Source organism: Ochotona princeps, chromosome 12 (assembly GCF_030435755.1).
Source record: "Ochotona princeps isolate mOchPri1 chromosome 12, mOchPri1.hap1, whole genome shotgun sequence".
In the NCBI taxonomy this organism is placed as follows: Eukaryota; Metazoa; Chordata; class Mammalia; order Lagomorpha; family Ochotonidae; genus Ochotona; species Ochotona princeps.
In genome coordinates this window covers 59,300,939-59,445,117 of record NC_080843.1, presented here as the reverse complement: position 1 = coordinate 59,445,117, position 144,179 = coordinate 59,300,939, and the positions used below count along the sequence as shown (strand labels likewise).

Sequence of the window (144,179 nt, the reverse complement as noted above, 5' to 3'; positions counted from 1 at the left end):
CTTTTTGAATGAGATTAACATCTTAGGAGGATTTGATTATTCCTAACAATTTTTTGTACTCCTGATGAACAGTAGTGTTTTTTTTTTCTATTTGCTCTGTGTTGATATCCTTACCTATGGGAGTGTTAAGCTTGTGATTGTGAATTGAAATAAAAATATGCCCTTATAAAAATTAGTGAAAGAAGATGGATGATAAGGAATGAGAGAGGTGGGAATACTGGGAAGAAGGAAGTTGATATGAGGTGTTGCTATGCTTCTAAATCTACATTGTGAAATACATTAAATTTATTCATCATTTATATATGTATAATTTGGTCATATAAATAAATACAACTCATTAAAAACAACCTAGAATGGCCATCTTATTGGTGTAAAGTGATAGCTTATGTTTTAATTTTGCATGTTTCTAGAGTAAAATGTAATGCATTAGTGTATGTATGCAATTTGGAATGAGTAGATCAAACTAATCAACATATCCAGCATTTCACATACTTATTTTTTCTGCTTTTAAGAGAACCTTTAAAGTTCTATTTTCAGTAATTTTGTCATATTTGCCATTCATTGTCATTTGTCACTGGTCATTTCCTATAGGAATCATGCTGAGTTAATAGGTCATTGGATATTAGTCAGCTTTTTTGACATTCTAACAAAAGATGTGAGAGATGCTAACTTTATAAAGAGAGCAGATTTATTTGGTTCGCAGTTTGTGGCTGCAGGGTTCTGAGTGGGGCTAAGGTGGCTGTGGTCAAGCATGGAGCACGAACAGAGGCAGGATCCCATGGAAGGCAAAGAAGCAGGGAGAGCAGCTGGCTTTCACAGCCCATCTTACCCTCCCAGGCTTGCTCCAGAGACTTAAAGATCACCCACCAGACCCACACCTTAAAGACTGTAAGTACGTTTTTGCCCTTTGGTGCCATTAATTTTAATGGGGGTGTAAAGTTCTGTATGAATTTTAGAGTTAAAGCATTTTGAAACTACAGCAAAAGACGCTTTGACCAACATTCCCCTTTCCCCCCAAATACTCCCACTCCACACACTAACCTCTGGAAACATTCCGCTCTATTTCCATGAGTTCAACCTTCTAAGTTGCACCTAGAAGTGAGCTTATGTAGTATTTATCTTTCTCCGTTTGGCCTGGTTTGCCTAACATCACGTCATCCAAGTTCATCCACATACTTAGAAATTACAACATTTCCTTTTGTTGTTATAACTTAAAGCTGGTTAATAGACACACACACACACACACACACACACACACACTATTTTTAATACCATACTGATCCTCCCTATAAGCTCTCCCTCCTTGTCACCCCCCATCTTCCTTGCTGCACACATGATTTCTTTATGCATTCTCCTGTTAGGGAACACTCAGATGCCTCCTGTATCTTGGCTACTGGGAATAGTGCAGTAAACCAGGAGTACAGATATCTGTTTGGCACACTGATTTCAATTCCTTTGAATAAATACCCAGAGCAGGGATAGAAGATAGTATGAAAAATCTGGTTTTATTTTTTATGAGTGTTCACACCATCACAGTAGCATGTAAGTTGCTTTTGGTTTATGTTCGTATCAGCACTTAGCTGTTTTTGGTGTTACATCTGAAAATCATAATTGACCCTATCATTGTCATGGAGATATTTTCTGTGCTTCTTGCAGCAGTTTTTAGAGTTTTAGGTTTTATATTCTAGTCTTTAATCCATTGTGAGTGACTTTTATATATGAAATGAGAAAATGATGCACTTTTAATATATATGGTTATCTACTTGCCCCAACATATATTCTTAACAATTTTATATAAAAAAATCAATTGACTAAATTATGAATTTATTTCGGGGCTGTCTGTTTTGTTCCACTGGTCTGTCTCATTATGCCAGTACCATCCTGCTTTTATTATTATAGATATGCAATTTATTTGAAGTCATGTAGTGTGTTGCTTCTAATTTTGTTCCAAATGCTCAAGGCTGCTGTACTTATTCAGTCTTCTGAGTGATTTCCTAAACCTTGTAGTGTGATGCTGCAGTTGTAAAATGATTTTTTTAAAAGATGTATTTATTTTTATTACAAAGTCAGATATACAGAGAGGAGGAGAGACAGAGAGGAAGATCTCTGCTGATCATCTGCTGATTCACTCCCCAAGTGGCTGCAATGAGCAGAGCTGAGCTGGTCTGAAGCCAGGAGCCAGGAGCCTCTTCCTCATCTCCCACACGGGGGCAGGGTCTCAAAGCTTTGGGCCGTCCTCAACTACTTTCTCAGGCCACAAGCAGGGAGCTGGATGGGAAGTGGAGTTGCTGGGATTAGAACCGATGCCCATATGGGATCCCGGTGCGTTCAAGGCGAGGACTTTAGCTGCTAGGCTACCACACCGGACCTTTAATTAATTTTTTTTTTTTAGATAATTTACTTTTTTGGTTTTTTTCCCCACAACACAGGTTTAAGCATGAAGTGTTTCTTCCTATTCCAGCAACCTCTCGTGATCTTTATACTGTTGAGGTCTAATCTTTCAGTTAGGCTTTTATTTCTTTTGCTTCTTCCCTTTTCCTTCATTAACCTAATACTTTCTCAATTTTGTTCATCGTTCAAAAAATTCAACTGTTAATCGTTTGTATTTTTTTCTGCTTTCTCATTTACTTTTTCTCTTTATTATTTCCCTCTTATGCTGACTTTAGGGTTTGTTCCTGGTTCTCTAGCTCCTTTAGGTACAAATTAAGCAGTTTTCTTGAGTAGCTGGTGATGTAAAGCTTACTCTTTTTTTTTTAAAGATTTATTTATTTTGTTACAAAGTCAGATATACAGAGAGGAGGAGAGACAGAGAGGAAGATCTTCCATCCGATGATTCACTCCCCAAGTGAGCCACAAAGGCCGGTGCGTGCCGATCCGAAGCCGGGAACCTGGAACCTCTTCCGGGTCTCCCACGCGGGTGCAGGGTCCCAAAGCTTTGGGCCGTCCTCGACTGCTTTCCCAGGCCACAGGCAGGGAGCTGGATGGGAAGTGGAGCTGCCGGGATTAGAACCGGCGCCCATATGGGATCCCGGGGCGTTCAAGGCGAGGACTTTAGCCGCTAGGCCACGCCGCCGGGCCCAAAGCTTACTGTTTGAACTTGCTGCATCCCATTGTCTCAAAGTATTGTATTTCCATGTTTGTTTGAGTACATTTTCAGTGTCAGGTGTCTGGTGCAGCGCTTAACGGACCAAGTAGGACTCTTGCATTCTATAACAAGGTGGCTGGGTTCCTGTCCCTGGCTCCTTAATTCCTGCTAATGTGCTCCCTCGGAGGCAGCAGATGATGGCTCAAGAACTTGGGTTCCTGTGACCCATGTGGGAAAATGAGAATGAATTCCAGGTTCCTGGCTCCAATCTGAAAGAGCTCTGCTATTGGGAACGATGTGTGGGTGAACCAGTAGATGAAAGATCTTTCTGTCTCTCTTTGTCTTTCAAATAAGCAAATTTCTTTTAAAATTATGTTCTTTTTAATTGCTTATTTTATCATTAGTTCAAGAATATTGTTTACTCAGGTTATTTATGCATTTGCTAAGTTGCCTTCTTTTGTTGATTGTTTCAGATAATTGCAAATAGAAAAAATCACTTGATGTGATTCTTTTTCTTCCTAATGTTATAAAGACTTGCTTTGTGACCAACATCTGGTCTAGCCCAAGGGCTGTTCTGTGTGCACTTGAGAAGAATATATTCTATTACTGTCGGATAGATTGTTCTAATGGGCCTTTTAGGCCCATTTGATTTAATATGTAGTTCAGGTCCAATGGTTTTAGATTATTTTATTTGTTTGGATAGTATCTTCACTGCTTTTATTTTCTTTTAAGATTTACTTATTTTTATTGGAAAGGCAGATTTGCAGAGAGAAGAGACAGAGAGAAAGACCTTCCATCTGCTGGTTCACTCCCCAAGTAGCCACAATGGCTGGAGCTGAGCTGATCTGAAATCAGGAGCCAGAAGCTTTTTCCAGGTCTCCCACATGGGAACAGGGTCCCAAGGCTTTGGTCCATCCTCCACTGCATTCCCAGGTCATAAGCAGGGAGCTGGAAGGGAAGTGGAGCAGCTGGGACACAATCACGGTGCCCATATGGAATCCCAGTGCATGCAAGGTGAGGACTTTAGCCACTAGGCCATCGTGTCAGACCCTGTCTTCACTGTTGGAAGAGGAAAATTGAGGTTCTTTGTTGAATTATAGTATGTTTCTCCTTTAGATCTCTCAATATTTGCACTTTCTTTTTCTTCTGCTCTCTGTATATGCATACGGTTATAGATATGTATATACATATATATGTGCTGTCATGTTGAGAACATGTATATTTGCAATTGCATCTTGATTAATTTACCCTTTATGTTATATTATGACCTTAGAATCTTTTTACAGTTTTTGACACGTCTTGCTCTCTTTTGCTTTCCATTTGTATGGAGTTTTTGGCTTTTTTGCATGTCTTCATTTTCAGTTTATGCCACCTGCTTATCCTATCGGCAGGATTTAATTGGGTCTTACTGTTTGTTGTAATTTCTTCAGACATTCTTTGTCTGTTGATTGTCTTTAATCCATTAACACTTAAAGTAATAAAAAAGAAAAGTAATTAGTGATAAGTAGTTTTTTCAGTTGTTTTCTGGTTGTTTTATAGGTTCTTCACTTCTTCCTAATTTACTTTCTTTACTGTGGTTTTATGGTTTCCTATCATGATTCTTTTTATACTTTAAGCATTTACCATAAGCTTTTGCTTTGTGATTATCATAAGGCTTACACAGTACATCTTATATTTAACATAGGGTATTTTGTGCTAATAGTAACTTTAGTTGCATACACACATTCTACACATCTATTATCCTTTTTCACATTCTACTTGGTATCATTATGGCCACACTCTCTGAGCCCAAATATGCAGTTCACAATTAACCTTTTGGTTCTCTGTGGTCCAGGAAGACCCAAGGATACAGAACACCTGCAGGTTATGGAGCCGGTACCTCAGCTAGGAGCTGTAAAAGGTAGGGCCGTCATTGAATGCACACTCCTGAGCAGAGTCTGTAGCCACGGTTTATTTGTTACTGAAGCAAGAGTGCTCATCTTCCTTTTCAGGCTGATAGAGAACTCCCATGCTCTTTCCAGGAAGACTCTTTAGGCATGGATTTATTGCGGGAGCGGAGAGCACACAGAAAGTCCTCCCTCCTGTGCAGGCCTGAGGAAGTTCATTCTTCCATGTGCCTGTGGATCCTGCTTTTCTTGGATCTAGATGCAAACTAGTTTGAAGTCAGACTCTCAAGGCATTGGTGGAAAATTATGCAGTAAAAGGCAGTAAAAGCTGGGTTGAACCTGGAGGTTTCAGCTACTGGCAGTGTCCAAATGTAGTTCAAATGCACCTCTTTAATTCTCTGTGTCAGGAAAATTCTCCTGTACTAAGTAGCTGCTGTTCTCCAATTAAGGTGACTGAAGTGCCAAATCCTCCTCTAAGGAATGTGGAAAATGGTGCTATGGGCCATGACAAACACTTTCCTCCTTGTGAGGAAGATGGGAGTCAGAGATTTGTTCCTGTTTGTAAGGGACTGTACTCCAGGAGGGGTTTGTGCATGCATACGCCTCCATTTTCTCTTCCTGTTTCAATATGAGTATTTTCTCTGTTGCTTGGCATGCTGGAGTCTTTCAGCTGGTGCCTGGCTTTCTGCTGAAGGCAACTGATCCATGTGTAGGTGTTTATCCAGTACATTGTAGGAGGAGTAGTCAGGAACTTCCTAGCTCTTCACATTATCGATGACACTCTCCAGCAGCATGGGGTTTGAGCAAATGTCCAGAAATAGAAAAATATGGTAAATGGGCCTTACATTGAAATTTTATTTGAAAGTAATTGAGAGAGAGAGATGGAGAGTGAGAGATCTCATCTGCTGATTTACCCTGCAGATGTCCACTACTGCCAGAGTGGGAGCTAGCCTGAAGGTAAGAGCCTGGAAAATCACTGGGGCCTCCAAGAGAGTAATAGAGACTCTGCTACCAGGATGCATGTTTTCAGGAAGCTGGAGTTGGGATGAGAGCCAGGACTCGAACCCAGATCCTCCAATGTAGGACTTGAGCCTTCCAAGGGATGTCTCAGCTGCTAGACCCACCCGCTAAATTCCTTACATTCTTACCTCTACTTAAGGTAAGGATAATTTTATTCCAAATATGTTTTGAAATACATATGGACTTAGAATTGCATCCGAAGATAAAACTGCTAACAAAGATATTTCTGAAATGCGGTAGTAAAGATTTGATGTAGGTAGACATTTTTCAAGAATGGACATATATAATTCATCTAAGAATTGGTGTCATTTATATATAAGTACAATACTTACATTGATTTTTTTTCTCCCAGTGAAACAATTTTTTTCTATGTAAGTTAACATGTAGCACTTTTTCTTGGGTGAAAGCAGAGATTAAGTATTTTGAAAGCATCTAGAAAAATACTCATTTTTCTCACCTGTTCTACATAATTAAATATGTTTGGGGCCAGTTGTATTCTCCACAGCAGTTTCTTTGAACATTAGAAAGGCTGAATTTTTGAAGCAGAAAATGAAAACCTTGGAATAGCAACAGAATAACAAGTATTACTTCTGTTTGATCAAATACAGAACTTAAATAACCAGTTAAAGTGCTTCTGTTTATGTGCTTTAACATTTAAATTTTCTTTTTGTCCCATACAATAATTGCAACTACCCAATGGGAAATGGCCCATCGGAGATTACATAAAAATGAGTCTGGTGGTCCTAGGAACCAGCAGATCTTGTCAAGTGGTGCAGGTAAACTTCTTCATTATGTATAAATCAGAAAGTAAGCCATTAGTGCTTTGTGTTTGTGCTTGTGCTGTGAGCTAAAACAATGTGGCCCATAAAAACCTCAAAAATATGGTGCCTTCACTTTTGCTACATCTGGTTGGCAATTTCTGCAGTAGTTTCTGCAGCGGGTTGGAGGTTTCAGTAGGACATTTTCAAGGGCAACGATTTCTAAACCTTTTCCATAGAAAACCCAGAAGGTTGCTTAAATGCATGCGGTTCAAAATGTAGCCTGCGAGCCAACGGTATTGACATGCCTGGGAACTTGTTAGACATGTGAAACCTGAAATCCTGGCCAGAACATTAATTTTAACAAAATCCCAGGTGATCCTTATTAGAATCTGAGTCATGCCAAGTCTTAAGCTCTCTGAACACATTTGGTTGGAGGGTAGTTCTAGGGGTGAGGGTTCTGTGTTTTAAGAGGTACGTGTTCATTCCTGGGGAAGCAGTGCTGGAATTGTAGATGCGTGACTGAGCAGCAGACAGGAAATAGAGGATGAAAAGGCTCAGAAGGTTACACAGCCTCTCCTGGCAAGAGTGGTCCAAGGACCCACCTGTACTGACATAGGAAATTTCTGGAGGACTTTGGAATGCTAATCAAGTTCAAAGGCAAGTGTTTCTCTGTTGGGCAGGTGATATTAAAGCCTTCTCCAAAAATATGCAAATCCCTCTGTTTTGTTATATATTCATGGAGTAAGTACCATCTTAAGGATGCTAATATTTCAACACTTGAGAGAATGATTAGACCTACCAACAATCTGACTTTATGAATCATACACAGAAATCTCTCTTCACGCACAGGAGGACCAGCATATTCAGGTTCACTTCATAACCAGGAGCAGGAGAAAAGCTAACTGAGCTGGGTAAAAGGTCCAAAATAAGCCTTTCCCAATTTTCTAGTAGGGGATCCTAGTGCAAACCTCCAGACATGCACAGAACCCTGTCAGTTACACTCTGCTGGACATGCCTTTTCAGTCTCTGGGAGTCAGGACTTCTCTGAAGACTAAAAGACTAAGAAGTCATGTGTGCTTCTCTTGTTCTTGGGAAATCTTTCTGGGGAGAACAGATTTGAAGACTGTGGATGAGCGTGGATCTGACAGGTCAAGTAATTTCAAGCCATAGTCAGAGCCCTTAAGCGAGCTCTTTGAGGATAGGTCTTCCCTCTCTTTTCTCTCCTGGGTCTCCATATCAACTCCCAATCATTCATACTCTCATCATCATACAAGTAACTTTCACAAACTCAGAGTGAATCATCAGTGTGATTCCTTGTGCAAATAAGTGCATAAAATTATAACCAAATGTCAAATAATAATGATAGTTCAAGCATATCCCTTAATTTATTCTACTTCCTACCATTTTAGCACATTCTTACTTTGGTGCTCAGAGATTTAGAATGGTCTTCATTGAAATTCTTCTGATACTTGGGAGAATTCCACCATCTAGTGAATTGACACATGGAAATTAAATGGAATCAATTAATCCAAACATCCTGATAATAGAGTAAGTAAGGACGACCAAGGTGGCCCTTGCTGGCTGTGTCATCTTGAATAAGCTTTACTGAGCCTCAGCTGCTCACTGCAATAGGGGAAAGCTAGTATCTGTTGTGTTCTGTTTTGTCGAGACTAAGAGAGATACAGGGCCACATATTATGGTGCAGCAGTAAAACCATGACTTGGGACTTCTACGTCCCATGCTGGAGTGCCTAGCTTTGAGTCCCAACTCTGCTTCCAGTCCAGTTGCCTGCTGACGTATACCCTGGGAGGCAGTAGGAGTAGTTCAGACACCAGAGTCTTTGCCACCCATAGTGGAGTCCCAGAGTTAATTTTCAGCTCCTGGCTTGACTCAGCCTTTGTTCTTGCTGGCAGACATCTGGGGAATGAACCAGTAGGTTCATTCTCTCTCTATCTCTAATCTTCAAATAAATAAAAATTAGTAAATGAACCTTTAAAAGAGGGTCAGAAAAGTAGGTTACTTAGCAGAAATATTTCTTTTTCTGGGTGTACAGTTTCTCTAGTCTTGCTTCTCTAGAAAACAGAAGCTGAACTAAGACATGCATGCTAAAGGTTTACTGAGGGACTACCATCCAAACAAGCAAAGGTGAGCAAGCCAGGGAGGTGAAGGAGCGGAAGAGAGGAAGCAAGGCACTGTCGGCATTTCCAAGCTGTCCAGACTTGACAGGAAAACCTGCAGGTTGCTCAGTTACTAGCAATGCCCTGCATCTCCATCCTGTCCCTAAAGGAAAAGAAAGGGAGAAGAATCTGTCTTCTTTTGCACTGGCTGACGCCTCCTGTGCCCACTGCCAAGGTGTTAACTCACCCGTGTTTCTAGGTAGTTTGTTGTTTTGGACACCGCAGTGGTGGCATTAAGCCAGTGAAGGGACAGGAGCCAGAGCCATTTTGTGCACTCTGTGCTTGGGGAACCAGTGAGTTGGGTGGGTGGGGAGCCTGGAAGGCCCTGTATTTGCACCTTAGCAATGGTAGGAAAGCTCAAGGGCAGGAAGTCAGAGTCCTGCATCGTGTGCCAGCTGAAGGAGAATCTGGTTCCTGCGTTGATCAGTGTGATCAGTGAGGTCATCAGGAATGGCTGCCTCTTGCAGCAGGGCCAGCTGCTGGGCAGATGCCAGAGTGAGACAGGCACATAACTCAGTGAGCTTCCTCCGAGGCAGCTCAGCATTGAGAATAAAACCACGGCTGAGCGAATCTGAGAAGTGCATAAACTAGGTCTGGTATTGCAAAGGATTCTCAATATGCTTTGAGTTGTTTTAGTTGTGAAAAGATGGGAAGTTGGCTCATGACACCATTGTTAACCTGGGTCAAGATTATTTTTAGTGCCCTCCTAGTGAAAGCTCAGAAGAAAGGAAAGGTTTAGAGACTTTGATTAGCAGAATTACCTTATTGTCTATGTGACTTCAAAGTCTGGCTGCACCAAGTCACTCTGCCTCCTACCTCAGCACAATGGTGGACTTAAGCCCTGGGGCTGGATCTCATTCTGACATGAGCAGGGACAAGGGCCTAGCACCCCATGAATCTGAAATGAGGAAACATAATAGAACATGAAAGACACTGAAATGTAGGATTCTGGCAACAAGAAGAGAAATAAGGGCCCGGCAGCATGGCCTAGCGGCTAAAGTCCTCGCCTTGAATGCCCTGGGATCCCATATGGGCACCAGTTGTAATCCCGGCAGCTCCGCTTCCCATCCAGCTCCCTGCTTGTGGCCTGGGAAAGCAGTTGAGGACGGCCCTATGCATTGGGACCCTGCACCCACGTGGAAGACCCAGAAGAGGTTCCTGGTTCCTAGCTTTGGATCAGCGCGCATTGGCCTGTTGTGGCTCACTTGGGGAGTGAATCATCGGATGGAAGATCTTCCTCTCTGTCTCTCCTCCTCTCTGTATATCTGACTTTGTAATAAAATAAATAAATCTTAAAAAAAAAAAAAGAAGAAGAGAAATAAGTGCCTGGCGAGATGTGATTAAATCCTCGCCTTGCATACACCAGAATCCCATATGGGTGCCATTTCACGTCCTGACTGCCCCACTTCCCATCCAGTTCCCTGCTTGTGACCTGGGAAAACAGTAGTGGATGACCCAAAGCCTTGGGACCCTGCACTTGTGTGGAAGATCTTGAAGCAGCTCTTGGCTCCTGGATTTGGATTGGCTTGGCTCCAGCCATTGCAGCCATTTGGGAACCAGTAGAGGAAACATCTTTCTCTTTGTCTCTCAGTAAATCTACTTTTCCACTAAAAAAAAAAATCTCAAAAAAAACCTCCCAAAACAAAACAAACAAACAAAAGCCAGAAAAGAACTAAGTGAGATACAAAAAGAAATTCAGAAAAGATTTTCAGGTTTGGGTTTGGTACTTGGTGAAAGAAGCCAACCAAGTATAAAAGGAAAAAGAAATAAGGCAGCGGAATGTAAAGTACAATTTTTTAAAAGTAATAGAAGTTTTTAGCCACTATGTGATGATAACATTTTTCTGTGGCAAGAGCAGAGCTAAAAATACTGCTGAGGAGTAATGTGATGGCAATGAGAAAGTAGAAAACTTTTTTTTTTTCAAAAATACTTAAGACTGGCAGATGGAAAAAATAAAAATTTTGGTAGCTTGAGAGAGAAGCCAAGTTGAAGCAGGTTTATTATTTTTTAATATCACAATCCATTTATATGTAGTCTGCTGAGACAACATTCAGTTACTTTCAGCTTTTTGTCAATCACACAAACAGTTCTGTTATAAACATTTCTATTAATATTGGTGGGCTCGCATGTCTGCCTACTTTAAGAATAAAATATTTATGGCTCATTCCAATAATCTGTTAATATTCCAAGTTATTGATAGGTCAATTAGATCATATAGATTAAACTGTTATCTTACTGTTGATGTGTGTTTCTAATTATCCTATTGATAGAGCTGGATTAAAATCCACAATGCATTCATGATATTATTTATTCTATTTTTGTTACTTTTTTGCTGAATATATATGCTTTATTCATTTTGAAGTTTTTAAAAATTTATTTGACAGAGTAACAGAGGGAAGAATAGAGAAAGAGAGAGAGAAAGCACTTCTATTAGCAGCTCAGTCCCAAAGGCCTGCAGTAGCCTGGGCTGGGTCAGGTGCAAGCAGCGATCCAAAAACTCCATCTGGATCTCCCACGTGGGTGGCAGGGGCCCAGTATTTGAGTTGTCACCTACTACCTTCCCAGGCTCATTAGCAAGGAGCTGGATTGGAAGCAGAGCAGCCAGGATTTAAACCGGTATTCTGATATGGGGTGCTGGCATTGCCAACCGTGGCTTAACCAGTTGCACATACTAGCTGCTGAGTACACACATTTTGAACATACATATTTTAATTTTTTCCTTATCTTCCTGAGAGTTGACATTTTTGATCGCTATGAGACTCCCTTTTTTGGCCGTAGTAATAATTCTTTAAGTCTTCTTTACCTTAGACTTTTTTTTAGAGTGTGTTACTTTACTTTCACTTTGACTCTTACTACATCCCTATACATAAGAGGAGTCTCTTGAAATCACAACATAGTTATTTTTTTTTTAAGGAAAATATCTGTCTTTATTCTCTATTTTATGTGCAGAAGACTGTACAATGCAAAATTAATTTTAAACAAAATTTATAGTTACAACCACGAAACCACAAATAACCTGGATTCTTTTTTTTTCACTTTTTTATTATTTATTATTTTTAATTCATTAATTACATTGTATTATGTGATGCAGTTTCATAGGTACTTGGGTTCTCCCCACCCCTCCCCAAACCCTCCCACCATGTTTGACCAAGTTTTCATATGTATTCCATTTGTGTTCACTGGAAATATCTAGAAGCAATTTCTTTCTTTCTTTCTCTCTCTCTCTTCCTTCCTTCCTTCCTTTCTTCCTTCCTTCCTTCCTTTCTTTCTTTTTTCTTTTGAACATGGTGAAGCTTTATTCTAGCTGTAGGAATCCAGGAAGGAAAAACTAGAGAGACTGAAAAGATAAGGGAAGATGGAAGGTGATGACCAGTGGCACAAGTTCTGGTGGCAGTGGTGGTGGTGACATCCAGAGTCTGAAATAAAGACAAGGGGAAGTGTTGCAGAGGAAGCCTGGGAGGATTGGACAGGTGTGCGCTTGCTGATGCTACAGAAGTGTGTGTAAGAAGCTTCTCTCTGCTGGCATCTGTTTTTCTGCTGTGATGGGAATAATACTGTGTTAGTCAGGCTATTATAACAAAGAGATGTGGTCCTGAGGCTTTTTTAATAAGAAAACCTTCTTGCTGCCAGTGCTGGGGATAAGTCTCAGCTCAGGGTGCTGGCACAGTTGGGTTCTGATGAAGATGCTCTTTCTGATTTGTAATGCTGACATGTAAGAAAGAGGGCCCCAGGAGTGCTCCCTATCTCTTTCTTGGGAGCAGGAATTTTTCTAATTTAAAATATGTTTTTCTTAATTTTATTTTTGATGGTGTTTGCCAAGTTGAGAAGGATACATGCCCATGTGGACCACTGATGAGAGTGGGCAGGGTTGAGGAATAGGGGAGCATGGATGAGACCATTGTTTCAAATGTTATTTTTCTTCTTCCTGTATCTGAGGGAAAGGGGAGAGAAGCAGAGAAGTTGCACTCAGCATCCAAAGTGCATCAGTCCCTGGGGATGGGAAATGGCCACCCGATATCATCCCAGGGTCCCTGATGTGGAGCATGCTCCAATGGTTCTGCTAAGTGGTTTTGATAGTTCTGAAATGCTGTTGATTTTATCGCTCCAAAGGTGAAAATGATATCTTTTCAAGGTCCGTTGGCTGACATAGTCTATCTTAGAGTCTCCATTTGCTCAGACACTTGCTGTCAATGCTTGGCTGGGATAGTTGTCCAGTTTGTTCTGCCCTCACTCCTCTGCCATGGTACTAGATGTCTTCTGCAGGCTTCAATGGACTGCTGTATCCCACATGTGCTTCTGAGAAGACTTCTCTCTTTGTGGCCTAAATTATCTCCTGAAGGTCACACCTCCAAATACCAGCTCATTGGGATTAGAGATTCCACATGTGAATCTGAGGGAAATATAAATGAGATGCACAAAGTTTCTTCTTCTAAAATGTGTGTAAGCAAAGCTGAGAATTTTTGGGATCTGCAAAGTTTTAGAAACCAGACTATAGGGCCAGTGTTGTGGCATAATGGCCCACTGCACTGGTATCCCATATGGATGATGATTCAAGTCCTAGCTGCTCCATTTCTGATCCAGCTCCCTACTGTGCCAGGTGGAATGCCACAGAGAATGGCCCAAGTGCTAAATCTAAAAAAAAATTCAACTAAATTATGTAGTGTGAGAAAGTGATGTTGAGAGTGGAGAGAGAACATATTTTGGTGGAAATGAGGGAGAGAGCCTTCTAGCAAGCTGCTGTCACCCCAGAGTACCCTCCACATCCTTGTATGACTTCATTGCCGTAGGTCTCAGGGGGCGGTTTTTCCAGGTGTGATTAACACCGCTATTCCAGTTGCATTGGAAATTTATCTGTGTGGAGTGGCAGGACAAATCACTTTCTCATTCAACCCCCTGGCTCTCATCTTAATATGGAGTCCATTTGATCTGATGTTTTTCCCTTTCACACAATCTTGTACTTGCTGTAAGTTTCCATGTATGTATAGAGTAGCTTGTTTACTGAGGATTACTGGGGCTTTTTGTGGAGCAGGGTGAAAGGCTGAGAAGGGGGCGTGGCTGGAAAGAAGTTGGATACACAGGCTCAATGATGAACTGTGAAACCTGTGCTGATGGCAAGATCGGGAATTCCTGATACACCAGGTCACATGCAGGCCTTCTCCTGGCTTCACTGTCCGCCAGTTCTGCTCTACTCAATTCCTAACAACAGCATTCTTAGCCCAGAAGTCCTTGTTAGTTGGTGAGATGGTAGGTCCCAGTGGTTGAATCCATGGGCTTGAAAGTCCCCTGCTTCCAAAGCTTGGCTCTGTTGCTTGCAGTCTGGGTGGTCTGGAGTGCGTCCTCTACTTTATTGATCCTCTCTTGTCACCTATGTAACAGGAATGAAAATGACATGATCTCACTGATTTTTTTTTCCATGCCGAAAGAATGAGCGTATCCATTGCCATGTGAACATGTTTAACCCATAGTACTCGGTCACTAAACTGGACACTTCTTTAGGTGTTGTGCTAAAGGCATCTTGCAGATAGGGTTCACATTGACTTTAACTACAGGAGAATATCTTTCACAATGATTTGCTATCATCCAATCAGTTAAAAGACCTAGAAACCCCACTGAGGTTTCCCCAGGAAAGGGAAGTTCTGTTCCAGGACAGCAGCAGTGCCTCCTGCTGGGGAGTGTCCAGGCCACCCGCCCTATGGATATCAGATGACTCAGCCTCTGGACTGCAGACATTTGCTAGTCAAAAGCCTTGTGTCTGTCCAGCCCACATGTGTGTGCCACCAGCTCCACTGTCCTGGAGAACTCTCACTGGCTCGTGAGGACACTATAGAAGTTCGTGAAAAGATGAATCCATGCAGAGTTTGTTTGTATAAAACACATGTTTAATGAACTTTTTTAGTAAACCCCTTGTATTCCTGAATTCCCATTTTTCTTTGCACCACAATCCAAGCATCCCTGCCCTCTGTTTTTGGCCTATACATCCCTACTTTATTATTTTAATTTTTCTATGCTTGTTTTAGCTCCATTTTCCATGAGCAATTTGAAGTATCCACATATATGCAAAGCACTCAGCACGCTACCTTGCTGGTCATCAGGAGGTGCTGGCCTCCTGTTATTATCTTACACATCTCTGATGAGTATAGAGGGTGCTTTCTCAAGCATGCACTGTCAGAAGATAATCCCACCAGGAGGCAAGCCTGACAGTCGTTCATTCCTGGCATACCTCCTGAACCTATGATGAGCCTTTATTTGTTTTTCCTGTGCTGTGGTGATGCTCCCTAATATCTTAGGTCTCACACCATTCCCTCCTTAGCAGTGGATTGTTACCGTATGCCTCTCAGACATTCGCTGTAGAAGGCCACTGGCTATGATGCCTACACTGAAATCTTAGTCTCTACTTCTTCTAGGCTTTGTAGCACCTGTGGCACTGTTGCTGGTGAACTCTTTCATGGCTATTGCTTGAGCCAAACTGAACCTCAGAACATGCTTTCATGGGAGAAAGAAAGATCATGGAGAGCTGAACCTGGTTAGAGCCGAGCAAACCTCTTGAGAGAGTCCCTGGGCTGAGCACGCATGATCGCTTATTTATTGCACTTTTTGTCTCTCTGTGTTGGGTTAAGGGTCCCAAGGCTTTGGGCTATCCTCCACTGCTTTCCCAAGCCACAAGCAGGAAGCTAGATGGGAAGTGGAGCAGCTGGGATACAAACCAGCACCAGTATAGGATGCTGGTGCTTGGAGGTAGATCAGCCAGTAGAACTATTGCGCCAGGTGAGGACTAACTGTTGGGAAACACTTTGGCTGTCATCAGACAAGCTAGGCCTCCATCCCTGAGAGCCAGGACTGAGTTATTTGTTTGCTCCAGCTGATCCAAGTATATGACCTGGGGGTGGGTAGGGGGATGGGTCCAGTCAACCCTCCATAACAGCAGACTCTGCATCCTTGTATTTGACAACCCTGGATCAAAAATATTTAAGCATCAATGGAGTGGACATTTGACCTGGTGGTTAAGATGCCCACATTGCACAGTGCAATACCCAAGTTTCATTTCTAAATCTGGCTCCTGACTTCAGCTTCCCATCAATACAACTGAGTCTCCAGTTCCTGCCACCCATATGAGACACCTCAACTATGTTCCTGGCTCCCAGGTTTAATCTGTCCTAAACCCAGCCATTGCAGGAATTTGGGGAGTGAGCCAGCATGGGTACTCTCATCTGCCTCTTAAATACATTTTAAAAATTATAATTTAAACAGTATTTTGGGGAAAATCTGCTTCTGTGCTGGACATATACAGATTTGCTTCCTGTCATCATTATCTGCACAATACAGAAAAGCAACTACTGACATGCATTTACATTGGATTCTATATTGTGGGTAATGGAGAGATGATTTAAAGCATTCAGGAGGATATGTGTGTAGGTTATATGCAAATGCCATGCCATTTTATGCAAACAACTTGAACATCTGTGAATTTTGGCATCTGCATTTGGATCCTGAAAGCCAATGCCCACAGACAGGGAAGGATGACTGCAGTGGGTGTCCTATTGTCAGCTCTTCCTGGGAGAGAGCTGTTGATGCTGTTTGATGGATTTTCAGTACAGATGGCAATGAAGATCATTTGGCAAAGCACTGAGTGACTATGTGCATTGACTTTTGGAAAACAGAAAAACACTGAAGTTTATTTCTTAAAAAAATATGTGTAAAGCCATACATTGCTTCACTCATAGAGATTAGCAAAGTGGCACATCCATTAGCAGATGCTCAGTGAGAAGACAGGCTGTGATGTGGCACAGTGTTTCTCAAGCCTTGACTTCTGGCTGTACCAAACAAGCTTAAACTCTAGTTGTGTGACCTTGGACAGATTAACCGCTGTGACTCAGTTTCCTCATCTGTGAAATTAGACTAGAAACAGTCCTCTGACTTAAAAGACTCTATTGGGATGGTATCTACAAAATATGAAGTCAGGCTTACAGAATGCACAGAACATTCTCATATTTTTATTCAATGAACGCTTTTTAAAAGAAATATATTTTTACTGGAAATGCAGATTTATAGAAAGATAAGGAGAAATAGATAGATAGATAGATAAATAGACACAGAGAAAACATTTTATCTGGTGATGATTCACTCCCGAAAATGGCTGTTACTGCCAGAGCTGGGCTGGTCTGAAGCCTGGAGCCTAGAGCTTCTTCTGAGTCTCCCTAGTGAGACTCAGAGACCCAAAGGCCTGGGCCATCTATTGCTGCTTTCCCAGGCACATTAGCAGGAAATTGCATTGGAAGTGGAGCAACTGGGACTTGAACTGGCACCCATATGGGATGCTGGTAGTGTAGGCAGAGGCGTAACAAACATACCTTGCTAAAGCTCTGGTCCCTGGAAGAGACATTTTAAAGTTTAAATTGTGGTACAGAACTACAGGAAGATTCTAAAAACAAGTAATTCACAAATATCCAAACTCCAAATTGTCTAATTTTTTCTTGTTTCAGAGTGGTATCAGTTACTGGCTACTAGTATGCCAAGTCAGAGGCCGGTTTTAATCTCTTGATTTCATGAGAACATTCATCATCATTGTTCCAGCTTTGGTGCATTTCCCCTCTGGTGTTTGATGCACTCTTGACCAATGCCTGCAGTGGCTGATGCAATCATTTTCCTTCCTGGAGAGCAATGGCTGTGACTTTGCTGCTGCTGATTCAGCTCAGTCAAGGCCTTATTGTTGATCATCCACGTCCACTTGGTTACCCTGAAGTTGGAAGCTGCATCTATGTATTTTATCTATAGTTTGTGCTGTTACTACCTGATATTGTAGACTATGACAGCTTATGCTCACAGGAAAGCGTTATTCTAAATCATGAGCTTCCTTGAGTGCTATCACTCATGAATATTCGGAGGGAGTAAGAGCGTCTTTAGCCGGCCTCGTGGAGGATCTCCGTACTGCCTGACTCCTCTTCACTACTCAGGAACCCACGTTCAGATTCACCCCAAAGCTACTGACCTTCTAGCGAAGAATTCAGCTTAACCGGAAAGGAAATGGCCTTTCCAACAAAAGTGATTAAAAGAACTTGAATTTCCAGGTTGCTTTCTTTTGAAGAACTGATAAAGCTTTTACAGGACTTAGTGAAATGATTTTTTTAAATGCAGAAGGATTTCTTTTTTAGGGTAGTATTTGATTGATAAAGTTTTTCTTATCTTTTATTGTTTGTCTCCAGGTTTAGCACATTCCAAGCGTCTGCTCCTTTAAAGGAAAAAAAATACATCAGTGTGAGAGCTAAACCACTTTTCTTTGCTTCCATGCTTTGCATTTTTCTGGTTAGCGTTTTCTTCCCAAGTCCTCGTTAGGCAATTCCTTACCTGGTGCTTCCGTTTCATGTGTGGTGTTCTCAGCCAGGACCAGTGGGCTGGCAGCATTCCAGAGCCGTGGGCTCCAGTGAGTAGCCTTATGTTCCAGGGGAGTGTCGTATTCCATTATGTAGAGTTCTGAACTTTTGTACTTGACTCCATCAGGCATTGACATCTTTTGTTTCACCCCATTGTGTCATGGTTAATTCTCTGGGACCCTCCCCGCCTTCCACATCTGTCTGCATATAATGTGCGTGTATACATATATATTCATATATGTATTTGTGTTATCAGGGAAATATATATGCATTTGTGTTGTTAGATAAGTCCGCTTAGATTCCTATACCTGTGCATTGTCAATTTCCTAACAATTTTCAGCGTTTTTCTACTTTATCCCCCTTACTCAAATTTGCATATTTAAAAAATGCATGTTTCTATTTTCAGAACCTTTACCTATTATATCTTTACATCCCTATTATATCTTTCTCAGAATTTTTCCCTATTGTAAGGATTACTTATGTTCATAGTAAGGCAAAGTTAGAAAAAATATTCTGTATGTAATATTATCTCGAAAAGATTGAAAAAGTGTCTATATTTCCCATACCCAGTTTTGGTTTTGACTCTGCCAAAAAAAAAAAAAAAAAAAGAAAGAATCAGTTTAGCACCCAGCACCATGGCTCAATGGCTAAATCCTCACTTTGCAAGTGCCGGGATCCCATGTGGATGCTGGTTTGTGTCCCGGCTGCTTTATTTCCAGTGCAGCTTCGTTTGGGGAGTGAACTGGTAAATGAAGGATCTTTCTGTCTCTCTTTCTCTCCATGGATCTGATTTGCCTTTCTAATAAAAATGAATGCATCTTAAAAATTCAACATTGTAGCCATACCTAACAAGTTTAAAAACAACTGAAAGAACTGGTACACTTGGCATAATATGCCATATATTTATAGATTTTATAGCTGATTTTTTCCAAATTTTGTAGCATTTCATGAATATTTTCCCAGATCTTATATACTAAAAAAAAGTTCTGAAATCTGCGCAAGTTCATCATTCAAAAACATGGGTGGACTCAGGTTCTCCTTAGTGCTCTGAGTGGTGGACCGTGTCTTCCACAGCTTCAAAGGAAGGAAAATGATAAGGCAAAATGAGACAGTTATAGATGTAACCAATAGGAATTCAATAGGAGTTGCATACACACACGCGCGCACACACACACACACACACACTTCAACATGTTACTGGAATTTAGCATTTAAGATAATGCTGGTCTTTCTTACAGTGTCATGACACACTTAAACAGCAGAATGATGGACTTGTGATTGTTGTTGAACTGTACAATTGCAATAACATAAGAGAAATCAATGGTGGTGGCAGGGAGAATGGGGAGAGTGTGAGGGTAGATCCTTGAGTCTATGGAATGATATCATGAAAACAAAAATGAAATTAAAAAAAGAAAGAGATAATGCAGGGACTGGCACGTTGGTTCAACTGGCTAATCCTCTGCCTCCTATCACAATATCCCTTAAAGGCACTGGTTCATGTCCTGGCTGCTCCTTTTTCTATCTGACTTCCTGAATATGGCCTGGGAAAGTTGTGGAAGATGGCCCAAAGCCTTGGATCCCTGCACCCACATGAGAGACCCAGAAGAATCTCCTGGCTCCTGGCTTTGGATCAGCTTAGCTCCAGCTGTTGCAGCCATTTGAGGAGTGAACCAGTAGCTGGAAGATCTCTCTCCTCTCTGTGTAAATCTGCCTTTCCAATAAACTTAGATAAATCATTTTTTTAAAAGAAAGAGATAATACAAAGTTTCCATAAACATTTTGAAGCTCCCTGTGCAGGGGTGAGGGGATGGGGGGAGTCGAGGAAAAGTGTACAGGTGGATTCTTAAAAAGTTTGTGGAAAATGGAATTATTAATTTGGTGGCAGGTATTTGGCCTAGCAGTTAAGATTCGTGTCAAGATGTGCACATCCCACATTAGAGCCTGAATTCTGGTCCTTAGTCCATCTTCCTTCTAGCACAGACCCGAGACAGCAGTGATCCTTTACATAGCTGGGCTTTTGCTACCAACATGGCAGACTTAGAATGAATTCCCAGTTCCTGGCTTTTTTAGCCTGGTAATTGTTGACATTATGAGAGTGAACCAATGGATGGGTTACTCTGTCTCTAAAAGGCCTTGACATGAGGGAAATGGAGTTCTGTACTCAAATAGTTGTTTTTATGTAGAGTCTGCAAACAGATCAATCAGCATGAAAGGCTCAGGATCCAGCATTGTGGTACAGTGGGTTAAGTGACACTGTTAGCATCCTATATCGGCATGCTAATTTGAGTCCTGACTGCTCTGTTTCTAATCCAGTTAGCTGCTAGTGTTCCTGCGAAGGCAGGGAATAATGACTTAAACACTTGAGCTCCTGCTCCCCTTGTGAAAGGTACAATGGAGTTCCTGGCCCCTGGCTTCCGTTTGTCACAATCATAGATGTTGTGGCCATTAGGGGAGTGAACCATTGTATGAAAGATCTCTCTTTCTCTGTCTCTCCCTCTCTCTGTGTCACTCTGCATTTCAGACAAACAAATAATTAACAACAACAACAAAAACAAAGGCCTGGAAAGCGCTGTCTTGACTAACAGTGAATAGTTGAGGAACAATCTAGAACTCAAAGATGTGCTTGAAATCAAAAGTTTCTTCCTGGTTCTATTCCAGGGTTTATGTCAACTTAAATAACCTTCACTTCTTAATGATTCTCCTTTGCCAAAGTCAAAGCTCTGCATTAAGACCCATCAACAGTAATCACTGTCACACATTCATGGAATAGGTTCATTTTTGTGCTGAAATTCTTTAGCATGAGAAGATAAAATTGTCCATTTACTTTGGATCTGCAGCCAAAAGTTTTATGCTACAAGAAGGCTGTGGCCAGGCCAGTGTCTTCACTGCTGTAATTGGAGTCTGAATTAGATCAGTCTCCATAAATACCTACTGATTTGAATAATATCACAGAAAGAAAATTCAAGAATTTTCTCCCTCAGAGGAAATGCATGTGAAAAATCCATATAAACACTAGCAAGATGAATACAGGGTTTACCTGCATAAAAGTTAACAAAAGGAAAACAGAATTAGCATAATTTGGGGATGAATCTTTTCTGGGAAGGTCAGAAAGTAAAGGAAGGAGAACAAGAGGGTGTAGGATTTTGATAGGAGTAGGATGGCAATGCTGCACCATGACATCAGAACTGCAGAGGAAGCCTGGTAAGCTGAAGAGGCCGAGCTGGTAGCTACAGAACACATGGCTGTCTTCAAGCCAGTTGGCTTACAGATGGAGCTGCTATAGTTGCCTTATTATCAGAACACATGATAGTTGTCCTATTGGTATTGGTTTATTCCACTGAACATAGTTATCTCTAGTTGGGACCATTTTGTTGCAAATGGTAGAATTTCATTCTTTTTAATGGCTGACTAGTACTCCATAGAGTACATGCACCAGTTTCTTTATTCACCCCTCTTTGGATGGGCATCTGGATTGTTACAATGTCTTTGCTATTGTAGATTGTGCTGCTGTAAATATAAGATTACAGCTCACTTTCTCATATGCTGTTCATAAGGTGTTTCCAGCCAAACAATGGAGGTGAAGCCATTACCCATAAAATTGTATAGAAGCTCCTAATAGGGATGGAAATTAACACAGTGGAGTTGCAATAACCATCCTCAACACAAAGAATGGTAGAGGTGAGGTGTCTGGCAAGGGCAGAGGGAGGAAATGTGGAGGCTTCAATGGCGGTAGGAGGTAACCTCAGAGAGATGGCCCAGGAAGACAGATTTAATTAATCAAAGTGAAATTAATACTACTTCTCCAGGAATGAGTCAAGGTTTGGAAGAAGAGGTTGGAGCTTCACAATATTTTGCAGCAAGAGGAAATAATTTAATGGACTGTGATGAGCATGTCAAGAGACGTTCCAGGCAAGCGTTTATGAGGTGAATCTCTCAGGAGCGAGGTGCTCCATCCGGTGCAAGTGCGCCCGGTGGAAATGTCATAACCTAAACATTGCTGAACCCTCAGCGCACCAGAACCTTTACGTTGTACGCCTAGTTAGAGCTCACAGAGTTCATTTACACACTTTTCAATATTTCAGAAAGTCACATGCCCCTGACCCCACAGTCTTGTCAACATCCCTCTTCCCCATTTTTCAGCCACATTGGAACTTTCCACAAATCTGCCCACACAGCAGTGCTTTCCCTGCACTGGCCTTGCGACTGTTATTTCCTTTTGTTTGATCTCTAGGGCAAATTAAAAGCCCATTTCTTTATAAAAATTCTCCTAATCCATGTAAGTTGGATGTTTTTCCTTCTTGTTGTGGTACCTATTAGCATTCTATACTTAGTGTGACATTCAGCTCATTTCATCATATATTGGGATCATCTTTTCTTAGCTGTCCCCATGTCCAATTTCCAGATTATGTGATTTCGTTAAGACATTAATGAAATGTAATTTCATTGTCTGTACCTAGCACAACTCTTGCACAGAGAATGTGAAACTTAAAGACTTAATGCATGAAGCAGAATAAATAATCTGATTCATTAATGAGATTGAATTGAGGCTGTTAAAAATGACTTCTGTTCTTTTCAGTGAGGGAACAGTCTTACCAAAAAAGAGCGATGGAAGTTTCTTGCAGTATGGGCTTTTCTGGAGGCTGGACTAGAGTTGTGGTATGGTGGACTGGCTGCTGGGATTGCGACTATGTTACCAAGAGGTTACATAGTACAGTATCTTGGGATGAAGCCAGAGTTGAGAATGAGGCAGATCATTCGACAAGAGGGTCAGCTGAAGATGCAACAGTCTACTGGTCACTAGGTTGAAGCTAGCTGGATAGGAGATATGGCTGAAACCTTAGCGATATTGGCCTGATGACTTGGGAGCCTGGTTGGTGGAGAATGGTTCAGTGGATGGGATGAGTTCCTGAAGACATCTTTTTTCTTTATCTGGTGAGATTTCAGCGACCCAGTACTTGCCATTGTCTGACTTCAGTTCTGACAAGTTCTACCCAGGCAGTCTGTCTGGTCATCAGCAACTTAGGGTCAGTTTTGCTCAACTATTGCTTTAAATAAGTCTTCAAAGTGCTCTTTAAATGCCAAATATTAATTGTAAGCTACTGCACCTGTACCAGCTGTGTGAGGGCGATAGATTTCTACTTCTCCCAGTTAAGTGGGCAAAGCTCAAGTGATTAATCCTCCAGATGGTGAATGACACTCTGGACTTGCCTGGACTCCGGGATCTGCTTGCCGTGTTGTGTCACTTTGACTTTGGTTTTCTCTTGAGTTCTAGGTCCAGCTTTCATGGTGAAGTATGCTGAGAGGAATTCTGAAACAAAATAGCCTGCCTAAAAAATATCACTGAAAAATATCATAGTTTAAAATGAGTTAGCCTCCCTGAACTTCAGATACCTTGCCTTTAAAATGGGGCAATAGTCCTTAGTGATATGATCTATAAAATCTGGACAGTAATGAGCTGGATAGAAGTGATTCTTCAGGCCATCCTCCATTGCTTTCCCAGGTCACAAGCAGGGAGCTGGATGGGGAAGTGGAGCGGCTGGGACATGAACTGACACGTATATGGGATCATGGTACTTGCAGGGGGAGGATTAGCCAATTGAGCCATTGCACAAGGCCCATACTAACTGATATTTCCTAGGCATTTGCAAGGATGGAACAAGATAGAACAGGGTTCTCTAAGATTACAGTCTACATTCTATCATTCTTACCCATCCAACTAGTCTTGAGCAAACAATGGTTTCCACATTTCTAGTGAGTCTTTGTAGCTAGAAAAAATTTCGAGTAGTGAAATCATGGCTATCTGTCTCATTGCTTTATAAATGTTTCTGTTTCCCAAAAATGGCTGAAAAAATATTGCTTGGCAAAACTGTGCCAAGGATGAAAGGAAACGGACTTAGAAAGCCACTTAGAGTAGCCCATAAAAGGCCACAGGAATGTTAATAGCCTGTTTCAATGGGAGAGCCTCTTGTTCTCTGGCCAGAGTGAGACCAAGGAAGAAAATTGGAAAAATGGAGTCCCTGGGGCACTGGTGACTTTTCATGCTATGCCTGCCCTCTAGTGGTCATGATCCATAGCCACTGACTGGGCTGGAGATGCACTGTGAAAAATGGGCAGGAGCAGATCAGGCGGTAAAGAGGTGTTCAGTGGGGAAATTAGCTGTAGCAGACAAATAGGCCTGCCCATGCTGTTTAACACCCACTGAGTTATTTTGTCTAAGTTCTCATTTGCATAATAGGAAAAATAGCAATTGATTTGAGAATTTCTGTGATGAAATTGAATGAACTGATTTGTATACGTGGCACACAGCAAGAATGTTCAGACTTTTGTCCCCTTTAAACTGCATGCATATCTTGAGGTCGTAGTAATAGCAAGCTACTTGGGTTTGGGAATACATATTAGTCCTCATTCGTGTCACTGCAAGTGGTAACCTGAGAAGTAGCTGTCCCAGACTTGGTCAGTTCCACAATGAGAGGGCTAGGTAAGTCATTGTGTGTAAATCTACTCTCATTGCCCTTCTCAGGTGTTTGCTTGATGCTCTAAGTGGGGACTGTTTCCTTCCCAGTAGGCATTTCATTATTAATATTATTATTGTTATTATTATTATTTTGTTTGAGAGGTAACAGACCTCCCATCCACTGGTTCACTCCTTAAATGCCTAGAATCTGAGAACTCAATCCATGTGGAAGCGAAGGACTCAGGCACCAGTGCCACCAACCTGCTGCTTTCCGGGGTGCACATGAGCAGAAAGCTGGAACTGGGAGCAGAACTGGAACTTGAACTCAGGCACTCTGATATGGGAAAGGGGTGAATCAGGGAGCAGCTCAACTTCTGTGTCCAATCCCACTCCTGCTGATCGTCTGAATGGGACAGCCCATGAGCAAGGGCCCTGCAGCGATGTACCCTCTTGTTATGTGGACACACACAACACAAGTTTTCAAAGGCTGAGACTAGGGCTTGCTCAGGAGTGATACTCTCCACTCTGTTCCAGTCCACGTCCAGCACCAGGTGCCTTGTTGGGCAGGGGCATGTTGTGATAGAAGATACAATTAGCTATTTCCAACACGGGGCGTTCAGTATTCTCAGAATCTTTCAGAGGTTTGAAGGGATGTGTCCTTAGATCTCACAGAGATCACAAGGCTCAGGCAGCTACCCAGTCCAGTGGTGTGCTGTGACTGGTTCACAGGAGCAATTGTGGCTCTTTTTCACTTCATGTTAGGACAAAGATCTGGGCTCCAGTGTGTGGCACAGTGGGTTAAGCTGTGACTTGTGACATTGACATCTCATGTTGGAGTGTTGATTTGAGTCCTGGCTACTCTGACTCTGATCCTGATTCCTACCAATGTACCCGGGAAGGCAGTGGAAGATGGCTTGGTGGTTGGGCCTCTCCCAGCCACATGGGATACCAGGATGAAGTTACTGGCTCTTGATTTTGGCCTTGTTCAGACTTGGTTGTTGTGGCCACTTAAGGGAGTGAACCAGCACATGGAAAATTCTCTCTCCTTCTCTCTGATTTTCAAATAAATTAATTAATTTAAAAAGAAAGAAAAAGAATAAAGATCTGAAGCAAAGATGAGACTAAGCCATTGTAAGTCATGCAGGCATCTGACCAAAACTGTTCTAGACACTGTAGACAAACAAGTGTCTTGCAGGCTCAGGTGAGATTGAAGAGGCTGGCATGCCTGGATAAGAGTGAGCAAGGAGAGATCTGGGGCTGAAGGGATAACAAGACCTCTTGAACATGCTGGCTTTTCCTCTGAGTGCGACAGAAAACAGTGTTTGGATAGAAGAGTGAGTCAACATGTTGACCAGGATTCTCTGGCTTCTGTTTTAAGATGAGGCGCGTGTAGGGGAGAGGTGCTGCTTAGGGTATCAGAGTGCCTGGTTTTGAGTCCTTTCTCCACTTCTAATCCAGCTTCCTGCCAGTGCACACCCTAGGGGCAGCAGTTGATGGCTCAAGTACTTGGGCCTCCACTAACTCCCTGGGAGAACTGGATTGAACTCCAGGAGCTTGGCTTTAGCTTGGAGGAGCCCTGGCTGTTGCAGGCATTTGAGGGAATGGAGCATCATCCTGTGTGTCTGTTTTATTTCTGCCTTTTAAATAATTAACATTTAAAAGGCAGAGGAGGAGGAGGAGGAGAAGGAACAGTTAAAAATTCTTGGAACTTTCCAAGTAAGAGCTATTTGTGGCATGCAAAAGTTTAGCAGTCACGAAGGAGATCAGATCCAGGGTATAATGTGATGATAAACCCAAGGTTTTTCAGACAGGTTTTTTATTTGTTTGTTTGTTTTTGCAGGGTATGAGAGAAAGAGGAGTGTCAAAGATGAATCCTAATTTCTTGTCCTGAGCAACTAGGAGGATCAAGCTGCTGTTGCTAAGATGGGAGATTGTGGGAGGATCCAATTTGGAGGAGAGAGGAGTGGAATTTTGGACAAATTAATTTCGAGATGCTCAATTGACATCCACAAGGGAATGTTTAATATTTCATTATATGAGCTAGAGTTTAGGAAAATAGTTAGACATGAGATTAAAACTATTAAGTCTTCTGCATCCATATGATATTCAAAGCCAATACATTAGATGAGATCACCAAGGAGGTGTAGTGGTCCAAGCACTATGTTCTGAGTGACTCTAATGCTTAGAAGTAGTGATACAAGGAAAAGTAATTGAAAGAGGCTAAGAAGTGACAGGCAGGAAGATAGAGGTTAAGGTTAGCCAAACTGAGGAAAAATGTGTTTCAAAATCAGGAAGATTCAACTATTCTAAATGGTGTTGGTAGGCCAAGGAGGCTGGCTGAGGGTCTAGAATTGATTAAGTTAGCAACAGACAAGTCAATAACTGATACCGAGAAGTCAATTGTAATAGCACTTTATGTCCAAGTTATATACATTTTAAGCTTTCTTTTAAAACATTTCTTCCTGTAATACCAACAGGTGAAGTCCTTAAGCAGACCAAAGAAGAGATCTCACTCATTTTTGTGTCTAAGCATGCTCAATTGATGTTTGTGGAATCAGTGTGTAAATCCATAAAAAAGGAATATTTTAAGTATTGGTTTAGGATGCTCATAGTGAAGTGGCTATGATGTAGGACTGTTGGGCCAGAAAACTGTCTGATCTCAGACAATGTTGCACTTGAATGACCCAGGATGATAACTCATCATACTCTTAATGACACTGTCATTTTTGCATATCATTCATCATCATTGTTCAAAAACTTCATTTTGTTGATTCCTACATTGTAGGTCATATTTAATTCTCCTTTTACTTTCCAACTTCTCATGCACCCAATTATTTTTTTTTGCATTGTATTTCTGATTTGTATACTTTATTTTATTTTAATTTTTGGATTTTATCATACAATTCTGTGTAGTCTAGAATTCCCTTCCCCCAATTTCCACTCCCTGACTGATTTTTCCCATATTGTCATAACAGTACATTTCTTCATAAGGAGCTACGATTCCATCAGTCTGCTATTTAAGTGTACCCTGACATTTCTGGTACAGGCAGTGTCAGATAGTCCATCGTCCCGTTGTCTAGATATGTCCAACACTCTCACTGGGAGTGGATCTTTTGTTTGGATGCAGGGATGCATGTTGCATTGTGTCTTCACATTTGGATATGATAGTCTCCATTACTCCATCACTATACATTCCAATTTGTGTGATGGTTTCCTTATATTAGAACATATGGTATTTGTCTTTTTGGGATTGACTTATTTCACTGAGCATAATGGTGTCTAGTTGGGACCATCCAGTCATGTACCCAGTTAGTATTAACTCTCTGACACCATCTGCCTGTTGTCAGGAGTCTGTCTTCACGCTTGGATGTTAATGACTTCTGTTAGCTTCTTCCTTCTACATATCATGTTTACTAGACTTTGCTGACTTTGTAGAATGCCTGGCTTTCAGTCATTCAGTTGAGTTATTTTTTGAGTGGGATAATGTGTTAGCTGGATGCTACTCTTTGGAGATCCAGTGGGGAGCAAATGAGACATGATAACTATTCTCAGGGAACTTGCAGTCTGATGGAATTTTGTCATAAAGATTAAATAAGCAATTACAATAAAGTTTGATAAAGGCAAGAGGGGGTAGGTGTTCTCTTAGGCTGTTTTTTTTTTTGGGGGGGGGATATTTCCCAGATCCCGCTTTCCCTTCTAATATGTTCCTAGTCATTTCATTTGCTCTTTCGGATTCAATGAATGAGCCTTAAATAGAAATTTCCAAATCTCTCTAACCAACATCTACTGGATTTATCCCCTGTGGGTCAGCATGTCCCAGGCAGAGCCAATAGCTCCCCATGGTGCTACACATCCATATCCTGGTTCTTGTGTTGGGGCCACTATCACCTGTGCACCACTGAGCCACCTGACACCAGAGCTTTAGTTTGGACTTCTGAATGGACCGCACCCTATTTTAGCTACCTTCACTTGTTTTATTATTGTCTTCTAACTCTTTCTTGAACCCCATCAATCACCTGTATGACCATCATCTCAGTTGCTCTACAGTATGACTGGGTCAGCTCCAGGGAGCTCAAGTGATATTCCCAATCTTTACAGCTAAGGAAGCTGACATATAGAAGGGTGAGGAAGTTCCTAACAGGTTGCATAGATGGCAGGTGAACAAGCCGTATGGTAGAGTTGGGTCTGTGACCATTCACTGGGCTGTTAGTGGAAACAAGGACTGTCTCTGGATTTCTACGAGAGCCTCCACCCATGCCCTTCTCCAAGCTTCTCTTCATCCCAGAGTAAAATGTTCTTTCTACTTACTTTTTTTTTTACCTGTAAGATAATTTCAGAAGCACATAGAGCAACTTTTGACATCATTTTTCACTCTTTCTTTTCTTAGTACATTTTAGGATTATCTTGTTTTCTCTACCTATCACATAATCCTAGGTAATACTTTTGTGCGGAAGGACATTTTTAAATAATTGAATACCTTTAAAAGTTAGTATCCTGTTATAATTCCTCCAGCAAGCTTCTCCATGCTGACTATTTTTATGCTTTAATTAGCAAAGAATGGTTACACACATGTTTATGGTATATAGTGGATATTTTGATATTTGTATACATTGAGGCTCAATTAAACCAAGTTATTTGAATATTACTAACTAATACTTACTCTTTTGTGGTGGGAACATCTAAAATGTACTCTGTTACTGCTCCTCAAATATACATTATCATGAATTATAGTCACTATGCTATACGTATTATCTTCAATGTTTATCCCTCTTGGGCAACCAAAGCTTTGCAATTTTTGCTTAATCTCTCCCCGTCTGTAATCCTTGGATCCTGATAGCCATTATTCCATTTTCTGCTTCTCTAGGTTTAATTCTTTTTTTTTTTTTTTAGATTTCATATGAAAGTGAGGTAATGAGAGATATTTATCTCTATGTGTCTAGATTATGTTTTTAGCATGTCTTCCAAGTTCATCTATGCTGTCACAGATGACAAGTTTTCCTTCTTTCTGAAGGCAGAATAGCATTCCATTATGTATTCCATGTCTTCTTCATGCAATCATGTTGATAGGCATCTAAGCTGATTCCATTCATTTCTAGCTACTTTCTTTATTCCCACAAGCATGCTTTATCTTTACCTCTGGATCTTGGTGAGAAGGCTTCCTCTATGGGACTGACACACCTCTGTCACTTCTCCCACCTTCCTCCTCCACCCCTCCCCCAGGATTGTCCTCTGTCACCAGTTGTTTCAGTTGGGATGTCCGTTCCTTTGGGAAGGTCTCGTTGAGTTACCAAGTCTGGGTGACGTGTGTGGTTAGGTGGAATGTTGTCTCCCTCAAGACAGCTGTACTGTAAGGCTCAGCACCTGTGCGTACATTACCTTACTTGGTGAAAGGGACTTTGCAGCCGTAATCAAATTGAGGAGACTGAGTTCAGGAGATGGACTGGAATTAGTTGGATGGACCCGATATGCATAAGAGACTCAGTAAGAAGGAAGTCTCTGAAAGCTGAAAACGCCAGGGAGTCATGTTCTCATGCAGAGCCTCCCAGAAGCACAGCCCCAGACACCTGGATTCTCTGGGGAAGAACCATTTGTGAGCTCTATATTCCAGTGCTGTAGAACATGTTCATGTGGTCTTAAGCCACCAAATTTGTGATGCTTTGTTGCAGTAACAACAAGAAACTTGAGCAGAAGGCTCCCTGTGCTTCCAGCCACCCCTCTCCCTTCTATGTGCAGTCTATTGAATAGCTTTCTTGTTCATTTCCGCTTGTTCCACGCTTACTTGTTCATCAGCCCATAAGATTTGTAAGAGCACGTGCTAAGTCCATCTTACATCTATTTTTTTTAAGATTATTTATCTATTTATAATTTAAAGTGTGTGTGTGTGTATAGAGAGAGACTAACTTTCTGCCTGCTGGTTTCCTCCCCAAATGCCTTCAACAACCAAGGCTGGACCAGGATGAACTCAAGACCCAGGAACTCCTGGATCCCCTATGTGGGTAGCAGGGACCCAGGCATTGTCATGATCATCTCTTGTTTCCCAGGGTGCACGTTAGCAGGAAGCTGGTTCAAAGTCTGAGTGTCTGAGATTCTAACTAGGCACTCCAACATGGGATACAGGCGGCCCAAACCACAGTTTAACCTGCTGCACCAGGACACCTGTCCCTCAGCTTATGATCCCAGGAGCCAATTCTGCTTTTAGAAGTACCTGGTACAAAATTACTCTTTGCTGGACCCATGCTTTCTGAGAGTGCAAGTGCTGTAATTGATGTCCTGCACTTTGCAAAGAATACCTTATGAAAACGGTTAGAATAATATTCTTTTGTGTGTTTGCCTCAACCTTAGGTGTAGAAAATTATTTCCCACAATTCATGGAAAAATAGAATTGGAACTTTATTTTAGAGCAAAAAGTTTGGGATTCGTTAATTTTTTTTTTTCATGAACATGTGCTTTCGTGAATTTTTTGAAGACCTCTTGTATTTGTTACTGTATTTTTCCTCAGTGGGGTAATGATTAGTTTGGGTTAGGTTTGCTTGGGCTTGGACCATTGAAAACGGCTTCCGAGAGAGTACCTTCTTGTCTGTGTGCTCCTGGAGGAACAAGCTCTCTTCTTATAAAAAGCAGAGTGAAGACCTTTCTCGCCTCCTAACCTTTTCTCTGGGAGCCCCTATGCTAGTATGCTCTATGAATGCCAGGAAATAGAAGAATCATTTTGGATGCCTCTTAAAATTAGCCAATCCTGTATCTTAGCCTGGGCCCACAGTCTCAGTAGTTCCAGGGGAGGAGCAAGCTCTCCATTGAGTCCTATACAGCTCCCAGGGTCTCAACTCTAGGGTGACACGCAGTGCAGCTCCCTCTTTCACCACTGGGTGTCAGGCTTTATGCTTTCGCAGCGGCGTCCTGCCGAGAAATCCTGGTAGGACCACCCACTCCCACACCAGGGAAAATTCAGTACCTTGGGGCCAAGTGCTGGGTTGGGTAGTTTTCAGTGCATTATCCCACTGGATCTCACAAACCCACAGCAAGTTAGGAACTGTTATCCCCAGTGTGCAGAAAGGAAACCGAGGCTCAGTGGGTAATGCTGTATTTCCCTGGGATGGCTTACTCTGATTTGGTTGGACAATCAACTGCTCGATGGAGGAAGAGTTGAGTAAATATTTAAGTGTTTGTTTAATACATTAACAAAGAACTTGAGCCCCAGAAGAGCAGAAGCAGGTGAAGTGTTTAGATTCCCTTCAAAGTGAATTTATTATAAGAATTTATCCTTATAGATTTCACAAACGAGTAGGAGAAGCAAGAAAGGGTAAAGGTGGTATGTTTAAAGTGTTGTAAATGGTCTTTGGAGATGAGTGAGAAGGCTGTAAGGTTGGACTTACTGAAAGGGCCGTCACGCTCAGGAGAGGTGTGGCCACCTGGACAAGGTGGTCCTGTGAGACCTTGCAGACGGCAATTTTAGTCTGTTTCTCTCAGACTTTTGTTTTAATCCCGTTTTCTACCAACTTTTCTGCAGTTTTTCATATGGATGGTGTGTACACTTAGAAGAAAAGAAGCCAGGGCAAGACTGAAGAGACAGGACGTTTGGCTTGTTGGCCTATTTCAATGCAGACATACAAGTGGTGTGACTTCCCTTATCTGTATTCCACGTAAGAGGCTTTTTGGAGAAACTATTCCTGCTGTGTTAAAAAACAGCTATTACTCACGTGGGGTTATGCCATGTATTTTGAGGATTTCCACCTGCATTAGCAATATAGATAGGTTAAACAAAACACTGGCTTTATTCTTTACATGCTCCAGTGCAGGAAAAAAAAGTTTACATGTTTCAGGAAAGAAAATACCAAAGCAACCTCCTCAGAAATGGGAAAGCTGTTTAAGAAAGACCCAGGGTAGCAGTGCTATGCCGTAGCATGATAAGCCTCCACCTGTGCCGTCAACGTCCCGTAGGGGCACCAGTTCAAGTCCTGGCTGCTCCACTTGTGATCCAGCTCTCTGCTAACGTGCCTGGTTAAAGCAGCAGGGGCTGGCCCAAGTCCTGCGGCCTCTGCACCTATGTGGAGGACCCAGGGGAAGCTTAATGACGAGTATAATGTAAGACTGGAAACCCAACTACGGCTGGGAATTAGAACCATATTTTCATCACCAGGGTTCAATAACTGAAAGAAACAATCTTTCTCCTCTTTGGAAACTGACTTTCTCTGGAGTTTTTGAAAGCCTAAGTGTTTCTGTTACGTGGTCTTTAGGTGAGGCCATGGCAAGGTTCCACTGAGTCCCTGAAAAGTCTCACAGTCTGTTTCTTCCTTAGAGGATACCCCCCTCCCCTGTGTCCTGAGGTGCAAGTCCTCGGTGAGTTTAATAAGACTCTGACCACTCGGCCTAACCTTCCTGTTGCACAGGTGAGAAACTGTGAAGTCGAGATGAGAAGTCAGGTTTCTCAACGTGTGCTGGTTTGCACAAGCATGTGGTCATGCCGTTTTTCCTAGCGTCAGTCGAGTGCCTTCATGGAAGTTTGTGGCTGCTTTGGCAGGGCTTAGGGCAAGTCAGCCCCGTGTTTGATAATTATTCTTAACTGCCTGTTGGTTTTTGTGAATTGGTTTTCTCTTTGAATGAATTCATCGTCAGCATATAGGAAGCTGCTCTTTTTGTATGTTAGTTTGTAAAAGGCGAAAGATTTATACGATCTGAAGAGAAACTAGAGTATTGTATGTTGTTTTGTAACCTTGTGGTCAGTTTATTGATTCTAACAGCTTTTTGGTTGAATGTGTAGGTTTTTCAGCATCATGCTGTCTGCAAACATGAATGTTTTAAGTTCCTCTTTTCCAATTTTGATGCCCTTTCTTTTTTCTAATGGCTCTTGCGATAACTTCCAGTACTATGCTGAATAAGGGTGGTGAAACTGGACATCCTTGTCTTGTTCCAGATCTGAGGGGAAGTGATATTGGCTGCTAGATTGTCATATGTAGCTATTACAATACTGAAGAATGTTTGTATCTAGTCTGTGGAGGGTATTGATCATGAAGGAGTGTCGAATTTTACCAAATGCTTTTCCTGCATCTATTGTTTGTTTTGTTATTCTCTTGATGTGGTTTATGATGTGTATTAACTTGTCACTGTGAAGCCACCCGTGCATCTTGGTGACAGATCTTACTTGATTTTGAGGCATGATCTTCTTGCTATGGTTTTGGATCTGATTTGCTAATACTTTGTTGGGAACCTTTGCACTTGTGTTCATGTAAGAGATAGATCTGTAGTTTCCTTTTCCTGTTGTGTCTGTGGTTTGGATTGCAAGGTGATGCTGGTCCCATAGAATCTGGCAGAGTTCCATCCTCTTCAGTATTTTGGAATACTTTGAAGAGCACTGGAGTTACCTTCTCTTTGAATGTTGTGTACAATTCAGTAGGTCCTGGACTTTTTCCTGATGGAAGATTTTTGATTACTGCTTCAATCTCATTGCTATTATGGGTCTTTTTAGATAGTCTTTCTGCTTTAATCTTGGTGGGTTGTATGAATCTGAAAAATTATCTATTTCTTCACAATTTTCCAGTTTATTAAGAGAGGTCTTCATAGTAGTTTTTTTTTCTGATCCTTTGTGTTTCAGTAGTGTTGGTTGTAATGCCTCCTTTTTCATTTCTCATTTTATGTCTTTGAGTGTCTTTTTCTTTGCTCGTCTGGCTAGAGATTTTTTCTGTTGTGTTTATCATCTCAAAAAACCTGCTTTTTTGGCTGTCCTTTTGTATTGGTTATTTTTTCACATTCAATTTTATTTATTTTTATCCTGATCCTTATTATTTCTGTAGTATTTAGCTCTAGAGCTACTGCGATGTCATTTTTTCTCTGCCCAACTCCCATCCTCGTCCTAATGGGGAAATGCGTTCCATTGAAGGCAGGGGCCCACAACAGTGCCTTGCATTGTCAGAGTAACTCAGTGACTATTTGTTTTTGAAAATTGGTGAAGTTGCCAATTCAAACTGTGATAGGATTGAGGGGTTGCCTTGGCAGGTCGGAGGGATGCAGGCACTCATCCAGGATGTAGGGAATCACAAACCACAGCCCTGACATGTAAATACTTTGGGGTGCTTGTCCCCAGCTCCATGTGTTAACCAGTGCAGGCCACTGGGTCTCGTAGGCTAGCCAGCACCCTTCTCTCCCAGGGTCAGAAGCCCTTCAGAAAGAACCAGAAACAGCTTATTCAGTTGTTGCTGCAGAAGCTTTGATTACCAATAGCTGTTAACAAAAGTTTTCCAAAGACCCTTGTTGTTAAATCTCCATTGACTTTTCCTCCACATCCTTTCCCGAGACTTTTGGAAAAGGGAAGAAAATTTTAAATACACATGGATGGGATAAAGAGAAAAGAGGCCGCGTTTCAGGTATTTTGCAAGTAAGGTGGATGTTCTACATGTAAGTAAATAGCACTAATAGTTTCCAGTCTGAAAATGCTGAGTACAAGGACAATTAATCACATAGGAATCTCACCACTTGAACTCAGAAAGTGATATTTATTCACTTAATGGATTTTTAAACTCAACAAATTTGCCTTTGAAAAAACAGCTATGCCGACTCTCTTATGAGTGTCTTCCCCCCACTCCCGCCTCCCCCCGTACTTTAGTTTTCCCCCATAAGCTCAAAGTTTCTCTGTGATTAGGCAGGCTGCTTGGTACAGATCTTCGGATGAATGTAGAGAATTCTTAAATGTCCTTCTCTCCCCAGACTGTTATTCTGCATTTTTTTCATAAGCAAGCTAGACTGGGGTTTTATCTGTAATAACGTGTTAAGCTAAAGCAGCTTCACTGAGCGTTCAGATTTTGATTTACAGTAGCGGGAACACCAAAGGTCACCAGGTCACTGAGGGACAAAGAACACAGAAAATGCTAGAAGCAGCTCCTGCCTGGTTACCCTGCCTGCTGTCATGTGTAAATTACAGGATGTGTGTAACTTGGGATTGTTTCCAGGATGATACGTGGTGTGACCCTCACAAGGTCACTTGTGCCAAAGTCCTACTGGGTTGCCCCTGTAGCTTTCTAACAATGTTTTCTTGCCAGGAGATGACAAGATCTCAGTGTTACCTCTGGGGAACGCACAAGGACGTTGGATGATTGAAGCAAAAGCTTTGGAGGGTAATTGGCTGGATAGATGTGCTGGCAGCATAGTTTGCAGGATGGGGAAATCAACTGTTGTTATTATTATTATTATTATTTTGATTTATGTAGGTTTGATTGGATTTGAGGGAAACCCCATGACAGATGGCTTTCTACAGTAATTTGTTGACATATTGACAACGCTGTTGGAAATATGCATAGTCACAGCCATAGGGAGATTGAAGGAGATATTTAAATCTTGACCCTGGACAGTCTGAGTGTCCTGGAAGGAAGAAATGTAATACCTGAATGTGTTTTTGTTTGTAGGATTTTATATCTGAATATTACTTCATAGACATTTAAGCAATCCAAGCATAATTAAGGCTTTCTATTTCTGTAGGAGATTTCCTCATCAGGAGATACAATCACTTTGCTTGCTGTGTTCATGCACTGTCATAATATTGGCACCTATCCGGCTCTTCCCCCATCCTTCACTTCACTCCCCTTTCCCACCATGAGCCGCCCTAGTCTGAACTGTGTGTTACCGTCAGCGAGGAAGTGAAGGGAGCCGCCCCTTGACTGGCAGACAGTCAAGAGGCTTGAGTCCTAGCTGGTTCCTCTTTGTTCGAATCCAGCTTTCTGCTGACACAGACCCTGGGAGGTAGCAAGTGATGGATGGAGTAATTGGCGCTGCGAGACCTGGATTGAATTCCCAGCTCCCAGGCTCTGACTCCGCCCAGCCCTGGTCGCTAGGAACACTTGGAGAGTGACACAGCAGACAGGAGCACTGTCTGTGTCCTCAATAAGTAAGCAAGCAATAATAAAATAAAATAAAAAATAAATAAAAACAAGGAAAGGAAGTGGGAGAGAAACATTTTTATGTATGTAACAGGCACTGGACTGATGCTAGGAAAAATGGCATGACCGCATGCTTGTGCAAACCAGCACAAGTTGAGAAACCTGTCTTCTCATCTCGACTTCACAGTTTCTCACCTGTGCAATAGGAAGGTTAGGCCGAATGGTCAGAGTCTCTTGAAATTCACCGAGGACTCGCACCTGGAGGGCAGAAGCCTTAAGGGCGTAGCACGCAGCAACTCCTCTTTTTCTCCGCAGAGAGCCAAAATAGTCATTCCTGACTGCTAGGAAGAACATTCCACAGGTAAACACTTTGTGCCTACTGGGAATATAGCTTCCAAAGGGCAAAGGATCAAGAAAGAGGAGAAAGAGCCAGAAAAAAAAAAAAGGAAAAATAATTTATAATAAAAAAGTTAGAGAAAGTTAATACTCCTGCGGGATTGTGGTCTTCCTGAGTTTTGCTTGTTGAATATTGTGCTTGGTGGTGAGTTAAGCCTGTGATTAGAGTGGATTAAATTTGTCTTTACAAACATTAATTAAAAAATAAGAGAGGGAAGATGGAAGATTGGGAGAGGGGTGAGGAAGGTTATCATCTTAGAACTGTACCTATGAAATACGTGTAATCTATTGTGTATATTGATAAAAAATACATGCTGGTGAGGATAGGCAAAAAGATGAAGGAAGACAAATACTTTTTTTGAAAGAAGACAATATTTACATATAATACAAATGAAAGTGCTCAATGTTGTCTCTGAATTGTTTGGTGATTCGAAGTACTTCTGAAATGAGAGTGCCTGCATGGCCAAATTGACCTGCATACCTGAAGGTTAATAAACTGTTTACACTGGTAGTTGAGTTTTAATGGGAAACTTTCTAAGGTGTACATTTCTGTCTTAGGAGACAAAACAGACTAAGTGAAATATAACTGCTAACTGGGCCGGCTGTCCTGGGAAGATAAGTGTCAGTCACTGCTCATTTCATGTTCAGTTCTTCATCGGGTTCCCTGTTGATTTTTCTTACAGACCTAGAGGTAGATACTGCTTGTGTTGCACTGTGAGTTGGAGTCTAGACAAAACTGTGGTCCTAATATGTGTGGGGGTCTTTTTGTTGTTGCTGCTACTGCTCTGAAAAGTTTTGCATATTCACTTGTATCACAGTAATCACCTCCATCTCATGCAGGTGATCTGAGACTACACTAGCTAAGTGAAGTCCCGAGGATTTTAACAGTTGCCATTGGAACAGGCCTGACCTCGTTAAGGTAATCTTCCTAATCATTGGCATCAGGCTGTTTTATTTGCAAGCACTCCTCAATAACACTGTTAATCGCATCCTGTGCACTGGTGGCTTGGCAGGGTGGACAGCCCTTCTGTCTTACTGTCACTCACAGTAACTATTTTTTTTAACTTTTTTAAAGCTTTATTTATATTATTCTTTCTATTTTTTAAAATTTTTTGATGATCTTTACATACTTGATTAGGGCGCAAAGGGTCCAGGGTTTGAAGAAAGTGGGTAAGAACATTGTTTCCACATTCTTTTTTTTCCTTGCTGTGTTTGGGGGATTGGGGCAGGTAAAGGGAGAAGCCACACCCAGCTTCCCAGCCATCACAGGGTCCCGACGTGGGGCGTGCTCCAAGGCACAGGCCTGTATTGCTGCCGATCTTGCCACTCCAAGCACAATGAAATCTCTCCAGACTCCACTGGCTGACATAGTCCACCTTAGAATCTCCAGATATTCACTGCCAACACTTAGCTGAGGTATTGATCAATCTGTTCTGTCTTCTGTCCTGTTGTGGTACCAGGTGTTCTCTGCAGGTTCTAATGTACCATCGTATCCTCCATGTGCACCTGGAGATGCTGTCCACTGCTTTGTCTGAGCCACTAAAGAGACTCAGCTTTGACACATGCACTCCATGGTTGGACCCTGGACCCTGTAATTTTCTCCGTGGTTGGAGTTCTGAGTGCAGCAGTTCAGTTGGGGGATTCCCAAAGAAATCTGAGGTGATCCCAGACCTGATTCTTGTATGTGCTTGCCAATACAGGGTCTGGCACAGTCTGTTGCCCCAATCAGCTGGTGGTAACAATTGCTGGGTCATTTCTGTCTCCAGCCCTGTCCTCTATGCAAACCAATGGGTATTGAAGCCCAGCCCAGTACCACCCACCATACACTTGGCCATGTAAACCAGTGAGAGCTGCAGCCTAGTTGGGGCAACCTGCAATAACCTCCACCAGGCCTGCCCCCACCCTGGTTCACATGCTTGCCAGTGTGTACAGCAGACTGGTCCAGTTTATCCCACATCTCATTTAGCTTTCATGCATGTCGGTGGTAATTGAAGTTTAGTCCAACTGAACCAGTCCCACCATCCAGCCCAAACACATGCCAGTGAGCGCCACTTTCTGCCTCACCATACCTGCTCTAGTCTTGGTTCTCATGCTCACCAGTCGGAGTGGTCACCCAAAAAGGAGGTGCCCACTATTTCCCTCATGGGCCCATTCCCAATTCCAGATCTTGCATTCTTCAGGTGGTTCTGCAGTTTGGCTTGACAGAATTAGCTCCCAGTGCCAGCATCTGCCAGCTGATGCTGCGGCAAAGCCCAACCAACCCCCACCCATTCTGGCTTGTGCACACATCAGTAGGAATAGTCAGCCCAGCCTTGCTTTCCTCTGGTCCAGCTCACAAGAGGCCAAGAGGTATTGTAGCCCTGCCTGGCATTGGTCTACTCACAATCACATCTCTCACGCTTAGCAGTGGGAGCAGTCGTGCAGCAGGGGACCCCCCATGCAGCCCCACCACTGTATTCGCTCCCTACCTCCTGGGTCTCACGTGTGTTGGTTGGATGCTGCAACCCAGGTTGGCATGGCCTGCCTCATCTAGGCATTTGTCAGTGGTTGCTGTAGCCCAGCCCAACCCAGCCCACACTAGTGGGAGCTACCGCCTAGCCCAGTCCAGCCAGCCCCAAATACTGGCACTAATGTAAACTGGCTGGTATTGCAGTCTGACTCAGCCTGACCCAAACACCATTCTGATTCTTGGATTTGCCAGCAGGTGATATGAACTGGCCTAGCCTGGCTCACCCCAGACCTGAGCCAAATGCATGCTGGTGGGTACCATTACCTGGCCTGGTCTTGGCTGTTCCCTGTCTTGGTTCTTGCACTCACTTACAGGAACTGCGTCCCAACAGAGTTGCTCAACTCCTCCATCAGAACCTCTCACATTACTAGACTTTGTGCCCATGGTGATACATGGGCTGGACATACTAGTCCACTTTCTTTCCTAGTAGGAACAGTGGCCTTTTTTTTTTTTAAGATTTATTTATTTTTATTGGAAAGGAGAGACAGAGAGGAAGATCTTCCATCTGATGGTTCACTCCCCAAGTGACCGCAATGGCTGGAGCTGAGCCAATCCAAAGCCAGGAGCCTCTTCCAGGTCTTCTATGCAGGTGCAGGGTCCCAAAGCTTTGGGCCGTCCTCGACTGCTTTCCCAGGCTACAAGCAGGGAGTTGGATGGGAAGCAGGGCCACTAGGATTAGAACCGGTGCCCATATGAGATCCTGGTGCGTTCAAGGCGAGGACTTTAACCACTATGCTATCGCACCAGGCCCCAGTGGACTTTCTTGACTGGCCCTTACCCTTTCTGGTTCTTAGTGTTGGGTGCTACAGCTCAGCCAAACCTGGTCTGTTCCCAAACACAGCTCACACGTGGCTCAGCAGGAACAGAGACCTAGCCCAGGCCATCCTACACCCATCTTGGTTCTCATGAGCTCCAGTGGGTGCTGGAGTATAGCTCAGTCTTGCTATTAAAATGATCACACACACAAACACATTTGTAACATATCAGGCACTATTATAATCTTCTAATACTTGGCATGTATTGGCTTATGACATAGTTATGAATCAGTTATCCCACATACCCCACTACCTCAAATATAAAACCTTTCCCCCTATGTCCAATGGGCTGTTACTAAAGTCAGGCCAGGCCAACAAGTTCCAAGAAGTAATGGGCAACAGCACAGTAGGGATATTGCCTCTGCTGACGGTGCAGCCTGGTACCCGTGGGAAGTGTCTGCTGGTCTGATTGACAACGAAACCAGCCAACAGAAATAGCAAGTCAGAGTATATTAGGAGTGGATTTGAGGTTATTTCACTAACCTCTCAGACATGATGTGCTTCAGATTTGACGTGAAGACCAATAGACTCATTATAGTAATAGCAAGTTCAAGGAAGTATTTATTAGAATGTTTTTCCTTGCTTCTCATTGCTGATTTCTATTGTGAATATGTCAGCACACTATTGAATTTCTTTAAAATTTGTTTAAAGCTTTCTTTCAGTTATGATTTTTAGTATATATGCTTCATTCTACTTATGAATTAATTTCAAATTTATTGTGTCTTCTTGTTTTTCCCATTTTTACTGATCTATTTACTCTGTCTGGAGAACTAGGTAAGAATTCATGCACATCGATTTCATATAATGGCTGGCTTTTCAGGTACCAGCATTTTCTGAAAAGCAAGTTTGTTATTTGCATTTATAGTATCACATAAAATATGTAAGATTTTATTCATCAGTAAATTTGTACTATTTTATAATTATTAATATCCATATATTTTTTTAGAAACATGGTTTTATCCCTTTTCCCCAGAATCTCTAGAATATGACTGCATCTACAAATAGTGATTTTTATATTGGTTTCATTAAATAGTGTACCATCTTTGAATGAGTAATATGTTTCTCCAACAAAACCACAATAAAATCACTTTCAATATCTACATATGATAATAATGTAGATATTACTTAATTGCTCCCCCACCCCTTAAATTCTTCACGAGATCTGGAAGTATTGTGTACTTAGGCATGTGTTGCGTGTTTCTGTAAGTGGGTGTCGTGGTACTGTCTAGCATTTCATTGCTTCAGCATTTGGCATCATCTGAGGAGTCTTCTGTGAGCTATACCTGCATGTCACCAGCAAGGTAGTTCCTATTGTCAGCTGACACCTTGCCAACTCATGCTGAGAAGCTTACCAACAATATGCAAGTGTGGGGTTTTCACAGCCTGCAAAGGGCCACTTCCCCCCTTTTGCCACCAGGTTTTCATCATTGTGGTGCTGTGGGTTAGGCTGCAGTCTGTGATGCCAGCATCCCACATCTGAGAACGGGTTCACGTCCTGCCTGTTCTGCTCCTATGCAGCTTTCTAGTAACATGCCTGGGAAAAACAGCAGACAATGGTCCAAATACCTGTAACCTTACCACCCCCAAGGGAGACCAGGCTGCAGTTTCTGACTCCTGGTTCCAGCAGGTTTCAGCTTTGCCTATTCAGGTCATTTGGGGAGGGAATCAGCAAGCAGAAGATCTCTTTTTCTTTTCTGCTACCTTTGTCACTCTACTTTTCAAATAAATTAGTAATCCTTTTTAGAGATACAAAAATGATAGCCTTATAATCTTTACATTTCTACTGAATCCGCATATGCGCGATCACCCAACAATGTGAAAGAGGATCGTTTGTGTCCTGGACATTTTTGTCATAGTAGCTACTATATGTGAGAGCTATTTGCATATAGTGACAATGAAATCACTGGTTCATGGCAGGTGAGTAGTCTAGTGGTTGAGACATCCTTGTCCAACTTTCAAGTGTCTAGATTCTAGCCCTGACTGTTATTCTTGGTTTGGGGTTGTTGCTAACATATGCTTTGGGGGGGCGCAGCAAGAGATGGATGAAGTGACAGTGTCCATGTTACCCATGTGGGAGACATGGGTTTTATTTCCAGCTTCTGGCTGTGCACTCATTCATCCATGACCATTGCAACCATCTGGGACTAAACCAGTGGTTGGGAAAATCTCTCCCCCCTTCAAATCAAGCAATAAATAAATGAAGATGTTTATAAATCCTGCTTCACATCCACTTTAATTTAGCACCATTTTGGGTTTCTTTATCCATCTTTACTTCTGGTTCCAATTCAGGCACACTCCAAGAAAGAAGTGGTTTGCTTTTATGATGTTCTCATAACACAGTGCAGCAATATCTTATTTATTTATAGCACAAGATTTACACACCAATTCCAAAAGGGATCTGAGGTGGTACCTGGAGATGTTGACTTTGCCCTTATCTGAGGCCTTAAAATGTAATTTATGGTGGTGGTTTTGTCTCGTATATCTTCCTTTTCTTGGCGTTCGGTGATTAATGTCTGTAAGCGTAACAAAACTTACACTAAGGTATAAAACATCCTCTCATCTGTGAGATCTTCGCAGGCACGGAGAAAATTGCAAGAGGAAATCATTTGAAATTGCATACTAGATGCAAAAGTGACAAATGGCTGTTTTGATTTTAAAGAGGAGCTCCAATCTGGAGAGAAATTATTACTAAGAAGGCATTTCTGCAGAAAGTTGCCTCCTCCTTTGCAGTGCCTGTGTTTGCGACCCCTAGTCATTGGTGTCACTGTGAGGACAAGGAATGCTTCTGGCATCAAGAAGGTGTGTGGCACTGTGCTGTTCCACTATTATTTGTGTGCTTTAGGAATGAGGTGCCTTATTTGGGTACTTGTTTTGTTTACACGATGTCACATGGAAAAATATTCAAAAAGAAGGTAAACAAGGTCGGTATTGGTCCATGAAGTTACTTGTATATTAATCTCATTTTCCAATTGGGTTTCTCCCCTCCCACGTGGGAAGTAAACTAAGGAAGGGAAGGGGAAGCAGGGAGGATAGGCAAGATGGAAACCAGACTGGGAGAAGCAAGAGCTGAGACAGATGTGTTGTGTTTTTACAAGCGGTGGTATGAACACGCAAGGGTCAGTTGGATGGCTGATGGCTGCTCTTCAGTCAATTGATGGAATGTGTTGGCTGAGTAATTTCCATTGGCAAAATTGTGAAGCAATGAGATCTGTCTTCAGTACTCAGTTCTCTTGCCCTGCCTCTGGCTTTCTCTCCAGGTACCCTTCTGGGACTTCTCATAAAGCCAGGTGGGAAATGCAGAGGAGTAGCCTGAGACAAAAAAGAGAAGCAGGTTGGGCTGGGTGTGGGATCTGTTAGAGGCTGGGGAAGCACAGCCTTTGGCACCTTGTGGGAGGAGCAGCATGTGATGGGACCTGGGGGTTCTGAAGAGAAGTCCTGGGCCACAGTGTTAGGAATTTTTGCCACTAACTGGACTCACTAACCAGATGGCAGTGAGTCACACAGGAGATCTCTTTATTCAGTGTGGAGAGGGAAAGGGGAAGGGGAAAAAAGCAGGGCAGAGGAAGATGGCCATGGTGCAGGGGAGGCAGAAAGAGCAGAGAGAGAGGAAGGGGAGGGGGTGAAGGGAGAGAGAAGAATGAGAATGAAAGGGAACACGGGGTAGGTATTGGGAATACAGAGCCGTGGAGCTTGACTGACATGGTGGTTGGCAGGGCCAGGGATTTGGGGCAGAAGGGATTGGTGGATAGGACTGTAAGGTACGGTGTCATGAAGTACAGTGGATTGGCAGAGAAAACAATTTAAATTTAAAGGGTGCGGAGCTTGTAGAAGTGGTACTTAACAAGGTCAAGACCTAGAGGAAGCTGGTATTTAAGGTGGCACCTTGTCTAACATGGCAGGGTCTCATCAGTCTTTGGGGCCTCTGTTCGAGCAGCTCCTCCCATGCAGAAGTCCAACAAAACTTCTCCGAGGACCACATCCTCATCAGCCCTAAAATCCACAGGTGTTTTCCTCAGTGCAATGTATTTTGGCAGGTACTGTGTGCAGGTGTGGATGGGAGCAAAGCTGCAGGGCTCCACTGTGGGCTGGTTACAACACAGCCTAGACACGAGTCCTGCTGGTGGGCACTTGGGAAGGGCAGAATGAGGCTCCTTGTTGCTGGTCCAGCAGGCAAATTCCTTGGCACAGAGAGCAGTATGAAGACTGATGTCTTCTTTTTCTTTTTTTTAATATATTTTTTATTAATTATTTTGCATTATGTGACATTTTCATAGGCTCTGGGAATCCCCCCACCCTTCCCCCTCCCCTCCCCCCTGGTGGATTCCTCCACCTTGATGCAGTATTACAGTTCAAATTCAATCAAGATTCTTTCCTTGCAAACGTATACCAAGCATAGAGTCCAGCTACTTATTGTCCAGATGGGTTGAACAGTTTCTTGGGGAGACCATTTCTGGTCCGAAGTTTGAGCTGGTAGAATATCATCACAGTCAATTAAGAGTCCCAATATAACATCAACAGCAATTTGCAATATTATGGAATTGACATGGTTTTGAGTAACCAGTATGTTAAAAAAAAAAAAAAAAGCAAGTCCTAACCACAATCTATGATTAGCTCATTGACATTTCAATTTTAGTTTATATACGGGACCGGCTGCTATCTACCTTAAAATGGCTATAAGGTACCATTCAGCTGTCTCGTGTCTATTTCATTTTAGTATTTAGCCATTTATTGTGTTGAAGTATAATTTTACTGATCTTGGCAGATTTTAGGATAATCTAGACTGGCTTGTAACTCTAACAAGATATTTGTCGACATTTAAGGTGCAGAACATTTTTTTTTCTTTTTTTTTTGGGGGGGGGGTGTGCAGGAAAATCCTCAACACCATGGTGAGGAGTAACTAATCTTTGTGTCCCACCCAGCAAAGCATGAGCCAATCCACGCCAGCTCTTTCCTGGAAGACTGATGTCTTCTACAGAGCCAGGAAGCTGAGGAAGGAGCAGGTTTGATCAGACAGCATCGGTCTATTCTTGGAGCAGTACAGAGACTTTCACAATGACCTGTATTTGGGGACATCTAGAACATTCTATAGGTACAGGAATGGTCTACCAGTGTGAGAAATCCTATTGACCTTAAGTTCAGGAAGCATCATCCGAATTGAGCGAAGCCAGGTCCTTTTAGGAGAAGCTCTTTTCCCCATGACCTGCTAAAACTAACATGTAAACTAATTTCTTTGAATCTCAGTTTCCACACCTGAATGTGTGTTGAACTTCATCATTCTGATAGTATCTTCCAGCTTCCTGTTTCTATGGAAACAAGATAAGTAACAGATAAAGCAATTAAATAACATTTTCAAACAAGATAGTTACAGAAGTAGGTAGAATGTTTTTAGGGGGGGTCATGGTAAAAGCTGATAAAGGGCAGAGGGGATGTTTGGCTACAACAGGGATGAATGGAGCAGATCTGACATGGGACCCGGATGGGGAAGTTACCACCAGGGGCCAAGGTATTGGCATCATGGGGAACTGGCAGGAGGTGGGTGCTTTTGCCTGAGAACATCTGAGCTCAAAGCACAAACCAACTTATTCAGTGCAACCGGTGTCAACAATTCTTCTGCATAAAATGCCTGCAATGCCCCAGTGTACTTCCGCAGTCCCACAGTTGCCCAAGTAGCTTTGTGTCAACAGTGTCCAGGCAGGAAAGGCTTTAAGGGATAGTCCCTTTGCTTCAACCATTGGAAACAATGAGCAGAAGCTTTCCCATCAACTACATAGTGTCTGAAGTGTTTTTAAATAAAGTGTGTGTTCTTTATTTTTAGACACCTACTCTCATGGGAACTAACTGGGGTCCTGTGAGAACTGTTTTAACAGCACCTTATGACCTAGCCAGTTCCCACTAAGTCACTGCTCTGAAAGGTCCCCCCCATCTCAACATCACCACTCTGGGGATGAAGACTCCGGACCTCTAGGGGACACACTAAGGCCATGTCCAAACCACAAGAAGTAACAACACTCTTCAGGCAAAGAAAAAAAGACAAAAACACAAACGTCTTTTATTCTCAAACTCACTTCTCTACACCTGGCTCAGACATGAATGTTCCTTCATGGAGAGATTTCTTCCTTTCCTTCTTGGCATTGATGATCCCACTGGCACACAAGGGTATGGTGGTGGCATTGTTCAGAGGGGCAGTCCTTATCCTAGGTATTTTATTCCTGTCTTCTGACTCTGGTTGAAAAAATGGGCTTGAGAGAGTGCGGTGGGCCAGTTATCTCTTACTGACTTAGTATTCTTACTTTAGAACAGTGGGACAATGTATACTTTTACAGAGTGTCTACCCCTTCTGGTACAGCGAGGCACGTTCTCTCTTGTAAAGCTTTGGTCAGGAATGATTGTTAACTATGATGGGGGGAGTCCTTAGACTGAGAGGAAGATTTAGTTATTTTCTCCCTGATGAGACCTGAGAATCAGGCTTTGAGCTTTCTGCTACTGTCCACCTAGCTTACTTTTCATTTTTCTGTCCTGTCCAGAATAAATCTCTTCTATTTTTATAGTTGAATCTTTCATTTCCAAGTTTATATTTTGGCTGTTTTGAAAGACTACTCAATCCTTCCTGTGTTTATCTTACGGATTTTTTTTTTCTGATAAAAAATAAATTTGCTTCATTTCTCTTTTGAACACAGCCTACTCATTGGATTTTTCCCCAAATATTCTGTAACATGAAGTCTGGAGTAAATCTACATTTTGATCTCTCATATCGAGGCTACTCCTTTTAGTGTTAGATTTTGGGATGCATCTGCCTCTCCCACCTAGACAAGCAGATTTGCAGTTGTTTCCTGCAGGTGTCATAAGCCTCTGAAATCAACCAGTCCTAGAGTGCACTTGGCTGCCTGGTCCACTGTGATATGCAGACAGTAGATGCCCTGGCAGCACCAGCAGGAAATGTGGCTCCTGCCTGAAGCTAAGGGCAGTTTTCTTAGATGCTCAGCTCCCTCAAAACCATAGCTCCGGGGGACCTTGGCTGTGTTCCTCTCCCTTTGATCAGTCTCTCTTCATAAGGGGTTGGAACGTCTCCTCAGGGCTGATCTATGCATAATCCTGTTATGTCTTTTTGCATTTCACAAACTTTGTTTTTTCCTGATGTGTGCAGGTTGTTGTTCTCAGTTCATTGTGAGCAGGTTGTTGATAGGAGAAAGGGAGAGGACTGAGCTTTTTGATTTTTAGGTCCTTTAAATTTTAGTCAAGGATTAATTTTTATATCGAAATGGCTATAATGTAGAGAGGCATATCATCATCGCAACCAAAATCAGGAGTCCTGAGCTGATTGTAATCAGGCAACTAGAGCTTTAATCTGTTTTGCTATTTGAAAGATGGTAACAGTAATAGTTTCTACAACTCAGCCATTTTGAGGATTACATCATGTAATCCAAATAAAACATTTAGCTCAGTGTCTGGAAAAAAAAGAATCTTCAATGACATTAGCTGCCATTATCTCAGAAAGTACTATGCACACTTTAAGAAACACGTACAAACCAATAACATGGAGCAATTGAATTAAAAGACTATTTTGGTGCAAAAGTTTTTAATGAGCTGAAAACCATGTATGGCGTGTGTATGTGTGTGTTTGTGAGTGTGTTAGTGCAAGGATTCTGGATTCTTTTTTTAATTTCAGAAGAACTTTTATTATTTGGTCACTGCTATGCTTAATAGCAAATCAAGGCTGGGATTATACTGATTCTTATGATAGTTCAAAATACAGGTTCAACTACCATTGATTTCATGGTGTAAGTGTATTTACTTTGAGACAAAATGCTTTTATTCAGAATGTTTTTATCCTCCGTAAATTTTTGTTATTACTGTACTATGATGGGTTTTTCTGTCTCCTTATGGGTTGCTGTCCCTGGTCTCCTCAGCTCTGCCCAGGAGGGATTTTTTTCCTAGCATAGGAATGCATACTTGTTATGCAAGAGGGATAACGCTGCTGGAGAGAGAAGATGAAAACTCATTATCCCTCTTTGAATATGACCAGTGGTGGGTTTCTTAGGATCAAATACAGGGTCAGTGACCAAGGGGTGCCAGAGGATGCCAGAGGGTGCTAAAGCATTGAAGGAAGGAAGAAAGGAAGCAAACCAAGGGAGAGGGCCGCTGCAGGTCTGAAAAGTGACTCAATGAGAAATGTAGCTTTTCCCTGTGCACTAGTATCCTGTATGGGAGCTGGTTCAGGTCCCAGTTGCTCCACTGCTGATCCAGGGCCCTGCTTATGGCCCAGGAAAGCCGTGGAGGGTAGTCCAAGTGTCTGGGACCTTGTACCTGTGTGAGAGAATCAGAAGAAGGTCCTGGATGTTGGCTTTACCTTGGTCCAGTCCCAGGTGCTGCTGCCATTTGGGGAGTGAACCTGCGATTGAAAGATCTCTCTCTGTCTTCCCCTGATCTATAACTCTGCTTCTCAAATAGACAAAATAAATCTTTAGATTACATGGCCCAATGCCTTCATAGTCACCTTAATTTGTATAAACTATAACTGTAACATGTTTATGTAATGCCAGTAATGCAGACATGTTTCTCAGAGTGTCAGAATTGTTAAATGATGTGTGACTCTTCATAATGAGATATACTAGGCACATAGGACTCAAGCCTAACTATGAAATTTCTTTATGTTTCATATGTACCTACTGCATATAGCTCAAAGACAAATTCACATAATATTTTAAGTAGTTTTTTTTTTGCGTGAAACAGATACATGGTGTGGAATTTTCCAGTTTTCCACTTATGTTAGGTTGGTACGCAAAGTTTTGGATTTTAAATGTTTTTGGATTTTTGGATGAGTGATACTCAATTTATAATTCAAACTGAAACATTTCTGGGAAATGTAAAATGAATAAATGTCAGAGCAAGGTAAATGTTAGGCAAGTCATTGGATAGGAGAAGGCATAAAAGCTACTGTCTCTTATCTAGAAGGGCCTAGGGCCTGTTGTGCGAGAGGTTAGGATACCTCAGCATTATAGAATTGAAATGACTTTGCACCACGTAATGAGAAGCATGTATTATGCATTTCTCTACTCATTCCTGTTTTTATAATCACCAACTGAATATTGACTGATGGCCTGTTTTGGTGGTTATAGTCAGAAGGCGCTCATGGCAATCAATGACTTGTACAGTCATTGGGATCATGTCTAACATGTCAAGATCATCTGGGTGACACAGGAAAGAAAAAAAAATCATTGAACGTGGCCCAAGTTGTAGAATGGATCTCAGTGGGAAAATGTCAGCAGCCAGCTTCATTTGTCATAATCCCGAAGTCATGGCACACTTTAATTTATTTATCTTTGACGTGCTGAAGTGTGTGAGAGTTGAAGCAGTCCTCCTGAGCTGCCACTTTATTTTAGCAAAAGCAGGTAATGTTGAGATGTATTTTTCTTCTTCCCCCTTTATTTGATGATGGGATATACAGTTTAATGTTCCTAAAGACTCCCCAGGGGTCAAACTGCCTCTATTTCTGGCAATGCGAGTTTTCATGGCAACATAAAATAATTATTGAGTTGTATTTGAGACGCTGAAATCTTTACATGCTTATGTTAAGTTTAATAATAGGATTCTCTGGAGTCATTTGCCCCAAGCATTCCACTATCTTGAAAATACTATTTCAGTCATAAGACATTATGCAGAAAACATATTTATGCCTAAAATATAAGTTCAATTATTATAAATTGTTCAGTAAAATTGTAATAATTAAAAAATTGTATGTTCTAATGTTCTCAGCTAAAATTTTTTCTCTGCTTTCCTTTAATAATGTTATGTACTTTCTTTTGTAAACTTATTTTTGGTTTTAAAATTTGTTTTTTTAAAAAATATTTCTTTGTCTTAGAAAGGCAGACATAGAGAGAGAGAAGGTGAGACAGAAAGATATTCTGTCTGCTGGTTCACTCCCCAAGTTTCTACAACAACTGGAGCTAAGCCAATCTGAAACCAGGAGCTAGGAGCCAGGAGCTTTTTCTGGGTCTTCCACATGGGTGCAGAGTTCCAGGGCCTTTGGCCTGTCCTCGACTGCTTTCCCAGGACACAAGCACGGAACTGGATGGGAAGTGGAGCAGTTAGGACATGAACTGGCATCCATATGAGATTCCGGTGCATGCAAGGCTAGCATTTAACCACTAGACTTTCGTGTTGGGCCAATCTGATGAATTTTTAAAGAAAAGATTTGTTCTTATTTGAAAGGCAGAATTATAGAGAGGACACACACACACACACACTGAATTTTCATCTGCTAATTCACTCCCCAAATGAGCCAATTTGAACTTCTCACTCTCCCACGTGGGTGCAAGAGCCCAAGGATTTGGGCCACCCTTTGCTGCTTTCCTAGGACATAAGCAGGAAGCTGGATTGGAAGTGGAATACCTGGAATATGAAATAGCACCCATTTGGGATGCTGGCAAGTGGACAAAAGCTTGGCCTATTACATCATGGTGCCAACCCTTAAAATTGAGTAGTTTTTAACATTTTGCTGCATTATTTTGTATGTAGACCTTATATACTTATGCATATCTAATATATTTTTCTTGAAAACAGATATTCACATAACAAAGTGAAGATTCATGGTAATGATTATAACATGGAGAATCAAGGTGTATTGTCAGTGAAGCAATATTTATAAGGATACACCAATGATACAGCATTCACACCATATTGATGCTGTCTGTACATTCACCTTCACAAATAAGAGAAAACACAGGCTAAGTTTCAACATTGTTCACATGCTTGGTTGGGGGGTGGTAGATGGATGGCAATATTGACACTGGGCATGCTGAATCACCATTGAGGAGTGGTTTTGGGGTATACTCTTCCTCCAAGTGTCAGCAGGCCCTTCCCAAGAACTCCCCAGGTATGCCGTGATTTCCTTGTTCCCCAAATGCTAAAGCTAGTAATGTCTTTGTGTCAGGATCTGGGAAAATTTAATTTCCTCCAAAATTTGGCTTCTCTGTGTATAAATCAGAAAACCCAAAAGTGGTTGAGTGCCATCTGGAGGGTTGGATGGGTGACATCTGCGTGCCTGGGTTGATCTAAGATCTTCCTGCTGGTCAGGTGATGGAGGCTCACGGAGGTGTGGATGCTCCCGTGTGTACGGCTTCTGCACTGAGCTTCAGCTTTTTGTTTCTCTCCAGCAGTTTGGCCATAAGTTAAGACTCGCTCAGGAAGAAGCACCGCCATATTAGTTTACATGAAGGGAAGGAAGGAAATTGGACCATCATCAGTGTTCATGCTTAGAGAAACATCTATGAAGTCAAGAAGCCCTGGCTTTGGCAAACTGAATCCCATTGAGATACTTTTGGCCAAAACCAGTCTAAGAACACCTTCATCTAGCATAGTTCTGATTTTTGAAAAATTGCCCCGAATGCTGATACAGTGTTGAAAATGAACCAAATTATTAAACTGAGTGATGAAGGCTTCTTGTAGGAGACAGTCATGTTTTTCTTAATAGTAACAGGTTCAAATTAGAAAATTCATTGAGTTAAAGTTAAAATTGTTATATTTTCCAACTCTTTTTGAGACACTGTTTGCTGTCTCATGTTTATTGAATGCTATTTTTATCAGTCTGCAACTATTGCCAAAATGAATCAATTAACATTTTCATTAGACTTCCTTCATGTTGGAAGGAAGATATATGAATTTAAAAATCCTGAGCACTTATGAGATCTCCCACTGCTATCTTCACATCTTACTTTTCTTTTTTTTTAAGATTTATTTATTTTTATTACAAAGTCAGATATACAGAGAGGAGGAGAGACAGGAAGATCTTCCATCGATGATTCACTCCCCAAGTGAGCACAATGGCCGGTGCTGTGCTGATCCGATGCCAGGTACCAGGAACTTCTTCCGGGTCTCCCACATGGGTGCAACGTCCTAAGGCTTTGGGGCATCCTCGACTGCTTTTCCAGGCCACAAGCAGGGAGCTGGATGGGAAGTGGAGCTGCTGGGATTAGAACCGGCACCCATATGGGATCCCGGGGTGTTCAAGGCGAGGACTTTAGCCACTAGGCCACGCTGCCAGGCCCTACATCTTACTTTTCTAAAGTAAATCCTCTATGTTGCATTTTGAAAGTTACTGAGGAACAGCATCCCACATAGGAGCTCCCAGACGCTCCACTTGTGATCCATCTCCCTGTTAATGTGCCTGGGAAAGCAACAGAGGATGGCTCATGTGCGCGGACCCCTAATACACAAACAGGACACCAAGATGGAGTTCCTGGTTTCTGGGTTAGCCTGTTACTACCATTTGGAGAGTGATCTAGCAGATGGAAGATCTCTCTCTCAATTTTTCTCTCTGCAACACTGTCTTTCAAATAAATAAATTTGTAAAACTAAGATCGATTCTCCTTATGAAAAATTGATTTGTTATGGAATAAATTTGTGTCTGCCAACCTTACACTCCTGGTTCAAGTCTTTTCTAAAGTTAATCATTGTTACCAGATATAATTTCAGACTTTTTACTACTTCTGTGCATTTCCATTTATATCTGTGCTTGTATCTCCAACCATGTAGCTGTTTGATCCACTGGGCATGCTAAGCTTATTGGCTAATGCCTATGCATTTTTAAAATGTCCATTAAATATTTGTCTTAAAGCATTTTGGCTTCTAATATAAGTAAAGAAAGCAACAAATTAATGCTTAAAACTCTACTAAATTTAATAATTCTAAATTTAATATTCAGAAACAAGTCATTATATTTTACAATAATGAGTAAATTAGGTTTTCCTTTATTCCTGTTTGTTCCAAAACATGAATGATAATTATTGAAGATAATTACAGAGTAAATAAATTGCTTATAATCAAATCTTTTTTAAAAAGTTAAAATGAGCATTCCTATTCTTTACAAAAAATGTATGTATTAGGTAGATTAATGTGTTTAAAATATGATTATCTGGAATCTACAGATGTCTTGCTTCCCTCCAGGGAAATACATAAAACACTTTTTAATAAGTACTTTTAAAATTTATTGTGGGCATTCCAATATCTTAGATGTTTTTCAGTATGAGTAGATATATATCCATTTCCTTGCTTTCTGAGCATCAATATTCCATGGTCTTATAGAGAAGTGGAGGCCGTTGTACAGTTATCAGTGGGAACTAGCGGTATATCAGCCAGCTTTTTATCACTGTGATTGAATACTTGAGGCAGGTTAACTTTATAAGGAAAATAGTTTTATTTTGGCTTATGATTCTGGAGGTTCATAGTCCCATATTGGAAAGACCCCATTTGTTGGGCCTCCAGTTATGGTGACATTCTTGCTGGCTGAATTCCAAGGCGTTACATGGGGTACGTGGAGAGAAGGAGCACACATGTCCCTGTATGTCTAGATGGCCTCCCTCTCCTTCGACAGCCATCATGATGCAGTCCTGGAGGTGCCATCCAAGTGATTTAATCCAATTACTTTGCAAAGGCTCTACCTCAAAAAACTCTATTGGACTAAGACCCTTTCCTTTTATTATCATTAATATGAGACCTTGAGTTTTAAACATCTGCATGAGCTCAGGGACCAAATCATATATAAGTCATAAGCAAGAGAATCATCTATATTTAGACTATTGAACAGGAACAAAAATTGAAGACTAGTTTACTAATAAAAGCTTTGGAAAATGAAGCAGACATAATAGCATAAAACAGAAAGCCTAGAATATTAATTCACTCAGTTACAAATTTATATTCTCACACTATCATTTCATCTTGTTGAATTTCTAGTATATGTTTTCCATTAGTCCTTAAAATTTTTTGAATTAATTTTTCCATGACACTGTTTTTTATAGCTATGGGGCTTATTTATCTTCTCCCCTCCCCATAGTTCCCCTCCTAACCTTTTCCCTCATGTTATCACAGCAGTGTAGTTTGCTGGAGACCAGCTCCGGCTGACTGAGAGCTTGAAAAGGATACGTGGATCGGAAGACGATAAGAAGAAGAGATAAGACGCGGACCATTATGGCTTGATGCTCATAATGGACAACTCAGAAAAGTTGCCTTCTTTATTTATACACAAAATCATCACAAGCTTTTGCACAATATCCAGTTGTTTCATATTTACATCATACCAAAAAAATCCTAAAAAATATTATTTTACTTCAAAGAAAACGTTTTCAACAAACCATTATTCATTGAAACCTGCAGTCACCTGGCTGAAGCCAGGAACTCCACGGTTGGCAGCGCATGCAGTTACATAGTGACAAGTAGTTTACTTATACTCAAAATCAGTTTTTAGTGAACACAAACTAACTAATATTGCTTAAAATATTAAGAGTACAGAATTAAAAGATCATAAATGAAAGGATTTTATAAAAGCATATAACATAGATTCTTTGCTAAATCTTATAATCAAATCATGTATTAATTATCGTCACCTTCACCTAGTGCTGATTCAATTGTTTTTTGTTCTTTTGTTTAAGGGCAGTGAAAGGGATCAAGGCAGCTCAGCCAATCTACAAACAGAGGCCCTTTACAAGAAACTTCCTTTTATCTTATAAACTGTTTTCTTTCCCTAAATATAAGTGCCAATATAAGATTGAGATTTTAAGCCATTTTGAGGGGATTCACATTTGTTGCTCTTTAGAAGATGCCCCATATACTTTTGCTTTCTGTGGTGAGAAACTAAAATGCGTCATATCATGTGTTGTAACAGTTCAAGGCGCATGGTAAACAAACTCTCTGTACCTCCATGATTGCCATATGTTCCAAGATATTATCAAGCCATTTCTTAAGGAAAACATTACTTATACTAGGGCAAGCTTCAGGACAAAAGTGGGCAGATAACAGGATGTTTGGAGACATTGTGGGCTCAGTTGTACTATTGTATACTTTTAGTTGTGTGTCATAGCCTTACGTCGCTAAAGATGTTTTTATCATTACATGATTGATCAATTTGAGGTGTCATTCCAGTTACAGGGATCACTTCACATTAGCAGAAAAACAACAACACCCTCAGGAGAATTCTGTGAAACATCAGAGAGGTGATTGAGTGTCCATACAATGGGGTGAGGCAGCAATGAGGTGAACAGAGACATTCTGCCAGGCCTTGCCTCGCAGCCAGAAACTCCTCGCAGCCTTGCTAACTGAGAAGCGGTGCTCATCACACACCCATGCCATCCGACCCAACTGCATGGCTCCCCACAGTAGTTCCTTAGTACCAGTTATGAGTTTAACTATGGCGTTTAGATGTCTCATGGTATGATAAGTACTGGCAAAAGTAGAAAACCTGGTGTTGTAACATAGAGACTTATCTATTTCTATATCGGATATAGAGTGATATGGTAGGCGAGTTCCATTCATGAGAGTGAGATGACAAAAAGCACACATACAGAACTGTATATAGTTATTATTATCATTAACATTTCAGAAATGTATTTGAAAGGAAAACCACAGAGAAGTGAGAGACACCTTGGACTGACTGTTTCATCTCAGGCTCAGCCAGGCTTAAGTCAGGCATTTTTTTTGCTTCTCAAAGCAGTGGGAATTGCTTGCAGGTCTTTGATGGAGGCTGCAGCAAGATTAAATTTGCTTCTATGGAAGATGACTGGAGTGGTTGTGTATGGATTGGTAAAGAGCCAGCATAGAAACAGGGAGATGAGTGTAGGGGTTGTTGCAATAAATTAGGCAAGAGAAGAAGACCTAGGCTAGGGTGATGGAGAGAAATTCACTGATTCAAGAGATGATAAAGAGGCAGAATAGAAGACTTGTTCTGAGGAATAAGGGATGATGCCTGAATTTAGCCCTGTTGGTTAAAGTTATCATCTGTTGCTTAGAGAAACATATCAGGACCCACGTCTTTACATGTATGCAAGATTAGTAAATAATACATGCTTTTATTTTATGGAAAACTGCCTATTGTCAATAATATGCCTTTTCATTTTTATTATTTTAAATTAAGAAATCTGTATTGCTAGAGTTGAATTTTGCAGTCTATAACTTAGAGTTGAACGGTTATTAAAAGACATATTCAATTTCTGAAAATTTATTTGAAAGTCAAAGTTACAAAGAGAGAGAGAGGAAGAGACAGTCACAGACACAGAAACACACTCCCACACATAGAGGGGGAGATGGGGAAAAGACAGATCTTTTATCAGCTGTTTCTCTCCCCAGATGACCACAACAGTCAGGTCTGGACCAAGCTGGGACCAAGCCTAAACCAAGAGCCAGGAACTCCATCTGGGTCTACCTCATGGATGGCAGGCATCTGTGCACTTGGGCTATCTTCTGCCTTCCCTAGCATATGAACAGGGAGTTAAATTGGAAGTGGAGGAATCAGGACTCTATCCGGTGCTCACATGGAATGCTGGCGTCACAAGTGGCAGCTTTACCTGGTGAGTCATAACAGTTAAGTTCTGATTTAAGTAGTATGTTATGTATTTTGACTTCACATGTATAAACTCACGTGATTCCATTGTAATCCTCTGAGTTTGATGAGAGACTGAGTCCAAAACACATTAAATAACTGGCATTACATGAGGTGAAGCCAAGCCACCTGACTTGTCTTTTGGGAATTTTTTTCTAGTCTAATTACTGTATTTCTGGTTACCTCCAAAGCTAAGTGGATATTGGTGATGTCACTGGACAGAGCAGAGTGGCTGGGAGAAACACCAGTGTTCAGGTGGGCAGAGAGAAATCATAAGTGTAAACCACAGATCTGATCTTGCATATTTCTTATTCATCAAAAGATACCCAAATAGGTGTATAGAAGAAACATCAATGTATTTGGAATTGTCACACATTTCACTTGGAAAAACCATGTGTCCAAGCTGCTTGATTTTGAGCAGGGATGTTCCTGAGTAGCTCGAGGGCAGCCACGCAGTCAGAGGTGGGTCTTTCTAACAGCACAGTGCCTCAGTCTAAAGCAGGAACTGAAAGGTTGGGGGGCAGGTGATGTCACCACGCTGGGTCAGTCAACTGAGTATAAGCATGGTTAATAGGTTCCTTCCGAATTGTCTTCCATGGAAGGCAAATTCCAACACCCAGCTTTCTCTGTTTCACATTGGGCCAGGCAGTGACCTTGCCATTAAATGACCTCTTAGGTCCATGTGCAAAAGTATAAACCAGTTTGATAAAAATCTATTTCTATGAAACAGTCCTATTCACATAGTTGGTTGTGTAGGGCAGGGAGCGGTGGTGGTAGAGGGCGGGAAGATAGCTGAATATTTCTTGTTTGTTTTGATTCTTTCACAGGTAAGAAATGCAGGTGAGAACTTACCTGTCCTTGTGGGTACCAAATTAGCTTTGATAGATGGGTTAAATCTGGTTAAATGCGCTTTTGAACTCTAGGTCTTGAAGGAATTTGAATGTTTAGTTTAAGGTATTTGAGTAAGTGTCTCAAGTTGGGGATCTATAACAAAGACAAAGATATAAAATATAAACCATGGCACTAAAACAGAAGGCAGGTTATAAGGGGACAAAATGGTGAGCAGGTTAGTGCTAGAGAACAGCGTGAGAGAAGCCATGGTGGAAGGGATTGTCTCCCCAAGCAGAGAGAAGGATCAAAGTAATTTTGATCATTATGTGGAGCAGACTTTTGTTTTCCAACAACTGCCCCAAATGCTACTTACCAGCAGTTTTCAAAACAAGCCCTTGATATCTCAGTGGAGGGCACGGATTCCTAGTAGTCTGCTAGTCTTAAAGGTATCAGTTACAGCCTGTGGGAGCTGTGATAACCAAAATGCTGATTAAAATAATGTCATAAGTACAAGCAGCCATGAAGACAGACTTTAAAAAAAATGTCAGTGCCTGAAGTTTTTCACCAGTCTTTGATTTAAATTGATCCTAGGTCATTTGTCATTGCCGACCATTTTTCTCTTGGCTGTCTAAAGAAAGATCTGTCAGCTATAGATCACGGCAAACCAAAAAAGTAGGCTGAATTGCTTTTCAAGCTCTCTGGTGTGCACTACAACTTACTTGGCCATTTGCAAATGATGAATTGGGCATCCCTTTCCAAGAGACTTATGTCCAAGAAATTTGAGATGGAGTTTGTGAAGTCTCTTGTCTCTTTATAAAAAGTGAGTGAGAGAGAGGAAGGGAGGGAGGAAGGGAGGGAGGGTAGTAGAGAGACGGAGAGAGAGAGAATGAATGAATGAGTCAAAATCATCTTGCTGGCAGAGAAAATTGAGTTCATGGGCAGTAAAGGATTTCTAGGTTAAGGTGATTGGAAGCACAAGGATGAAGCCAGCACCTGCCAGGATCCCGACAGCTACATCCCCCAGTATTTCCAAGAATGGACTTGGATAGCCACAGCTGGCATTGCCCCTCATACCATCTGCAGAAGATTTTTTATAATTATCTTATGTCTTCTAGATTTGAAAATTATAAACTTGGAGTTGCTGGCTTATCAAAGTCCCCATATAATGGAGAGAGTTCTTGGAAAATGAGGGCTCATCGTGTGTCTTGTTTCCCTCACTTTAAGAAAGTGCATTCATTGGCTTTCCATGTTTATCTTAACGAAGGAAGTGACTGTTCCACCTTTGTAGATTGTCCAGAGGGTACTGATTTCATGGTAACCTCTGAAGGAAGGGGAAAATGCAAGTCACACTAAGGGTCCAAGCAATCTGTAGATATTTTTGTCAGGGAGACATAATAACAGAGAACTTTGTACATCTGAATTGTTCAGAGCTATTGTTTTGAACTTTGAAAATACTTATGATGTGGGTGGTAGAAAATCAATCATGATTTATAGTTGTGGAATTGCTCTAAACAGAAACACTTAGTGCTACTGAAATAGGAAATTGAATTCCACCCACACACTGGTGATCTGTTCCACCTGCTGCAGCAAAAAACTTGTGACAAGTAGAACTTTTGTAAATAATACATCCTTTAAATGGAATATGGGAGATTCTACTTGGGAAGGTCTATAGTTCAGGCTACCATCTATTGTTATCTCTAAGATATCTTCTTATGCAACAAGAAACCAATATAAATCAGACATGCTACTCCTGGTTTTGCTAAAAGCATACAGCTATTTCCTATTGCCTCCACTTAATCTGTCTGCAGGAACTTCAGTTTCTCTGTACCAGTTACAAAAACAGCAGCCGTGAACTTGTCACCCCTGTAATGTAAAGTCAGAATTACTGGTAATCATACGTGAGTCCTCCAGTTATTGTATCTAAGTGGTCTTCTGGATTAGAGGACCACAAACACCGTGGAAACCATGGTAACACATTGATTTAAAAAAAAATTCACATTTCTTTCCACTTTGCCATCCCTGAGGAAAACTTTCTCTAACATATTAGTGTATACCCACTTGAAACATCACCACCTCTTTATGAATTCACCCAATACTTGCATCAATTAACTGTTCTGATCTGTGATCCTGAAGAGTTAGGGCTTCTGTTGTAGAAAGTGCCAGAGATCAGGAGCTCCCCAGAACACTCTGAGGTCTGTGGGGGCAGTGGGTCCTCTTTCATTCCACCCTGTGTCTACAGTGTCTGAAATATAGTCACAACTTAACAACTGTCTGATGAAAGAAATACAAGGGTCAATCTTTTTAATAAAAAGAAAGCAAATACCTACCCAAATTCTAAATCATTTAGCTTATGAATCTGCATTTTAAAAAAAGATTTATTTTGTGGATTTGAAAGATAGAGTGGCAGAGAAAGGTAGAGGCAGACAGAAGAGGATGAGTCCAAATATTTGTCTGTTAGATGTTGATTATATGCTATATAGCTTCAGGGAGAACCATAGAACAAAATTATCTCAGATATTGCATGCCTGACACAGTGATTTATCCATCACAATATCAGAATCTACTAAGGAAAGTGGTGATAAGGAAAATAAAAACCCCAGGCTCCAGACTGTTACATGATTAATTTTAAGCCTCAATCTTTTGAAGGCTGCACAGATGTAATAAAATGGTCTTGCTTGAGGGTGGGTGTTTGTACAATGGTTAAGTTGCTGTTGGTGACACCTGCTTCTCTTAATAGCGTGAGTGCCTGGATTTGAGTCCCCCTGCTCTTCCAGCTCCCTGTGAATGCACACCCAGGAAGGCAGCAGGTGATGACTCCGGTACTAGGGTCCCCCCCCCCCCACCTTCCTGGGAGACTCTGAATTCTTTGCTCCCGACTTCAGCCAGGCCCAGCCTTGGCTGTTGTGTGTGGGCATTTGCAGAATGAATCAGAAGATGAAAGATCTTTTTCTTTCACTCTCCTCCTACCCCATCCTTTTAGAATAAATTAAAATAAATAAACAAGATTTAAAATTTGGATAATAAAATGTTCTTCTCATCCCTTGAGGACCTGCCATTATTTAGAGCACTGTGCAGAGAGGGCTGGCGGTACTTATAGGAAGGTTGCCATTGCTGTTGTGAGTAAACACTGCTAAGCCTTCATATGTGCCAGCAGGATTCCTGATCAAAATGAAACCTTCCTCAGGGTGAACCTTCTTCAGTGCTCTCTTCATTCTTACTGTTAGCCACCCCAAAGAGATTATATGGATGTTATATATCTGCATACGTTTCTCTTCCCTTCTTCCCTTCCTTTTCCCCTTTCTTATTTTAATACATTTAAAAATTTACTTCTATTTTATTTGACAGGTGGGGTGGAAGGGTGGGTGGGAGAGACCCTCTCTCTGCTGGTTTTCTCCCAAACACACTCAAAAGTCAGGATTTGGCAAGGCCCCAAACCAGGAACCCATAACTCAGTATGGGTCTCCCATTAGGAGGGACCAAGCCCTTGAGTCACTGCCACTCTCTCCCACATGTGCAGGAACATGTTTTAAGAAGTGAAGTCAGGACTTGAACTCAGACACTCTGATTTGAGATGTCAATGTCCCATCTATTGTCTTAAGCACTGTACCTCTTAAAAAATATTGTAGTGCCTTTTTAAATAACTGGAAGTCCCACACTGTCACAAAGTCCTGTGATGCTGTATCTTAAATCCAGATCCTGTTTGGGGCTGGTTTTGTGGTCCTGTGTCTTACAGCTATCTGCCGGTGGTGCTGGCAGGGTTAGGGTTGCTATCCAGTTCTCTGCTGGTCTAAGTTCTTGGGTCCACTGTGTTAGATTGGAAGGAGTCAATTGAGGAGCAAATCAGTAGATGGAAATTTGTCTGTCTCTCCCTTTCTCTTTGAAATTGTGGCTTTTAAATTAAAATCCTAGAAAAACCTACTACTTAGCAAGTACTGTGGTAATTCAGGATTCAAAAGTTCTAGTGCTGAATCTGCCCTGGCTGATATTACTTTGTTATAAGAATGCTCTGCCCTATCATAGAGTTGATATTAGCATTATTCAAATAGGATGAAAACACACTTTGAAAAGAATAAGCTACTGTTTTTGAACTGCCTTCTTTTCCTTCCTTCCCCCCTCCCTTCCTTCCTTATGTTTGAGACCAATATGTTTAGTGGCCTAGAGTGCATTAGCTCTGTGGAGAAAAGGGGCCTCAATTTTTACTGTGTTGACTTTCTGTGATGTCGATTTTTTTTCACAAGAGTTGATTTTCGGCCATAGATGCTTCACCATTTGATTTGCAAAATTCTTGAATATTGAGCAATTCATTCTTGTTACATGCTGATTTGATCACACTAGTGCATATAACCCAGATCTGAGGCCAGATGCTTCAAAAACTTCATGGAAATATTGGCTTGAGACGTAATTTCGATGTAACTTACGTTTGAAATCCCTGCATAGCTTTAGCTTTTTCTTCATGTGTATTTTCAGTGAACATTGAGAAGACTCCCTCATTTATATGATGTCAATGTTTTTTTGCAAGCAAAATGAATTTATATTTCAATCTAATTTCCATATACTTTTTGAAGTAGCATTGTATTTAAGTCATGCACGTGGCATAATAAAGTTGCAAATCAGCCATGTGCTGTGTTAATTGAAGAGTACTCTTGACCCACATGTAGATACTTCATTGCTATAACTAGTTTTCTAGCTTTGTATACCATAAATGTAGAGACAAACATGGCAACATGTCAAGTTTTAGACACCCTTGCATGCCTTTCCATGTTAAAGTTAACAAAATGAGAATTCCTGGGGTCACCCAATTAGAACTAAGAGGCTGCAGCACTTCCTTCCCAGTTAATTATTTTACATTTTAAGTCAAGTGCAGAAGAAGTGATAACAATGATTACTACAGCCAATGCTTAATGAATGCTATTGAGCTGTCCCTCACACATTGCTGCATGCTACACAGGAGAAAAGCGCAGCTCATGTGCCCACCAGGCCAGGGGAGAAGTGGGGATGCAATGTTGGGCAGGTTGATGTCCGCTGGGATTCCACCACCGAAGGTCAGTAGGTCCAATTTCCCCGTGAGTTATCTTCATCAGGGCATGGATGTGACCTCGTTCCTCATCACCCCCTCCCCCACCCCATGTTTTTCAGCCCGCAACCAATGGGAACAGCCAGTTCTATTTATCACAATTCAGTTAGGTCCATTTCCATTCTTGAAGTTATGTTAGGAAGCTCTCTTGTAAAATTCTGCATATTCACAGAGGAAGCTAATTGCGTTCTATTAGGTGTGAAGATACTCATCTGGTTTCAATTTTTCATATGGTTATTGCAGACTTCTGTCCACCTGATATGTAAGAGGACACAGTGTTTTTCCAAAGACAGTTGAAAAAGCAGTACAGATCAAGCCTATTGTATGATGTTAACTTCTGTTGCTTCTACAATGCTTCTGTCTCTAGCCCTTTTAAACAAAGTTCACAACTGGACATTGATTTGCACAGTACTCTGAATATGCTGAAAACTGAACTTTACATCTTTTTTTCTTTTTAAATGACACTGGGAAAAGGAGACAGTTTAATGTTCAGTGCTCACTCAGCTGAGAAGGCCTGTTAAAGCAGGGGTGTCTTGGGGAGGTTTACAGAGCACAAGCCCAGAGGGCTGTGGGCTGCAGATAAGGTTTACAGCAAAGCCAAGCCTCAGCGAGTGTAAGCTGTTGTTCAATCCCCTAAGAAATCAGTTGAGGAAAACTGCGTACACAGATGGCATTCAGAAGCATTCTGTTTCATTAGCAGCTACAAAGGAGGAATTCTGTTGCGCAGAGCTGTTTGTTGTCATTTCAGCTCATGCCTTGCTTGGAGCTTTTCTGCATAAAAATGGAAGGAACTTGAAAGGAAAGGGTACTGAGAGCTCTCTGGGAAAACCCTACTCAAAATCTTCCTTCTAGGGCCTGGCATGGTAGCCTAGTGGCTAAAGTCCTCACCTTGAATACCCAGGATCCCATATGGGTGCCGGTTCTAATCCCAGTGGCCCCATGTGGGAGACCTGGAAGAAGCTTCCGTCTGCCTTCGGACTGGCTCAGCTCCAGCCTTTGTGGCCACTTGGGAAGTGAATCAGCAGACGGAAGATTTTCCTCTCTGTTGCTCCTCCTCTCTGTATATCTGACTTTGCAATAAAAATAAGTAAATATTTAAAAAAATCTTCATTCTAACTGCACACTGGTGAAAATGTTCCCATAACTGTATATTCTGTTTGCATGGATGGATCATACTGTAAAGATCTGGCCTGCAAAGTAGCTGCAGCTCCACAAACTGGATGTGATCTATGACCTACCGGAATCTGCTCTGCTCCAACAAGCCATGGCAGGGTTTGAGTCTATTGCTTTTCTAGAAACTGCTTCTTCTAGATAAGGCTGTCTGTTTCCTCGCCCTTTTTTCTTTTAATGATCCCACTTTAAACATATAAAACTTCTTCATTTTTGGAAGTAGTGGTGTAAAATGATCTTCAAGTACCCAGTTCAGTCTATACTGTGACTGTTTCTTGATTTTGACTCTGAGTTACAGAAAAATCCTAATTGGTTGGAAGTGCGACATGAGCATTAAAAATCAGCAATAGAGAGAATCACAAGGACATCCAAGTGTACAATAAGAATCTCTCTGGTCCAGTTTAGTACACATGGAAATTAAATGGTCCTTCAGCTAGAATCAAAGTCATATATTATATAACTACCAAGGAAGGAGGAATTTAAAATTTTTGTCTGAAAAAGAGAGGGAGAGAAAGACAGCCCTTCCATCCCCTGATTTACTTTCCATGCCTGCAACAGCCAGGGCTGATCAAAGCTGAAGCCAAGAGCCAAGGATTCCATCTGCATTCCCCATGTAGGTGGCAGGAACCCAAGGACATGAGCCATCCACTTCTCAGGTGCCTTAGCGGGAAGCTGGATTGGAAGTTGAGTAGCCTTAACCTTCTGTGTCACAATGGCAGCCCCAAGTCAGGAGTTCTAAAACATTTTGAGTCATACAGGATGTTTTTGTGTGGTGAATCCTGAATTATATTTTTCATTTATTGCAATTTTCACTTTATTTCAGTTTCTGTATTTTCATTTTTTTGTAAATATTTCGAAAGACTTTCTTTTCAAACCTTAATCTGCTTACTAGATATTTTGTGTCACTGTCATGCTAGGAAACATTTTTTTCTCTGAGCTTCTTAGTAGGGTTCATTATTTCTCTCTTTTCCATTTTAAAGAAGGTTTATTTATTTCAAAGGCAGATTTGCACTGAGAAGGAAAGACAGAACTCTTTCATCTTCTGGTTCTCTCCCCGAATGGCTACTTTGTCTGGTACTGAGCTGATCCAAGAGCCAGGACTTCATCTGGGGTCTCTGATGTGGGTACAGGGGCCCTAGGACTTAGACCATCCTCTGCTGCTTTCCTGGACCTTAAGCAGGGATATTGATCAGAAGTGGAGCTGCTGAACATGAACTGGTGGCCATTTGGGATCTCAACACCACAGGCAGAGGCTTAGTCTGAATGCCACAATGCTAGCCCTTCATGATTTCTTATATCCCATGATTCTCCTTTGGCTTTTGTTCTTCTCCCCAGAAAAGGCATATGGGAGGTAGTATTGTGAGACCTTTGATATCTAGGCATGCCTGTGCATCTTGACCCTCATTAGAAGTTTGGGCAAGTATAGGAGTCTAGGTTGGCAATTGTTTTACTTCAGACCCAAACAGCATTGCTCCACCAATTTCTTATACCACTTAGTGTTGTTAATGAGACATCGGATTCTTGTCTGAGTCTCACTATCCGAGTTCTTCGCTGTTGAACTTTTAGGTCCCTCTTCTTTGCCTCAGTATTTTCAGATGATCCAGAGGGTGTTGGATTTTTTCATTACTTCTTCTTGGATAACTGTTGACTCCTAAAATAGGAAAGAGTCATGATTTTTTTCAGCACTGAGAACATTTTGTTTTTATTTATTTAACTAAAAAAATATTTATTCGAAAGTGTTTGAGAGAGAAGCAAATAGCTAGAGATCTCCCTCCTCTTTTTCATTTCCTGCAGTTACCAGGGCTGCTATAGCCAGGAGCCTGGCGCTCCACCCAGTCTCCCATGTGGGCAGCAGGGGCTTGAGCACCTGGGACATCAGCTGCTGCCTTCTGAGGCACATCAGTGGAGAGCTGGAGCAGAGGTAGAGCAGCCAGGCCTTAAAATTGCCACTAATATGGGATGTCTATATCCTAGGTGCCAGCTTAACCTGTTCCACAACACTGACCAGTCTTATTTATTTTAAAATTCACCCTTTCCATTTGTTTTCTTCTTCCGGAGCAACTATTGTTGGATGCTGTCATTCCTGGATTAGACTCTCTAACTTTTCATGTTTCAGTGTTTCAAATACATATTCTAGGATATTTCCTCAATTTCAGTCTCCCAAACTCCTATTGTAATTTAAATATTTCAAAACAATGTTTACCGTGTAAGTAGTTCTTTCTTGTTTTCTATTTTATAATGTTCTGTTGTTTAATAAACAGAATATATTGTTTGCTGAGGTTTAATTTACATACTGTTCATAAAATTTATTTATTTAAAAAGCAGAGAGAGCTAGGAGACAGAAATCATCGATCCATTTTTTCACTTCCCAAATGGCCATGATGGCCGTGGGCGGGCCAGCACAATGTCAGAGCTGGGGACTCCATCCAGATGGTCCATGTGGTGGCGGACAGGTACTTGGATCGTCTTCCACTTCAGGCACGTCAGAGGGAACAGGACGGGAATCACAGCAGTGGGGCTTGAACTGCCATTTCAGTATGGAATGCTAATGAAGAAAGCTGTGGTTTAAACAGCTGGGCCACAACAATGGCGCCCAAATTCAGTTTTGACATATATATAGTTGTATGATCACCATCACGAACGAGTTCTAGAATATTTCATTCTCCCCTAGAGATGCCTTGCACATATTTTCAGTCAGTCCCTATTCCCATCTTCATCTGCTATGAACAAACATGTGACCTGTTTTCTGTCTGTAAGTGTTCATGTTTTCTGGACATTTCATCTAATGAACTCCATCATAATATATTGTCTTTTATATCAAGTGTCTTTTACTGGCATGTCTTTAAGATTGATCCACATTGTAGCAAATACTGGCAGTTGACTTTTCATTATTGCTGAATTACATTTCATTGGATGAATACACTATTTTGTCATTCATTTTTCATCTGACAAGTATTTGAATTGCATCTTGTGTTTGGCTGGTATGAATAATGAATACTATCAGAACAACTGCATTGATTGGAAAAAGGTTTTCATTTGCCTTGGGAAGCTATCTAGGAGTAAAACTGCTGGCTCATATGGAAAAGTCACATTTAAAATTGTAACTGCCAAGCTGTCTCTCAGAGCCACTTTCTGCTTTTTTACATTCTTAGCAGCAACATTCAATCAGGTACTGAATAATGGCATTTCAGTGATTCAAGGGCCGTGTGCACGTGACAGTAGCCCAAGATGATATAATTGAGCTGAAAAAAATTCCTACCACTTGGTGACGTTGTGTCTACTGTAATGTCAATCAATCCTCGTGTCCTTGTGATGATGCTAATGTGAACACACCTACTGTGTTGTCTGTCATAGAAGGGAAAGCACATGTAGTTATATAAAACGCACAACACTTGAAAAGGACAATAGATTCACGTCATCCTGGTTCAGTTACTTACTAAATGATATTTTCATTTTTAGAATGTGCTCTTATGCAAAAAATTTGACTTACAGCAATATGAGTGAACAAATAGAGACATATACTCTCACAGATGAACTGCATGATGGAGACCAGCATACAGGGAAGAGAGCATCTCTACTCCCGAATCACAGGAGGAAACAGTTAAAATATGTAGACAATATGATACTAGATTTTCTACCTTAATTCATACCTACAATGCCGTGATGCACTTAAACAGCGGAATGCTAAACTTGTAACCGTTACTAAAGGACTATACTACTGTAATAATATGGGGGAAATGGTGGGAGGAGTGACGGGAGGGAGAAAGCAGAGGGAAAGAGGGGAATCCCTATAACTACAAAACTGTACCATGGAAAATAATAATAACAGCAAAACCTGTGCGCTGCATGTGGACTAGATCAGGGAAAAGCCAGGCTGGGCTGATTATTCCTGCTGGTGCAAGCATAAATTAGAGTGGGTGAGGGATGTTTGGGCATAGCCGCAGAAGCTGGCACTGGGGACTAATTCTGTCAAGTCAAATCACAGAACCACCTAAAGAGTGGATAAACCGGGACTGAGAGACCTGAGAGGGAAAAAGTGGGTTCCCCCTTCTTGGGTCACTATTCCCGTGGGAGGGCATGAAAACTAGGACGGGGGCTGGGATGGCTAGATAGAGAGGCACTCAACAACACCCGTGAGGGCTGGATGGTTGAGTTGGTTAGATAGAACTAAGCTTTAATACCCATTGACAAGTGCCAGAGCCAAATGGGATGGGGGACAGACTGGTCTTCTGCTACACATACTGGCAAACCAGGGTAGGGGGCGAGCCTGGTGGGGGTTATTGTGGGTCGCCCCGACTAGGCTGCAGCTCCCACTGGTTTGTGTGAGGGCCGAGTATGTGCTGGGCAGAACCAGACTGGACTGCAACACCCATTGGTTCCAGTGCAACTCGGGATTGAAAACAACCAACCCAGCAATTGCAACCACCAGCTGATCGGGGTGATGGACTGTGCCGGGCCCTGTGCTTGCTAGAACATACAAGAAACTAGTCTGGGAATACCTCAAAGTTTCTTTGGAGATCTCCCCAATCGAACTGCTGGACTCAGAACTCTAACCAAGAAAAGACAGAAGACAGAGCAGATCAATCATTCATCTCAGCTATATGTTGGCAGCGAAATATGGGGCAAACGGAGACTTTATGATGGACCATATCAATCAGTGGACGACCTCATCGAGCGAAACTGGCAGCGATTCATAACTGGAGAACTATTAACACCACTTGAGCACATATCTCAGAGCATGCCCCACATCCGGGACTCGGGGTGGGCGGGAAACCGGGTGGGGCTTCTCCCTCAATATCCCCCTTTACCTCAGATACATGATGGAAACAATATGGACATAATAGTATTGCCCACTTCCCTATCCCCCTGAACCTTTTTTTTTCTTTTTCTTTCTTTAACTGTAATTAACTATGTAAAGATTGTCAACAACACAATAAAATAGATTAAAAAAAAAAGAAAAAAAATTTTTCTTTAATATTATTTAGAGCAAAATGTTTCAAAAAACTAATATCCTATGCTATGCTATAAGCAATCTTGTGGGTAAGTATACTCAATGTATTTGCACAATGACAAAATGGCAAGCATCACATTTCCTTGAGTGAATTCCAATATTTAAGCAGATTTCCTTTTTTACACAGTTCTGTTTTTTTTAATGATAATGATCTTAGTGGAAGCAGAGATGTATTTTATTGTGGTTATGATTTGTGTTTCCCTAGTGATTGATGGTATTGAATATATTTTCATGTGCTTATTAGATATTCATATAACTTCTTTGGTGCATTATCTACTCAAATATTTTGCCCATTTTAATCTACATGGTTTATTTTCTTAGTATAGAGTTGTAACAGTTCATGACACATACTGAAAAAAATCTTTAATGGAATATATGATACACAAATATTTTCTTCAGTCTTTGACTTGTCTGTTCATTTTTAAAATCAGGCACACATTTAAAAAATTTTAATGAGATGGAAGTTATTGGTTATTTTTCTCCCAAGGATCATGTTTTAGTGTTGGATATAAGAGCTCTTCGCTAAAGCAATAAATTCCTTTGAGATCTTGTCAAAAATCAACCATCAAAGTTAAGAGTTGATATCTAGATTATAGATCAGACTCATATTTGTGTCCCATCCATCACACATATGTTTATCCTTCTAGCAGCTCTAAACTGTCTGGATTTCTGTAGCTTTATAGGAAGATTTGAAATAGAAGGGTGTTCCTTTCAGTTTTCTTCTTTATATATACTTTTTAAAATCTAGATCCTCTGCATTTCCATATAGATTTCAAGCAGTATGCCACAATTTTGGCTGGGATTGTGCTGAATCTATACATATATTTCAGGAATTTCTATGTTAACAACATCACATTTTTGAATATTTAGTTTTGATAGTTTTTACTTTCCTCCTGAAACTAGATCTGGGTCAATATGACATTTTCCCACAAGTGTCTGAGATTGTTAATTTCTTTCTTTTTTGCTCTGTGATTTCCAAATGTAATATACCCTATTAATCTATTCCTTTTAAAAATTATTTGAAAGTTGTAGTTTCAGAGAGACCTTCCATTTGTTTGTTCACTCTGCAACACCTAGGGTTGGGCTAGGCTGAAGCCAGGAGCTGGGAGCTCCATCCGGGTCTCTTACATGGTGAGCCAAGTCACCATGATGGGCCAAGTCTTGGACCATTTTTTGCTGCTTTTTAAATCCATTAGCAGGAACTGGATCAAAAGTAGAGCAGCCACAACAGGAAATACTGCCAATATGGGATACTTGCACTGAAGGTGGTTGTAACCTGTAGAAAAACACAACACTGGCCACTTCTACAAATTTTCTAATTAATTCTTATAGAATCTTAAATATCCTATTGAGATTACTCTAGTTTTTTTCTTATTGTATTTTACAACTTTAGAATTTGCATTTGATTCTCTTATTGCATCTCTATGCATCTTAAATCACACAATTGGTGAATTATTGTTATGATTTCTTTTAGTTATTTTAAGATTTCTTTTGATTTTCTTCTTTTGAGTGACACAGAGAAAAAAAGAAAGAGTGGTTCCTATATGCTGCATCACTCCCCTAAAGCCCTCAGTAGCCGAGGGTTATACTGGGAGCCAGGAATGCTAGCCAGGTCTTGCATGTAGGTGGTGGTGGTTGCAGGAACCTAATCACTCAAGCTATCATTGCTGCCTCCAGGGTGCTCATTAGTAGGAAACCAGTTTAAAGAGTTAGAGTTGGAACTAAAGCGCAGGTAAAATGTTGGATGCAAGTATATCTTAATTCCTAGGCTAACCAGTATGTTAACCACAGGGTGTATAGCGTGGGGGTTAAGATACTCATCCATTCATTAATTCCATGTTTATTTATCTCACAAGGCAGAGTGACAGAGAAGAGGGAAAGAGGAAGATGTTGCTCTACTGGCTCACTCCCCAAATGCTTACAATATCCAGGACTGGGCTAGGGTGAAGCTAGGAACCAGAGACTCTATTTCAGTTTACCATATAGGTGCAAGAGGCTCAAACATTGAGCTAACATTTGCTACCCTTCAGGGTGCATGAGTAGGAAGCTGGGTCAGAAGCAGGAGTGCCAGGCTCAAATGAGCACCCTGATGCAGGGATTGTGAGTGGCTTAACTTACTGCACCATGTGCTTGCTCCAGCCTTTAATTTTTAGAAAAGAGTCGTTTATTTTTTATTTGACATGATGATTTTATAGAGCGAAGAGAGACAGAGAGGTCTCTGTTGGCTCACCCCCCGAATGACAGCAACAACCAGAACTGAGCCGATCCAAAGCTGAGAGCCAGGAGCTTCCAGGTCTCCTATGCAGGTGTAGGGCCTCAAGGACTTTGCTGTTTTTCCAGGCCATAAGCAGGGAGCTGAATTAGGAAGTGGAGCAGCCAGGACAGAACCAATGCCCATATGGGAAAACAGTGCCATAGGACTGAGGATAAACCTGCTATACCACTGTGCTAGTCATTTTTTAAATACATTTTTTTAAATTGAATTTTATAGTACAATTCCATAGAGTCTGAGATTTCCCTACCCCCTCCCCAAATTCCCACCCGTGACTGATTTTCCCCATATTATTATGATAGTATAGTACTTCATAAGCAGTCATAAGTCCATCAGTCTGTTATTTAAGTGTGTCCTGGCATTGCTGGTACAGACAATGCCAGACAGTCCAGTATTCTATTGTCAAGATATATCCAACTTTATTTTTAAAGCATTGTTTCATGTAGTTCTTTGACAATAATTGCTTTGCTGATATTTGCTGTATTTGACATCTGAATCCCTCAGAAATGATTTACGTAGACTTTTATGTTTTCCTGTATCTTTGCATCTCATTTTTTGGTTCAAAATCAGATGTTTTAAATAATAAATTATAGCAGCTCTAGACTGCATTGTATTCCCTCCCTCCTTTGCGAAGTCTTACTTACTTACTTATTTAATTTGACAATAATCCCTAGACCAAGTATCTGAGTTCCGTTTTCTCTGGAATGTGAATATGTGGATACAATTACTGTTTTATTTTTATTTGTAAACCTTACTTCCTAGAAATTGCCTCTTTATCAGCCCAGTATAAAGATCTGTTGTCGATCACCTGTCCGTCAGCCTCCTGTGGCAGCAGAACTTCCATCCTCTGCCTTCTAGGTTTCAGAAACACATTCATCATGAAAGTGATTTACCTGGTCTGCTCCTGATTGTAATTGCTAGCAATCTTCTCATGGCATCTCCACTGCATGTGTGCACAGCCTCGTATTCATCCAGGAATGTGCCTGTGTCTGAGGCTCTGCGCAGTCTCTCCTGGGCCTAAACATGTCAATGCGCATGCAGGTGGCTTTCAGATTCTGCAGTGTTAGATGAGAGCTTATCAAAGAGACTGGCAGCTGTCTCACCAGATCCACTACCAAGTCACAGGCTACTCTGTTACCTTGGCTCGCCCCAGCCAGGCCCTTCAACTGCAGGTAGTACTCTATTGGCTTTCCATGTCCGTTTGCCTCTACTACTTCCTTGTTCCCAACAACTCTTAGGGTGTCAGGATTTTCCAGACTCCAAGTGTTTGCCTCTAGTTCTGCTGGTTTGAACAACATTCCTCTCCTTAGTAGAATCACTATGATACCCAGACATGCTTACTGTCATCAGGTGCTGTTCAGTGTGTTTCTTGACTAAATACTTACTCATTGGTTAGCGTTTCAGTGGATTTTCAGATTCTGAAATGGTCTGGTGATTTTGCCCTGTTTTATCATGTCTTAGCTGAGTTTCTCATTCTGTGATTTCAGAAGTGTGGCCCCCAGTATAGTCTTTAATAACATTGTGAACATTCATTACAGAGTTCCAAAAGTGATCTCTGTGATCTGTGCCTTCTGGGGTCATGTTTTATATGGGCATGTCACTTGCTGTCTTTCTGGCAATCTTTCATTGCCAAGACATGTTTAAACTTCAGTCTCCCCTTCCTTTCCTCCCTTGAATATTTGTTTCAGGGCAATTTGTGCTTTCCCTTCTCTGTGTCCGCTGAACCTATTCTGTCCTCACAGAAGACAGGAAGCCTTCATTCTCCAAACCCCCTTTTCCCTTAGTAAAAAGAAATATGCAGCCCCCTTCTAGTCTTCTCTCTAATGTCGTAATTATGATTATTAATCAACGTAAAGGTGAGAGACGGGTTCAGAGGCTCAATGGAGTGCCAGTTCAGGTCTTTGTTCTTACTTGCTTTAACACAGAGAGTTTGATCTCTAGGGAAGCATTTACTCTAAGAAGAACCAGTCAGATTTGCTGTTAGTGTTTGTTTTTTAAAGATTTATTTTATTTTTATTGGAAAGTCAGATATACAGAGAGGAGGAGAGACAGAGAGGAAGATCCTTCTTCCGTTGATTCACTCCCCAAGTGGCCACTAACAGCTGGAGCTGCACCAATCTGAAGCCAGGAGCCAAGAACTGTGAGTGTTGTTGAGCGGATTATTGAGCAAGCTCTGAGGGCTACAAATGGTACATTGTAGTTCCTGTGACACAGAAGGTCAAGTAACACACATCACCATCTCAACGCTGTGCTTCAATGTGCATTCTTATCGCTTCTCAGCCTTTTGGCTAAGATCAAGTGCAATGTGCATTCTTGCTTCTCAACCATTGTCCTAGGACAAAAAGGACCATTTACTTCCTCCCTCCACTTGGAAGTTTTCTTATATCCCCTAAATGTGGACCGTGAGCCACAGGCCTTTTCCTTAGAAGCCGTCTGTTTTGCTGACTATACCTGGCTCTACCAGAAGAAGAATGTAAACTTTCTAAAGGATGGCAAGGAGGAAGGAGGTCTCAGCTCTGTGAGTATTCCACCAAAGTAGACAAGGCTTCATGGGTCAGAACAGGAGCATTTACCTGTGACAGTTGGACTTGTCCCCCACATCCTGTCAGCTTGATGGATCCAGGTAGATGCTCTTCTTCTAAGGGCCATGCACAGCAGCTGAGGAACCAGCTTTGGGGTCCAGAACTTCTGTGGGAACCTGCAAACAAAGAAGTCTGTATCCCCTGGGGAACACATAGTTACACAGTAATCAAACCTTGATTGCCTCCACTTTCTAGTTGTCTACTTGACTAGCTATAGAAACTGCTGAAGTGCCAGGGAGGGACAGTTCCTGAAGATGAGCAGGTGAAGCAGTAATACAGGGTTGCTTGGTCTTCACAGCAGACTGCCTTCCCCAGCGGTGACAGCAGGGAAGCCTGTGAAATTGGTTGGATTTAACTCTTTTTTAAAACTGAGTTTATAGGATTTTCTGAAGGATTCTACTATCATTTTAAAATTTGATTATTTCGAATATATTCACTTCATAAATCAAGTTAGTTGTCTTGCTGATTTATGTCTAGTGGCTAGATTAGCACCTGGTGGAAAATAAAAGTTCTGTAAATGTTTTATGATTCTCTGAATGAAATCAGTGTAGCTGTCACCCATATTATTGCATAAATATAATTTCCAATGGAGTCATGTGGCATGATTGTATTTTTACATGACCCAGTGTTCTCTTTCTTGAGTCAATCATTGCCTCATTTGTTTTCTTCAACTCAGAATTTCACTGTCTACTAGAAACGTTCCAAACTATACTGTAATCTTGCAGATTTCTTAGAGACGTCCATGCTTGAACTCTTAGTCCTTGTACGGAACTAGCTTGCTGTGATCTTGCCCAGCATGTCACCCTTACTAGGATCCTAAACAGTCATTAAGATAACCTTCCATTCTTTTGTGTGTGTGTGTGTGTGTGTGTGTGTGTTTATTAATTATTTTGCATTATGTTACAGTTTCATACGCTCTGGGAATCCCCCCCCACGCCCCTCCCCCCTGGTGGCTTCCTCCACCTTGATGCAGTATTACAGTTCAAATTCAATCAAGATTCTTTCCTTGTAAACATATACCAAGTATAAAGTCCAGCTATTTATTGTCCAGATGGGTTGAACAGTCTCTTGGGGAGACCATTTCTGGTCCGTTGTTAGAGCTGGCAGAATATCATCCCATTCAACCAAGAGTCCCAACATAACATCAACAGCAATTTGCAACATTATGGAATTAACATGGGATAACCTGCCATTCTTATCTGACACCGGGAATACTATTTTTTTTTTTTAGATAATCCAGGTATATTGCGTTTAGCCACAAGCTACCTTTGTCTATAAAATTCTTTCACTCCTAAATCAAGACACAGGGATCCACTTGTGACCATAACAAGACTGTAGTTTTGTCTGTAACACCACAGCAGGGGCCAGCACTGTGGCATATCAGATTAAGTCACCTGTTGCAATGCCAGCATCTAACAGGGGCACTGGTTGGTGTCTCAATTAATCTACTCCCAGTACGGCCCATGCCAAGATACCTGGGAAAGCAGGAGAAGATAGCTCAGCTTCTTGGGGGCCTAGCACTGACATGGGAGACTTAGAAGCAGCTCCTAGCTCCTGGTTTCCACCTGGCCAAGCCCTGACCATTGTAGCCATCTGGGGCATGACACAGTAGATGGAAGACAAACCCATCTCCCCAGCTCTGGCTTTCAAATAAATAAAATAAATTAAAAAAAAACACAATAAATTACACTCTGTAACTCTGGATTTGTCTGCCTCTTAAATCTCTTGAAACTGTCTCCCTTTGGCAACAGTTTCTCAGGATAGTGTGTTTTCTAGAAATAGTCCTCTTGTACTAATGTGCACACACTGCTCTGTGGGGTCTATGTACAGGCCTATGCTGAGGTTCTCATATAAGGAACCAGTGACCTGTTTCAGTTGATTTACATCTCTTTTAAGTAGCATTGGTTTGCAGCCATTCATGCCTGAGATTTCTGAAGTGTCTTTACAATATATTGACATCTGACTGGCTTTAGAGATTGGTTGATAGAATGCTTTAAAAGTTAGTTTCTTTGGACCTGGTGTGGTAGCCTAGTGGCTATAAAATCCTCACCTTGCATGCACTGGGTTCCCATATGGACGCTGGTTCATTTCCCGGCTGCTCCACTTCCCATCCAGCTCCCTGCTTGTGGTTCTGCACCCTCATGAAAGACCTGGAAGGAGCTCCTGGATCCTGGCTTTGGATAAGCTTAGTTCTGGCTTTTGTGGCCACTTGGAGAGTGAACCAGCAGATGGAGGATCTTTCTCTCTGTAAATCTCACTTTGCAGTAAAAATGGATAAATCTTAAAAAAGAAATTAATCATGCTTATCATTGTTTCTTATATCCTATTGCTTCTTCATGTTTAATTTCTTTCTTTTTACATTTATTATGCTTAGTTTTAAAGTTCCCACTTTTCCAAGTTTAAACAGAGAGGGCTTTTTGAATTTAGCCACTCAGTTATCTTTTTAATCACATTTGGAAACTATATTTTTCTTCTGGAACATTGCAGATACAACAAAGTTTGTAAGCTAGTTACACATAGTGTTACTATATTGGATTTTTCCCTCAATAACTAAAAATAAACAGACAACTTTCCTCCTTCACTTGGCTGATTAAAAGATGAGCACAAATTGCCAAAAGAAATTTAGAAAGAAAAAGAGATAAAAAGAGAAAGAAGGAGGGGAGAAAAGAGAAGCATAAATCTTTTAAGATTATAATTTAATCTGGTAGATTTTTTTTCCTTGTAAATGTATTCAAAAGATTCTAGGAAATTTTTACTTTGTTATAAGCATTAAGTTTTATTGAAAGAAAAGATGTTTTGAAGGACAAGCAGGGATTGTTTCCACTTGGATGCAAGTGCTAAGGGGACCTTAGAAGCAGCACTCTAAGGTTCTCATGCTATCTTTTGTTTAGGGCCAGCTGTTGTCGGATAAGGAGTGAATAGGTCTATAGAGTAACATTTTAATAACTTCTCAGGCCTAACCCAAGACATCCTTTATGAATATATCCTACTGAATTTTGAATCAGCAGTTCAAATTGTTTTATCTCAGTAAACATTTACTGGCTGGCAATGCAATTGTTCTTCAAGAAGAAATACCTTGACCAAGAAAAGAGGCTCTGTGGCTTTAGAAAATGGGAAATTTGTACTTTGATTCTTTTGTGTTGTTGAAACAGAGATGCCCTTGAATAGCCTCTAAGTATTCCTTAACACAGTGTACATGGACAAGAAAATAATGCCAAAGAAAGGAAGGACTGTAGGTGTGGCCAAGGTGTTGACAACCCAGAGTGACTGAAGGTCAAGGGAGTCTTCTCAGAGTCCCCCTGTTTGATCTTACATGACTCAGATGTAGGACTGTAGGATGAACATTACCATGTTGATAGTACTCATACGTTATTGTCACAACCCTCAAACTGAGTGAGACTGGTCAGGGTACACATTTCCACATTCTTCAGCTTCCTCACTTTTTCACAAGGCAATGGAAAACATGACCCAGTGATGAATGGGTTAGGAGGTTAGGCTTAGAGAGTTAGAGATGAGCTCTTCTACTTTTATGAGTCGAGTACAAGTATGGGATTGGACTTAAGCCTTGTGTGTTTCGTTTTGTGCTACTCTTACTTTTTGTTATTAATTTGTGAAATAAGGATACAAAAGCATCAGTTTTAAAAAAAAATATTTTTAATTGGCAAGTCAGATATACAGAGATAAGGAGAGACAGAGAGGAAGATCTTCCATCTGCTGATGCACTCCCCAAGTGGCCACAAAAGCCAGAGTTGAGCCTGTCTGAAGCCCGGAGTTCGGATCCTCTTCTGGGTCTCCGACATGGGTGCAGGGTCCCAAGCCTTTGGACTGCACTTGACTGCTTTCCCAGACCACAGGCAGGGAGCTGGATGGGAAGTAGAATTGCTGGGACATGAGCGGGCACCAACATGGGATCCTAGCATATGCAAGGCTAGAACTTTAGCCACTAGGATACAGCACCAGGCACAAAGCAGCAACTTTTGTAAAGTTATAAAACATTAGCTGTACTGATCAGACCAAAATTTTCTCCTTTAAATGTTATCACTAAGAAGTATATACTTGTATAGTACATAAATGTATTTTCTACAGTTAAAATTTATTCATATTTAATTCAACTATTTAAAATTTAAAATATTTTTGATAGGTAGAGAGAAAGGCAGACATACACAGAGAGTGCCTATCTGCTGGTTCACTCGGAAATGCTTATAATGGCCAGACTTGGGCTGGGCCTGAGCCGGCCATCTGCAATCCAGGTCTACCACAAGCATGGTACGAACGCAGCTACTTCAGTCTTCATCATTGCTTCCCAGGTTTGCCTGGCAGAAGGTTAAAATAAAAACTGGAACTGGAAATCAGAGCCAGGCACTATCTTACAAGATGCAGTCATCTTAAACATTAGACTAAAGATCAGCCCCTATGTCTTTAACTATGTGATCAACATATTTTATTGTGTTGTCAATATGTTTAGAGGTTTGCTGCATGGATAATAATACAACATAATATTCATTGAAGATGTAGTCTTGAGTGCTTTGCTCTTCTAGCTGCGTGACTGTAGCTAGGAGAACTCAGGTCAGATTAGGTCTGAGGTTTGGGGTTCTAGTTCATCCACCACTGCCATGCTTGATTCTCCCAGCTACATGGCTTCTGCCAAGGGAACTCAGCACAGGCAACCCAGGTGCCAATGGTACCAGGCAAAGTCCTTGTGCCAGTGGTACCAGGCAAAGTCCTTGGAACACCCAGCAGTATGTTCTGGGGAATTGGGAGTGTGGGGTTACAAGGAATCTGGGGAATGGCACAGATGGGAATAAGCAGGAACCTGAGGGGTCATGTCCATGTGAGGAATGGCTTCTGAGGGACTTCCATGGACAAGGTCACTCTACTCGAAGGGCTAGAACATGTAACCCACCAGCGAGTGTCTGAAAATGGAACAGGTACTGTGAGGCTGGGACATGAATCTGTCAAACATGTGACTGAATCAGGTCTGGGGATAGGATCTGTTGGCTAGTATGTGTGCTCACCCATGTGAAATAGCAATCTCCACTCACATGTGCAAGATCTGTGACTGGGAACAGGCCTGGTTGTGGAGCTATGGGGATGCCCCAGCTGGGCTGGGGTTACCACTGGTAAGTACTAAAGTCTGAATGGGGACAGTGGCCTAGGCAGGACATGGCTGGAGTCCTTGGCCTTGGTGTGGACTGGGTCTGGGGACGGCTGGACTGAGCTAGATCCTAGCACCCTCTGGTAATCGGGAGAGTCAGCATGGGTGTAGAACAGGTTGGATTAGGTCTTGGCTTGTGCTGAACAATGTGAGAGCTGTGTCTGGGCACGGACCTGGCAAGGCTGGGCTACAATACCCAACAGTAATAACTGGAAAGGTTATGGGCCAGCTGGATAGGGACACCATTCCTTCAGGACAAGAGGTAGACAAAGTCAACCTAGGCCAACAACCCACTGGTGTGTGCAACATCTGCCACTGGGAGGAGACCTGATAGAGGAGCTTAGGAAATTCCTTTCTCAGAATGCAGTCCTTACAGATGAATGCAAGAACCGAGGCAAGGAGCAGCCCAGACCATGCCAGGTTACAATACTCACTGGCATACATGTGGGTCAGGTCTGGGGGTAAGCCAAGCTAGGCCTGTTCATAACATCCACTGGCAGATCTGAGAACCAGGACAGGGTATAGGAGGGGCTGGGTCAGGCTACCAGTTCACACTGGAGCCAGGGTTGGGGGATGACTGGGCAAAGCTAGCCTGCAGTACCAACCAGCACAAGCAGGAACTGGGGACAGATTGAATCGAACTAGCACCCACTAGTGGATGGCAAGATGAGATGAACCATGCCAGTCTAGGGGTGGTGGGAGCTGGGTCTATGAGCCCCAGGGATGGAAGGGCCCTTTGGCTCACCTGAGGTGGTCCATGAGCCCCAGGATGGGGCTTCTGGTGGGTTTTGTGTTGCCTGGCCCAGGTTCTTGGACCCACCCAAATGATGGGTGCTGCATTTGAGAACCCCAGGGGCAGGGGTTCTGGCAGGGCCTAGGTTGCCTGGTTCAGGTCCTAGGGCCCACCTGCATGGTGGCTGCTGGGTCCATGAGCCCTGGGGGTAGGGTGTTCGGCGGGTCCTGAGTCTCATGACCTGGGGCCTTTGGTCTGCCTACATGGTGGGTGCTGGGTTTGAGAGTCCAAGGGATGGGGGCTATGGTGGTCCCAGGTAGCCTGGCCCAAATCCTTGTACCTGCCCACATGGTGGGAACTGAATCTGAGAGTCCCAGAGGTGGATGGCCTGGTAGGACCTGGGTTGCCTGGCCCAGGTCCCTAGGCCCACCTGCATGACGGGTGCCAGGTCTGTGAGTCCCAGGGGTTGGGCGTTTGGCAAGTCCCAGGTCACATGGCCTGTGGCCTTGGGCTTACCTGCATACTGGGTGCTGGATCTATGAGCCCCAGGGGTAGGGATCCAGAGCAGCCTGAGTCTCCTGGCCCAGGTCCTAGTGTCTACTTTTGTGGTGGGTGTTGGATCCGTGAGCCCTGGGGATGGGCTGGGACTTGGGTTGCCTGGCTTAGGTTCTTGAGCCTGCCTGTGTGGTAGGTGTTGGATCTGTGATCCCCAGGGATGGGGGTCTGGCTGGACCTGGGTCATCTGGCCTGGGTCCATGGGCCCACCTATGAGAACTGGTCCTACTAAGTGTAAAAGATGGAGTGCTGAACAGCAAACCATAGTGTACATAGAGGATATGGTAACACACTGGGGCTTGTAGAGGATATCTTGTACTATAGCCGAGAATGGAGAACAGAACGTATGGACAACTACCCAGCCAAATGATGACAGCAAATATCTGGGAAATTCAACAATCTAAGGTTGACTGTGTCAGCCTATGGACATTGGAAGGGATTCTTCATCCATAGATTGGTGAGATTAACAGCATTTCAGAACTATCACATCCACCTGGGCAGAACCCTTAGAGCACGTGCCACATTGTGACCCTGGGTTGATATTGGGCGGCCATTCCCATCCTTGGGTATTGGGTTGGCTGGGAGGCTGGGTATCGCTCCTCCCCTTCTATCTCCTCTGCCCCTAGAAATGGGAAGAAGAAATAGAAAGTTTGGAAACAATGATCATACCCACTTCTCTCTAATCCACACTAATCAACTATGTAAGCATCATCTAAAATAATTTTTTAAAAAAGAGTTAAAACATTCACTGAAGATGATCAGGAGCAAGTACCTGTGTAAATTAGAAGCCTTCCCCCTTATAAAATACTAAAATTAAATCATTTCAACCAAGTATCCTCAAAACTGTGTATATTTCCACTCATGTGCCTAGAAAGAGGACATAATTTATGTTAAATCCTACTTAAACCCACTCAAGCTTAGTTTTTCTTTTATTATTAATGTGCAGAAGACATTTTCCAGCCATCTTTGAAGGGGCCACATGACTTGTTCTGTGCAGTGACAGATGAGAACAAGCAAGGAGTCTGGATGATGTAGGTGACAAGTCCCTGGAACCAGTTCTTTGTGTCAGTAGCTCTCATGTTGGAATGGAGGGACCAGGGGGTCATAGCATCCTGCGTGACTTCATCGTTGCAGAAAGGGAGCTGAGCTGGATAGGCAGCCAGACCTACACTGGACTTGCCAAGAGTGAAAACCTTTGATTGAGCAAAGCGTTGAAATAAAAGAGTTGTTTGTTACAGCTGCATGGCCCAGAGGATTCCCACTAATCCATTGTTATAGGGCTTCAAGTTGATCTTCGTTTTCCAGACCTTAAATTTACAGAATGAAGTGATTGTATAAGTCAAAGATCACCCAGTTAAGGGTGCAGCTTGAACTAAAATTTCAGTTCCAGGTTTCTTTATGATGTGTTCCACTGATTATTGCTATTCCAGAGCCTAAAACTAATATTCAGAACCTCTGTAAAGATAAGAGTCAAAGTAAACACAAGATATATCCTATAGTGGGTCATTTAATAAATGATAACTGATATTTTGATTCTCTATTTTATAGATATCGCTTCACAAGTCTGTCTGTGCCAAACATGTTGATTAATGCCCTTTAATTCTGAACCAACATTAAACTAGGAATTGATAATGTGTTTCAATTTGGGAGCAATTACATTTTTATAGCTTAGACTGCTGGCATGGAATCTATACTTCACTCCATTTACATCCATTAAACACAAAAGAAACGCCGATCCATTTTTCAAGGGATGACAGGAGATGCATCTGCATTTTGTCTGAAATTAGAACTGTGAGAGTCTATAAAATCTGGACCTTTGTGAATTACATTGTCGTCTTTGCTTCTCCGTTCCACTGTCCGTAAGTTGCCCCTCATCCTCTGCCTTCTCACCTGCATCCTGTAGAGCATTTTCCTGACACTTTGCTGGGAGTATTATCACATCACTGCAAATTTTTTGTGGCACTTCTAAGACTACCTCTATCTTCACCATTAACTCGGGACAACAGCAGGCCTCAGATAATCTCTGTAAACACAGTACCTTCAGTTTATCAGGGGCCTTAGAACTCATTGAATCCAGTGGATTTGAAATTCTTGTTCAAACAAGTACTTGGGGATTGCTAGGGTGTTTCTAAAGAGTGTTTCTTCTTTGTCTCTATTTTGAAAGTTTATTTATTTGTATCTGAGAGGCAGATTTATGGAGATAGAAGTGAAGAAGAGGGAGAAAATATGAGAAAATGAGAATCTTCCATCTGTTGGTTCTCTCACCAAATGGTCACAATGGCTGGAGCTGAGCCAGTCTGAAACCAGGAGCCAGGAGTTTTTCTGGGTCTCTCATGTGGGTTCAGGGTCAAGTGGACTTAAGCTATCTTCCACTGCTTTCCCAGGTCATAGGCAAGGAGCTGAATCAGAAGGGGAACAGCCAGGACTCCAACTGATTCCAATATGTGATGTCAGTGCCACAGGTAGATTAGCTTGCTAATCCATTATTACCCCGGGTTTTAGTGAGAAATGGTTTTCAATTTTTAAAAGCAGTATTTTTGTCACATTTACCCCTGATTCCCAGATTCGTTTTCCTACCAGACCATTTCAATACAAGGTCCAGTTTTCAAACTCAGGGTTATGTTTCAATTCCTCCCTGATTCTGTTGTCACCTCCACAGATATTCTGGAAGAATTTTTTTCACCTCGTATCATACACGTTTTCTCCAGTTTTACATTAGTATCTACTGTCTTCACATTATTTCCCTGTTGACACTTTCTTCTGATCTAGAGATATACAGTGCAGGAGTGCTTTATTTTGATTCCTAAAACGCTGAACTGGACAGGGGTTGTTATCTCTGGAAACACCGAGAATACAGGCATGTGGGTTCCTTGGTGCCTGCTCTTTTCAGGACCTATAATGCCACAAGAAAACATGGGGTTTCACAGTTGAGCCTGTTGGGTGGAGAGCTCACGCATCAGGGCACAATCTAAAGAATCGAGAGGTAGATTAGCCACACATCAAAGCATACTGCATGGCTCCAATTTGCCTTTTCCCTGACAAATAATGACTTTACTGAGTAGTTTTCAACTATGGTAAAGTTATAAAGGTTACTGTCATGAAAGATAAAGATGCCAGGAGGGGTGTTTTCTTTTTGAATTGAGACTATGCAAAATTGCACCAGGGCAATAAGCAACAGTTATTTAGGAGAGTGATAAACAGTGGCAGAGCAGCTGAGTTTATACGAAGATGGGACTACCTGATAAATCCAAGTACTATGGAATGTAGGGAATGTGGACACTTCACTCACAGCTGTTGATGTGAGCCTTCAGAGAAAGGGAGGAAAACGAGTAAGTTTCTGAACCAGGAGACGTTGAGGAAATAGAAGAAAATGAAGATGAAGGGAAGGCCCTGCTTTGCACAGTCTGCCAGGTCACAGCCTTCAATGAACCATATTTGAAGAACAACAGCAATAATAATAAAATGAAAACACATGCAGGGGCTCCCTCAATGCCAGGTGACACTAGGTGCCCGAGGAGAGAGAAAAGCACGTATTTCAGTGAGGAGGACTAGCTTAGTGATTAAACCTACGTTTATTGTGTAAGTATTCTTCAAATAAAAATGGCTTGGAGCACAAAGTTCAGCTGAAAAGTCAGGTTACTTTGAGAATCTGAGTAAGAATATTTGACATAGAATTATTTTAATAGAAGCTAGACCAAAGGAAATGTAAAATAATATTTATGCATGTATCTATATAAATCTCTCTATATTGAAGTATTAGGTTTCTGTTTTGCCTTTGCACAGAACATCTTAGCCCCCTAATCTGAAAAGTATAAAATCCAAGACATTTCCAACATCAACATGTTGCTCAAATTGGATGTCTCAAAATGGAACTCAGCCTCATGGAAGCATCCTTACACACCCTGTAGAAAATTCCCTTCAGCCTGTGTGTGTAAAGTTCTATAAAATATAAGTGAGGTTTGTGTTTAGACTAGGGTCCCATCCCCATGATGTCTCATTATGTACATATAATTACTCCAAAATAAAAGAAATACACTCTGGAATCCAAAGTACTTCTGGTCCCAAGTATTTCAGATAAGAGTTACACAATCTTTAGTAGAAATCATTATTTACTGGTAATAATCTTGAAAAGAGTTATTTTAATAAAATAAAGTAATACTATTATAGTAATATTCTTGTCACCCATGAGAGAAAGATTAAAGTGATTTGAGATGTTCACTATAAAAGTTTATTCATGGCTGATTGGCTTACGTGTCTTGAAATTTTATCTTTAAAACCAAAACTTTAAGTACTAAAAATTAAAAAAGAATTTTGTATATATTGGATACTTCAAAGAGTTAATTGAAATGGAGTTGAAAAGGTGAATTTATTTTAGTGCATTAAAAAATTCATGCATAGAGGACTCTTCAACAAATTCTTGAAAAATGCATATTATAAAAAACTGATGAATTTCAAATCATTTTTTGCAGAAAAAAATTAACCAATTCTTAATTCAGTTTGTCTGCATTTTCCTTTGTATTATATATAGAGACCTTCCTTTAAATTGTCAATGATAATGCTAATTGAGTAAATTACAATTTATTTATTATAAACATTTTCAATTTTGATCTCCTGGTCCCGCTTTTAAAATTCACAGCTGCAATATTTTCTTTTTTTTTTTTTAATTTTATTTTGCATTATGTGACAGTTTCATAGGCTCTGGGGTTCCCCCCCACCCCTCCCCATGCCCCTCCCCCACGGTGGGCCCCCCCCACCCCGTTGCATCGTTACAGTTCAAATTCAATCAAGATTCTTCCCCTGCAAACAGATGCCAAGCATATAGTCCAGCTGCTCATTGTCCAGATGGATTGAACAGCTTCTTGGGGAGACTATTTAGCTGCGATCAACCCCTAGTGGTTTTAATATTTCTCTAGTTATGAATCACTGCTAGTCTCGCCTCTCCCAGCTTGATGAGGTCGTTGTAGAGTTCACTGGTTGACACTGTCCATCATAGAGTCTTCATTCGCCCAGTTTTCGCTGCCAACACATATCTCGGGATGGTTGATTGACCCGTTCCGTCCTCCGTCTTATCTTGGCTGGCGTTCTGAGTCCAGCTGGTCATCGCCACAATCAGTTTGTAGGTGCAATTCCTGGGCTGATTTTGTTTTCGGACTGGAGTTGCTCTGGAACCCGTGGGTGTTGCAGACTAGGTTGGTTCTGCCTAGCACGTACTCGGCACTTGTATCAACCAGTGGGGGCTGGAGCCTAGTCGGGGCGACCCACAATAACCCCCACTAGGCCTGCCTCCTATCCTGGTTTGCCTGTGTGTATAGTAGACTAGTCCAGTCTGTCCCACATCCCATTTAGCTGTTGTATTTGTCCTTGGGTTTTAAAACTTAGTTCTAACTAACCAGCTCAGCCATCCTGCCCCCACAGATGTTGTTGTGTTCCTCTCTGTCTAGCCACCCCAGCCCCCTTCCAAGTTATCATGTCCTCCCGCGGGAGCAGTGACCCAGAAGGGGGGAACCCATGGTTTCCCTCCTGGGTCACTCACCATCCCGGTTTATGCACTTATCGGGTAGTTCTGCGATTTGACTTAACAGAATTAGTCCCCAGAGCCAGCTTCTGCCAGCTGGTGTTGCAACTAAGTCCTTACACCCCTCATCCATTCTAATTTAGGCTTGCCCCAGCAGGGGAAAATTTGCTCAGCCTGGCTTTTCCCTGGTCTTGTACCCATGCGGCACACAGGTGTTGTAGCCCTGCTTAGTGTGGTCTGTCCCCAGACCAGCCCACGCTCTCCTGTGGGAGTAGCAGTCCGGTGAGGGGACCAGCCCCTAAATTCCCATGCCGGCTCTGCCCCTCCTGGTTCTCACGTGTGCTGGTTGGGCGCTGCAGTCAAATCTAGTACCGGTAACCTTGCCCTGTCATTCCACATTGTACGCTGGTTTTGTTGCAACCAAATCCAGCCCAACCCACACTCTGTTCCGGTGTTTGGATTTGCCAGTAGACAGCATGCACTGATTCAGCCTGGTCTGCCCCTGTCCCATGCCAAATGTATGCCCGTGGGAAATTTTCCATGGCCTCTTCTGGGCTGTTTCCTATTGTGCTTCTTGCGCTAACCTGGAGGGTCTGTATCTTGCCAGAGGAGTTGCCCTGGCACTTCCCTCTGAGCCTCTCCCATAGCTGCAATATTTTCAAATTAAGATTGTGCTAAGCCATTTTGAACACTTTCCTTGCAGCGCTAGAGGGCTGGAAAACTCCTCCAGGGCTGGATTAGAAGCAGTTGTTTCTTGATAATTCAACAGCAGCAAGTAGAAGATGTTGGGAATGTTCCTTGCAGCCTTATTCATAATAGCCCCAAACTGAAAAGAAATCAAATGTCTATCAATAGGGGAGTGGAGAACAAATTGTGGTATATTTAAACAACATAATCTTACTAAGCTATTAAAAGGAACGGACTAATGAAATCTGCACTGGCATGGACCAATGTCAAAAGTAGCAGAGAAAGAAACCAGTCCATCTGTGTGAATTTCAAGAAGAGGATAAAGAATTTCTGGCAGTAGAAAGCACAAGCTTGATACCTTGGCACAAGGAAGACTGTATGGAGGAAAACACAGAAAACACTCTTAGATAGTTGAAGAATTCTCTACCTCAGCTTTGGGTGGTGCTTTACATGAACATATACACTTGGTCAATCTCATCAAACTGAACTGTTAGGTTGCATTAACCACATGTGCATTTTACTTCCTCAATATTAAGAGTAGCAGGAGTGCAACATTGAAAATTTGGAAAAACCTGAATCAGAATGGAAATTAGGTGATAATAGTGACTGTATTCTTGGAATGTAGTTTCTTGGAATGGTTTGGATGAGAAACATACAAATTGTAAAGACCTTATTCACTTTATTCATTATCTTCCTCTACTATTTAAAAAAAAAAAACAGATATGCATAGAATTAGGGATGGTACTAGTAGACCTTACACTGTTACCTGATTACTAGAAATTTTAATAAGAACAGACTATGAGACCTTCTTGGACTTACCAGTTACCACACTGAACTCAATAGTTATATGTACTCCAGGGTACAAGCCAAGTATGGTAATCACATTGTATAACTCACATTTGAATACATGTATACACCTGTCCTATATAACTCTACAACTCTCTCATGCTCTGTCTCTAAGCTTAGTCAAACTTGCTTTGGCCAGTGAGAGAGTAGAAAATTTGATGCAAGCAAAGGCATGAAAAGGCACACTCATATTTGCTGTCTTGAACCCCTTGTCTTGCCAAGAGGTTGAAGGAAGATTGAGATTCTTTGGCTAACATTCATCAACTTCAAGATTCAGAGTTACCTGGATGACCAGTTGGCCAAAGTTAAGTGAGCCCAGTGAAAATCAGAATTTTCCACTGAGTTTGACCCCCATTGTAGTACAGAATCATGAATGAAACAGTTAGCATTTTAAGACATAAGTTTGCAGTGATTTACCATACATCAAGAACTAAACGATACACAATGTCAAATAAGCATTTACCCATCTCTTTAGGGAAAGAGAAGAAAATTTATTTTGCTAATAAAAATTCTATGGTTCAAAAGAATCACAGAAGCTGCCTTTTTGAGATACTTTTAACAAAAAGTGTAGAAAACATTTGTATTTTTTAACATGACTTTTCATCAGTGTAAATACTCATAAGTAGAGAATAATCCCAAATTGCAAATGACATGGGAAATACTTTCTGAATTGAAAGTGGGCACAAGATGTGAATAATAGATTTGGCACTGAGAAGAAAATAAATATTGGATGAGAAAGTGTCCTTTCAGTAAGAAAAGTAAAGGTATAAGCAGAAAAGAGGTTCAGTTTAAAAGATCCAAAGTACAGGCTACAGGAATTTTAAGAAAAAAAACTTGTAGAAATAGTAATCAATAGGGGCATTTTCTTCTTTTTCAAATAAATAAAACCTAAATCTAGAAGCTTTGATATTACTTCATCAATTTAAAAACCAAAAAGAAAAATATATTTCTAGTAGACTAAAGGCAGACTGTATAGGAAATCAGGAGAAAGTTTTGATATTTACCCACATGTGGAAACAAATCAATTTGGATTTGAAATGCATTTTAAAAAAATCAGCAAGTTACAAGAAGAGTCAATTATTATGGCAAAATTTATTATTACCTTATCTTTTTTTATTGCCTTATCTTAAGAAATTGCCACAGCCACTCTAGCCTTTAGCATGTACCATGCTGATCATCAATATCTAGGAAAGACCCTCCATTGTGGCAAACGTCTTGCACACTGGTCAGGTCACTGTTTGGGATGTCCACATTCTGTGTCAGAGTCCTAGGGTTTGAGTTCCAGCTCTGCTTCTGATTTGGCTTCCTGCTAATCCACATCTGGGAGGCAGCAGGTGACAGCCCAAGTACTTGAGTTCCTGCCACTTGTATGGGAGCTTGGGGTTGAGTTTAAGGCTCTTGGCTTATGTTGGGCTCTACTCTGGCTGTTGTAGGCATTTAGGGAATGAATTAGGGAATAGAAGATGGAAGATTTTGGTCTGTGTCTATCTTTCAAATAAATTATACATAGATATATAAAGAATACAACATCAATCACAAAGAGCTTCAAAAGATTGCAGTTCACTGCAGGCTCAGATAATCATGAACATTTCTTAACATTATTTTGTTTTATTTATTTTCACCTTGTTTACAAGGGATGGGGGAAGGAAGGATGGAGAGATTGAGAGAGATCTTCCACTTTTTGGTTTATTCCCCAAATGGCTCCAATGACTGATCTGAGTCAATCTGTAGCCAGGAGCCATGAGTTTCTTCTGGGTCTCCCATGCGGGTCCAGTGGCCCATTGAGTTGAGCCATCCTCCACTGCTTTCTCAGTCCATAAGCTTTTCTCAGTCTTATAGACAACACTGGATTGGAAGTGAGGAGCTAGGGCATGAACCAGCACCCATATGGGATGTCAGCATTGCAGGCAGAAGATTATGTTATTGAATCACTGCACCAGCCCCTATGTTTTCTTTATAAAGCACTAATTGCTATGAAATTCCCGTTTAAAACTTCTTTTGTTTTGATATGTTGTGTTATCATCTTCATTCATTTCCAAGAATTCTTGATTTTTCCATTTTTTCCCCATAGTTCTGTTCATTCAGTCCATGTGTCTGTATGTCTTCTAGGTTCTCTTGACTTGTTGATTTCTAGCTTTATTCCTTGGTGGTTGGAAAAAAATCCACTATATTATGATTATTTTTTAATTTGCTGAGGCATGCTTTATGGCTTATGGCTTATTCTTTAGTAGGTTCCATGAACGGATGAAGAGAATACGTATTCTGCATCTGTGGGTGAAATCTTCTAAATGCTTTGTACATATCACTTAGGTCCATTTGGTCCATAATATAGATAGGCTCTACTCCTCCTTTGGTGATTTTCTGTCTTGTTAATCTGTCCATTGATTGAAAAGTGGGCTGTTGAAATCCTCCTCTATGATTGTATATGCATCTATTTAGATCCATTCACAATTGTTTTAAATAGCCAGCATTGAGTACATATGTATTTACTATAATCACTTGTTAAATTGATCCCTTGATAATTATGTAGTGTCTCTTTGTTCTTTTTAATAGTTTCTGACTTCAAGTTAGTTTTGTCTGATGTTTTTTGCTACATCTGCTCATTTTTTCCTTTCCATTGGTATAGAATATCTTTTTCCATCATTTCAGTTTCTATGTATCTTTGTGACGTTTGTTTCTTATAGACAGCACTAGGTAGGTCTTGTTTTCAGCTAGTTTATCTTTTGATGTACACGGAAATAGAAAATGGCAATCACTTAAAGAATGCAAAGGTATAAAATCTCCACATAAAGGTACAAATAATGAGAATATTTGTGAAAAATGGTAAGACCAAGGTGTTACTTTTAAATAACACTCTGAATGCAAATGGTCTAATTTCTCTAATCAAAAGATTTTTTGTAAGTCAAGTGTAAGCAAGTCTAAAAGCAATATGTTTGTGATACAAATATAGGTGATAATTGTTAAGAATAACATTCTGCATAGAAGTTTTGAAGGAAAAGAAACAAAACTGAGGAAAATTATTAAAATGAACTAGGGTAGAGTAACTTCAAGTCAGTAGCTTCCGCATATATATTGCTGTGGTCTGAAGGTGTCCATCAAAATTCACGTATTGAAAAGCATCCGAAGTGCAGTACTGGGAGATGTTTAGGACCTGAGGATTTCCTCCCGTAAGTCAATGTGACTGTTAAAGGGCTAGTATGAATAGGTTTGAGCTTTCATGCTCTTCTGTCTGCCATCCTAAGAGGATGCAGCAAGAAAGCATGTGACAGATGCTGGTCCTTGATTTCAAAATGCTCAGCTTCTAGAACGGTGAGAAATTAATTTTTGCTCTTTATGAAGTACCCAAATCCAGATATTGTGTCAGAACAAAGTGGACTAAGACATATGTATTTGTAACTAATTAAAACCTGTACTAGTGGGGCTGGGCGTGATAGCCTAGTGGCTAAAGTCCTCACCTTGCACATGCCTGGATCCCATTTGGATGCCAATTTGTATTCTGGCTGCTCCACTTTCCATCCAGCTGCATACATGTGGCCTGGGAAAGCTGTACCCATGTGTGAGACCCAGAAGAAGCTCCTAGCTGCTGGCTTTGAATTGGCTCAACTCCAGCTGTTGCGGCTACTTTGGGGAGTGAGCCAGCAGACGGAAGCTCTTTGTCTCTGTATCTCCTTCTATATGTATATTTGCCTTTCCAATAAAGATAACTAAATCTTTTAAAAAATTACTAGTAAAAAAGTGTAATTTTCACAATACACTAAATTTCTGAGACTCGCCTAGCAAGATCTGCATGGGTTTTATATAAATTAAGACTCAATGTTAGTAAATACCATTTAAGATACACATTCTTGATTGAGGAATTCTCATTGCAAACCTAATAAACCATGACATTGAATTCCCCAAATTCACTAGGAAGGATAAAGAAAAACTATAAAATTTTGAAATACAAAGATGATATTTTTCCTGACACACACCATATGCTGGTTCACTCAATACTGGTATCAATTGCTTTTGTCTTCTACTTGTAGTGGTTATAAAACGAAAACAAACAGTTGCCTCCAGAATCCTGTGATTTTTGTAGATTTTCTTGGAGCTTAAAATGATCCTAAGTCACGGATACTGCCTTCCGACAACTATGTGATGGCCAGCATTGTAATAGCCATTGCGAAGACTGGTGAAACAAAGAAACAAAAAAGATGGATTCTGAGTGTCTGCTGATATTTCCAGCAGTTGAATAAGCCCTGGATTCTTGGTGAAAAATATTAATAAAAAGATTAAATTCTTATTCTAGTTAAATGTAATATGAACTGATACACTACAAAATTGAAACTATGCACTGCATGTTTAAGACATGTAGAGCTGTTTTTTTTTCTATTGGGAAGGTAGATACACAAAGAGAAGGAGATATATAGAGAAAAATTTTCCATCCATTGGTTCACTCCCCAAGTGGCAACAACAGCTGGAGCTGAGCCCATCCAAAGCCAGGAACCTGGAGCTTCTTCTGGGTCTCCCACACAGATGCAGAGTCACAAAGTTTTGGGCCATCCTTTACTGCTTTCCCAGGCCACAAGCAGGGAGCTGGATGGGAAGTGGAGTAGCTAGGATACGAACTGGTGTCCTTATGGGATTCTAGTGTATCCAAGGTGAGGATTTAGCCATTAGGCTATTGCACCAGGCCTGTATGTTGAGATTTATATGATGTACAATAATTTCTACAAAGATCGATTAGTCACACATAAAATGCAAAACCATAAGCAAGAATATATTCTAAAATAGCTGTATTTTTTCAAAAAAAGATTTAATTTATTCATATTGAAAGGCAAAGTTACAGAGAGAAAAGTCGAGACAAAGAGAGCTCTTCCATCTGCTGGTTCATTCCCTCAAAGGCTCAATGGCTAGAGTTAGGCTAGTTCAAAGCAGGAAATTCATCCAGTTCACCACTGTGGGTGAAGAGTTCCAAGCTGCATGGCCATCTTCCACTGCTTTCCCAGGCACATTAACAAGAACCTGGATTAAAAGTGGAGCAGTTGATATGTGATAAGGACAGCATTACAAACAACAGCTTAAGCTGCAGTGCCACTATGTGAGTCCCACAATCAATTTTTAAAACAATGTGTATTTAGCACTTCTAATTTAATTTCGAACTGGAGAAAGAATTTACCAAGTTTACAGGCATGGAAAAAGGTTCTAATGAAAAAATCACTTATTTGACTTTATGAGCACATGTATTTTATGAGCATATACAAAAAAGGCAAAGTCATATGGTAGAAAAACACATGCTTCAAATACAGTAAGTATAGGCTATTTTTATTAGTATGTAGGAATGTTTACACATTAAAAAAAAAAACCAGATGTGGGAGCACGCATTTGGCCTAGCAAGCATCCCACATCACAGTGCCTGTTTTAAATTGCCGGCTCTACTTCCTGACTCTGTCCTGCTAAGGCAGACCCTGGAAGGCAATGCTGATGGCTCAGGTGATTAGGTTTCTGCCATCCATGGCTAGGGCCTGGAATGCATCTCTGGCTCCTGACCCTAATGTCACATTCTTGGCCTTTTTGTCCCCCACTCCTAACTCTCTTCCATCACAAGAACAGAAAGAGAAAAAGCACAAAACACCAGGAGAAAGGAATAGAGGACATTTCCAGGACAACTTGCAGTAGGAGAAATGCAAATGGCCAATCAGCATTAAACCTGTTCAGTATCATTAACAACCAGAAGCATTCAAGATAAAATGAACTAATGAGGCACTTAGAGTTCAGCTTATCAGCGAAATGTATCAAGAGAAAAATGGAAAGAAATGGGCATCACAATTTATGAGCAGGTATATTCACCTGATTGCCATCTAATGCCTTAAAATTATTAGGGGTGCATACTTCAAAAAAAGTTACTTTTATGAAGATTGTTACCATGGTATCCCTGAGGGGTCCCATGGAGGAAGTGGTATTAAATGCTATAGAAATTGATTTCAGTCTTGGAGTTTTCAAAGCTTGGAGAGATGGTGTGTCCAATTGGGGCTTGGTGCAAGAGCCTCTATGCAGACTGAATACTGAGAAGTCAATTACTCTGGCTGGTGACCAGAAAGAACTATATATTCCAGAGGAGAAAAAAAAAACTTGGATTAAATTTAACCAAATAGGAAGCACAGAAAAATCCTGATATTTTCAATATAGCTTAAAATTAAATTTTCAGTTTTATAAGGGACAAAGAAGTAGTAATCACAAGTATAAATCATAAAAACATGTCACTGGAAATGACAGCTGCTGACAATTCAGAGCAAATCTGTAGTATTTAGGCAAAATAAAACAGAAAGCTGGGGAGGCAAATTCTATACCTGTTGAAGGAGATCATTTACAATTTCCACTGTGCTTACAAGTGGATCCAGGTTAATTGCTTCTTTCAGATTATTTTCAGTCACATTTTACTGAAACAATGAAATCAAAGCTGTAGATAAATGGAGGCAAATCTATGGTATTTGTGCTTCCTCACAGACCCACCTTTTCTCTCTTTTTTTAAATGAAATGAGATTTTTTTCTTCTTTTTAAATTTATTTTTTTGACAATCTTTAACATAATTAGGGTGAAAAGGTTCAAGCACTACAGGAAGATGGACAAGACAGTTAGTTCCATCTTGCTTCCTTAATATATCTGATGTAAAAGGGAATTTTAAGGGAGAAGCCCCACCCAGTCTCCCACCCACCCAAGGTCCTGGATGTGGGGCATGCTCCGAGGGTCTTGCTCAAGTGGTTTTGATAGTTCAACAGTTCTGAATTGCTGCCACTCTCACCACTCCAAGCACGATGAGGTCGTTGAAGAATCCACTGATTGACATAGTTCATCTGACTGTGGGCTTGCTGTGCACAACTTACCAGGAAGTACCTGTTGCCTCTGGGATCAGAGTGTGTGCTGATACCCCGTTCCATGTGTTTATCCAAAGGTGATGCCACCTCATTCTTCATAAAAGAGGTGGTAGGTAGGAGAAAGATCTCTTTACATTCAAATAGATGCTCTTCTCTTGTTTCTTCCTGTAACAGACAAGATGAAATCTCTCCCACTCTGTCTCAGAGGTGCCATTTTTGATGTTTTTTTCTTCTCTCATTTATAGGTAGTTATTTGGTCCCCTGAAGCTGAGTATTTTTCTTTGTAGGATAGCTTGCAGCTGCATGTAAACACGTGCTTTTTCTCTCACTGCAAAATCAGTTCTCTTCCTATTTGCACATACTACTAACCTCTGCTTAAATATCTATCCCTGTTGTAGGCAAGGATTAATATATTCATTGCCCAAATCAAAAGTTTTTCATTTGTTTTAATCCTAAGGTCGTCTCCTTAGACATGTAGGCCCTCTCAAGTCTTCTTCCATTCTACTCCATTAGCTGAGTGCCAGAATAAAAAGGAAAAGCTTCTAAGCCAGATGATATAGACACAGACACAAATTGTTACACATGCACTACAACATTAAATACTGTTACCTCTGAGTGGAAGAATTTTAACTGGTTCTAGTTTTCTTTTTTTCTTCATTCCTGTCTTCTTCAATTTTGCTCAATACTCTTCCTTCTTTCATAAAACCGCTTTTTTGAGTTGTTGAGTGTCATCCACACCCCCGCCCCCCAATTCTTACATTGAGTGAAGGGAAATCCTGAATCGACCTTAGTGCAGTTATTACTGGGCTGTGTTTACTTTTCCTGGCCACATCTATCTCTGCTTTCTGTTTACTGGTTTATATATTATAACTTCCCAACTCAGATCAATTGCTTTCCCTCTTTGCATTTCCAGTAAATCCCCTTTTACTGAAATCCCGTGTTTGCCTTAGTATTCAACCTGTTCCACAATATTGTTTTTACTTTAACTGCTTTTCCCCGCACTTTCTCTGTATCATACCACATGTGTCTAATGTCTTCTGCAGGCGTCTCTCAGTAGTGCCATCACTTTTTTTAAACCATCTTTTCATTTTTATCTATGCTTATGGAGATATGTAAGTGTACTTCAAAAAGTTCATCAAAGATAGAATTAAAAGACTGTTTCTGTGCAAAAAATTTGAAATCCACACACATGGATTTTTCATAATATATGCTTTTATGACAGATTTCAAACATAAACCTTTTTAGACCAAGATAAACATTTTTAGTTCTCTTTTCCATTCATGTTTAAATTCCCTTGTCAATATTCACTATGTGCCATTTGTGTGGTAGTCAGGTCCCCTTGTGATATTGGGACTTGGCGTTCATTCTTTAACTCAGTCTGAGTTTAGTTTAATTGATTTTGGGTGGTGCTTGGATTACTTATTTATTTTTTTAAAGGATGTTAGGTGAGTTTGTTTTACCTTCAGTTTGGAATTATTCAGCTGGTTAACCTTGATCCACATTCTACTGTGATCCTTTTTCCATTTTGCTATACTCACAGATCATCTGAAGATACTCTTAAAAGGTGAATTTGGAGTCAGCCAAGATGAGGCCAGGCATGAGTCTGCATATCAACCACCTCTTGGATGTTGATGACTCAGGTCCCCACTCTTCACTTTTCAATATGCTCATGCATTTGGTGCCTTCCTTTGCTTTTCTGCTCCCACTGATGGCTCCATGCGAGCCCACCCATAGGCTGCTATACTGCAGAAATGTAAAGAAGTTAAGGAGGGTACGAGTTACCCATGAAAGTGTGTGACCATATGGAAAGGCAGTATTTATTTATGCCAAAGGCTATTGAAGTCTAGCACACTTAATCATTGGTCGAGTCATTCAAAAATACTGAAAACTTACCTTGTGCCAGATACTATGTCAGTGTATGGCTAATTTAATTACTTGGAAGGTCCTCTATGCATTCACTATTTAGAACATATTGAAAATGTGCTCTGAAAGTCCAATGATGAATGATGACATACATTGATTTGCTTACTATAGTTTGATTTCGCTTAGATTTATTTTATTTGGTTGGCAGGATCAAAGGCTCTTCATGCTGGCTTCCAACACTATGGGAAGGATTATTTCATATTTATCCAGTATCAGAAGTGTAGTACTGTGGTCTGTACAGGACATAGCACTACCGCTGTTGTATTTCAACTCCATCCTTAGCTTTTACAATTAAAATGCCATAGTATTCTTTTTGCTTTAGAACAATTTTATGCAAGAGGAATGTGATTAATTGTGCCATCTGTCTGGACCAGGTCACATTATCCTTGGTTGTTCTCTAGCCTTTGGACAGGCTCACTTTGATCCATGGTCATAGTGCCTACTCAGTGTACACTGTAGCTGTCTAATAGGGAGTACATTAGTAAGTAGGATTGTACCAACATACAGATAAGTTTGGAGTTGAAGTAGTTGACCTCGGCATTCAAGAAGTTGCAAGCACAGGCAGTGAAAATGGCAGGTATGAAGGAGACATTAAAAAGGAAGAAAAAACTGCATTTGATGACTGAATTTCTCAGAGACGGTGGGACAATGAGTTGAACTTTGAATGATTGAGAAATAGAACTAGCATTATGTCAGCTGTTTATTGTGGGACAAATGATAAGATGTAAAACATGTGGCATGTGAGCTGGAGCGGCATCCGTGTGATATGGTTTACTGGCTATTTTTTCTATTTCAGTCACAAAACCATTTTTTTTTCTGTAGATATTGGTATAACTCACACAAGACCTTGTTTTTAGAAATGGAGCATAACAAAACAGGGAATTTAATAATTTAATGTAACATGTTTAAAAGGGTAGAAAAAACGAACAGAAATATCACTGATAGTCAACTAAATAAACCAGTGAAAAACATTGTTTTCACACCTTTTCATTTTTTTGGCAAGTGATTAATCAAATTGATTTTCTGTTTGACGTTCTTTCCAGCAAGGCATATGGAATAATTCAGAAATGGTGTTAGTTATTTTAGTAATGAAACATGCATTGGTGGATCGAACAGCAAAAGCACAAATAATTACTGCAGTAAACAGTCCTGGGGCTGGGATACTAAAGGACAGTTGGTGGTTGGCCTGGCAAGCATGAAGGTGGTAAACGGCATGGCCTCTGGCATTGTCCATTGGAGGAATTTGCAGAGAATACTTTCTTGGTGTTACTGGTGTTGTAAAATTTATTTTTATCAAGTGCTGCTGCAAATTAAACCTCATCTTTTCAGAGATTCAAGCTATTCTGAAAAACAGTAGTAGCAAATCCAATCAGATAAGTGAGAGGCGATTGATGGTGGGCTGTTGGAATGAAGTCCCCTGGTACAGACATTAAGGAGATAATTAACTTTATAGAATTTAAAAACAATAAGAAAACCAATTAGAAGTCAGTTGGCTGATTTGCTGATTATGGTAGCACATAAAGTATTCCAATGAATGGCAGTGATGAAATACTCTTCCTTTCTTGGTGAACCCTGTCCCCTCTATTTCCTTCTGTACCACTACAATAAATTGATGTAGCTGCTGGGAGAATAGAAGATGACCTTTTTAATGCTTTGGATTCTGTGAATAGTCTGATGATTGAAGAATGGTGGTTGTTTCACATTCTGAATTGTTCAGGGAAGCAGCATTGATTTCTGATACGGAAATGATACTGAAGCTAAACTATTAGGGTCACATTCAGCTGATAATTTAGCACATGAGCTGAGATTTTTTTGTTGATTAAACAAGAGAATTCCATCCATCACTTGTGTTGGTAGTCACTAGCTATGGTGTAGAGGTAAAGCACCTGCTCTCTTCTTGGGAAAGATAAAGAATGGGCAAACATCAAATCCTGGTGTTTATCAGCGATTCCTGTTATTGACATGGCTCTATTGTCTGAGGTCATTCTGACAGCTAGGTCATTGCTTCCATCTTACTGCTTCTGCATCTCCAAGGATGTTGAGTGCATGTCTGGAGGCAGTTGAGTCACTTCTTATTACTACAAGATTTAACATTTGAAAGGCAGAATGGTTAAGAGACAGACAGGCAGACTTTCCTTCCACTGGCTAGGCCCCAAATGGCTGCAACAGCTGGGGCTGGGTCTCCCATACGGTTATCAGGGGCCCAAGCTATCACATGCTGCCTTTTTAGACACATTAGCAGAGACATGGATTGGCAGCTGAGTAGCCATGACTCACTCAGATGAGGCAGTCTAATATTGGATGGCAATATCATAAGCTATGGCTTAATTTACTGCATAACAATGATATCCAACGATACCCATAACAGACTGATATCCAAGCAAGTATGTAATTTCACAACACTAACATAAACGAGTTTAAGTATGTACCTTGTATCTACCAAGCAGGAGAATGATGCAAGCATATAATTTCTTCAGAGTTCTCACCACTCTGTTTTGTTGTGTGCCGGAGGGAAACTTAACCATAGAAGTTATCAGAACAACAGACCCACAAGGGCAAAAGCAATCTTGAACAGAAAGAACAAAACTGGGGACATTAGGATATCTGATTTCAAGGCATACAGCTATTGCAACCCAAATAGCATGGTCTTACATAAATATGTGCACAAAGACAAAGGGAACAGAAGACAGATTCCCGAAAGGAATGCATATACCTCTATGCAACTGATTACAACATCATTTTGAAAAGATATTTTATAAAATTGTAAGTGCAGATCACTGATGAATACATGACAAATGCAGTGCCACTAGCCATCGGGGAAATGCAAAATAAAACCAAATGGAATATCACCTCACCCCAGTTAAAATGGCTATTCCTGAAAAGATAAAAAAAAATACATATGCTGGTAAGTATATGGAAAAAAAGAGATACATGATTAGTGGAAATACAAATCATTATAGCCATTATGGAAAATGAAATGGAGGTTCCTCAAAAAACTAGAAATAGATCTGCAATATGACCCCTCTGTTTTAGTTCTATGTATACAGCTGCAGAAAATGAACTGAGCATATAACAAAGATACTTGAACTCTTTAATTCATTGAAACACTATGGACAATAGCCAAGATAAAGAATCAGCCTAGATATATATTCATCAGTGTATACATGCATAAATAAAATGTGGCATACATATACAGCAGAGTAACATTAAACCACAAAGCAATGGAATTCTGTCATTTACAATAAAACAGACAAAATTGTAGTTCATCAGTGAAACAAGACAAAGACAAATGCTGAAGATTTTCCCTCGTGTGTGAAAGCTTAAAAACAATGGATCTGAACCTAGAATAGTGGTTGCTGGAATCTGTGTAGCAATGTTTGGGAGTGGAGATGGAGAGAGGTTAGACACAAAAACCAAGACAAATTAGAAATAATAGGTCCTGGTATTCCTCAGCATGGTAGGGCAGCTTTGCAATACTCTATGTGCTACAATGAACCAAAAGAAAGGAGCTCCAAACTAAGGGAAAGAAAAGGAAATGGAAGGTCTAGTGATATGATCAGTGTAGCCTGTAAACAAATATTCATAATTTCACTCCATACAAATGTGTTTTACTTGTTAATCAAAAATGTTTAAAAAAAAGTTTGCCAATGAGTAAGTGAAAAACCAGCTTTGTAGAATGTATTCACTTTAGGGAAGCTGTGAAATTCAGTCCAGCTAGGTGGACAGGGGTTCAGTGTAAGCTCAATTAGTGTGGGAGGATGGCAAAACAAATTTTAGGGGTCAGTTAGTAGTCTGCAGTGTGTATTCAAAGGTTTTCAATTTATCAGCTAAAATGGTAAGAGCCCCAGCCAAGATGGCAAAGTTGTTTTTTTAAATTTTTTTTTTAATTGGAAAGTCAGATATACAGAGAGGAAGATCTTCCGTCCGATGAGTTATTCCCTGAGTGGCTGCAACAACCCAAGCTGTGCCTATCCGAAGACAGGAGCCCAGACTCTCTTCTGGGCCTCCCATGTGGATAAAGGGTCCCAAAGCTTTGGGCTGTCCTCGATTGCTTTCCCATGTAACAAACTGGGAGCTGGATGGGAAGTGGGGCTGTCAGGATTAGAACCAGTGCCCATTTGGAATCCCAGTGTGTTCAAGGTCAGGACTTTAGCCATGGTTACTGTGCTGGACCCAAGACAGCAAGTTTTAATCCCATTTTCTAGACCTTGTGTCATTGACAGATTGGTAAATATGCATTCACACAGTTATGATGAGATCATAATATTCTGATAGAATCAGAACTCTATATTTGCATTTTATTATTTTATTTCAACACAACTTTTTTTTGTTTGTGTGCCAGATAGAAGAAAGCTCATTCTTCTGGGTGCAAGAACAATGCAAACTATTAACATATAATGAATTACTTAACACTTAGATGATCCATGTTTAAACAACAAAGATATTGTTTATAGAATCACTTTGATTTTGGGGGGGAGTTACCCCAAGTTCTAGGTAAGTCAGGAAGGCATGGTTGCTGCAATACCATTGTACAAAAGCACAGGACCAAGTCTTCTCAACCTGAAGCTATTCAGAGTTATTGAGAGCAACTGCCATCTTTGATACCAGTCAGCGTTTTAATCATTTATGTTAAATCAGTACACAATTACTCAAGCTTGTATTGTCTCCTGAATGTTATCACTAGGTATATAGCAGTTCACTAATAGATACCATGCTGCATATATTACCAGGCAGAAATTGCTGAAAATTTCTGTAGTCTTTCCCTTACTTTGGATTTTTGTTGTTGTTTTGTTTGCTGTATTACTGGGCAGCAGCAACGTTGAAATTGCAATTGCCTGCATATTCTAATCCATAGAAAAGCAAGGAACCTACTTGCTCACAGCACATGGATTGTTTAAAAAAGTGTGATTACAGGGCAAGTGACTGGTACATCAATTAAGACACAGCTTAGGACATTTGTATCCATATCAGAGTGCCTAGATTAGAATGTCAGCTTTGCTCCTGATTCCAGCTTCCTCCTGTTGCACTGCTCGGAGACAGTAGGAAATGAATGAAATTCTTAGGTTTCTGCCACTTATGGGGGAGACCCAGTTTGACTTCTCAGTTTCTGGTTTCCACTTGGCCCAGTGTCAGATGTTATGCACATGTGGGGAGTGAACCAATGGATGAGGGATGTGTCTGTGTATTTATATGTCTTTCAAGTAAATTAATAATAATAGAAAGTTGAAAAATAGAATAACAATTGTTAATTCTATTTGAAAATGTTGATGTTATAGTATTTTTCTAAGTAGAAGATCACACTCCAGCACAAGCAGACACTGCATCTACTACTTGTCTCCAGATCGTTTTATTATTATCTAAAGGTCTAGCTGACTACCCTATAAGGATGAATAAGTGTGTTTCAAACACAAGTCGGAGAAATACAATACATATATTAGGTAACCCTTGGAAATATTTGATATAAGTTTATTTGGCATGAATGTCAAAAAATGATGTTACTCACCAAAATGTGGCTGATTCTAGGGGAAATAGTAACATATTAAGTCTTGGGTGAACAGACTTACTTTAACTTTGAGAGGAAGCTTTAGAGGGCATCTAGTTAAATCTCTCTCCAAGGTTCATGTTACTTCCTCATCATGCCTGATGGTTCCCCTTTCATTGAATGCTACTGCAGTGCTTCTGGTGAGGCATGGCTCATTTCATTCCATCGTTCAGTGGATGGACAACTCTAAACTGTGTCTTAATTACTTTTCCTATTCCCATTGGCCTTCTCTGAAATAACAGAACCCAAGTCTATTCTCATTTATATGTAATTATCAATTAAATGCCTGAGGAGTACACTTTTCCTCCTGAGGCTTTTCCAGGCTTAAAAAAAAAAAATCCCAAAGTTTCACCTTCCTTCACTGAAATGGTTTATTGTCCATCTTGTCACTCGTGTATTTTAGCAATGTGGCAAAAAACACATTTTTTGAACCATGAAATACACAGTTTTTGGTGGAATGAATATCATATTAAGTTTTAAATTTTCTCTACCCCCCTATGTGGTCTTGTATGAAAGGCATAGAGCAGGTCAGCAGGTCTCCTCTGCTCAAAAATGACCTGTTCAGGGGTCTATAGCACCATCAGTCAATGTTTTTATTCCTTCGACATTGAAATGTGATTTTTCTTCTTCTTCAAGACAGTTTTGGAGTCTCCGAGTAGAATGTCTTTCTCAGTCAATAATTTACTCAGAATTAGTTCATTAGTTCAGACCTGCAAGGAGCAGAATAATAAAAGCAGAGTGACACTAAGAGTGCAACAGGGCAACCATTGGTACTGGGTGAACTCATGAAGTGTCAGCCAAAGTCTACTAGAAATGATTGATGTTATACTTGAGTTGAGGCATTAGCCACAAGTCCTACTGAACCATAGGCTTGATTGGTAACCATTATGAGTTTGAAGAATCAAAATGGGAGATCCCTATTTGCCTTCTTTCCTTTTTCTTCTTTTAATTGCTTTATTTTTATTTAAAAGGTGAATTTACAGAAAGAGAAGGAGTGAGAGAAAAAGTGAGAAAGAGAGAGAGAGAGAGAGAGAGAGAGCAAGAGAGAGAGCGAGAGAGAGAGAGCGAGAGAGAGAGCGCATGCAAGAACACTTTCCTCTGTTGGTTTACCTCCCAAATGGCTGCAATAGCCCAGCCCTGTCTAAAGCCAATTGCTTGGAGCTTCTTCTAGGTCTCCTATGTGGTACAGGAGACCAAGGACTTGGACCATTCTTCTGTTTTCCCAGGCAATTTAGCAGGCAGTTGGATTGGAAGTGGAGCAACCAGGACTCAAACCAGAGCCCATATGGTATGCTGGCATTGCAGATGGAGCTTAACCTAGGATGCCATGGCAGTGGCACCATACTTGTCTTTTGTTTCTTCCACAGTGGATGCTTTTTCTTCTTCTTCTTCCCAAAGTTTTCAGGGTCTGCCATGATTGTCTGTTCACATTCTGCTCTGCCTCAGAGAGTAAGGACTTGTGGTGGTCATGGGAATGGAGCTAAAGGACTATAGAGGAATCTGTTGCGTTAACCCTGGGTCCACTTAGATGACCTGGAAGTAGCTCCTGGTTCCTGGCTTCAGCCTGGTCCAGCCCCAGTCATTGTGGCCAATTAGGAAGTAAACCAGCAGATGCACAACGTCTCTCTGTCTCAGTCTTTCCTTCTCTGTAGCTCTGCCTATGAAATAAAAAATCTTATAAATACAGAGAAAGACACAAATCCAATGGTCATAGAAAGTGGGTCTGTTAGCTACTCCCACTGGAGAGTGTGAACTGGGTTGGGGCCAGACCAGATTAGGCAGGGCTACAACACCTATGTGCCTCATATGGACCAGATCAGGGAAAAGCCAGGCTGGGCTGATTATTCCTACTGGTGCAATCTACAATTAGAGTGGGTGAGGGTTGTTGGGGCTTAGCCACAGCTTCAGCTGGCAGAAGCTGGCACCGGGGGCTAGTTCTGTCAAGTTAAACCACAGAATCACCTGGAGAGTGTATGATCCAGGAGTGGGAGAGGCCTGGGAGGGAAATAGTGGGCACCTCCCTCTTGGGTTACCACCCCCCATGGGAGGGTACAGAAACTAGGACAGGGGCTGGGGTGGCTTGAGAGACACCCAACAATATCCGTGAAGGCTGGATAGTTGAGCTGGTTAGACGGAACAAGGCTTCAGTACCCATTGACATGTATGAGAGCAGAAGCGGATGTGGGACAGACTGGACTAGTCTACCACACATACTGGCAAACCAGGGCAGGGGGGAGCTGGCCTGGTGGGGGTTATTGTGGGTCGCTCCGACTAGGCTGCAGCCCACATTGATCTGTGTGAGGGCTTTGTATATGCTGGGCAGAACCAGGTTGGACTGCAGCACCCATTGGTTCCAGTGAAAGACAGGAATGGAAACAGAACCAACCCAGCAATTGCAACCACCAGCTGATCAGGGGTAATGGACTGTGCTGGGCCCTGTGCTGGCTAGTACATACAAGAATCTGGTCTGGGAACAGCTCAAAGTTTCTTTGGAGATCCCCACAATTGAGCTTCTGGACTCAGAACCCTCACCATGAGAAGACAGAGGTCAAAACAAGTCAATCAACCACCTCAGCTATATGTTGGCAGTGAAAAACTGGACAAAGAGAGACTCTATGATGGACTGTGTCAATCAGTGGATTCTTTAACGACCTCATCGTGCTTGGAGTGGTGAGAGTGGCAGCAATTCAGAACTGTTGAACTATCAAAACCACTTGAGCAAGACCCTCGGAGCATTCCCCAAATCCAGGACCTGGGGTGGGTGGGAGACTGGGTGGGGTTTCTCCCTTAAAATCCCCTTTTACATCAGATATATTAAGGAAGCAAGACGGAACTAATTGTCTTGTCCATCTTCCTATAGCGCTTGAACCTTTTTACCCTAATTATGTCAAGACTGTCAAAAAAATAAATTTAAAAAGAAGAAAAAAAACCTCATTTCATTTAAAAAGAAATAAAGTGGTTCTGTGAGGAAGCACAAATACCATAGATTTGCCTCCATTTATCTACAGCTTTGATTTCATTGTTTCAGTAAAATGTGACTGAAAATAATCTGAAATTATTAAAAAAGAAAATTCTAGAACTAAACAATTTATCATCCTTGCATTATATGCCTTTCTGATTAGTGTGATGAAATCTTATGCCATCCGGCTTCATCTCACTAGAAAAAGTGAAGCATTTCTTTTCTGTCAGCCATCCCCTGCTGGTCACGTAGTAGCCCTTTTGGGTTTAAGATGGATTGTTGCTCTACTGTTGTGCTTATGTTCACATATTCCATTTACTTAATAATGACCCCAAAGCACAAAAGCAATGATGGTGCAATTTAATGTATGCCAAAGAGAAGTTGAAAAGGTCTCCCATTAAGTAAAAAGGTAAAAATACAACATTTTGAGAGCCACACAAACATATAGAATATTAACATAGCCTTTATGTAGCATACTATGATAATCATATTTTACAAATTATTCTTGCTAATCTTCTACTATGGCTACTTTATTCATTAAACTTCATTGCTGGTTTGTGTGTATAGGAAAAAATTCATGGTAATACATTTTTTGTACTATATGTAGCAACAGACATCCACTCCCTAGTTTTGGGGATTTAACACCCTCAATATGAAGGCCTGCTGTACTGACTACATGAAGGTTTAAGTCAATTGGCTTAAGTATACTCAAGGACTAAAGGAAAGCAGGAACAAAGAGCTAAGTGAAGACAAGGGTGCAACATAAGAAAAATTCAAAATGTCAGTAAAGGGAGGAACATTGTAAGAAGAAACCAAACAGTTTCTTGAGCTCAATAACTAACATGAAAAACTCACTCAAGGACTTCAATAGCAGATCTGAGCAGGGAGAAGAAAGAACTGCCAAACTCGATGAAATGAAAGTTTTAAAGAACTAAGATAAATGGCAAAAGTTAAGAGGCCTGTGAGATACTGTCAACCATCCCACTATACTTACAAAGACAATCTCAGTAAGAGAGGAAAGAGACAAAGGGCAGTTAGAATGCTTGAAAAAAAATGTGACTGAATGTGTCTCAAATTGGATAAAAGACACAAGTCTACATTTGATAATCTCAACAAATTCCAGAAGGATAGTTGCAGAGGTTCACATGGAGACACGTTATAATTAAATTGCTAAAGACAAAGACAGCTGACCAATTTTTAGAAGCAAAGACAAAGGCATGTAACAAGAACTCAACCTATCCAAAGGATCCTTAATACATCACATTTCTCATCAAGTAACCATGGAGGCCAGAAGTGAGTGGGATGGCATTTTTAAAATGCAAAAGCAAAAGAACCTGTCAACTTAGAATTCAAGATCTGTCAAAACTGTCCTTTAGGAATGCAGTGTAAGTTGAGACATTCCTAACAAACAAGGGCTGAGCGGTCCATCACTAGTAGACCTTCCCTGTAAAAAAAAGTAGTACACAGACTCTTTCAGGCAGAAATGACAGCATGCTAGACAGTAACCCGAAGTTCTGCAAGAACTCCAGTAAAGATAACTGTAGAAATACAAGGCTAGCATTGCTATGTTTTTCCATTTGTAGCTCTTCCTCTTATTTCCTATATAATTTATATGACAAATACATACACCAATAATTATGAAGCTGTGATAATGAGCTCACTTGCATAAAACTGTAATTTGTCAGGATAACCACATAAGTGGGGTGTGGTTGCTTAGGAGCAGAGATTTTTTTAAATGCCATTTAAACTAAGCTTTCAGCTAAAACTACATTGCTGTAAACAGAATATTAAGCAGGACAATGACTAAGAAAAAAAATTTGTAAAATCTGTAAAAAAAAATCTGCCAAAAATGGGAAGGGGATCTGAAGTATTTACTCCAAAATAAGTCAATAAAATACAAAAAGAAGAGACAGTATTGGAACAAATAAAAAAAAATACCAATATGAAATACATAGAAGAATAAAATGGCAAAGTAAGTCCATCTTTATCAGTATCTGCTTAATATGGAAACAGAATAAACCCTTCAATCCCAAGTAAATATTGGCAGAGTATGTTAAAAATAATGTGATTTAACTATAATGTATGTAGTGTATAGTATATAGGTGATAAATGACTCATATTTTCAAAGACGCAAAAAGGATGAAAAACAAAGGAAGGTCATATTCCGCGCAGAGGCTAATAGCAGAAGTGGTGCTTTCTTCTAGAATATTTTTAACTCTCCAAAAATTTTCATGTGGAGAATTAATGCCAAAGAAACAGTATAAGAACATGTGGCTTTGGGGGAGTGACTGAGTCATGACAGTGCCACCCTCACAAACGGGATTGGATGCTCATATATAAGTGCCTGGCAGAGGGAGGGCATCGCTCTTGCCCTTTGCCTTCTGCCATGTGGAGGACATTGTCTCCAAAAGACGTAACCTCAAGGTACCACCTTGGAAAGGGGATAGGCAAACCTTTCGAGTTCTCAGTCTTTCACCTCACAGACTCTGGAATTGTGAGAAAATAACATTTGTGCTTTATGAACTACTACATTTTTTAGCAGCATAAATTGACTAAGATGACCGTATTAACATCATAAAAAATAAACCTTAGGTCAAAAACTGCTACAAAGAATAGAGTAGAACTGTATATATTGATAAAATGGCCAGTTCATCGGAAAGATTTGATAGTTATGAAGATTTGATAATTATGCCTACCAGGTGAATTCCAAAAATATCTAAAGCAAACATTGATAAAATTGGGAGAGAAATAAGTGTTTCTATAATAGTTGGTAGGGCTTTAATATCCTACCTTAAATAAGGTATAGAACAGATACACAGAGAATCATTATTAATCAGGTAGACATAGCATATGTAGTATACTCCATTGCACAACAAGAGAGTCCCCATTCTTTGCAAGTGAACATGGAACATTCTCCAAAGTGGGCCATGGATTAGGTCACAAAACGAGTCTGAATAAATTTTAGCAAGATTGAAATCATGCAGAGTATGTATGTTCTCTAAGTGCAATGGAATGGTGCTGGAGATAAGTAATAGGAAAACTGGAAGATTGACGCTATGTGGAAATGAAACCAATGTCTTAACCAACCAGTAAGTCAAAAAATCACCAGGAAACTAGAAAATACTTCGAGACCAATGAAAAAATAAGAGATAGTTAAACTTACAGGCCACAGGGTTCAGAAGGAAAGTTACAGCTGTAACATGTCTACATTAATAAAAAAAATCTCACATCAACAATGTAACCGTATTCTTAAGGAACCACAAAAAAGAAGAGGAAGTTCAACACATGGCAGCAGTAACTTGTGTCTGAAGAGACATATTATTTCATTCGATCACTGAAATTCTATCTTCTTTCATAACTACAGTGACTGTGCAAACACATCACCAAAATCAAGCCTGCTATCTTCTTGACCTTTAATTTTCTGCATAAAATATTACTTGGGTGTTTTTTAATCATAATAAGGTGAGTGAATTGCAGGCAAACTTCTGAGAAGTCCCTGAGAAAATATCATGTCTTACATTAAAAAAAAAAAGATTATCTATTTGAGAGTCAAAATTACAGAGAAAATGGGAGACAGACAGAAATATTCCATCCAGTGATTCAGTCCCCAAATGGCTGCAAATGGCCTAGTTTGGCCCAGCCTGAAACCAGGGCCTGGGAGCTTCACCTAGGTCTCCCACGTGGATGACAAGAACCTGAGCACATGGACCATCCCCTGCTACTTTTTCAAGGCCACTAGCAGAGAGCTGGATCTGTAGTGGAGCAGCCGGGATAGGAACTGACATCCACACATGTTGCTGGTGTTGCAGATGGTGGTTTTACATGCTATGCCAAAATGACAGCCCTGCATTTCATATTTTTAAAAGTTGATTTAACAAAGCAATAAGTGGACAAAACCAAGACATGTGTGTCAGAGTGTATGGGATCAATGACAGGCAAAACATTTACTATTTGGCTCTCTCTGGGTGCAGATTGTGTTCTCCAAGGATATGTTACGCTTTGGTAACAAACCCCTCTCAAATTCCTATGGTTTGTAAAAAGACAAGAATCCACATGTACCTTGGATTTTAGGTCAGTAGTGATGCACATGTGGCCCCCAGCTTTCATGATTTCACATGGTTTTATTTTGAGATGTTGGCTGCAAAGCAGTCCTCACTTGGAGGAGGAAGACCATCAAAGGCGGAGCCACATGATGACTGTGTTTGCTGTAATTTTGACACTACAGCCAAGTTCACAGAATAGAGCGATGTGTAGACACACCCTGACGTATCTTCTCACAGTTTGACAAATCTTCAGTTTCTTTTTAACACTGTTTTGCAGGCACGGTTCACCTCCCTTCTCATTAGTGTGGCATTGATGGTAGTTGTGTTTTTACTGAACGAGCACAGGATTCTGTTTCTGTCATTATTCTATGATATTGCATGGTAATAGCTATTTACGTAAAGCTCACCTTGTGTTAGGCATTATAGGAATGTTGCAGATGCTTTAAAGTATTTAGAAGGATGTGCATAGATTCTGTGCAGAAACATTGCTATTTGACTCAATGAACTTGAATGAACATCCAAGGATTCTGATATTTGTTGGAAGATCCTGGGACTAATCCCGTACAGATACCGGGGGCTCACTGTATGCTCCTCCCCTCCAGGAAAGATCACCTTTACAAATGAGATTAAAGAAGGGAGAGAATGTGGAGTAGCTAAAAACATCTATACAGACATTGTAAGAAATAAATTAAGATGTTGAGTTCTCAAGTTCTCTTAGTTTGTGGGTGAAAGGTGAGTGCAATGACTGAATTTAGACATCAGTGATCTAAATACACATGTGTTATCTATCTAGAGAAGGCACTGAACAAATGGAAGCAGACAAAAACTCCCAAACAAGCAGAGGAAAATAGGTATATAACAAAATTTAAGAAAACAAGAATAACTAAAACAAAATTATAATTAAACTGGAATGCACAAAAGGTCCAAGATATTAGTTACCATGATTCAGTTATGACTTCAAATGAAAATGTGTCACACCCTCCAGTTAAAAGATAGTCTTAAGGCAGGTACTGTGGCTCAGTGGGCTAAGCTGCTGCCTGGCATGCCCACATCTCCTGTTGGAATGCCAGTTCCAGTCTTAGCTATTGTTTGTCACCTAGCTTCTCATCAGTGTGCACCCTGAGATGCAGTAGATGAGGACTGAAGTACAGGAGTTCCAGCCACCATGTGGGAATCTTGACAGGGTTCCCTGTTTGTGGCTTTGCCCTGGTCCAACCCTGGCTGTTGGGGGCATTTTGGATATGAACTAGTGGATGAAGACATCTGGCTAGCTGTCAGTTAGTCTTCCAATTAAAATGAAAATGCAAAAACAAAAGTATTATCTGCCTCTGTGTTTGTCTCTTTATATATCTGTATCTCTATATCTAAATCTACACATCTATATCTATCTATATCTCCAATAGACATAATATGATTGTAGGAAATTCATACTATTGGAACCCCATTTTGTTTTTGTTCTCTAACAAATATAATGGAAAACATTTATGAGGGTATTTCAAAATGTTGGTAGAAAATAGAATGAAGAGATAAATTTAGGATTCAGCATTGTGGACTAGCAAGTTAAGCAGCCATTTGTAAGCCCAGCATCCCACATCTGAGTGTAGTTCAAGTTCCAGTTGCTCTGCTTCTGATCCAGCTTCCTGCTGATGTGCCTGGAAGGCAGTGGATGATGGTCCAATGGATGATGGGTCCCATCTTCTCATGTGGGAGACCAGGGTGGAGTTTCTGGCTTTGACCTGGTCCAGCCCTGGTTATTGCAGTTATTGGGGATCAAACCAGCAGGTGTATGATCTCTCCCCTTTTCAAATCAATCAATCAATCAATCAATCAATGTTACAAGGATAAGTTGATTTTGGCGCAAAATATTTTTGAAATCTTGCATAGTTTTTTATAATATACATTTTTCATGAAGTTTTGTAGATATCTGTACTAGTTTGCATCCAGAAACTGTACATAATATGTGTTTTCCTACCTTTACAACCACAGTGAAAGACCGACAGTCCCATTTTACAATGGAAAGAGAGAGGTGCCTCCTCAGATTCACCTCCAGTGCCTGAGGCAGATGTCAAGGGTGCACTGTGCTCTCATGCTTACATGACTGCCACCATGGTCCCCATTAATAAGTCCTCAAGGAGACTTGTTCCCCAGTTGGTTGTTGGGTCCCTTTCTCAGAGCTTCTGATTCAGTAAGCTTGGGGAGGCCCCAAGAAGCGCATTCACTCAAGTTCCCGGAAGATGGCTACGCCCCCAGCCCAGATGCCACACTTTGAGAGCAGTTACCTGCAGAATGCTTCCTGGGGACAAGCAGTTCATATCAGCAATTTGAACTAGAAATTTGGTTTAAAATTGGCTTCCATGCAGTTCATATTTTCTCAAACATCATTTCTAATGAATGGTTAAATAGTTTGGCCAGGCTCCTTAAATGTACACAGCTGTGAAATAATCCTTGTTTTCTACCACAAACAACCCTACTCACCCTTTTGAAGGTTCTGCACTCCAATTATCCCTCACCCAGGAGGGTTCATGGCCAGTTCTCTCCCAACTACAGGCCTCCTGTGGTATCCAATACAAGGGAGGAATGCTCTACTCTTCCTTTCCCATGATCCCTGTAATATCTCCATAATTCTTCTCGGTAATGAGATCTCAGCGATATTTCAGCAGAGGCCCCCATGCTACTGTGGTAATAATTTATGTCCAACATGTCAGCAACTGAACTCCACAGTTTGCTAACTCCACTGCTCACTCTGACACCTTGCCACCCACTTATCTTATTTTTCTTCTCTTTTCTTAGAAGTATGGAAGTGATATCAAAGAGATTTATTGAGCCAAACCCCACATGTTATAACCTTTTCAGTTTGCTTCCTAGCTGTGTGCATCTTAAAGGAGCCCATTCCTATTGTTGAGTGAATACTCCGCTTGTATGATGATCAAATAGACCATTCAATTACACTCACGTGTCAGCAATTTCTGCTTAAGAGGATTGGTATCTGCTCTATACTAACTGGCCTGTCCTACTAACTGCAATGGCTATTCCCACAGGCTTATATAATCCAATTCTCAAAACTACACTGTGGAGTAGACATCAATATAATTCCCATTTTACAGATGAAGAAAACAAGGCGTAGAAATGTTAAGTAGCCAAGGCCATACAGTTGAACAACAGAAAAAAAATTTTTAAACATTTGTTTATTTTTATTGGAAAGTCAGATATACAGAGAGAAGGAGAGACAGAGAAAAATTTCTTCCATCTGCTTCCAAGTGGCCACAGTAGCCGGGGCTGAGCTGATTCGAAGCCACGATCTTGCAGGTTCCTCCAGGTCTCCCATGTGGGTGCAGGGTCCCAAGGCTTTGAGCCACCTTCTACTGCTTTCCCGGACCATAAGCAGGGAGCTGGAAGGAAAGTGGAGCAGCCAGGATATGAACTGACACCCACATGGCATCCCGGCACATGCAAGTTGAGAACTTTAGTCATTAGGCTATTGCACTGGGCCCAGAACAACAGAAATAAAATATATATATATAGCTTAGTCTGGAATTCTCTACTTTCTGTTACTTGCATGCTCAGTTACCTGCAATCCACCCTTGGGCCTATAGTGCTAAGCAGATATTACTTGTATATCTACAGGCCCAGACAAGCAAAGGATGGATGTTTGTAGAAGTTCTGAGTAGCATTTGGAGGTAACGGCTGAGGTGTCCCAAAGCAGGGATGCAAGTGCTTGGAATGTACAGAGGAAGTCTTGGGGGTGGTGGGGAACTGGAACACCCTCTTTGCATTGCTATATGTCTATATAAAAACCTGAAGAGTTGAAACATTTTAAAATGAAATCTGATTTTCTAGGTCATTAGAAAGGCATAGGTATTTTTAAAATAGATTCTTAGCTTTGTGTGTGTGTGTGTGTGTGTGTGTGTGGCTTTCAAGTTTTTAGGTAAATGATTGGGGCTTGCACTTGAACCCTAGCCCTGGGCCCTACAAGGGATAGTGAAGCTTCAACCTCTATAGTCTAGTTGCATGAGTCAAGTCAACCTCCATACCTCAGTGTAGAGTCAAGTTCTAGCTTGACTCCAGATTACAACTTTGAGGTGTTCTGCTTAGCATCGTGTGTGTGTATTTTAAGATTTACTAACTTATTTGAGAATTGGAGTTAAAGAGAAAGCTTTTCATCTGCTGGATCACTCCCCAGATGCCCAAAACTGCCAGGGATGAATCAACCTGAAGCCAGGAGCCAGAAGCTTCATCCTGGTGTCCCACATAGGTAGCAGGGGTCCACATACTTGTACTATCTTCTAATGCTTTTCCCAGATTATTAGCAGGGAGTTGGAATGGAAGTGGAGCAGCCAGGATGCTGGCATTGAAGATGGCGACTTCACTTGCTATTCCACAATGCTGTCCCCACTCCCAAACTAATGCCTTGTATTAATTTATTATCTCTTCAGTTTTTACTCTCTGCCTAAGTGTATGTGGTGGCTGAACTTGTAAACCTGCATTTAAAATCTCCAAGATTTTTAAAATTTTCTTATTTATTTATTTTAGATGATGTTAACAAAGTTGATCAGAGTGGGATGGATTGAGGGTTAGGGAAAAGTGGGTGTGATCGTTGTTTCTAAATTTTCTGTTTCTCTTTCCTGTTTTGGGTGGGTTAGTGCAAGAGGAGAAAAGCCATACCCAGCCTCCCAGTACTCAGCGATGGAGAATGGCCACCTGATAGCAGCCTAAGGTCCTAATGTGGTGCACACTCCAAGGGTTCTGCCCAGGTGCTTTAGATAGTTCTGAAATGTCGATCTCACCAATCTAGGGGTGAAAGAACCCTTTCAGTGTCCGTTGGCTGACAGAGTCAACCTCAGAGTTTCAATTCACCCAGGTATTTGCTGTCATCACTTGGCTGGGGTAGTTGTCCAATTCTTTTCTGTGCTCCTTCCTCTAGGATGGTACAGTCCTCTGTAGGCCTCAGTGGGCTGCCATAACCCCCATGTGGATCTGGGCCAATGTCTACTACTCTGTCTTTTCCACTGAGGAGAACCAGTTCTTGCAGGTAGGCTAAGGGTCCAAACCAGTCAACCAGGTTCCCCTGGACCCACACCCACAGGGCTCACAGGCCTGGCATCCATGGCGCAAGCAGGCCAAAAAACCCGGGCCAGGTGACTTGGGCCCCTCTGGACTTGCTGCTTCTGGGGCTCATGGACACAGCACCCACTGCACAGGCAGGCCAAGGACCCTTAGCCAGGCGACCTAGACCTCACCAGATCCCTACCCCTGAGGTTCATGGAACCAATATCTACCCACCTCACAGGCAGGCAATGGACCCGAGCCGGATGACCTGGGCACTGCTAGGCATGCCACCCTGGGGCTTATGGACCCAGCACCACTGCACAGGCAGGCCAAGAGCAGGCCACTTGACTTGAACCCCACCAGACCCCCAAACCTGGGACTCATGAATCTGGCACCCACCATACTCATGAGTCAGGTGACCTGGGTCCAGTCAGATCCCCCGTTCCTGAGGCTCACGGATCCGACATCTACCATGCTCATGGGCCAACAACCCAGGCCAGATAACCTGGACCCTACTGGACCTCCCCATTCCTGGGGTTTATGAATTTGGCAACCACTGTGCAGGTGGGCAATGGACTCGAGCCAGGAGCCAGGTAACCCAGACCCTGCCAGGCTCCCCCACCCATGGGGCTCACGGAACTGGCAACCATCATACAGGCAGGCCAAGAACCCAGGACTCGGACCAGGCAACCCAGGCCCAGCTGGAACCCCTGCCCCCTGACTGTCATGACTCACCTCACTTCAGCACCCACCAGTTGGTGCTTCAGTCTGGCACAGTTCAGCCCACCCCTGATTCCAGCTCATGCTGATAGGTTCTGCAGCCTAGCTAGGGCCAGCCAGCTCCCAGTCTTGGCCCTGATGTGAACTGGCTGCTGTTGTAACCTGATCTGGCCTCTGCCACACCCTGTCCTGGTTCTCAGATCTGCCAGTGGATGTTATAAACTAGCTTAGCTTGGCTCACCCCCAGACCTGACCCACATGTATGCCAGCGAGTATTGTAACCTGGCCTGGTCTGGGCTGCTCCTTGCCTCAGTTCTTGCACTCATCTGTAAGGACTGCATTCTGAGAAAGGAGTTTCCCAAGCTCCTCTATCAGGTGTCCTCCCAGTGGCAGATGTTGAACATACCAGTGGGTTGTTGGCTAGGGTTGACTTTGTCTGCCTCTTGTCCTGGCAGAAACAGTGGCCTTGTCCAACAAGCCCAGACCCATTCCGGTTCTCACTGGTACTACAGTCGAGCCATACCTGGTCCACACCCAGAAACAGCATTGTTTCAGCATAAGCCAAGACCTAGCCTAGTCCATTCTACAGCCATGCTGGCTCTCACAAGTACCAGAGGGTGCTGGAGTCTAGCCCGGTCCAGCCTTCCCCAGACCCAGTCCTCACTCACACTGAGGGAGACTCCAGCCATGTCCTGCCTAGGCCACTGTCCCCATTCATACTTTAGTGCTCACCAGTGGTAACCCCAAATCAGCTGGGGCATCCCTTTAATTCCCTAACCTGGCCTGTTCCAGGTCACAGCTCTCGCACATACGAATGGAGATTGTTGCTCCGCAGGAGTGAGCACCCACATACCCCTGCAAATTCTGCCTCTAGTGTTGATTTATTCATATGTTGATTAGTGTCATGCCCAGCCACACAAAACCCATTCCCTGTTCCAACTCTCACCGGTAGGTGCCTTGATCCAGCCCTGCCAGGAAGGCCCCCATTCCAGCCTCAGTGTGTGTCTGTGAGTGGGATTCAGTGATGGTAAATGCCAACTTTTCCAGCTCAAGCCTCTCAGGTGAGTTAGTACATTGATCTGATCCTTAAAGGTCCTCTTGTTTCCTGCTCCAAACAACTCAGTCTGAGCACCCTTGCTTATCTGCTAGAACAGTGACAATGTCCATTGAAGTCCTTTGAAAGTCATTCCTCACCTGGACATGAACCCTCAGGTTCCTACATGCCCCCAGTTGTGTCATCCAGCAGCCCTTCATAGGCCCACACCACCAGGTACCCAGAGCTAGTCGCAGGGTGGCTAGGCACCAGTAGCACCAGGCAAAGCCCTTTGGCCACCTGACTCAGGATGCTGCCAGCTGCGTTTAAGCAGCTGGTGGGGTGCAGGTCCTGGGTCAGGAGGCTAGGCTGTCCTCCCTCCTGCCAGCCACAATTATGTGTGCTGGTGGGGTGGGAGTTTAAATCTCCAAGATCCTTACATGACTCTTTGTGATTAACACTTAAGATTATATTTTTCTTAATCCTCCATGTACTCACCAAAAGATTTCTTCCAGGCATTCTTATTAGTCAGAGAAATATTTTAGATTTTTAAGACAAAGAATGATCTATCTCTTCAATAACTTGGATGGTTGAAGGCAGTACACATCACATTACCAAGAGTCTTTCTCAGATCAGAATTTCAACAGAGGAATATTTTTGTAATATGAAAGTCCAAAATCTGAAACAGTTTGAACATTATGTATAACTACAAGTAGAAAATTGGACATCTAACCTCAGGTGATGACATTAAAACACAGGTACACTAAAAATAATTGCCTTTGGGCTATGAGTATCAGTTGTGAAAGCAGATTTTGTGTTGAGGTTTTGGTCCTGTCTCCAAAATATCTTATTATATACAAGTATATGCAAATATTCTAAATTTAAAAGCAAACAAGCAATGAGCCAGAGAAAAATAAACCCCAAACCCAAAACATTCCTAATTTTAAACATTTTGTTCAGCGGATTTTCAGCTTGTACTTTAAAGTTGACTTTTCATTGCTCAGGAACTTTGAAAGTTACAGAAAATCTCTGTATTAATTTTCAGGAAGATTCATGCTTTAGGGAAACTGTGAAATATTCATGCAAATGAAATTATGGCTTTACAATCCAATCTAACTCTGCAAATAAGTAATTTCCAACTAGCTCCAGGCACCTTAAACAAACAAAACACAGAAGAAAGCATCAACAGAATGATTTATATATAAAGGTTCCTCTTAAAGTTAAGGAGCATTCATAATTTGTTTATGTGTTAGAATAAAACATTATTTTGAGCTGCTAGCAGAATTCTTGTTGGTGACAGGACAATATTGAGTTCTCAGATGGCTTTCTCACTGCACAAGGGCAATGTGGTCAGCAGGAGTAACTATCCGCTCTGCAAGAAGAATTTAGACTGCAAGGCTGGAAAGACAGGCTTGGTGGTACAGTGGGAGTGGGAAGGTCCCAGGAGCAGCCTCTGAAGTATGAAGTATGAAAAAAGAAAGAGTGAGTAGTCCGGACAGGGAAGAAAATCAGCCAGTGTGAACCCCCCTTAGTGGGAGTGTTGAGCGTGGCTTAGGTGTCAGAGGGTACTGCATAAAGTTCAAAGTCAGTGCCTAGTATTACATAGCATAGTTAGGCGACTATACTTCACAACAAGTTTAGCTGTAGTATATGAAAAAAAATAGAAGAAAAGGGTCTCTAACTTCTAATCATGAAATAATGCCAATGAAGGAGAAATGTTAACTACCCTGTTTTGATCCATACACATTATATTGAAATGTCACACTGTAACCCATAAATGTGTACAATTATTGCTGATAGATTTTAAAATAAAAAAATTTAAAAGTTCAGGCAAAAGTGAAATTGAAAGTGTGACTTTTTGGTGCAAATAATTTTGAAACCCGTGACTTGTTTCTTCATAATGCACATTTTCTATGTGTTATGAAAAAATTGCACCAACAGCATTTTTTGCATCAAAATAAACTCATACTTTTAAGGATTTTTTCCCAACTTTCTGAAGTACTCTGAAGACAGAGATTTAACTTCCAGTTATCTCCTGTACTGTGAGATATTACTCTCCTGTCTCCTCTTTATAAAATATAATCACATTTAATTAAAGATCCTACCATAAAAGTGTCTCATGTAATAGTATTTGTAGGAATCGAGAAAACTAAACTTACTGTTTAGATTGCTATGATATGAAAAACAAACTCCAATCAGAAAATAAACACAAATAAAGTGGAAAATTCTGCAGACATAAGAAACAAGAGTAAGGGCGTAGAGACACAATCACTTCCTGAATCCTGGCTAGCATCGGTGATGTTGTTCCAATCATTTGTGGAAACAGGCAGTGAGCAATTTTTATGTAAATGCTGAGGCTAGAGTATTTGGAGATATCATTTTGAATGGAACAAGGACCATCTTTATACGTTCATGCTGCCTGTATTATAGAGGGATTTTTTTTTTTAGTGCTTGCAGCTTTGATTAGAAATTATTTCATTCTTTATCGAAGCAACTAATTTAATAGTTTCATGTATTAAAGGATGTGATCTATCAAGTGTGGATTTCAGTCAATAAATATTTTAAACTTTCTCTGCCCTTAACTTCATGCCTGTGCTGTAAGAAATAGAAAGGCTATGCCACACTCCAAGTAAGGAAGTCACAGGATATATGGCAGGAGCTGGTGCCTATACTGGTGTCACTGGGACAGCAGAGCTCAGAAAAAGCTGAACTACAAGCATCCAAAAGGCTGAGTACATCACGAGGGAAGGCTAGGGCCAGGAGTCTGGAGTAAGAAGCTTTCCTGCTGGTTGGGATGACTGTATGTACAAACACACTTGCAGGAATTCTGTATGTTGTGAGAAGTGTCATGTGCACCATGGAAAGTGGATGTCTGACCTACAGGGAATCCTGAGATGCTGTGACTTATAGCACAGGGAAGACAAGGGATGCTCTGAGAGATCATGCCAGGGTCTGTGATGAGCAGTGGACCGTCACTGTATGTTACTGAGCTATACAAAAGAAACTTTCTAGATTTATTTACTTGAAAGGAAGAGTGGGATGAGACGCAGAGGTCTACCCATCTGCAACCCCGCCTTCCATAAATGGCCAAACACACCAGGAGCCTGGTGGCAGGTGCCCAAGCATATTAGCAGGAAGCTGGATTTTAAGCAGGACAACCAACCCAGAACTTTAGTATGGGATGATATGACAAGGGGCAGCTTAACCCACTGGGTCATAATACCAGCCCCAGTGCCTGAGAGTGGAAGTGAGTTGTATAATGACCACAGAAGAACTCATGAGAGCAAGATGTGTAATGACCAAGGAAGGAAGAGAAAACCCCCAAAGAGGAAGGAAAGTGTACAACATATCAGACCCAGGTGCTGTGGATCTGGACCAGGATTGTGGGACCCAGTGCAGTCAGAAGAGCCGAAGACATTGTCCATATTTGTAGAGCACCTCTGTTTAGCATTAAATCTGTAAAGTCTTCCCTCAAGTAGAAATACACCATGTAAGAGATCCAGCTGTCACTATCATCCTATATTCAACAGGTGTTTTCAAACTAGTTTCAGGAAGCCTTTATCCAACTTTATAATGAAAGCTCCTCTAATAAACAAAACAAAAAACCATAATTCTTGGCTCCTTGTAGCTTTCCTGTTAATTCATTCTTTCAAACCTCGGGTAGCCAACCTAGTTCTAGAAGACTCCAGCACTGAAAACTTGGTAGTAAATGTGAAGATGACCTGTCTTTATTATTCTCTGGTTTCTGTAGTCACCAGATGAGGATGAGGATGGTACACTGTGCACAGAGCCAGACATCCTGCTGCAAAATGGCTCAGGACTGCTGGGGCTGGCAACAGTCTTTGTGATTTTACAGTGATATTTAAAGTTTGATGAATGAATACAAAATGCATAACTGGTATTGTCTGAGTGATTGTGGCATAATTTATGCTCTGTGAAATTCAATAAGCCAATAAATCCAGGCCAATACAACAAAATACCAGATGTTGGGCCATTTTGCAAACTAAGTACATGGGCCCCAGAGAATTTATGATCTCCCCTTTGCTGACTCCTTTCTCTCACCCTGAAGATTAGTTCCTCTCTTTAACTCTATCCTGCAAAATGTGCACTCCAAAGTTGCCTCCCAAACCTTCTCCACCATTAATCCTCAGATTAATTTCAGTGTTTGAAAATGCTAAGATGCCAGAACCGTCCAAATATACGACTTTGCTGTCTCTTTTATTAATCACTAGTATCTTTGTCTCCAGAGATAAGTGCAACATTCATCAGCAATTCAAGAGAGCATTTTCTGTGTTGATGTAAGTGGTTTTCTGGGATCACTTTTAAAAAGTGTAAAACATTTGCTCATTAGTTTGCATGCACTGAGTTACTCAAAGGTCACTTCTCATTTTATGATCTTATAATTCATGCTATAGTTTTAGGGCTTGATTAAAGAAGAAGTGGAAAACTTAGCAGCAACACATTGATAGGGAGAAAAGGCTTCAATTATGTTTATATGAAATTGTTTTATAAATGCAAATTGGGCTAAGACCTAAGCAGGAAAAAGGAAAATATGTTAAAAGGTACCCAGAGCATCAAAATTTGAGAGAACAGATATTTAACACATAAATAAATGAAGGAAAAACCTCAAGGAGATATTAGTTGTAGACTTATAAATTTCAAATTTCACAAGGCTGAGCCTCAGTTTGCTAATTTAAAATTTCACCTATCAAGTTTACCATTCAGGTGTTATTATCTCATGGATAACATCAAAGAATGGGACTTTCTATACACATATTTGCTGGAGTAATGATAATATAACACGTATCACTGCACTAAAATAGCTCAGCATAAGCAATTATCCCTAATTACTGGTGAGTAAGGATGGCTTATCTCTAGAGATCAATTTAATTTGAAAGTCAATGAGTGTAGTTTCAGTTCTGCCTCACAGATTTAGGTGCCTTCTCATTTTTCCTGATGTCTATTCTAACCATGTCTTTCTCATCAGCCTTCCTTCGCCCTGTGTTGTATTGTCCGTAACAGAATGCAGGCTAAGGGCTCCCAAGAGTCAGGGACAAGCTTCTTCCAGGGATTTGTGCAAGACAGAATTTGCTTTTGTGGGCTTTGAATGACTTGAAATCTGTCAGGATTTTATTTATTTATTTTAATTATTTATTATTTAACTTCATTAATTACATTGTATTATGTGACACAGTTACATAGATACTTGGGTTCTCCCACCCCTCCCCATACCCTCCCACCATGGTGGATTCCTCCACCTTGTTGCATAACCACAGCTCAAGTTCAGCTGAGATTCCCCCATTGCAAGCGTATACCAAACATAGAGTCCAACATCTTATTGTCCAGTCAAGTTCAACGGCTTCTTAGGTATACCCTCTCTGGTCTGAAGACAGAGCCAGCAGAGTATCATCCCAGTCAATTGGAAGCTCCAACATACCATCAGCAAAAATTTACATCATTATGGAATTAATTGACATAGTAATGAGTAGCCAATATGTTAAAAGTAAATGCGAGTTCCCAGCCACCTTCTGTGACCACCTCACCTATACTTCAATTTTAGTTTATACACAACATATAACATTCAAAACATAACATGTTATACATAACATCATATCATCTTAAATTAAGGCAAACATGTGGTATTTAACCTTTTGGGATTGGCTCATTTCCCTTAGCATTATGGTTTCCAGTTTGGCCCGTTTGGCCACAAAGAACTGCATTTTGTTTTTTTTAATAGCTGAGTAGTATTCCATGGAGTAGATGAACCATAGCTTTCTTATCCAATCCTCTGTTGATGGGCATTTTGGTTGCTTCCATGTTTTTGCAATTACTGATTGTGCTGCTATGAGCATAGGAGTGCATGTTGGTTTCTCATAAAACAATTGTTCTGGATATATTCCTAGGAGTGCTATTGCTGGGTCATATGGTATGTTGTATTTGAGTTGTTTGAATATTCTCCATACTGATTTCCATAGAGGCTGTACCAGCCTGCAGCCCCACCAGCAGTGGAGTAGGGATCCCTTTTCCCTGCAACCTCGCCAACAAGTGTCGTTGGTGCTTTTATTCATGTGGGCCAGTCTTACTGGCGTTAGGTGGTACCTCATAGATGTTTTAATTTGGATTTCCCTTATTGCCAGGGAACTTGAGCATTTTTTCATATGTTTATTTGCCATTTGGGTTTGTTCCTTTGTGAAGTGTTGGCCCATTTCCCGTGCCCATTTCTTGAGTGGCTTGTTTGTTTTGACATTTTGGTTGTTTTGTAGCTCTTTGTATATTCTGGAGATCAGCCCTCTATCACCTATGTCGTGTGCGAAGATCTTCTCCCATTCTGTGGGTTGCCTTTTTACTTTGTTGATTGTTTCTCTAGCTGTACAGAAGCTTCTTAGTTTGATGAGGTCCCACTTGTTTATTTTGGTCTTGATTTCTACTGCATTTGGAGTCTTTTTTAGAAAGTGAGGGCCTACCCCTAAGTGTTCCAGTGTGTTTCCAACATTTTCTTCTGAAAGTTTGAAGGTTTCTGGATGTAGGTTTAGATCTGTTATCCATTTAGATCTGATCTTAGTGTATGGTGAGAGATGTGGATCTATTTTTTTGTTTCTGCAGGCTATGAACCAGTTGTCCCAACAGCATTTATTGAACAGACCTTCCCATTTGCCTGGATTGTCGTTTGTCTTTTTGTCAAAGATTATTTGGCTGTATCTGTGTGGGTTTCCTTCTAGTGTTTCTATTCTGCTCCATTGATCTTCCTCTCTATCTTTGTGCCAGTACCACGCTGTTTTGATAACCACTGCCCTATAGTATGTCCAGAGGTCTGGAACTGTGATTCCCCCTGCTAACTTCCTGTTCTTGAGAATGGTTCTAGCTATCCGTGGTTTTTTGTGCTTCCAGATGAACCTTTGGATCATTGTTTCCAGTTCCATGAAGAATGTTTTGGGCAATTTGATTGGGATTGCGTTGAATGTATATATTGCTTTTGGCAGTATAGACATTTTAATGATATTGATTTTACCTATCCAGGAGTATGGGATGTTACTCCATCTTTTGAGGTCTTGTTCAATTTCTTTTTTAAGCAGTTTGTAGTTTTCTTCAAATAAGTCTCCTACATTTTTGGTTAGATTTATTCCCAGATATTTCATACTTTTCTCTGTTATTTTGAATGGTATCTTGCTGGTTAAGTCTTTTTCCATCTTGGGGCAGCTCGCATACACTATGGCTGTTGATTTTTGTTCATTACTTTTGTACCCTGCCACTCTACCAAACTTTCGTACAAGTTCTAGCAGTCTCTGTATTGAGTCTCTTGGCTCTTCTACATAAAGAATCATATCATCTGCATATAGTGAGAGTTTGACTTCTTCGTTTCCCATCTGGATTCCTCTGATTTCTTTTTCTTGTCTTATGGCCTCAGCGAGTACCTCTAGGACTATGTTGAATAGTAGTGGAGAAAGTGGACATCCTTGTCTTGTTCCAGATCTCAGTGGGAAGGGTTCCAGCTTTTCTCCATTCAGTATGATGCTGGCGTTGGGTTTTTCATATATGGCTTTAATTATGTTGTGGATTTTTCCATCTATGCCTACCTTGATTAGGGTTTTTAGTAAGAAGTGGTGTTGGATTTTGTCGAAAGCTTTTTCTGCATCTATTGATACTATCATGTGATTCTTGTTTTTCAGTTTTTGAATGTGGTGTATCACATTTATGGATTTCCGAATGTTGAACCATCCCTGCATTCCAGGGATGAATCCTACTTGATCTGGATGAACGATCTGTCTGATGTGTTTTTGAATTCTGTTGGCTAGGATTTTGTTGAGAATCTTAGCATCGATGTTCATCAGAGAAATAGGTCTGTAGTTTTCCTTCTCAGTTGGGTCTCTGTCGGGTTTTGGGATTAAGGTGATATTGGCTTCATAGAATGAGTTTGGGAGAGTTGCCTCTTTTTCTATTGTTTTGAAGAGTTTGTAGAGAAATCTGTCAGGATTTTAAACCATATTCTATATTCTGTGTTAGCATTCCTGATATAAGCCAACACAATGCCCAATGTATAGTCACAGAGTTTACAGAAAGAGTTCGTGCAGATTTTATGTGTGCCTGGTTAATGGGTCATTCTTTATACATGGCAGGAAAAGTCCAACACATCCTTAAAGGTACATAGAGAAAAAAAGTAAGAAAAAGTGTAATGGTGAATCACTTGAGATTCAACGTGCACCCTCATCTACAAAGCAATCTCTGGCCATAGTGCAGAACTTGTACAAAAAGATAATAATGAATTTGTTTTATTTTTGATGATGTTTAGGTAGTTGAGAAGGATGCAGGTCCATGTGGGAAATGGGTGAGGGGGGTCAAGGAATAGGAAAATTAGATGAGACAACTGCCTCCTTTTTCCTGTATCTGGGAAAACGGGGAGAGAAGGAATATGGGTCACTCGTAACAGCTCAACCACATTAACCCAGGGATAGGAGAAGGCCACCTGATGTCATTCCAGAGTCCCCGATGTGGAGCATGTTCTGAGGGTACTGCTTAAGTGAGCTGCATAGTCCTGAGATGCTGTTGATTTCATAGTCCAAGGTTGAAGAAATCCTTCCAAGATCGATTGGCTGATATTGTCCGCCTCCTAGTCTCCACTCACCCAGATACTTGCTGTCAATACTTGGACAGGAGAGCTGTCCAATTTGTTTTGCCCTCCATGGTACTAGATATCATCTGCTAGTTCACTCCCCAAGTGGCAGCAATGACCAGAGCTGAGCTGATCTGAAGCTAAGAGCCAGGAGCTTCTTCCAGGTCTCCTACATGGATGCAGAGTCCCAAGGCTTTGGGCCTTCCTCGACTGCTTTCCCAGGCTACAAGCAGGTAGCTAGATGGGAAGCAGGGTTGCTGGGATTAGAATTGGTACCTCTGTGGGATCTCAGCATGTGCTAGGCAAGGACTTTAACTACTGGGATACTGTGCCAGGCCTTCCAGGTATACTTTTTTAAAAAATAATTTATTTTATTATTCCATGATACAGTTCTATAGGCTCTGAGATTTCCCTTCACTTTTCCCCAATTCCCTGCCCCCTACTAATTTCCTTCATGTCATTACAATAGTATATTCCTTCACAATCAGTCATAAGTCCATCATTCTGCTGTATAAGTGTATCCTCACATTGTAGGCATGAACACTGGCAGAGAGTCCAGCATCCTATTGTCAAGACACATTCAACAGTTTCACTGGGAGTCCATCCTTGATTTGTAAGTAGAGATACACACTGCATTGTATCTTCACATCTGTATGTGATAGTCTCTACCTCACAGTTAGTGTACATCCCCTTAAATGAAAAGCCATGAAATAATATCAACAGAGAAAAATAGAAAATGTACAACACCACAAAGTTAAATAACATGCTACTGAACAACCAAATGTCAATGAAGAAGTAAAAAAGAAAATCAAAGGCCTTCCTGAAGCAAATGATGCTATGGTGTGACCTATGACTCAGTGAGGAAATTAATAAGAAAAACAAAAACTTTTTTGCATTAATGAAAATAAAAACAAAAATATTTAACCCCTGAGATGTAGCAAACATGTAGCAAACACAGTATTGAAAGAGTTATTGATCTTCTATTTTGCATGAAATTTGTCCCATATCAAGGAGAACATAATGATGTTTGTTTTTTGTGATTGACTTATTTCATGGACTATAATAGTCTCTAGTTGGACCATTTGGTTGCAAATGGCAGAATTTTATCCTTTTTAAAAGTGGCTGAGTAATATTCAGTGGAGTAGATGTACCAGAACACTCCTGTTTTGATGGGCCTCTGGGCAAACCACCTGTCCAACCAACAACAATAAAACGATCCACTTACAGTTTGTTCACAAAAAGATGCAAAGATTTGACATGTAACTCTTTTCATTAGTGAAACTACTTGCTGCACTTTTCACTCTGAAAGTGTTGAGAAAGGCATGCCATATAAAGCGGAAGATGTAGAATAACAGAGCAGACAGGAACTGGAAACTCAGGCTCAGCTAAGACTCTGTAGAGTGGCCCCAAGTGTATTCAAAATTAACACTGTAACGTGAATTCTTCCCTTGAAATGGGGTCATTCATGCAGCTGTTTACCTCCAGGCTGCTGTGGGGACTGAGTTCAAGTACATATGAAGTGAATGTAGGGTGTCTGCCATATAATAAACTGTGCCTGTCACACACTTTAATATTAATCTACACAGAAAGTGTAGGTACTGGGAAGATTAAACCATTTACCAAGAACTGTACCATTTCATGAATGTGAGCCTATCATTCCAGAAAATAATACAGAAGATGTATATTCCAGCGACACATGAGAAAGGAGAAAAACATTTAAAACATCTTTAGTTATTACATTTTAATATTTAATATCAGAAATAGCGGTGTCATGTTAAATTGCAGAGAAAAAACATTCTGAACAATTGTGATAGGCCATGACTTGGGCCCATAATTTCAACCTTGGTTCATTTTACAATCTTTTGGAATAGTCTGTTTACTCATTTTGTGAGCCCATATGTCTGGGTTTTGTTGTTGTTTTGTTTGGTTGGTTTTTGGAAACTCCCAAGTAATTCTGATACTACATGAAGATACAAAAGTGAGTTCAAGCAGTTAAGGGGAAAACATAGGTCCTGGCCTGGGAGGGAGTTGAATACTTCACTGGACAGACAGAACCATGGGTAATTTCACTCAGGTGTACAAAGTTGCACACTGACTTGAGCTGTTCAAGTCAGATCAACACATCAGCTTCTTATTGAGGGTTTTTCCTCTGGGTTCACATGGAAAGGTGTTTATTTTTGAGTTCACCATAATGTTTTGTTCTCACAAAAGATGAAGTCATTGGTTTCCAAAAGGAGCGAAAGCCCTTGACACTAACTCTTCCATCATCCTGAGCTTTGCTTTCTGGACTGTTAACAAATAGCAACACTTTTTTTTTTTTTTTTTTAATGAAAGGATAATCTGTCTTCTTACATCTGTCTTTCTTTCTGCCTGAACATCCTGGGTCTTTTGACAATGACTGTTTCAATGTATTGAGAAAAAAAGATGTCTGATTTTCAGTGATTCTAAGATCCCACCTTTCTTGTGTGTAAACCATGTTGTTAGGGAAAAGTAGGTAATAAATGAGGAAAGGCTTAACTTGATGTGAGAGTTAGATTCAAACATTGTGGGAAATTGAAACTTTCAAAGCCTGAGCTAGATTTCTGACTTAAGGGGAACTGAGGAGATTCAAATACATTGTTTTATTTCTTGGGATCAGTCCCCATGGAAGCAGGAAGAAAGTTTCCCTGAAAGCTTGGTTATAGTTAAAACTAACTCATAAAAAGAAACTTGGAAATGGTGAAGAAAACTTGACATTAGTTAATACTTATTTTCTGTACATGAAGAAGAATAGGTCAGAATTTGGAAAGATTTGAAGGTATGGATGTTGTATCTTTTGAGATCACTCCAAAATGGATCTATTCCAATAAGAGTACTCAGTGTTGATTATTTCAGCTAAGTTTTTTATATCTCTAACCAAAGACTCCATTATCATATTTTAAAAAGTTCTTGTTTCTTGTCCAATTGATGATGTTATTTGGACTTCTTACATATTTATATTATACTGCTTTGAAGATTTTAATTATTATTTAAATTAATATATGTTGGATTATTCCCAGACTACTTAGTTTGTGACCTTGATTTATTTCTTTATTTTTGCTTCAGTATTAAGCTTGGCAACTATGTTTCCAAAATATATTAGTACCTGGCAAGAGGGCATCCCTGGTCCTCTTTTTCAAACTGAACCTGGGTGTTTTACCTATTAGATAACTTAACATTACTTTACAAATGCTTTTGCCAATATTTTTCTTAAATTTTATTAACAATAATCATTCACATTGATATCTTACAGTGTGATACATCAGAGCATGTATGCAAAGTGTGCTGATCAAAAGTCATCTGTGTTTTTCCTTCTTTGACGTTACCTTGTGACTGAAGGGTTTAAGCTTATGCCTTTTATTTTTTCTATACTATGTATATATGTGTATGGAAAAAATACTATGTAAATATGTGTGTATATACGTATATACACATAGTATGGAAAATAGATTAGATAGATAAGGTTATTGTAAACAGTAGTCTCTTTACTGTGCTGTGTAACACTAGGAACTAATTTCTTCAATATGAGCTTGATGGGTACCAATAACTTAAACGCCTTAAATTTTCTGCACTCCTCCCAGTCCCTGGTAATCGTCATCATGTGTTTAGATTGAATTTCATCTATCTTGTCCTTTATATCTGCACATATAAAGGACAATATATGGTATTTTTCATTCTGTGCCTGGGTTATTCCACCTACCATGATGTTCTTCAGTTTCCATTGTGTTGCAAATGATACTATTTTAGTGTTTGTAGGTAAGTAGTGCTTCATGTGTGTGTGTAACAATTTTTTTATCCATTCAAATGATTGTGTTGTAGAATGCTCCTTCTATGCCTACCTTGCTTAGGGTTTTCAGCATCAAGTGGTGTTGGATTTTATCAAATCCCTTCTCTGCATCTGTTGAGAGGATCATATGGTTTTTATTTTCAATTTGTTGATGTGATGTATCACATTTATTGATTTACCAATGTTGAACCATATCTGCATGCCTGGGGTGAATCCCACCTGGTCCGGGTGAATGATCTGCCTGCTGTGCTGTTGGCTAGTATTTTATTGGGGGTCTTTACATCTATGTTCATCAAGGATATTGGTCCATAGTTCTGTTTTTCTGCTGTTTCTCAATCTGGCTTTGGTATTAAGGTGATATTAGCTTCATAGAAAGAGTTTGGAAGGATTGCCTCTCTTTCTATTGTTTGGAAAAGCTTGTGTAGGATTGGGATAAGTTCCTCTTGAAATGTTTGGTAGAATTCAGCAGTGAAGCCATCTGGTCCAGGACTTTTATTGGTTGGGAGGGCTGTAATTACCGATTCAACCTCAGTGCATGTTATTGGGCTGTCTAGATTGTTAATTGCTTCCTGATTCAATTTTGGTGGATTGTATGTGTCCAAAAATCTATCCATCTCCTCTAGGTTTTCTGATTTGTTCACATATAGTTGCTTGTAATAGTTCCTGATGATTCTTAGTGTTTCTGAGGTATCTGTTGTTATATCTCCTTTCTCGTCTCTGATATTATTGATGTGCATTTTCTCCCTCCTTTTTTGATTAGTTGGGCTAGTGGAGAGTCTATTTTGTTGATTTTCTCAAAGAACCAGCTCTTTGATTCATTAATCTTATGTGCAGTTCTCTTGGTCTCTATTTGGTTTATTTCCTCCCTTATTTTGATGATTTCTTTTTTCCTACTAGTCTTAGGATTGCTTTGCTGTTGTGTTTCTAGTTCCTTCAACTGTAAGCTTAGCTGATTTACTTGGTGCCTTTGTAATTTCTTAACATAAGCATTGGTTGAGATGAACTTTCCTCTTAACACTGCTTTGATTGTGTCCCATAAGTTTTGAAATGTTGTGTTGATGCCTTCCTTTGTTTCAAGCAATTTTTAAATTTCCCTTTTGATTTCTTCGCTAACCCATTGCTCATTTAGTAACATATTATTCAGTCTCCATGTGTTTACAAGTCTTCCTGGGTGTTTTAACTTCCTGGTCTCTAGCTTCCCTCCTTGATGGTCTGAGAAGATTCATGATATGATTTTGAATTTTAAAGATTTGCTGAGACTTGTTTTGTGGCCTATAACATGGTCAGTTCTAGAGAAGGTTCCATGTGCTGATGAAAAAAAAGTGTATTCTCTCTCTGTAGGATGAAAGGTTTGATAGAGATCAACTAAGTCCGTGTGCTCTAGAGTTTGGGTGAGATCTATTGTTTCTTTGCTGAGTTTCTGTTTCTTGATCTGTCCATTGATATTAATGGGGTATTAAGGTCTCCCACTATGATTGTATTGGAGTCTATTTCTCCCTTTAAACCCGTTAATATTTGTTTCATGGAGCTAGATGCTTTGGCATTTGGCACGTATACATTTATTATGCTGATCTCTTCTTGCTGAATGGATCCTTTGATCATTATGTAATATCTTTTTTCAGCTCTTTTGATGCTCTTCACATCAAAGTCTGTATCATCTGATATAAGAATGGCTACACCTGCACATTTTTCCTTACCATTTGCTTGGAATATCTTTTCCATCCTTTCACTTTCAATTTCCTCTGATCTTCCTTGGTGAGATATGTCTCCTGTGAGCAGCAGATAGCTGGGTTTTGTTTTGTGATCCAGTCCTGTAATCTATGGCGTTTCACTGATGGGTTTAAGCCATTTACATTCAGAGTTATTATGGATAAGGGGCAGTTTGGTCCTGTCATTTTAGCGATGTGTTGTTCTATGATTGAGTCTTTTGTTAGCCTTTTAGTGGGATGTTTTCCACATTTGCCTTGTTTTTGGTAGTTGCTATTTCTTTTTTGTTTCTTGGGGACATCCTTGAGTGTCATTTGTAGGGCAGATTTAGATGAGATAAATTCTTGAAGTTTTTTCTTATTGCGGAAGAATTTTATTTCATTTTGGAAGACAAAGGAGAGCTTTGCAGGATAAGTTATTCTGGGCTGAAAATTTTTCTCTTTTAGAATCTGGAATATGTCACTGCATTTTTTCTGGCCTGTAGTGTTTTCCCTGAGAGGTCAGCTGTGAGAGCTATGTCACTCGACTTTTTTCATGTGCACATTTAAGGATTTTTTCTTTTTGTTCAACTGAAGAGAGCTTGATTATCATGTGTTGTGGTGAAGTTCGTTTTTGATCAACTATATTGGGAGTTCTGTGGCCCTTCCGTATTTTGTTTTCCAACTCTTTGCCCAGATTAGGGAAGTTTTCAGTTATTATTTCATTGAATACACCTTTAATCCCAGTTGCTCTTTCTGCACCTTCTGGAACTCCCATAACTCTTATGTTGGGCCTTTTAATCATATTTTTAAATTCTTGGATACTTTTATTAGCTTGACCCAGCTCTGTTACCAGCTTTTTGTTTGTTTCTTCATGGTGACAGGAAATATCTTCCAATTCTGAAATTGTTTCTTCTGCCTCTTCCATTCTATTTTTGAAACTCTCCACTGTACTTTTAATTTGCTCTACTGTGTTCTTAATTTCTGATATGTCAGCCTTGATTTGATTTATTACTGCTATTTCTTGTGTAATATATTTCTTAAATTCTTTGAAATCTTGTATGTGCCTCCCATTGTTGATCAGAAGCTTCATAATGAGTTTTCTGAATTCTGTGTCCCCCATTTTCTCAGTGTCTTCCTCAGTTAACTCTGAGGGTGGGTGGAGCTTTTGCTCCTTTGCTGGAGAATCTTCAGTAACATTCATAGTGCCTTTGTCTTTGCTTTAACTTTTTGTAGTTGCCATTCTGGTTGACAGAATCTTGTCTAAGATGTATTACCTATAGTTCTACAAATTGATTTTTATGTTCAGTCAGTGCCCTGGATTTGGAAAACACAATTGTCCTGAATAATTGCTTTGTTGGCGGCACTGATTTTGTAGGCAGCAGCAGTCTTGTCGCTCCCTGCTGGCCAGTAAGTCTGAGTACCTCCTGGAGTTATTTCGGATGGAGTTGGTGGCGTGCCTTGCTGGGACTGTTTTTTTCTGTGGAGCTAGTGCAGTGTTCTAAGATGGAGGTGATTTTGTTTCAGCTTAGTTCTCGGGCAGCTCAGCTGTCCTCCTTTCAGTCTAACAGTGCCTGGTCCCATGACACTGATATCTGAGTGCTACTGAATAGCACATGCACAGTTTATCACGTCTCCTCTTGCAGTTTGTCAGTGTTCGGAGCTCTTGCCTCACTGTCCAAGATGGTGTCCATAGGGGCACCAACAATGATCAGGAGGCTGTCAGCTGTCAGCTCCAGGGACTACACAGACCCTGCAGGCTGCAAGGCTGGCGCTGTGGGTTCAGCTCAGTGCAATTAGCTAGTAGCAAGTCCACCCTAGACCTTCACTTGAGATCCGCACTTGCTGCCCTGCTACCTGAGATGGCGCCAGGCGGGACACTGCTGGAGAATTGCAGCTGCTGGCTTTCAGCTCCAGGGACCACACAGACCCTTCAGGGAGTGAAGTTGGTGCTGCCCTCCCCACTGGATCAGTTCCCTGTGATCAGCAAGAAATGAGCCTCCTCTGTGCTGCTCCATCAACTCCGTGTTCCGCCTCTCCACACAAGATGGCGCCCTGAGTCTCCTACTCTTTTTCTGCTGGTGGGTGGTCCAATTCACCCAGAATTATTGGCAGGTCCCAGACTGCACTTGCCTCCCGAGCTCCCCACACGGATCCAGGTTCCTACCTGGCTGTTACAAGAGCTAAGCAGAACCCACTGCTGGATGTCTGGTGGCACTGGAAACGGATCGCCGGATCTGAGTTGCTACTCGCCAACCACTGGTGGGTTTTTCTGTCCACTACAACACTGCTCTGCTGCCGCTGCAGCTTCGCTATGTCCAGAGGGGCTCCAGGTGCCTCCTGCTTGCTGCCTGACCCCTATTTTTCCCTGTAATCTGCTTCTTGTACTTCACCCTGTCTAAAGATTCTCTGTCTTATCAAACGTGTCTGTACCCTATGCTGCCATCTTGCCTCGTATCCATTCAAATGATGATGGGCACCTTGGTTGATCCATATCTTGGCTATTGGGGATAATGCCTCCATACACATGGTGTATCAAGCTTCTCTTTGATACCAAGTGTTTGTTTTGGGTATATGCCTAGGAGTGGGATTGCTGGATCATTTTGCAGTTCCACTAATGGTTTTGAAGAAGTCTCCATAATGTTTTCTGTAGTGGCTCCATGTGCTCTTCTATGAGAGCTACAAATAAATAAATAACTATGTGAATATAGAATGGTGATTACTAGAGGCTGAGCATGGAGAGTGACAGACAGAAGGAGTTTGGATAATGGGTGTCAACCAAAGACATGAGTTCTTAGCCTTACAAAACAAGATCTTGAATAGACTGTGGTTCTTATATAGTGGGTTTCCCTCTCTCCACATACATCCTCACCAGCATTTGTTCATTTGTCCTGACAATATCTATTTTTTTTAAAAAAAAGAGTGAGATGATAGTGCTTATTTGTCTTGTTTGTTTGTTTTGCATTTCCTTAATGACTAGTAATGTCTATCAGTTGAATGCTTGCATTTATTCTTCTGAGAATTGTCTGCTGGGTGTTTGCCCATTTGTTAAGCAGACTAGTTGTTTTTGATTTTTTTTTTTGAGTTCCTGATCCATTCTGGATATTATTCCTTTGTTCAATAAACAGCTTGCAAGTATTTTCGCACAGTTTGTTTCATGTCTCTCCCCTCTACTGCTTGTCTTCTGTCTGAGTTTGAAATAATCCCTCTCACTAATTTGACTCCTTCTCCAGAAGATCAGTTTCTATACCAATGTTTTAAAGGATTTCCCCTACTTTTTACTAGTAATTTTATAGTTCAGCTCTATTTTTTAAAGATTTATTTTATTTTGATTTGGAAGGAATATTCTTACAGAGAGCAGAGAGGCAGACAGAGATATTCCGTCTGGTAGTTCACTCTTCAGATGAGCACAGTGACTGGAACTGAGCTGACCTGAAGCCGAGCTGATTGAAAGTCACAAGCCTCTTTAGGTCTCCCACGTGAGCACAGGAGTCTAAGAACTTGAGCCATCCCCCACAGCATCCCAGGCCTTAAGCAGGGAGCTAGATTGGAAGTGGAACATCCAGGCAACAAACCAGTGCCCATATGAGACGCCAGTGCTTGCTTGCAGAGGATTAGCCTGTAGAGTCACCTGCCAGCCCCTGTAGTTTCAGTTTTTATATTTAAGCCTTTGACCCACCTTGGTTTAATTATTGCATATGTTGCAAGTTGGGGCTCTAAATCCATTCTTTTGCATATCTGGATCAATGCATACCATTATATTAACATATATTATTAATATATAAATATATGTGTATACATATGCATTAGTTTCTGATATGAATTAATATGTGTGTATATGCAAATATGAATTATTATATATGTGTATACGTGTGTGTATGTATATACACATATGGATTAATTTCTGAGTTGCCTCTTCTACTCCATTGATTTAGTTGTCACTTTTCATGTAGCCATACTGTTTTAGTTGCTATAGCTTTGTAATATGCTTTGTAGGCAGATATTATGAGGCCCTCCCTTTTTTCCTTTCTTCCCTTCTTCCTTATCTTCCTTTTCTTGCTCTCTCTCTCTCTCTCTCACTCTCTCACTGTATAGCTCTCTTGCCCTCTCTACCTTTTCGCTCAGAATCTCTGTGGCTATTTTAGGTTTTCTGTGATTTCAAGTGTATATTCCGATTATTTTTTCTAATTCTGTTAACAATTACATTGATATTTTGATATGGATTACACTGAATCTCTAGATTGCTATAAGAAGTTCTCACTAAATGATGTTAAATTTCATTCTAAGAATATGGAATATTCTACTGTTTGTAGCCTTAATGTTTTTTTCATTAGTTTTTTTGCTTTTTGTTTGTTTGTTTTTGCTATACTTGTCTTCTACTTCTTTGGTTAAAATTGTTCCTAAGCCTTTAAATTTTTTGTAGATATTGTGACTGTGATTTCTTCATTGCTTTTTCTTTCTGCGGCATCATTATTGTTCTATGGAAATGTTAATGACTAACTGATTAAAGACCTTTACACTGAGTGAAATGAGCCAGTTCCCAAAAGTATCATATGTGTTCCCTGATTTGTAGTAAATAACACAAAAAGTAAAAGTAACGTAATGTATATGAACTATGAATTGGCATGTTGAGAATTCATTATTATTATAGGACTTGTCTATAATCATGAAGAACATTGGTTTCCCCAACTGTTAGTTTAGTTCTTTATTTAGTGAACATTTAAGCTTCTGGGTATAACATAAATTGAAAGTATTTCATAATAAAAGTTAAAAGAAATATAAGAAAAGAAGGAAAAGGGAGGGTGAGAGGGGATGAGGTAAAGGCATTCAAGAATATTATTGTTTTTGTATATTGGCTTTCTTCCTGTGACTTTATTGAATTGGTTTTTCAGTTCCAACCATTTCTTGGTGGAGTCAGAATTTTTCCCACGTACAAAAGCTTGTCTTCCCCAAAGTGGATGTTTTGACTTGCTTCTTTTTGGTTTTGATGCCCTCTCTGTATCCTCCATAATAGCTATTGTTAATGCTTCCAATACTGTATTGAGTAAGAGGAGTGAAAGTGCATGTGTGGCTTGTTCCACACTGCAGGGGAGATGCCTTTTGTGTTTTCCCTCTTCAGGATGATTTTGGTGTTGGTTTGACATATATAGCCTTTATAATTTTGAGTTGTTCCTTTTATATCAATGGTTGAAACTGCTTAATCATCAAAGGATGTGGTAGTTTGTCAGATGTGTTTTCTGTCTCTCCTGAGATGACCATACACTTTTCTTCATTGTGTGGATTTGATTTCTCACATTTATTGATTTTCTTTTTTTTTTTTAAGATTTATTCATTTTATTACAGCCAGATATACACAGAGGAGGAGAGACAGAGAGGAAGATCTTCCGTCCAATGATTCACTCCCCAAGTGAGCCGCAACCGGCCGATGCGCGCCAATCCATTGCCGGGAACCTGGAACCTCTTCCGGGTCTCCCACGCGGGTGCAGTGTCCCAATGCATTGGGCCGTCCTCGACTGCTTTCCCAGGCCACAAGCAGGGAGCTGGATGGGAAGTGGAGCTGCCGGGATTAGAACCGGCGCCCATATGGGATCCCGGGGCTTTCAAGGCGAGGACTTTAGCCGCTAGGCCACGCCTCTGGGCCCCATTTATTGATTTTCAAATGTTGAGCCATTCCTGCATTCCTGGGACAAATCTCAATTGCTAATGGTGTATGATCTTTTTTGATTTAGTGTTGGATTGTGGTTTTAAATATTTTGTTGATAAATTTTGCATCTGTGTTTATTGAGGATACTGATTTGTAGTTCTTTTCTGTGATGTATCTTTGGTTTTGGTATCAGTAATACTGGTCTGATAAAAATTTAATTCTTGACAGAGTTTTATAATTTTCAATATTTTGGAACAGTTAAGAAATTTTGGAACTCGTTACTCTTTAAGTGTTTTGTAGAATTCTTTCTAATTCCACAGTCTTAGAGGTTTTCCTCTTTTAATGGGAATATTTTAACTACTGTTCAGCCTTATCACCTGTTATTGATCTGCTCCAGATTTTTTACATTGTCCTGATTAATCTTCATAGATTGTATGCATATAGGAATTTATCTCTTCAGGGTTTTTCAGTTTTGGTATGTTGTTTTGTTTTATGATTTCAAGAGTTTTTATTTCCTTTTAAATTTTGTCAGTAATCCTTTGGTCATTCAAGAGCATGCTGTTCATTTCTTGTGTGTTTCAAACTTTTCTATGGTGTTCCTTGTTGACTTACTTCTAGTTTTAATCTGTTGTGGTCAGAGAGGCCATTTGGCGTGTTTTCTTTTGATTAGGTGAGATTTGATTTGTGGCCTAATATGCAGCTTATCCTAGAGAATGCTCCATTTGCTTGCAAGAAGAATTGTTTTTTTTTATTATAAGATTTTATTATTATTGGAAAGCCAGATATACAGAGAGGAGGACAGAGAGGAAGATCTTCCATCCAATGATTCACTCCCCAAGTGAGCCGCAATGGCTGGTGCGCGCCGATCCATTGCCGGGAACCTGGAACCTCTTCCGGGTCTCCCACGCGGGTAGAGGGTCCCAAAGCTTTGGGCTGTCCTTGACTGCTTTCCCAGGCCACAAGCAGGGAGCTGGATGGGAAGTGGAGCTGCCGGGATTAGAACCAGCGCCCATATGGGATCCCGGGGCTTTCAAGACGAGGAGTTTTAGCCGCTAGGCCACGCCTCTGGGCCCAAGAAGAATTGTTTTACAGCTGTTGGGTGAGATGTTCTGTACCACTGGTGTCCACATGCTACATACTGCGATTGAATGCTTAGATATCTTTGTTGATCTTGTGACTGGAGGATCTGTTCATTGACGATGTTGGAGCTGTTCTGTTGACAGTTTCCATTGCTTCTTTAACAGAAATTTCCCTAAGTCAGTTTCCCAGCAATGCAGTGCTTCCTTCACGATTCTGATTGTTCTCTGTGGTGGAGGCCAATCTAGGTCCTCTCTGTGCAGGCCTCTTGGATCCTATTTCTTTAGCAGCAAATTTTTAAAAATGGCTGGGGTGATTATTCTAATTATGATAAGCTTCCAGATTATTTTGGAAGCCATTAATGTTTTCATTGCTACTCTATCTGTCAAAGAACACAACGAACCTCTATAGTTGTTAGTTTTGTCACATATCTTAATAAAGCAGTTTTCTTAACTGTTTAGGAAGCCCATTAATTTTTGTCATTACAACAAATGGTACTAACTAAAACTTCTAGAATACACTGGGTTATATTGTATATGTGCTGCCGAAGCGAGCACTAAAATACACTGGATTATATTGTAGCAAATATTTTAATTTTTCTCTTGAGTTTTTGGAACATCTTCTAGTGTTTTCATTTGGAATATGAGGCTGTCTATGACTTAAGATAGATGTTATTTATGTTAGGAAATAGCAAAGGGAGCCGGTATCCAAGAGGCTGCTAACAATTTTTGCCTTGTGTTGCCTACTCTCATATTGAATAAGGCTAACCCTTGTCATCATGGGGCAATTATGGACATGGATTTTGTGAATGTTGAAAGACATTATGCTTCTGCCTGGAAAGTTTTCCATTATTGATCACCGCAGGGAATGCCAAGTGCTATGTTGTGTTGTGAGAATACAAGAGCATTCCTATAATTGAAAGGAACAGGGGCATCCTGTCAACAGTCAGCTCTAACTTGCAAGGTGAATGAGCCACCCTGGAGTTAGATAATATAGCCCCATTCTAACCTTCAAGTGACTGAAACCCTGACCACGATCTTAAATGGCAACTTCATGAAAGACCCAGAGTCAGAGTTGGTCAGGTAAAATACTTCTCATTTCCTTACTCATAAACCTCTGAGCACTAACAATGTTTACTCCTTTTGCTCATGGGAAAGTCAGATTGAGAGAGGGAAAGCCCCTATCTGCTAGTTCATCCCCCCTGTGACTGCAATAGAAAAGTCAAACGAGGCCAAAGCCAGGAGCGTGGAACTCAGTCTGGATGTCCTGCATGGGAGGCAGGGATTAAAATACTTGAACCATCACTTCCTGCTTCCCAGGACATGCATTGTCAGGAAGCCAGGGTTAGAAGCAGAATCAGATCTCAAATCCAGGCACTCTGATATAGGTGGCTGTTGTCGCGTCTTAGTTCTGCGCCAAATACTTGCCCCAAATCTAGTATTTTAAACTGTTATCTTTCAGATTATTTGCTGTACAGCAACAGATAACCAATATACTTCCAAAATTTGTTTTTAAGATAATTTGTTTGAATCAATGGTATATTTTAAACATTTATGTGTAAGCTTATGTATTCTTTTTTTTTTCTTTTTTGAGGTATCAAGATAATGCTTTGCTAATTTTTTCCATTTTCATTTCAGTTAGTATACAGTTATTTTAAATTTCTATTATTATAATCTGATCGAGCTCCATAGGCTGCGGTATTTGCTTTCCTAATATTAATCCAAGTTTGTTTCCTGGATTCATTCTTCTGATCATGGAGCATGGTTTTGATATAATTTTAGTTTATGTATGAATATTTGCAGATTAATAAATGAGATTGGCTTATACATTTCTTTTTATGAAAATAATTATTAATCTGCTTTATAAAATTTTATTGTTTTAATATATTGTTAGAATTTAAAGGGAATAATCCATCCCTTGAAGGAACTAGCCCACGGGATGCTCTGAGTTCAGTATTTTGTCATTTTATCAAACCCTTTTATATTTATCAGTCTATACACATTTGCTTCGTAAACCAATTCTTAAGTTTAGTATATTTGAGCAAATGTTGGCTTTGTGTTTCCCTTTGATATGGTTTTTCTTCTAATTTTCAAAAAGGTAGCAGAAATAAGGCAAGTAAGGCATGGATGTGAAGTGCTTAGTTCCATTAGCAGAATGAAACACTCAGGGAGAGGAATCGCTTTTTCCTAATGCATCCTCTGTGGGAGGGAGTAGTCTTGGGCAGTGACATAACTCTTATATCCAAATAGTATAACCCCAAGCCTCAAGGAGTTGGGCAAGCAGAATCCAAGCAGTAAGAAACAAGTGCACTCCTAGACATGCCTGTCTCTCCCCGAAGATATAAAGCCATGCCCCACTGACAGCTGAAGGAACTCATGTAGGGGTATTAGGCACTGGTTTTACAGTGCCTACCATATCAGCCACATGAGGTAAAGTGGGAAGCTGAATGTATTACAAGAAAAATAGAAAGTGTTTTGTCGTAAAGTAGTCTCTGCTATCCATGACAAGAGCTTTCTAAGATACCCTGATGTCCGAAGGGCTGATGGCACCAAACCCTATATAGAGTGTTTTTTTTTCCTGCAAATATGTAGCTATAAATTAGACACTGGAAGAGGTGAGCAAAAACAACTAATAGTAACATAGAACAGTCACAACAATAGGCTGAATATCAGTTTCTAAAACATGAAATGCTTATTTCTGGAACCTTCCACATGTTTTCAGACACAATTGACTGTGATAAGTGCGGAAAGCAAAACCGTTGATAAGCAGGGATGGTTGTGTTCCTTTAGGAGTTGCGATGCTTTCCCTTCTCAGCTCTGTTAGCTCCTATGTACACGGCTCAATCTTTGCTGTAACTCCAATGGTGCTTATTATTCTCCCTAACATCTCAGTTGACAGAAAGAAGAAGTTCCCCTTTGGCCTATGAAACTTAGAGCTATTCACTTTCCAAATGACTTGAAGTGATTGAACCCTGCTGTTTGCTCAGCACTTGGAGCTGCCTTCAGAAAAGCTGGTGATAGTCGTGATGAATTCTCTCTCTCATAATATTCTGAAAATTCTAGCAAAGGAAAACTTCAATTCAAAAGTAAAGATTTTTCCCCAAAACTGAATGTAGCTGAGGAGTGCTTGGGGAAGCCATGGATCATCTGTTTCAGTTCCCTGCCACTGTGTCCAATGAACTTACACAGACTCCAGTGCTCCCTTGACCCTGGTTGCCTTCTCAGTCCTCATCAGTGGCAACTTCTTCCATTGCAAGCGAACGAAGGACAAGGGAGGTTGTCACCCTCTCCACTGGCTCAACGTAATCACTCAGGATGGGTGCTTCTCACACCCCCAGCACTGCCAGAATGTCCAAATCTGGGCTTTTTGTGGGGCATGTCATTGAAGGCTCTGTTTTTTTTTTTTTTTAATTAAAATGTATCATTTTTGTTCCAAGCTGCTTAGAAGATGTCTTCCATCTGTTGGTTCACTCCCTAATTGGCCACAATGGCCAGAGCTGTGCTGATCTGAAACTGGGAGCCAGTGGCTTCCTGGCAGTCGCTATGTGGGGGCAAGATCCCAAGGCCTCAGACCTTCTCCTGTTATTTTCTCAGACAGTAAGCAGAGAGCTGGATGGGAAGTGGAACAGCCAGGACTGGAACCAATGCCCATATAGGATACTGGTGCTTGTGGTAAAGGATTGGCCTGTTGAGCTATCATGCTGGGTCCCCTCTTCCACATTTTCTGATCAGTGGTGGTACGAGCCTTTGCACCATCAAACTTTCCTTTAAGCATACAGTTACTAACATTCTTTTCATCCTTCTGCAGCTTTTCCACTTTCGTGATGTGTGTCTGCTTTTCATTGTCACTCAGGTTAGTCCACGTCTTTGCCAGCTTTTGGGCCACATCTCCAATGGCAGTTCTGGCTTTGTAGATCTTGGAGGCAGAATTTCAAACAGAATTGGAAGCATCTAGATGGTGGTCTTTCGGGAGCATTCAAATCTTTTTTATGTTGAATCCCTTAGCTGGTCCATAATCCTTCATTTCCCAGTCATGATGTACTATTTTCCACCTTTGGCATCTCATCCAATTTAGATTTCTGTTTCCCAGAAGTTGTCTTCCATCTCTCAGAGCACCTCTTGGAAAATTCACCGGGGTCTCTGGATTTTATTTTTACATCCTTCTTTGTATTTCTGCACAAATAAAGTATAAGCACATAATTTGCCCTTTGGCTTCTTGATGTCACCTCTAGCCATCCTGACTAATGTTTGCCAATCTATAAACTTTTTTTCAAAAGATATATTTGTTTGAAAGTCAGGGAGGGTTGAAGGGGGATAGAGAGAAAAAGAGGAAAGGAGAAAGGAGAGGGGAGGAAAGAGAATAGGGGAGAAGAGAATTGAGGAGAGACAGAGGGAAAAGAGATCTTCCATCTGCTGGTTCGCCGCACAAAGGGCCACAACAGGCAGAAGCCACGGGTTTCCTCCCAGTTTCCCATTTGAGTGGCAGGGGTCCAAGTACTTGGGATAGCTTCCACTGCTTTTTCCAGGTCATTTTTATTGATCAAAAATGGAGCAGTGGGGACTTGAATTGGTGCCCTTTTGTGATGCCAACATCACAGCCAGCTTCATCACAAGGCTAGTCCTACTTCACAACCATTTAAGGACTGCCGCTTGAACCAAACGTTTGCCACTACTCCAAGAATTCCCAGAGGATTCAGGGCCTAACTATTCATTGCCTGTTAGTAATCAGTTTGATTCATGGTTTCTTGTTTTGTTCATGTTTGTTTGTTTTTTAAAAAAACTTCTCTTTTAAAGAGCCTGTTACTAGCCAAATTAGTTTATCTTTGGAGATAAACTTTAACCTCCTCCAGTTTTAATTTATAGACTGTTAACACACTGTATGCTTTTATTTATAATGTCCTCACTGTTGAGGCCTTTAACACATTCTCCAAGTGACAATGAAGCAAGCCAATGAAGGAATGTGATGTTATTACCAAAGAGAAGGCAGGCACTTTATTCCAGTCTTGCACCCACCACTGATCATCAGCCCATGCCCTTGGGGAATTCAACTTCTGTGAATCATGAAATTCCATGATTATCAAATGGAATGATGATAACAATGTCTGACACAATGCAAGAGGTAACCAAGCAATTCAAGGAAAATGCATATTATAAGAAAAATGCAGGGGTTTAAGAAATTATATGCCAAAATAAATTTATCTTTTAATTCCATTTTCCATGAAATTTTTCAGGTATCCTTATGTTAGTCAAGTGTTTCAGATGCTGTAATTGTAAAATTAAAAATCTAGAACATTCCAAAATATGAACCTTTGGAACCTTGACTTGATGCCACACGTGGCCACTTCCACACCTGACCTCACAAGATCAATCACAATCAAAATGCAGTTAAACTGAAAGTGATGTGCAAAATCACCTTCAAGTATATATGACGCATAATTGAATCTTATGTCCACATTCAAGTGGCACCTTCAAGGTGTCTCATTACATACCTGAAAATATTTTAAAATCCAAAAGAATCTGAAATCTAGAATATTTTGAGCCTGAATCCTGAAATGTTCTGAAATATTTCAGGAAATGGTTACTCAACCTGTATGAAAAAGTGATTCATAACTTCTGCTCTTGCTGAATGATATGGAAACATGCAGATCTTTGTTCATTGGTCATTTCAGAGATTCTACGCCTGGGAGAGAGCTCAAGACAGGCTTTACATCAGGACTACTAGCGCCACTGCTATACCAGATAGGCTTATGTTTTCATTTTCTCTTTAATATGAGTTTGCAGTCTTGCTTATGTTGGGAAAATTTAGCGACAGAATATCCGCTTATTAATTCTTCAACATGCCTGGGTTGATTTCTCCTCTTCATTTTGTTTGCTGCTAGGGACCACTGTGATAGCTCACTGGCTAATCCTTTCTATTATAAACTAATAAATAGTCTCAGTAGCACAGCTATGCCCAGAACTCTCCTCATTGCTCTCTTCTGATGGAGTCAGAAAACATTAAATATCTTGTATCATCTTGCAATCTGAAGACACTTATAAAGTTTTAAAAGAGTTCTAAAGCTTCTAGCAAGGTCACTGTTTAAATGTGCTCCCTGTATATATGTGCTGTTTTAGGGTTTTCTTTTTTTGGTGTATTTTCGTTATTATTTTCCATGATACAGTTTTGTAGGTATTGGGATTCCCCTCTTCACCTCCCCTTTCTTCCTCCGCATTCTCCCCTTCATACAGTCCCCCCCACATTATTACAATAGTATAGTCCTTCAGCAACAGTCACAAGTTCAACATGCTGTTATTTAAGTCTGTCAGGGTATTACAGGTATTGGCATTGGGGGAAAATCTAGTAACATATTGTCAAGAAATAGACAACAATTTCTTTAGGAGTCATGCTTTTATTAGACATAGAGATGCATGCTGCAACATATCTTCACTTCCCAATATGGTAATATATCAGTAATCATGTTTACACATATATTTTCATCGATGTGCTCTTCTAGGTTTTTTTTTATAGAGGATTTGTTCAGGTTATTTGTGATTCCTCTTTTTTAAAAAGATTTATTTTATTTTTATTGGAAAGTCAGATATACAGAGAAGAGGAGAGGAAGATCCTCCATCTGTCAAATCACTCCCCAAGTGGTTACAATGGCTGGAGCTGAGCCGATTAGAGGCCAGGAGCCCAGATCCTCCTCCAGGTCCCCCAAATGGGTGCAGGGTCCCAAGGCCCTGGGCCATCCTTGACCTACCTCTCAGGTCACAAGTAGGGAGCTGGATGGGTAGCAGGGCCACCAGGACCAGACCGGTGCCCACATGGGATCCTGGTGAATGCAAGGCAAGGACACTAGCTGCTGGGCCACCACACCAGGCCCTGCAGTGCCAGCATTTTATATGAGTGCTGTCTCTAGTCCTGAGTCCTGCCTGCTAAGGCACCTGCTAATACAGCAAAAGATGACCTGAGCATGTTGGCCAGTGCCACCTATCTGGGAGACCTGAATGGAGTTCTAGGCTTCTGGCTTATTTCTGGCCCAGCTCCAGCTGTTGCAGCTTTTGGGAATGAACCAGCAGATGGAATACATGACATAGCCAGTCCTCGCTCCCCCAGTGGGCGTCTCGGAGTATGTAGGCGTGCATGTGTGTCTCTCTCTCTCTGTCACTTTGCTTTTCAAATAAAAAATTTAAAAAGACAAATGCAGACTAATCTGGATAAACTGAGTCTCTTTCATCTTTTTTTTCTGTCAAGTTCATTTGTTGTTGAATTTTCAAGTGCTAATACAGGGAAACTTGTGTAATGGATACTATTGGATCCAGATGTGAGGATACAATGCAGTATACATCTCTACCTCTAGATCAAAGATGGATTCCCAATGAAGTGGTTAATTATACCTTGACAGTATGATGCTGGACTCTATGCCATTGTCCATGTCCACAATGATGTACATATGACTGTTCATGAAGACCTATACTACAGTAATAATCATAAATGACAATATATAATCAAATGACAGAAATAATCATAAAATGAGAATAATAATAAAGGAGGTAAAGATGACATTTAGGAAAACAGAGGTGTGGGGCAAAAATTAAAAAAAAAACTAAGCTTTGCACAGTTTTCCATAAAACACATTCTCTTTGAGCATTTTAAAGACTCATCTTACATGGGTGCTGCTTAGAATGGGAAGTGTAGTTAAATACTTGCATATATTGCAATGAAAGTGTGTGTGTGTGTGTGTGTGTGTGTGTGTAAGCATCTCTTGTCAGTGGCAAAGTACAATGTAGCTTGTTGTTACTGAGAGCAGCTTACATTGATCTCTGACCCCCATAACCACCAGCTGAGCTCGATAAAAATGCTAATTCATTAAAGTGATTTGTGCTAATTAAGTTGTGCCTTAGTGCAAGGACTATCATCAAAATGTTCGGCTCAGCCTTCCAGGGGCCAGCAGGGTTAATTTTTGTATGCATTGCTCTGCCACCATCACATGCCTTTAAAGTGGCGACAGAAGCACAACTGGCTATGTCATGTATTCTTGACACCTTCTACTGAAACATCTTCCAGACCAAGTTCCACACTTGCAGCCCCAGAGGATGGGATGTACCAAACTTGGCTTACCCAACATC

At 40.9% G+C, this 144,179-nt stretch overlaps 1 pseudogene; it reads right to left on the bottom strand.

Moving 5' to 3' along the window:
* Positions 1 to 23,468: 23,468 nt before the first annotated feature.
* LOC118758011 (high mobility group protein B3-like) lies at positions 23,469 to 140,306 on the bottom strand (annotated as a pseudogene).
* Between the last annotated feature and the right edge of the window lie 3,873 nt (positions 140,307 to 144,179).